This window comes from Adiantum capillus-veneris, chromosome 27 (assembly GCF_014529385.1).
Source record: "Adiantum capillus-veneris isolate H3 chromosome 27, ASM1452938v2, whole genome shotgun sequence".
In the NCBI taxonomy this organism is placed as follows: Eukaryota; Viridiplantae; Streptophyta; class Polypodiopsida; order Polypodiales; family Pteridaceae; genus Adiantum; species Adiantum capillus-veneris.
In genome coordinates, this window is record NC_140957.1 from 72,511,818 (window position 1) to 72,655,996 (window position 144,179).

The window sequence follows — 144,179 nt, forward strand, 5'->3', positions numbered from 1 at the left end:
TTTCATTTCGCAATCCTTCTATGAAAAGGACTGACAGTCTCTCATCCTGGGGGTAGTTCTCTAGCATGCCATCTTTCTATGTATTTCTTGAAACGAAGCGAGGCTTCCTTTACCTTTTCCTTTTCCTTTTGTCTAAATGTATAGATCTGGGAGACATTATTATGCTTAATTTCTCTCTTTGAGAATTCCCAGTGAATTCTCTGAGAAGTTGCTCAATACTTGGGAATTCCAGGCTATTTAAAGGTTGAAACGAGGTCAAAGCAGTTCCTTCTAAAGTCAACCCAAAACCTTCATATTGAGTATGGAAATCGGTTACCTGTTCCGCCCTCAACACTTGTTTGAATATTGAAACATGGGCATATGGATGGGATAAACCACTATACTTTTTGGGTACACATTTTGCCACTTAAGATGGTCACATGCATCTGGACTCCACAACCATCCTCATCACCCCTGGTCCTCCTGGTGTAGTCTGGCTAGGTTCATAATCTTTCCTTGGCACTATAATTGGTATCCTATCCGCTATATGTTCATCAAGTTGATCTCGTGTAATAGTCGGAGGGATTCTAGTTGTGTAAGTTACGTCAGGTGCCGCACTACCCCTATGTGTGTTCATAGAAGCCCTAGACCCCATTGATCCCATAGACCTTGTTTTTGGAAATTGTTCATGTCCAAAAGAATCTTCCACTCTGGTTCTCACTGGACTAAGCTCGGGAGGATGCAACCTACTCTGATACCAATTGTTGGAATTAGGGTTGCAAGAAAACACACACAGCTTGGAGAAGATGAAGGAAGCTCAAGGCACACAATAGAGTGTGTATTACTTAGTGTGCAATGGAAAGATTAGTTAGCCCTAGAGTGATGGGCATATATACAATGCACGGGGGGGAAAACCTCCTAGTGAGGGAAAAAATGCCCCGGAGGTCCTAAGTGTGTTCACACACATCACTACCACACGTATACGGTAACACATCCAAAGAAGGCGGTGTGGTTGCGGGAATCCTAGACAAGGGTGCTTGTCATTTTCCTCTAGTTGGACTAGACGGGGCCGGAGATCGGTGTTGACTTCAAAGTCGAGTGTGAGAGTGGCCGAAAATTCATGTGTGGAGTCGTGCAATGCGCCGACCGACAACGGCGAATGGGTGGCAAAAGAGCTCATGGAGAAGAGACAGGGGATTGAGGCTCCATCCATGTGGTTGTAGTTCTAAAAGGGAATTGCAAAGTTGAGATCGTTGCCCAACAACCTGGACAAAATCAACTCGTGGAAGCAGATGTACGCGCGGTTGTAAGGGGAACAAGAGTCGGGTGTTATGCACCTAGAAGGGTTGCGTCGAGATCATATGCCTATAGATGTTGTTGCAGTAGGCGCAATGGAAGGAGTGCGAGTCATTTGGCAATATCGCCTTCATGAGTATGTAAGTGCGGGCCAATGTGGCCGCATTGGCATCTTCGACGGTGTGGATTAAGCAACACACTCTCAATGACACCACGTAAATGACTCTCACATAAGCATAGAAAATGGTCCAAAATACAAAAAGAGAAGAAGTGCACACAAACACTATTTATGATCAGCTTTGAGTTGAATTATGTAAAGAGGGGATAAGGTCTCCACAATTTTGGAAACAAGTGAAAGAATCACGATGGCTTTCTAAAATAATTAGAACGTGATAAAATCATTCGGTTGAGTTCAAGTACAATCAGTGTTCAAGAAAGGATTGCCTCAGCTTAGCCTTGAGCCGGTTGAAAACGGAGACTACCTAGTTACAGACCATGGTAAAGGGAAGAAAAACTGGTGAAATATGCATATGTGAAAAAATAGTTCAAAAATCCTGCAAATTTTAAATTTATGCTAGTATTTTCTGGTTTGCTTCTATGGGAAGGGAACTCAGTCGAAGGCCGCTTAATAAAAGAGACTTTCCTGAATATTGAGTAGAATTAAGTTATAGAATGTAAGAAAATTCAAACCACGTGAGGCTGTGAAATGAAATGTGAAATTAAAAAAATTCATTAATATATATGTGTGTGTGTGTGTGTGTGTGTGTGTGTGTGTGTGTGTTTATGTCCATAGAATTTACTAGAATTATGCAAGTGAAGTTTCACTTTAACATTCTAAAAAATAGAATGCAAAAAAAAAATCGAGACATGTCAAGATATGAAATGAAAGTGAAATAAACATTTAAAATAAGTCTCCATCATGCACTGAAAACAATGAAAGTCTTCCTAATCCAACACAACACTAAGGTATTTTTTAGAAAGCAAAAAAAATCAAGAATTAGTTTGAAGAGAGGTTCAATTAGTTTGAGGAGGGAACCGAACCACTAGCGTGAGTGGCACTCAATGAGACCAAGTAAACGACTCTCACGTAAGCATAGAAAATGACCAAAATACAAAAAGAGACAAGTGAAAGGGTCACGATGGCTTTCAAAAACAATAACAAAGTGATAAAAATGTTTAAACTGGTATCAGTGTTTGAAAAAGGATTGCATCAGCTTAGTCTTGAGCCGATTGAAAATCAAAACTAGCTAGCTACGAACCATGGTAAATTAAAAAAAACGGATGAAATATTTGAGAAATTCATACAAACATTTTGCAAATCTCAAAATTTCTGCTAGTATTTCTTGTTTTTTCCTTTGTGAGAAGGAAACTCGATCAACATGCGCTTAATATTTCTTGAATGTAGACACTAATTGAAATCAAGCTATAAAATGCAAAAAATGTAAAACCGTGTGAAATTGTGAAATGAAAGGTGAAATAAAAAGAACTAATTAATATATGTGTGTGTAGAATTTATGAGAATTATGGAAAGTGAAGCTTCACTTTAGCATTTTAAAACAATAGAATGCAAAAAACGTGTGTGTATGTGAAATTTACTAAAATTATGTAAGGTGAAACTTCACTTTAGAAACATTCTAAAACAATAGAATCCAAAAAAGATGTGAAATGAAAAGTGTCTCCATGGTGCAATTAAAACTATGAAAGTCTCCCTAGCTCAAGCCATCACTAAGGTTTATTTTAGAAAGCCCAAAAAAAAGTGCACCCAAACACTATTGAATTGTGTAAATCCATCGTGCACTTAAAACTATGAAAGTCTCCCTAGCTCAGGCCATCACTAAGGTTTATTTTAGAAAGCCCAAAAAACAGTGCACCCAAACACTATTGAATTGTGTAAAGGGAGGGAGTGTATTGAGCGGCACACTCTCAACAAGACCAAAGTTAACGACTCACATAAGCATAGAAAATGGCCCAAAATACAAAAGAGAAAAAGTGCACACAAAGACTATTTATGATAAGCTGTGGGTTGAATTGTGTAAAGGGAGGGAGTAGATCTCCAGAATTTTGAAGAGATGCTAAGTTTGATTAAGAAAACAATATCCAACCCACCATAGCCAAGACTTTCTATGGTGATTGGCTCAGCCTTGTTCCCCTGGATATAATCGAAGAGGTGGCCACTAGATCCAAGTGTCTACTATCGCAAACAAAGTACGCACAACATGCACTTGTCCTCACCCTTCATCTACATTTGATTGTTATGTTGAGTTATTGCTCACTATCCACGTCGTCATCATGGAATCCTTAAAGTTGACTATGGCTTAGGTTGCGACAGCATGTGCAGAGGCAATTGTGCGCGATGAGAATGGTAGTTGTGGTTACTAAGATGACGAGGTTGTGAGGTGAAGGTTGTATCTGTGATGCAAATTGGACCTTAGGGTGGGTTCAGACTAGGCGGCGGAAGAAAAATGGAAAGGGGCGTCAATCCTCCATGGAGAAATTAAACTGGTTGGAGTTTGAGGCACTCTTCCGTCGGGCCCTCCATTTTTATTCCGACCCCCCCCCCCCCTCGGAAGAGTTGATGGCCTCTCTCAGCCCCCTTCACTTTTTTACTTTTCCTCCTCCACACTGTTCACACTAGGCGGCGGAAGATTTTGGAAGGCTTGTTTCTTCCATCGGTTCAGTCTGAACCCAGCCTTAGTCTCTCTTTCACCTTCATCGGCAAAGGGAATCTCTAATTGTGTAAAGGAAGGGAGGGAGGGAGGGAGGGAGGAAAAAGAAAAGGGGGGGTATGGGGGTACTACTCGCTCTACTTTTACTTTTCATTACATAGAATTTTCCCAAGATGCTTTACAATCTCCAATTAGCATCTCCATTCAACTCACAATTTAAAATCAATGCTAATGGGTAGGATTTGACCTCAGCACGTAGGAGACCAAAGACTCAACCTTAACCACTAGGCTACAAGCCTACCGTACCCTTAGAGGTGCCCTTAAGCACTAAAAAAAAGACATTAAACACACACACACACCCCCACCCCTCCCTCTTTCCCTTTTCCTTTCTTTTCCCCCCCTAAACTAATTAATGGTTTCTCGAAAAGTCGTTTTGGGGACCTACTGATATAGTGCCTCATAGCCCCTTTCTTGTCTTTTTTTAACCCCTTTGCACAATTCAGCACAAAGCTCAAAGCTTATCATAAACAATGTCTTTCTCCCTCCTTTTACACAATTCAACACAAAGATTAGGGTGCGTTCATACTACATGACCTCCTTGAGTAGGCTCCACCTAGCTTTTCCACACACAAAAACCCAACTAAGCAAATGTAGATGGTTGCAATTCACACTATGCATGGTTTGCCTACAAGGTCTAACAATTTTTGCTACATACTATTAAACTCCTTCCATTGCTAATTGGTTAGACATTGAGTGTTAGACTCATGGGCGGCCTTACCAGCCTAGAACAATTGAGTGCAAATTAGGGCATGAGTCAACATGCCAACTCAGATGTTGGGTGCCCAAAAAAGATGCAGTGTAAATGGTGCAATGAGGGCATTGCCCATTCATTGGTCAACATCACAAACTTTCGTATGAGCATGGGCAGTCTCAACCTTGCCTTATCATAAACAATGTTTGTGTTTGGTGAGGGGGTGAGGCACCCCTCAACACAAAAAAAAATAGGGGGCTATGGGGGCAATAGTGATATCGCTAGTGCCTCTATATCCCCCACTCTATTCTTTGTTGAGGGGTGCCTCATGCACCTTCCTCCCTCTCTCTCTCTCTCTCTCTCTCTCTCTCTCTCTCTCCAATCCTACCTCTCCCCCCCCCCCCCTCTCTCTCTCTCTCTCTCTCTCTCTCTCTCTCTCATTCCTCCATCGAGACTCAAGTGGAGAGAGTGAGGAAGAGGGAGAGAGGGGAAAAGACTCTCATTCCTCCATCGAGACTCAAGTGGAGAGAGTGAGCAAGAGGGAGAGGAGGGGGGGGGGGGGGGGTAAGAGGGAATTTAATCTTACATTGGATCAATAAAACATCTAAACTTCATACATATCCTCCTCTATAGAGATAATGTGGTGGAGAGAGAGAGAGAGAGAGAGAGAGAGAGAGAGAGAGAGAGAGAGAGAGAGAGAGAGAGAGAGAGGAATCCTAAGACTGAGCGAGGGAGGAAGGATAGGGGTTAGAGAGAGAGGAAAAGAAAGAGGGTAGGAGGGAAAGAAGGGAGTGGGAGAAGTGAGTAGGGCCTTGTGGAAGAGAGGGTGGTTGGAGGAGGAGGAAGAAAGGGCGGTTAGAGGAGGAGAGGGAGGCTGAGGAGGAGGAGCAAGCATATGGGCAGCGTGAGGAGGAAGGAGACCTAACCTTCCCCCCCCCCCCCCCCCCCCCCCCCCCCCCCCCAAAAACCCCACCCAAAAAAAAAAAAAAAACTCGCTCTCAAATACCTGACTCATTTGCTTCCAATAGTACATCATCAAGAGTAGTCCTACCTTAATAGCTTGGCATCTCTTTGCAATTTGCTTTTGTTGACCTAGAAGGTTAGCCTAGTTTGTGTTGCCTTTTTGTAGGTATGCTAGGCCACATAAGGTAAAAGTAGCAGATAACTAAGCCTTATTTGAGCACAATCTTAGAACCATACTATAAAACAAGACAATTCACACACTTAAAAACGCTATGTATAAAAGAGGAGCCAACACATGTTTCAATTGGCATCAGGAAAAAATGTCAAGTGGTGAAGTATTGCTTTTCAATACACAAAAGTGAAAACTCAAAAATAAAATTGAGAGAGACTCTATAGAGTCACTTGATTGATTTTAAATTATGGTTTGAATTTAGAAATTTTGAAGGAAAAATGTTTATATGTGCGTGAAAAATTAACAATGGATTTTAGTAAAAGACCTCAAAAACTGGCAATATCGCAAATATTGGTGCTATGGATGTTTAAGAACTTCCCTATGGACATTGTCCCAAAAAAAAAAGGTTTATAAAACTTCAAGATCACTACAAATGCCGACAAAAAGAAGTAATTTTCACTTGCTTACCTTTCATGCACCCAATAAGAGACCACATGGGTGCTAACATACTGGCATTATCAACCTCAACATCCATTGTTCGCTTACCTTCTTGTGTTAAATGATTTTCAGAAACATTACCAAAATACCCTTGTAGTTTGTGGAAATTCCCAAAATACCCTTCAAATTTGAAAAATTCCCAATATACACTTGTGTCATTTTGAAATGAATTTGCCTCAAATTTTGCATAGTCTAATCTATATGACACCAGTTGTATCTTACAGTGTTTTAGACAAAGGTATTGAGAAACGAGCTCACAAATAGTCATCTGAAATGATGAATGATTTCATCTTATGTGCCCACAATACCATTTGAAATCCTCGCCCTATCATTTTCTATCGAGGGAGAACCGTGAAGAGTTGCAAAAAAAATGTCATTAGAGACGCTTGAGAGGGTAATGAGGGGTATTTGGGGAATTCCGAAGAAATTGAAGGGCATTTTAGTAGTTCTTGGGCAAATATGAGGGGTATATTAGGAATTTTTGAAATTTAAGGGATAATTTGGGAATTTCCACAAACTACAAGGGTATTTTGGTAATTTTCACATGAATTTCTTAACATCAGTCAAAAGTGGGTTGTGTCGACTTGAAACCCTAGTAAACATCGCTTTTTTCTTCCAATGTAGGTCATTGTCACTAGTAAAATTAACTATAAGCAAGATTGTGATAAGTAATCACAAAAGTACCTTTTTGTTAACATATAAGCTTCTGAAGGGGAGCAAGTGTAATAATTCCTTGGCTTTGGGCTTGACATTGAAGACAGGAATGATAATCAAAATGGGAAACCTTTACAAGCTATAACTGTAGGACACATATCCATAAGATCCTTTTCCTTTTGCTTTAACATATGCTTGGTCATAGATGTATTAAAAAGCCAAAAAATTTACAATGCACAGGGAAATACCCTTATAAAGATGGTCCGGTTACCGTCATCCATGTAAAGCTCCGATTCCTTGCTCGTGTGATATAAAATGCTACGATTAAGCATTCATTCAAACAAATAAGGTATTCAGGTGATGTGTGAAGAAAATTGAGATGCAGTGGGGTAAAAAAATATGATGAAGTCATTGTACGTTTTTACAATGTACCTTACAGTCAACAATTCAAGTACTACAGATAGTACATACTTCGTGTAAAAGAAAGTACAGTTTGATACAATGCGGTGCATTTACCGTATGTTTTTACGATGTACCCTACAGTAACGTACAGTGGCTTTTTCTTCAAGTCCTAACACAAGCTGAGAAACACAATGGTGTACGCCTCACAGTTTAAATGAAGGAAATAGTAGGACAATCCATGCAACAGAAAAAACATAATTTGTTTGAATCCCACATTCTTCATCAACTGTTTATAAGAGAATCACATCATCACTCAATTTCCACATAAATTGCGGTATATAACCAAGGGGACATCCGACAAACATACAAGCCCGCAAAGATCTAAGGCGCCCTACACCACATCCATACTTATACTTGACAAATGAGAACAAAAGCTTACAACAAGTGCGTTGTAAGGAAAATTTGTCGTACGCCAAAGCAAGCCAGACTTGCCAAGGGCAGTGGAGGTGGAGGTTGTAAACAAAGCCACATTATGAATTGTCCCACTGTTTGCAAAATTGTTCGTGGCCCGCAACATAATGCGCTGATAAAATGCTAGTCCATGACTTAAATATGTGCTATGCTAGTATCAAGAGCTGACCTACCAGGAAGGCATAAACAATCCCATTACTATGGGACCGGTGAGCCAACTGCGGCATAAACAAATCAATCTGTACATTGTAAAAAGGGATAAACTGACGACACTACTAGAAAAATTTTGCAGTATCAGGCATTCAAGACTAAATTTATGAGGCAAATGCGCACCTGCATGACTATACTAACCCTTCAGCAGAGATGGAAACCTCAACAGCTAAAATTCCTCTTTGGGCATGCGAAACCCAGCAGCTTCTTGAACTCTGAGATGTCCACATATCCATCCCCATTCTCATCTGCTCGCGCAATCATGTCAATGCAGGCATCAAGCTTGCGTGCCTGTGTGAAGCCAAGAGAACATAGCACATACTGCAACTCTCGAGGTGAAATGAAGCCATTGCCATCCAAATCGAACAACTGAAAGACCGCTCTGAGGTCTTGGTCTTCCTCACCATCAGTTTCATCAGCCGAGCTTTGCGCCGCCACCTCAGAACAGAGCACATCCCGAGAACGACATGTAGAGACATAAAGGCGAAAGAATTCTTCCTCGTTAATAAGGGCACTGTTGATGGAATTACCGAGAGAGCTGGCCACCACCGCCTGAATAGTGTCTGGCAATTTGGGGATGCCGAGCTTGTTGAAGGTGGCAGAGAGCTCTTCAATGCTGACATAGCCGTCACCGTCTGCATCTAATGTGGAGAAAACGCGCTGAAGGATGGCATGTTGTTGCTCGGAAGTGAGGTGAGGTGCCGCAGATGTAACCCCAATTTCACCAGGGGAGCTGAGGGAGCACGGGGTCACAGCATCGATGCTGCCAGTGGCAGGGGAGCAAGGGCTAAGAGGGCTGTGTGAAGAGGAAGGCTCGCTTGAGGGAGGGCTAAGCAGGCCAGAGGCATGGAAGGGGGAACGGGGGCTAGCAGCAGCAGGGTCTGCGTGCAATTTGGCAGGGCGAGGGGAATGGGAGCTCACTACACAGTCGTAGTGCCATAGTACGTCGAGGTGAGGGATGGCCTCCTCTTCTGTGCGTCTACTTTTCCGTGTGCTTGTGGTAGTAGACAGCAAGGAGACAAGCTCGCCATGAAGCCTGGCTCCATACGCAGGCTTCATTTCAACTAACCTCTCCCTCACAGCACTTGCCTTGGTTTATCTTCCGTTGTCCGACCGGACGCGCCGGCAGCCACACCCTCTGCACAATTTCACAATTACGTTGGTAATTTCAAATTAGGCTTTCTAGGAGTCCTCCAGCATTCAGACTTGGTTCACACGAGACTGAGGAAAAGAATTAGACGGGGCCTACAAAACTCAAAGCTTTCATCCATTGGACTATTAGTAGAACGAAGCTTCCGGATCGACCATGATTCTGGTTGGCACTCACCGTTGGAAGCTCACTCCTTCCACCTAATACCTTACAAACAACACCTTCCTTTATATTCATTGAAACCTATTGGGTAAAGGAGGATGTGTCTTGCCTCAAGGTTGGATGTTCGGCCACCCATTGACTTTACTGGCCACTGACCTTATTCTTTCTACATAAAATAATAAGGGGTCCCACTCATTAGTAGTGAGTACTCCACCCACACACAATCTATCACTCTACACTCACCGCATACACACACTTGCACCACATAGCTTCCGTACTAGCATACTCTTCAACTAAGAGCACAAGAGGAGTGGTGACAGCAACCTTAACAATGTGTCATGGAGAGAAAAGCAAAACTAGGAATAGGATTTTCTGTCATTTTCGGTTTTCAAACACAGTTTTTTGCATGTCCATCACACATAGTAGGATGGATATGATCTACGAGTCTAAGATGGGGTTTTGGCATGTTTTGGACGCGATAGAGATGGTTTATTTTCTAAAATTATATTCAAAATGTTAGCAAGTACAGTTACAATTTTATTTTGCACTTTCGAGTTGCAAAACACTATTTTTGGCGTATCTCTCACACTTGGACTCAAATCTATATGATTTGAGAATCTACCCCAGGGTCTCTCAATGTTCTAGATGCAACTATTGCTACGCATAGACGCTTTGATAGCTAGACTCCTACACTGCAAAGCATTATGTAGTTTGCATCTATGGATATGTATGTCACACTATGGTGCTCTTTGGAAGACCTTGCATTTTTGTAAGAAAAATGTTGATTTGGGATGTAGCTTTTAGATTGATACACATCCGGATGTCGTTTTGTGTGCATTGAGCCTATGTGGTATTTCAAGGAGGTTGCAGTACTTGGTCTAGTGCTTCTCGGTTATGTATGTATATGCAAATCCAAAGGTGTACAAGTTACAGATAGGTGGAATTGTCCAGAGATCTACTCGTATAGGAATGCACTCGGTTGCCATGCTCTTGGCAGTTGACGCATGCCTCTTGTTAATTTGTGATTTGAAACGGTTCTCTCTTTGACAGGGTTATGCGCTTTGTTCAATCCAACAATTTGTCTTGCTTCTCTCCACCGTATTTAGATAGATTTAGTCAATTCAACCCAATGTATGATAGATTGTGGATGAGAGATTTGCGCATAGCCTAGTTGGCTTCACAGGTTTTGTGCATGCCGATTTTTGGTGAGATTTTGCTCAAATTACAAAGATTTTTTTCCCAAGTTCTCGCCATAGTTTCTACGTATTTGCAATTATTCTCTGATGCTTTAGTGGTCAGTGTGACTCCCACATTAACAGTGATTGAGTTTGACTCTCACTTGGACAAGGTTTTTATCACTTTCGGACACACATTAGTGTTCTTGTATCCACTCTCGCAAGAATGAGTTATAGTGTATACTCATAGAGGCTACATGTTATATTTTATGCATTGTTTTGGATCGATGGATATTCCGATCAAGAGTCTATTGTTTATAGGTTACAGGTAGTCATAGGTTAGAGGTTCTACATGTTTCTTTGGTAGAGCTATGTTGAGCTACACATTGCATATGCATTGATCATTATTATGATTGTGTAGTGGTCAAGGTGATCTGCCACTTTAGCGTCTTTGATTAATGCGGTTTATGGTTGAGATTTTGCTCAATTTACAAGGGAGACTCTGTCAAATTTCTCCCAGGATTTCTCACCATAAACCTTTTGATGCATGTGTGGATTTTGGTTTTTTGACATCCATTTAGCAAATATGTGTGATGTTTTAGAATCTACAGAGATGACTCTTGAGAGATAGAGGTCTTGTTCATGTTGATACTTGCGTTGAACTGACAGTCTGGTCACATAGGGCACATTAGGTGTCACTGTTTTCGACATATGAGACAGATACAATGATGTATGCAAGATCTAGAGATGGTTTTGACACATGGTAGAGAAGTGGCTCAGTACGTGTTACCATATACATGTGGTAGTGATGTGTGTGAAGACACTTAGGACCACGGCACATTTTTTCCCTCACTAGGAGGTTTTTCCCCCCGTGCATTGTATATACGCCTTCCACTCTAGGGCTATCTTATCTTTCCATTGCACATTAAGTAACTCGACTCTTTGTTGTGTGCCTTGAGCTTCTTCATCTTCTCCAAGCTATGTATGTTAACCTGCAACCCTATTTCCAACAGTATGCCAGTATTAGAGCAGGTTGCGTCCTTCCAGGCTTAGTCGCCAGCATTGCCAGCACATGCCTACTCACTTTCTCATATTTTGGTGAGATTTGGTGAGGGTCTATAGGTTGACATATACTTCGGGTGAGCTCGTAGAGCTTAGTCTTCTAAAATTTTCAATTCGGACTCATTTCGGCCTTAGTCTCCACTACAGGCAGTACTGCATAAGCAATTTTGTCATTTTGTGCAAAATTTTTGTTAGTGCCATTTTCAACATAGCAGGTCCCTTACAATCTTCTAGGGGTTCTGCTATATAGCACGTGCTGGTATCGCTTTGTTTTTGCTCTATTTGGGAAATTTTCACATCACATGCAGACATTCGCCATGGCTGACAACAACACAGATGTGTTCAAGATGTTTGCTATTGAGGATAGATTAGATGGGGACAATTATTCAATGTGGCCTTACATGATGCAACATGTTCTTGTGTCAAAGGGTCTTTAGAATCTTGTGCAGAGCATTGATGTACGTTCTGGATACAGGTGATGTTGAGGATGTTGTAGGTTTTGGTGGCAAGATTGCTGCTTCTAGAGCTGTTATGACTATGGCTGAGTAGGCTTGTTGGGATGTAAGAGATGCATAGGCTCATGATTTGATTGCATTATCTGTGAAACACTCTACTACTCCTCACATTTGTTCAGCTAAATTTGCAAAACACGCTTGAGATATTCTGGATGGTCTTTATGCAAGTCGCAATGAGGCTAAAATTGCATTTCTGCATAAAGAGCTGGAATCGAAGATTATGCATGAGGAAGATGAAACGGACACTTTCCTTACTAGTATCAAGGATATTAATGAGCAACTTATTTTTACAGGCAAAGTCATTTCTGTCAATTCTCTTGTGTAGACTGTTCTTGATGCTTTACTTGATTGTTACCTAATTTTTGCTAGTACTTGGAGACTTATGAGCCAAGGAAATCCTAAAGTTTTCAAGTTTGATGCATTATGCACATTGTTGTTGCAAGAGTCACTTTCCATCAAAAAAATAGGGCTAAACAACATTGTCATGCCGATGACGGGAAAAAATGCAAAGGGATGTGAGCTAAGCCTACTTAAAGGCTATATGTTAATTAAGCAATGACCAAGACTCAGTAATAAGCAAGTTCAATGATATGTATGCCAAATATGGTGCACTTAATAGAGCAATAAGTGCTCGTGGGGCATCTTGTCCGGAATGCCATCTCTTGCATTGCATTGATAGCGGGGTATGCTGGTGGACTTGTGCTCGACATTACCATGGTCGAGATATATACCTAATGTAGTGATGTGGAAATGCTTGGTTGGAAATCATTGAGCTTGGTACTGGGTTGGACAATATCATATCAAATATGGTGTAGGCAAGAGAGCAGTAAGTGCTTGGTGAGCTACTAATTGCAGGCTTATGCCCAATATGGTGGCGGCAAGAAGTAGCAAGATGTGATTTGCTTAGAAATGCTTTGGTTGATACGATGTGCTTAACAATGCTTTGGTCGATACATATTCCAAATGTGGTGCTAGGCAAAGCTTTGGTCGATGTGTATGCCCAATGTGGTGTTCAAAAGGGAGCCGAAAGCCCGCTACATAGAAAAGGGAGGCCGTCCAAGGCCAAAGTCAAGGGCCGCCAAGAGGTGAGGGGGGGGCGTATTTATTGTGTGAAAGAGAAAAAGAAGGGCATCGGGACTCCATTGCTTGAGGAAGATGACACACAGAAGACGAAGGTGAAGAGAGGATAGGAGGAAGAGGAGGGAGAAGAAGGTGGTGGAATGAGTAGAGAGGTGAGAATAGGAGGGAAAAGAAGGTCATAAGAAGATTTCAAAAACACTGTTTGGTCCATGAAAGAGACCTTTTTGAGGTAAAAGTACCACATAATGGAAAGTTACCTTAGATTTTCTTTCTAAAAAAATCATTTTTGAAATTCAAAAGAAATTTTTAAAATGAAGGTTCTATAACGAAAACCCTCTTCTCATTGGCCTAGAGCTTTCTCTCTCTAAACATTAAAAGGCAAAAACAAGGCATCAAACTTTCCCTAATGCATCAATGCCTTGAGTAGAAAACAATAAAATATAGAAGTCCATGCCAAAAAGATCGATAAAAATCAAGGTGCCAGGATATTCTCAAAGCAAGAAAAAACCCAAGTAAACCATCAGTAGAAACAACTCTGCGAGCAACAAAACTGCAACTAGAGAGCTTAGAAGAAATACAAACATGTTGAAACTAGTTCAAGCAGATATGTCATACCATAGTCAAAGAAAGGATTCATTAAAATAAAAAACTTAATCTAAACCCTAATAGTTATATAATGAAAAACATCTTGCAAAACAGACATAAGTGCATCAATTATTTCATAGCAAGCTAGAGTAGGGACCTAAAGAACCAAAAAATATTGAAGCTTGTATCTGTGAAAAAAAAAAAGGCCCCTCACCTTCTCTTGGAGTCGGAAAGCTATCGGAACTATTCTGGGCCGGCGTGGAATAGTTCCGATAGTTGTTCGACTCCGAGAACAGGTCAGGGCCCTTTTTTTAATATGATTTTTTTTGTAATGATAAGAATTTGCGACCGGCACGGAATAGTTCCGATAGTTGTCCGACTCCAAGAGCAGGTCAGGGCCCTTGTTTTTAACATGATTTTTTTTGTAATGATAAGAATTTGCGATGATGTTTCTGTAAATGTAAGATATATCATTGGTTGCTTACAACTGGATATTGTTGCTCACGTCCAACTCATAACCTTAAACGTGAGCAATTTGAAAATTTGGGCTTTTATTCTGGTAGAAAGGGGGACGTAATATTCTCGGTGTGGTACTAGATAAATTGAATCTAACAAACAAATTGAATGCTATGAATAGAACAAAATGTGCCTCATTTTGAGGTGTTATGGATTTAATAATGACATGGTTCATATGATTGTACGACCTTATTTCAAAATATGTTATGCTAAGAAAGAAGATACTCATGTTCTTGGTTTTGACCAAAACAAATAATAGTCTATGGTGATGGATTGGGTAAATGTTATTTTGAGACATATGATAAAAAGGCTTATTTAATTCATGTTCAAAAATTTGCTTGTAGTCTTGTAATGGGGAGATGTTCTCGTCAAAAGGGGAAAGAGGCTACGCCTCTTGATCCTATTTGCAATGATCAGGTGAGTTCGTGGGGCAGTCATTGAGAGGACTTTGATGACAATGATCATATTGGCGATAAGAGCGAGAGTACCGACATTAGCTTAGGGTCAATGAATGAAGTTGATGCTCAAATAGTTAGACAAGAGGCAGCTTTGGAAATGGTTCATTTTCATATTGCCCCTGAAGTTGGGCTATTTGCTGATGATGTGGATGATAATCATTTGCATATGGATAGAGGAGAGGACATTCTCAAAACCACAAGGGTTTTTAGTTGTTTTGAGTGCCCTCTAGTTCCTTTGTGTAGACTTAGACTCATTCCTTATGCTCGCGTACGTGGCCTTAGATCGGATGTTTTTGGTTTGAAAGCTACTTTTGCCAAAGAAGGTTACATAAAGGAAAAAGGTGTCTTTATAGTTTCACTGCAAACATGTCACAAGGAACAGACATTGGTGACAGGTAGTCATTGTTGTTTCAAAGTAGTTTTGAGGATTGAAAATATTACTTTTCTTTAGAATGTTTAATGATTTTTTGAAGTCTCATTTATTTTTGAAAATAGATGATATTGTTGACACATGGGACCCACTTTCGAAAGACATAAATAAGGTGTATGAAGATGAGTTAGCATTGCAGCTACAACTAGAGTCATTGCTTGGTAGAATGTTCTACGTGTGGGAAGGAAATCACAGAACACTAGCATGGCAAGCAAAGTTAGAGAAATGTTTTCCAATAGCAGGGAGAAACATTGTAAGGTCTTGTGTACGATCATCGACCCTATAAAGGTTTTTGAAATAGCATTATTGAGAGCTTGCAGCACATGAATTTGTGAGTGAGACTATATTCTTGTTTGTAGATAAACTTTATACGATTGAAGGTTAATTAACTTACTAATATTTTCATCAGTATGAACACCCATACTTTAGTTTCATCTCATCTACGAGATGAGTTGGTAATTTGTTCAAACATTTGCTCTTCGGGCCATGAGGATTACCTTCGTGCATTACTGGAGAATGACCAAAAATTGATCGACACTTTGTGCAAGAGAACCACAAAGGGTGAGGAGCCATGGCATCCGCTTACACGAAGATATCTAGCTAGGCTTCTTTTTTATGAAAGTGTGTTTGACATTGGATCTCTTTTTTGTATGTTTTATTTGAAGCTCTTTGTTTTGAAAAGTATTAGTTTATTTTGAAGGTTCAAATGTCAAAAGAACTACATACAAAGCTAGAGAGAAAGAAATCATTGCTTTCTAAAGAGGACTTGAAAAAAGAAGAGACTAAGATCATGAATGATCTTTATTATAAATATTCAGATCATGTAGGAAAGGTACATAACCATCTCTTGGTGTTGCTTTGATATATGGTAAGAGGGGATTTTAATTGACTAATGTTCTTGTTTGGTAGATTCTCAACATTGTTGACCCAAGGTTAGGAAAGGTTTGGTTTGATCGTGTGATGAGCCTTCAATGGGGGGAAGATAGTTGGGCCACTCTAGAGAAACTTAATTTGATTTCTCTACATGGTGCTTCCATAAAAAATAAAAACTTATGGGTGTCCTTACTAGAGGCAAGCAAGATCACTCGTGCTGCTTATTGCATGGTGAAAGACAGGAATTTCATTGACGTGATCACGATCATGTGATTATGTTAATAACTCTAGTAATTACACACAAAAAACATGTTAATAACTCTAGTAATTACACACAAAAAACATGTGATCATGTTAATTATTAACGTGACTTTGATGATGACCTGCAAATATCCATAGAGCTGGTTAGCCCGCAGGGTAAAAGAATATTTCTTTGTGGGTCCCGTTGAAATTTTTAATTTTTCGATGGGCTCGTCGGGTAAAAGGCATTGCCCGACGGTCCCGCCGGGAAAATAAAAAATCCCGACAGGCATAATTATATAAAGTAAACAGTGTGCTTGCCGTGGTGCTTTGACTAGGAAAATCCCTGGGGAGTGTATCCGAGTGCCGGGTATTGTCATCTCCTTGTGAATTGACCTTAGGTTACAGAGTCAGAGGTCCTTTTTTTTTTTTTGAACGTGATTCTTAATTCGGTACCCACTTCTAAAAATATTTAATTCCTTTACCTAACATAAAGGTACGAAACCAAAAAATTTGAAAAGTTCGAGAGCCATGCTCATTGCAACAAAGCCATTGGTCCAAATGAGGGCTGTAATTGGTTTTAGAAGATGAGCATATGCAAATGACAAGTCGATAGTCAAGGGTTGGATGTCCTGTACTAGTGTACTGGGCATATAAAGATCCTTGAAGTCTTGCATTTTTCACCATCATAGATTTGAGTTGATATACATTGTCGCTACATAATATAAGAGCTATAATTCTTAATTGGGTGAAAATAGCTTTTATATATTGAATTGGTTGCATAAGGGGGCTACAATCCTTGACTGGGTACAAGTAGTCCTCAATTGTATGATTATATTGAAGATTTATTTTAGTTATTTCATGCATTGGTTTATACAAAGATTGCATTATGTATTATGAAATATTATTAGTGTATGACATGACCAATCATAGATTTTATTGCTTTCGCGTGTTTTTTGCAAACAACTGACATCGTTCAGTGTAGAAGTTGATTATTCTTTGTAGCATTTGAAATTAGATGTTTCTTATTGTTTGCAAATCAAAGAGGATATATAAATAATCATAATAATAGTAATTGCATTGAGAAATTCATAGCATTGTTGTATTTATTATGTCGTGCAGAGAGTGCACTGCAATGTGTATGTTTGCTCACAACATAGTTGATCATATGTGGATTGACTAGCGTGCATTGCAAATCTCATATCGTGCAGATTTGATTACTTTCCTAGTGAATGGTTCTTTAATATATATTGAAAAGAAGAAAAATGTTTTTAAACCTGAACATCTACTTCTTTTGTCTTCAGTTTTAATTAAAAGCAATGGAGCAAAATGTCAGCATAAGTGGTACAAAGAAGCCAAAGAATAAAAAAGCTCCTGGCAAAGAGTGGGATTATGCTCACAACATATGCGGTCAATATATGGAGTGGCAATGTAAATTTTGCTTCACAACAAAATCAGGCGGTGCACCACGTATTAGGGACCATTTTCTGGGTAGTGTTAAAAAGAGTTGTAAAAAATGTGAACATCCTCAGACACACACAATTGCAAAGTGTTTGAGAGAAAAGCTCTCCAAAAAAAGGTGGAAAGAGACAGCAGATATATAGCTCTGTTATGGATGCAAGTCTTATGTCTTCAGAATTAAATTGAAAGCAATGAAGCAAAATGTCAGCACAAGTTATACGAAGAAGGCAAAGAATAGAAAAGCGACGGAGCAAACATGGGTTTTGAATCTCAAATCAAAAAAATTATCTCCTAGATTTGGCCTAATAGACAGACTTAGTATTGGAGTATAACTTGGCCTAAACAAGTTGAAGTTTTAGCCAGACAATTTTTGCAGAACCCTTACAAAGTTGTCATTGGTTCATAAGCTCTAAATGCCAATCATTCAATTCTATAGATTGTAGAAGTTATTTTTGAGAATGAGAAATACTCAAAATTGGCAAATTTACTGAAGCGAATGATGGATGGAAGTAAAGTGATCATATTTATGGAAACAAAAAGAGGTTGTGATCAAGTTACTAGACAACTTTGAATGGATGAATTTGCAGCTTTATCTATCCATGATGATAAGAGTCAAGCTGAACGAGATTGGATTCTTTCTGAATTTAGATCTAGCAATAGCCCTATAATGACAACAACATATGTTTCAGCTCAGGGTTTGGATGTGAAGGACATAAAGCACAAGAAAGCAAAACAACAACAAAGACCGCACCGACATTGATAATGAGGTCATGTCAGGGACAAAATAATTTGGAGGGGGGGAATTTCCATACCAAAGTCTTATTTTTTGAGAGTTATGAAATGATGCGGATTATGGTTAAAAACATCATGTATAATGAGTAGTTATTCTAGTTGTAGAAGTCGGGTGCAAGGGCACTTCCATATTTAAATACAAAGCCATTTGACCCCTTGAACTCTATTTTGATTTAACCTATGGTAGCCTTAGTATATAAGGTACCTAGGTCATTTTGTAAAGAGAACTTAATCATAATCAAAGATTGACCATGTGAGAGAGAAAGAGAGAGAGTGTGAGCTTTATCTTGTTGCTACTTCCTGCTCGCTCATCGCATTGGAGATTTAATTGCACCATCACGATTGGCTTAGAGAGAGCTACACAACAATGCCAAGCATTCCTCGCGAACCGGAGCACGTGTGCTAACGCATCTATGAGCTATTTGTGGTTGTAAGTGTATCAAACGATGTCTGTTTTTTGCATGCAAGTAGTCATTATAATCGTGGCGACACTAGGTAGCTCCCGCAACAAAGGTAGTCATTGATCTCTCTCTCTCTCTCTCTCTCTCTCTCTCTCTCTCTCTCTCTCACACACACACACACACACACACACACACACACACACACACACACACACACACATGACACCCTTTCTCCCTCTCTCCTCTCGACGTACCTACAAAGATGTTCGTCTGTGTGTGTGTGTGTGTGTGTGGCTCAACAAAAAACACCCCGTGAGCCTGATTAGGACCCTCTATATATTAAGTTGCAGCCCACCGGGCTTTAGCGTTTTCCCGACGGGCTCGTAGGGAAGACACAAAAGCTCAGTGAGCTTTTTGCGGGTTTCTAGGTCGCTGTGAACCGGCTTGTTTGTGATCATGTTAAGTGTGATTATGTAAATATGTCAACAAGACCCTGTGATCACACAAAATTTTTGGTAATTACGTAAATATTAAATCCCTGGCATTGAAAGGAGATCACAAGTTTTGAGGGTGAGTATCTTTATGAAAATGGTTTGTCAAAGAACTTGTAAATTTTTGAGTTATTTGTTTGATTATTTCTACGTGCTTGGTGTGAAAGGTGGCTAAAACAAGAGGGAGGTTCTTAGATAAATCTAAGAATATTCTTGTGGACTATGTGAATGTGCCTAGAGGGATTGATATTCCTCCCTCGTGCACCATGGATATGTACTACACCAAGATTGTGGTTGAGGGAAGGAAATTTTTATTCCCTCTAGAGGTGGCTTTGGAAAACAAAACGAAGGACATAGAGTTGCAAGCTTTAAAGAGCATTGACTATTGCCGCATGGCTTCTCAGGGACTAGTTTACAGGTAGATAATGGTTTGGCTATATTCGTATAATAATATTTTCTTCTACTAGTGTTGCGTATGGATTCTTGTTTGAGTTTACAAAAACTCTTTGTTGGCTTTTGTAGATACTTTGCTCACCTCTTGACCATGCATCACATTGCTGTGATACAGGTGCTTGCACGTTCTTGGACTCACATTGAGAGTGGTGAGGGATGCATGTATCCACCGACCATGCCACCGACCATGGATCAACTCTTGCAGTGGGAGCTTGAGCATTGCCCTTGGTGTATTGACATGGATAGAGGCCATGTACTTGCTAGAGAGAGAGAGAATTGCATAACGTACAATTTAGAGGAGCCGCATCCACAGATCTTCCACCACCCAAAACCACATAGTTTGCCGATCCATCTTCTCATCCTTTACCATCTTGTCGACCTGCTCGGACGACATTGTACTTAACACTTTGAAGCCCTGCCATTTCCATATCTATCCCAGTAGCTTCATATAGACCAGCTTGTGGCCACACTGTGGTCGATAAATGGTTTTGTGCCTAATCCTTGTCAACTGCAAGCTCACTCAAGATGGGTTAATGAAGCTCTAAATCGTCCAATGCTAAAATGCTTTATTGATTCTAACTTTTGAAGGTGCTAAAATGTAACAAAAGATAAACCAATTTTTAAAATGTGAGATATGTAATTTTGAAAACGCTAAAATGTTTAAAAATATAAAACGATTTTCAAATTGTGTCTGATCCATCTTCAACACAAATTTGATTCAAATTACTTTCATCCGGTCAAAGGTGTCAACTGTGAATTATGTTTCATTAGTTTTGTGAAACACTTGGTCTGTGTGAAAGCGAAAGAGTACTTTGAGAGTGGGCAAGGACTATGAGGAGGGCTTCGTTTTGCACAGGGCATTAGATGCTTCATTTACAGTCGGTGCTCAAAGAAAACCTAGGTTTAGTGTAATCCCACCTACAAATTTTGAGATTTACCTCTAAATTTTAAATTTGAGGGTGAGAAAACCTAAGAAATCTAGTGTAATTTAGTGTGAAACCCTTCAAATTTAGTCAATGTCAATGTGCTCACCATTTTGAAAAAAATGAAAAAAGAAGAATCTTCTTAGATTCTCTTCTCTCTCTCTCTCTCTCTCTCTCTCTCTCTCTCTCTCTCTCTCTCTCTTTCTCTCTCTCTCTCTCTCTCTCTCTCTCTCTCTCTCTCTCTCTCTCTCTCTCTCTCTACATGGGAATCCATGTGTTGCTAACGCCATGTGCACACACGGTTCTTTTATGTGATCGCCATAGGTGCAAGTATGCATGTGCATATGCTGGAAGCATCATAGCTTCTGTGTCCACATGTCGGCAACTCCCCACATACACAGGTAGTTCGCATGGCATCATTGGTCTTGTGTCCATAGAGCAGTGGAAAATCTATAGAATGGACGCTCTATTTTGTTTCCCAAGATGTGAAGGGAGGGTCAAGATCTGCCTTGTTTTCACCAAATGCGAAGGGAAGGCGTTTTCTTTCACCTTGAAGGTATGTGGCAAGATGTTGATGTGGCCAAGACTCAAGAGTTTCCTAGACAAGGGTGGGTTGTCGTCAAGTCCGGCCTGTGGGGAGGAAGGTGTCGTGCTGGGGTTGGGAATTCATGTTCAGGATCTATCGTCCAATGTACACACTGTCATCAGGTTCGAGCTGTTGACGGATGCTTTTACCTTAGAAGAGAGAATCTTCTTACTGGTGCTAGTAGCAAGTAGGCAACATGGAAGTAGTAGTAGCTTCGTAAAGGTTTTGGAAAAAAGTTTTTTTGAGCACTCTTTACAATGGCATCATATGCATGACGGCGTGCGGTCCTCGATGCAAGCAAAGTTCGATGCCATCCTAGATGTTTACAGTGGCCTCGTATGCACGATAGCATCATGCAGTTCTTGATGTTGATGCAAGCGGAGTTTGATGCCATTCTAGCTATTTACAGTGTCCTCATATGCACATTGGCATGCGATCCTTGATGCAGGCAGAGTTTGACACCATCCTAGCTGCACAGTTTCAATGCAAGGAGTTTCATGGCTCAACAGGTGGTTCTAATTTTTTTGTTTGGGGTCTAATAGTGGGATTTGGTTATCTATCGGCTAGCTTGCCTGCATGGCATGGCAAGTCAAGCCGGTTGCCGGTGAATTCAAACCGGTTGAGAGTAGTTGACCAAAAGGTCAACGCGCTTGCGATGGAGACGTCTTGAACCCTGATCGCCTCCGCCACGGCCCATTGCTATACCTCTACGATATGCATGCATGGTTGAAGGGGTAGTGCAGCCTGCCTCTCATAACTCAAAAAAAAAAGCCCCCCAAAAGCGTTGTGACCGGCTCTACCGGTGTGCTCCACCTACATGTAATGTAGCTAGTCGTTATTTAACATGAGCACTAATAGTGTGAATATTACTTAATAACTTGGCCATCTGAAGAAAAAAGGGAGAGATGGTCGAGCCAAGTGGCACGGTCAGAAGGGGAAAGGGATCGGTGGGCTGTTTTCATTTTATGCAAGCAAAGGTCGCATGCAGGTTCCGAGGCAGATGGTTTACGCCACAAGATTTTTCCTTGTGTGTGTCCTGCAGCTTGCTGCCCTCGTTGCCATGCAGAAGTGCTATGGTTGGTGCCTATCTGGGAGAACGGCCACCCTGGGAGCCTGATTGATTGTGACACCTGACAGCGCAACAAAACTTGCAAGGCTTGCTCCCGATCTTATGCGATCTTCCATGGTCGAGCTTATTGTGCTCTTCGTTGCGCAGCAAGGCCTTAGAGATATTTCTCATAGAGTGCAGCACATGTGCCTTCCACGTCGCAAGGGAAGGGAAAGGTGCAGCGGGCCACACAAAAGCACCCATGGCGGCGGGGGCAGAGCTGATGGGGACAGGCAAACCAGAAAGGGGACTATAAAGACGTCTCAATGATAGTAGTTAGGCACTTGCAATTCAAGAAAATCAACCCCTATGGCAAAAGAGATGGTTTGATAAGCAGCCACATGATGAGACCTTATACAAGAATGCACTACAGCATCTCTGGATCAACCAGACGTTATCGTGCCGCTTTGCGGGCATGGGGTGAAAGATGCAAATCTGCATACATATTCGAGGTTTTGCCAAACTTATGAACAATGATAACAGCTGTTATGTCAGCAAGAGGAAGGAGATGTATGCTTTATGTGGTTTTCTAGACCAAGATGGGCTCCAGATAGGGCTAGACAGGGTGGCAAGTGAAGAATGTTTGAGGTGTTGGTTCTTGGCTTAGATATGTAGAGCTTGAGGTGCTGAAGGAACAGGTCCAGACGGCTCGTCAAACAGAGCCACGATGTGCAAGATATGGGATTTTGAAGTTGGAAATGGTTGCAAATTTGAGACGGATAGGCCAAATGATGCCAAGTAGTCCGAGCCACTTTGGAGCTATGGGTGTGTAGTGCTTGATTTACAGAGCCTGCTGATCTTTTCAAATCAGCAATCAGAGCTTTGGATGCCAAGATATGGACGATCGACGTTTTGCGGAGGGCCAGGTTTGTGTCGAGTTGTCCGCCTCGTAGATGTGCCATCTGATGATTTTGGAACTTTGCCAGGGATTGTATGTGTTCTATGCAGAAAATGAAGGCCACAAAAAGCTATGGTGCATCAAATGGAGTTTGGACGGGCAAGTTATAGCAGTGGAAAGTTGACGTTGGTGGTCAACCGGGAGCAATCTGGTGTTTTTGGCCATTTTTGTCGCGTTGGTTGATATGCCAGGCAAGGTTGAATGGGATATAGCTTGCATGGGTTGAAGTCAAAAACCAAGGCTTTTGCGGGGATTTTACAGATCGAGAGTTAGAGCTATGAGCAGAAACTGGCAATCAGTTGAAGGGGAAGGGATTTTTTTTTGCTTTTATAAGATTGTGAGGCCTTGGAGAGTCTTGGAGAAAGGCTTCCCTCTGAGGCCGTCATGTGTCCTGATTAATCCCACATGCGGGTGCCTAGCCTCCACACTATCTCAAACGGGCGGCTTCAAATGGGATCTACGGTTGAGGTGATTCAGACCGTCAGATGCACATTTGTAAATTCAAGCCATTTGGTAAATTTGGGGAGAAAAGAAAATTCGGGTAGGCTTGTAAATTCCGGGCAACCCACACCCATGTCTTGAACCCGCGACCTCCCCACTGCGAGCCATGTGCACTAACCACTACACCCGCATGCATTCGTTGAAATTAGGGGATTCAAGTATGTCATATTGTAAATGTGGGCCGATTACTAAATTCGGGGCAAATTTGTAAATTTGGGCAGACTAGTAAATTCGAGGAAATCGTCGAATTTGACGGTCCACGATTGGCATGCCCCGCGTTTTCCTCCTCTACCATTGATCCCATTTGAGCATGCCCATGTGATATAGTGATGAGGGGTGCCTAGCATTGGGGTGCGTGCTTTATATACATTAAGGGGTGCCCCCATAGAGCATCGTAATGGACAGCTCGCGAGCTCTCGCCATGGCGTCTGGGTGTGGTGGCGCATTGAGCACTACTCGCGGCCATTGATGGTGCCTCTGGGCGTTTCTACCTCCGTGGTGGTGGGTGTGTCGGTCATTGACGGTGCCACTGGTGTGTACAAGTGATGACGTGGCACCCACTTGGGGGGTTGGTTCCCGCGCCCAACTCTTTTGAGTGTAAAGGGGGAGGTTCCCACCCAATGGCGTCGACGATACTGTCCGCGTGGCAAGGGGTGCCTCCCATGGGCCGTGGTCCTGAAGGCAAGCTAAGAATAGCGTCTAAAAAAAGGGAGCGGTGCACATGAGAAGAGGCCAAAAATAGGAAAAGTGGGGGTACACACGTGCAAGGGGGCGATTTTTGTTTTTTGGCCATTAGTGTGGTGTGTTTTGGAGAGGGTAAGCAATGGAAGAAGAAGAGGCAAGTGAAGAGCGTGGAGAAGGAGGAGGAGGGACAGAGCATGGGGAAGAAGAAGGGCTCCAATCTCTCTCTCTCTCTCTCTCTCTCTCTCTCTCTCTCTCTCTCTCTCTCTCTCTCTCTCTCTCTCTCTCTCTCTCTCTCTGTGCAACGAAGGGGAGCAAGGAGGTGAAAGGAAAAGAAGGTTTCATAAGCTCTCTTGAGCTCGCAACAAGGAAGAAGGATAACGAGGAGAAGGAATCACGAGAAGGGCTAAGCAGGATGAAGTTTATATGGCAGGTTTTGGATTGTTTCCATCGGGTTTGGGTTATCTCAATAGGGGATTTCAAATCAACATGCATACCGACGTTGGCGTATGCAACCGATTTGTATCAAGGGTTCCAAATATCTTATTAATGGAAACATCTTCTGATTGCCAGCCTCAATTAAGTGTTAATATCTATTCTAAGTTGGATTTTAGCCATAAACTCTGTTCCTATTTGTGATATTCTCTTGCAATTCTCTCTAAGCATCTCTATATCATCTTATTAACACTAAATCGGCCCTAACCGCACTGGTTTCGCTTGGTTTACACCTTGAATGCTTCTTCGTCTATAGCCAAAAGCCCGACGCTTTCCCGATGGACCTTGGAGAGACGTGCACTCCGACAATTTGGTGAACCCGACGCGAAACGACCGGGGTAGATGGAAGTAGCGATGTCGGCATGCCAAGATAATGGTATGCAGCAATTTGCTGCACTTATGCATCAACAGCATCTACACCATCAGCAAATGATGACTTATAGTTTGAAAAGGAAAATGGAAGCTCATATTCGTGAAGCTAGATAAGCCGTATAAATTGAGGTGTACTTGTTGTTGTGCCTAAATTACGTGCACGGATTGAGGAACTAAGAACTGCACATGGTGCTACATGGACGGAGTTCAAACAAGCTCTCAAGGATGAATATTTTCTTGAGGATAAGGAGCGCGTTACAAAGAAGAGTTTTTTGAAGTGGGTGCAACAACATAATAAGGGGCTATCTGCTCCTGAATTGTTAAGAGAATTTGAAAAGAGATTTTCCCAATTGTCTATAACCGAACGGGCTGCTCTTAATTTGGAGAAAGTAGAACTTTTTGTGCAGGCTTCAGATCCAAAATTGCAAAAAATCTTAGTGGATCTCCTCGAGGATCCCGCAGGGGAGTTGGGACTGAAATTAGATGAAGTGATTGAAGCAGTCAATATGGTGGTGAAACAACAAAAAAAACTGGATAAGTTAGTTGGAATGAATGCAAATATGGGAGGAAAGGAAGAAGAGGTTCCTGTGCCAATAAAGGAGAAGATTCCAAAGCTAGAGGAGTCGTTCATGGATGAGCTTGTAAAGGGGATCGAGGAATGGAAAATCAATTTGAAAGTTGCGAAGCTTGAAGAGAAAGGTTCAACCTCTCGGTTGAGACAAGGCGGTCCACAGAGAGGAAGTGGGAGTCAAAACTGTATGTGGTGTGACAATCTTGATCATGTCAAGAATGAGTGTGAGGAGTTTGTTGAAGCCAAGTGTAAAGATGTGGTTTTTTGGAAGGATGGCCTCATACACTTGCGGGAAACAGGGTTGCCTCTAAAGACCAAATATGGAAGAGGTGGTATGAAGAAAAGCATGGAAGAGATGTTACAGGAACACCATGCGAGTGTAGCCGAAGCACTGACTTATGGTGTGCAGATTGAGGATAAAATACAAAAAAAAGGCAATTGAAGGTTCTAGCAAGAATGGGACCTTCTGGCCGTATGCTATGACAACAACAAAAAAGGGAAAAGTTGTGTATCAACAGTTTTGAAGTGGAAATTTGTATTAGGAAGACTACTGGGTGGGAAGACCCTATAGATTCCCTCTCAGTATATGCATATATAGCTAAATCTCAGAACAATGAGGCTTATGTAGAAGAAAAGCAAAAGAGGGAAGAGGATCTGGTAAGAAATTCAAAGAGGACGACGAGATTAGATGTAAAAAAGGGAAAAGAGTCTACCTCAAGAGTACCTCCTACCCCACCCGATGTCTCAATGGATGAGGCCGAGAAGGAGAAAAAGGCGGGAAAAGCACGAGGTCCTTCATATAAGCTGAGATCTGATATTGAACAGGCTACTGATGTGAGGAAGGTACTTGAGGAGAGTATCTAAATAGTAGGGTGGAGTTCACCCTAGGCGAAATCCTAGGTATTGCAAAACGGGAATTCCATGACAGTATCATTGATCTCATGATGAGAAAGTGCAAAATATTGTACGGGCCTGAAAACGACCCAACCAGGTCACAAGGGGTGCAGAGTATTTATGAACAAATTGAAGCTATTTTGGGCAGTGTGAATGAAGAAGAACTAGGTGAAGATGAATGGGGAAGCATAGTAGACAACAATGAGCTTCCAAGACGGGTAAAGCACATCAGATTTCATGAGGATGAGTATGGAGAAGATGTACCTCGCAGTCATTCTACACGAAACCATTGGGCTATGGCTACTACTAAGACTTTGGTAAAGGTAGGTGATCCAGAAGATCCGGTTGTTGCATTGGTAGATCATGGGTTAGAAGTAAACCTTATGTCAAAGAGCTTATTCTTAAAAGGAAAGTGGCATATTGATGTGGAACATGGATGGCGTATTCAAGCTGCCAATGCACAATCAGGGGATTTGTATGGTGCATGCCCTAATGTTAAAATAACCATAGGGGATGTAAGCGATGAACACAATTTTTTTGTACAGGATCACTCTACATATCTAGTTATCTTAGGGCAGCCTTACATTACGGTGGTGCGAATGGAAACCAAGGTTTTGGATGATGGATCTACCTATGCAAGGATCAGAAGTCGTGATGGTAAGAGAGCAGTACAATTTCTAATTGTTTGTGTGGACCATGCTAGGAATAGGGATACCTTAAGAGATCAGCCATTGCCAAAGTTGACGAAAGAATTCAAAGAGAACAGGGGTTTTCAGGATTTTTTCCAAGTGCCATTGCAAAGCGAGACTATGATAGTGCTTTGGAGAAGAAGTTCTCGTTGTGACAGCAGATGTCTACAGAGATACTTTTTCTTCAGGATTTCTGGGATTGGCTTCAGAGGGATTGGTATCTTATAGAAAATTTAATGATTTGCACAAATGGGAGAGGAAACATGTTTGCAATGTCCAAGGCATACTTCAAGGATGTGAAACACTAGACCCAAATGAAGCAATTTCAGGTATTTTTGAAGAATACGCGTTTGTTGATACCATGGGGGAAATGGATATAGTCATTCAACCTAAGGATCAAGCTGGCATAGATATAGTTGAGGTAAACTCTCTTAACATGTATGATTTGATTTTCCAATTCAAAGAAGAGTTAGATGCAGAAGAGGTACAAGTGAATACGAAATACAAAATAGTGGCAAAGAACATCAGCAGACCAATGGCCATTTTGTTGCCAAAAGAGAGTGATACAGTTATGGAGAAAGCATCTCAACAACCTATCCTTTGAGATCCAGGTAAAATTGGGCACTCATTTACTGAAGAAACGCTACAGGAGAGAAGATTGGTGATGTAGATTTTTTAAATCAAGAAGAGATAAAATGTTTTTGAGAAATCTTAAAGAAACATGGGAAGTCTTTTGCTTTCCAACCAGGTGAGATCGGTTGCATGGATCCTAGTGTTGTAGCTCCCATGGTAATATTTACTATTCCGCATTTGCCTTGGAATTTACGGCCTATTCCTGTTCCAAAGGCTCATCTTCCTAAGTTGTTGATCTGTTAAATGAGAAGAATAAGATGGGAATTTTGGAGCCCTCTTGTGCTCCTTACTCTAACAGGTGGTTTACGTTTATCAAGAAGAATGGTACATTGAGGTTTATACAGGATATGCAGCCAGTAAACAAGGTAACTATCAGAAATGTAGGAACAGATCCAGTGGTTGACGAACTTGCAAAGGCCTTTGCAGGTAGACCTATCTATTCTATGGGAGACTTGTATTCGGACTATGATCGATTTCAATTGGCTATGGAAAGTGGGGATCTGACAACCATGCGTACTCCCTTGGGATTAGTAAAAATGTGTACTTTGCCACAGGGTGCAACCAATTGAGTCGCTCACATGATGAATGGGATGAATAAAGTGTTGCGGGATTTCATTCCTCAAGTTACCATGCCTTTATTGACGACATGCCCATAAAAGGGTGTGAAGAGGGTGAAAAGGATGAAGCCAAAGATAAGATGGGGTGCAAACAATTTGTGGCTAACCATATTGTTGATTGTGAAGGGATATTATCAAGGCTTGAAGAGGTCAACCTTACACTCTCAGGCCAAAAGTCTATGTTTGGGGTAAAAGAACACTTGATTATGGGACACTTATGTGGACCACCTGTCAAAGTGGATGCTATTCAAAAGATGAAAGAGACATGCAATTCAATTACAGAAGTGCGAAGATTTTTAGGTGCATGTGTTTTTTACTTGATATGGTTACCCCATTTTTCACATGTTGCAGAGTGTTATACCAATTGCTCAGGAAGGGACAAAAATTCGTTTGGAAAGAAGAACAATCAAAGGCTATTTGTAGACTAAAGAGGATGTTACAAGAGGCTCCTACATTAAGGAAAGCAGACTACAAAAGCGGAAAGCCAATCATTGTGATGATTGACACGAGTCCCACAGGTATTGGGTGGGCTATTGGACAAGATGACGAGCATGGAAAGGGTATGCTATCAAATTTGGTGCCAAAGTATTAAGTGCTTGGCAGAGAGCATATCCGCAAGTAAAAAGGGGACTTTGGGGCGTAGAAACTGCCCTAAGGTGCGACTAGGAGTACTTTATTGGTGCTTCTCTAATAGTGGAGACAGATTGCTTGCCATTACTTGGGATGCTCACAAGTTGTTCTACACCAGATATAGCTATGCTACGCTGGATTGCAGATATAACGTCATTAAATCCTGAGTTTCATTGAATTGTAGGTAAGGATAATCTGATATGTTGTCCAAGGCCAGATTTGAGGATGAGGAAACTATGATTTTTGAAAATGAAGACGTGGGCTTGAGGTTCTTTACCTCTTCAAAACTGCATGTAGAATGTAAAAGCATGGTTTTTGCATTACATTCTTTCGCAGAAGATAAATATGAAGGTGAATGGTTGCTAATTGGAAAATATTTGAGTACACTAGAAAGGCACGAAGATTGGACCGACAAGAGTTTAAGCAAACCCGTAAGAAGGCTTATGGATATTTCTTGCAGGATGGGCTTTTATGGAAACATCCAAAGAAGAGAAGAGGAACCCATCAACGAGTGGTTTGCGATACGGTAACACAACTCCAAGTACTTAAAGAATTCCACGAGTCATTATGTGCAGGTCACAGGGAGTTTGGGCCACTTTTTCTAAAATCAAAAATCGATATTGGTGGAAGGGAATGTATAAAGATGTGGTACACTTTGTTGAAACTTGTAATGTATGTCAAATGTACTCAAATGTAAAGCATCATGATGGGTTACATCTGACATATCCAATGTGTATGTATTTCAAATGGGTAGTCGATTTGATTACAATGCCTACAGGATTATGGCAAATGAGGTATATTGTGCTTGCCAGGGAAGATTCAACAAACTAGGTTGAAGGGAGGGCTTTCCAAACTAAAGCTACAAGTGTGGTATGCAAGTTTTTACTTGAACATGTAATATGCAGATATGGATGTGTTGGTAAAATTATTGCGGATAGAAGAGAACTGGATGTTGATGAGTCCATAGATTTTTTTTTCTCGTCTAGGTATTAAGTTATCTCTCACTACCGCCATATAATCCAGAAGGAAATGGTAAAAGTGAGAGGGGACATCCCCCCATTATCAAGGCATTGGTTAAAGCATGCAAAGGATGTATTGGAGAATGGCCTCGATTGCTACCATATGCTTTATGGGCAGACGGTACCACACACAGTATTGTTATAGGATTCATGCCGTCATAGTCGATGTACGGTCAAAACCTGTTATGCCTCTTGAGGAGACAGTAGCTACATGGAGTATATTGCCCTGGGTATACAAAGATGAGCAGAGAAGATCTACTTGCTTTGAAAATTCAACAACTAGAAAGAAGAAATGAGGATGTGGAAACCGCAAGGAAAAAAATGAAAAATGCTCGATTAAAAAACAAAGATGCTTTCGATAAACAACATAAGCTGAGACAAACACTATTCAAGAAGGGGATTGAGTTCTTGTTTATGATAGCAGTTTAGATAATCAGTACACAACTATGTGCAAGATGGTTAAGCGGTGGTTTGGCCTCTATGTGGTTAAACATGCTTTTCCTAATGCTACCTACAAGTTATGTGAAATGGACGGTACAAAGTTAAAGGTTCCAATTGCAAGAAAACGTGTCAAAATGTTAAAAAAACGGGATGCAGAGCTTCAAATTGGAGATGGAGACTTCAATGTGTCTGAAGATAGAGATTTCAATGCGTCTTCTGATGATGATGTCGCCCTTGAGGACTTTTAAAGATTGGCACATACTGGAGAATGTGGAGGTTTAGAGGGGATGGATGTCGTACCACTTTGTGGGCACAGGGTGAAAGATGCAAATATGCATACATATTTGAGGTTTTGCCAAACTTATGAACAATGATAACAGATGTTATGTCAGCAAGAGGAAGGAGATGTATGCTTTATGAGGGCCAGACAGGGTGGCAGGTGAAGAATGTCCAAGGTGTTGGTTCTTGGCTTAAATATGTAGAGCTTGAGGTGCTGAAGGAACATGTCCAGACGGCTCATCAAACGAAGCCACGATGTGCAAGATACAGGGTTTTGAAGTTGGAAATGGTTGCAAATCTGAGACGGATAGGCCAAATGATGCCAGGTAGTCCGAGCCAGCTTGGAGCTATGGGTGTGTAGTGCTTGATTTACGGAGCCTACTGGTCTTTTCAGATCGGCAATCAGAGCTTCGGATGCCATGATATGGACGATCAACGTTTTGCTGAGGGCCAAGTATGTGTCGAGTTGGCCGCCTTGGTAGATGTGCCATCTGATGATTTTGGAGCTTTGCCAGGGATTGTATGTGTTCTATACGCCAAGTGAAGGCCACACGAAGCTACGGTGCGTCGAATGGAGTCCGGACGGGCAAGTTATAGCAGTGGGAAGTTGACGATGGTGGTCAATCAGGAGCAATCTAGGTTTTTTGGCCATTTTTGTCGCGTTGGTTGACATGCCAGGTAGGGTTGGAATGGGATATAGCTTGCACGGGTTGAAGTCAGAAACCAAGGCTTTTGTGGGGATTTTAGAGATCGAGAGTCGGAGCTATGAGCAGAAACTGGCAATTAGTTGAAGGGGAAGGGATTTTTTTTTTGCTTTAAAAAGATTTTGTGAGGCCTTGGAGAGTCTTGGAGAGAGACTTCCCTTTGAGGCCGCCACGTGGCCTGATTAATCCCACATGCGGGTGCCTAGCACTGGGGTACATGCTTTATATAACAAGGGGCGCCCCCATAGAGCATCACAGTGGAGAGCTCTCGAGCTCCCGTCATGGCGTCCGGGTGTGGTCGCGCTTTGAGCGCTGCTCACGGTCGTTGACAGCGCCTCTGGGCGTTTTCGCCGCTGTGGTGATGGGTGTGTTGGCCATTGATGGTCCCGCTGGTGTATACAAGTGATGATGTGGCACCCACTTGGGGGGTTGGTTCCCGCGCCCAACTCTTTTGAGTGTAAAGGGGGAGGTTCCCACCCAGTGGCGTCAGCGCTACTACCCGCTTGGCAAGGGGTGCCTCCCATGGGCCATGGTGCTTAAGACAAGCTAAGGATAGCATCTAAAAAAAAGGGGTGGTGCACATGAGAAGAGGCCAAAAATAGTAAAAGTAGGGGTACACACGCCCAAGGGGGCGGTTTTTTTTTGGGGGCATTAGTGTGGTGTGTTTTTGAGAGGGTAAGCAGTGGAAGAAGGGGAGGCAGGTGAAGAGCGTGGAGAAGGAGGAGGAGGGACAGAGCGTGGGGAAAAAGAAGGGCTCCAATCTCTCTCTATCTCTCTCTCTCTGAACCTTGATGCAATGAAGGGGAGCAAGGAGGTGAAAGGAAAAGAAGGTTTTGCAGCTCTCTTGAGATTGCAAGGAAGAAGGATAACGAGGAGAAGGAATCACGAGAAGGTCTAAGCAGGATGAAGTTTATCTGGCAAGTTGTGGATTGTTTCCATCGGGTTTGGGTTATCTGAATAGGGGATTTCAAATCAACAAGCATACCGACATTGGCGTATGCAACCGATTTGTATTAAGGGTTCCAGATATCTGATTAACGGAAACATCTTCTGATTGCCAACCTCAATTAAGTGTTAATATCTATTCTAAGTTGGATTTTAGCCATAAACTCTGTTCCGATCTGTGATATTCTCTTGCAATTCTCTCTAAGCATCTCTATATCGTTGGTGCAGCCAAAGTGTGTTGACTCTAGAAGGTGGCATGGGCAGATATATGCAGGCAAGCAGAAGCATGGCAAAGGGCTAGAGCAGCTAGGAAAATCATGGGATGACAGGTAGCAGCAGAATTGTGTGTCTGATGCGGCTTATAGGCCAAGGAAGGCTCCATGAGGGGCTAATTTGGGTAGCAAGTGAAGGAGATGCGAGGTGCAGCTTTTGGGTCCAGGAATGAAGAGCTTGAAGTGTTGAAGGAGCAGGTCCAGACGGCTCACCAAACCGAGCTACAGAGCCCAAGTTATTGAAGGTTCAAGTTTCAATGGATTGCAGATTCTTGCCGGACAGGGCAGCTGGGGATAGGTGGTCCAAGTGGAAGTCAAGGTATAGGTGTGTAGAGCTCAATTCATGGAGCCTATCTGTCTTTTCAGATTGCGGAACAGAGCCACGGTTTGCATTTTATGGCCAGTTGAAGTTTTACCGGGGGCTAAGTTGGTGCCCACCTGACCACATAGGGAATTATGTAATCTGGCGTCTTTTGAGACTCGACAAGGTTCTAGAGTAGGGTATGCATTATACGAAGCTCGCAGGAATTGACTGCACGTCAAACGGAGTCTGGAGAAAAAAGTTACAACAGTCGGAAGATTGGGTGCCTTTGTCCAAAGTTGGTTGCAGATGCTTTGATCGATTTTTGCGCCCTCAGTATGGGGTCTTGGGAAATCTCGAAATGCGGTTGGAGCCGGGCATTTTCAAGTCGGCAGGTGAGCTTGCGGCCGGGTTTTTTGGCTCAAATCGGATCACTTGGTGACAATTAGCAAGCCCTCAAAGGGGGGGGGAAATTGTACAGTCAAAAGGTTTTTTTTGGAATTCCAAGGGCCTTGGAGGCTATCCCAAGGGGGGATCACCCACGGGCTGCCACGTGGCCAAGGGATCACCCCACATGCGCAAAAGATGTGCTGAAGCTCAGAGTATATCATCAGGGGCGTGCCCCATTAGGGGGTATGAGTAGGAGAGAGGGGAGCTCCCTCCTCGTGAGTCGTTGGCTATGGCGCGCGAGTGGCAACCCTGCTAGGCACTGTGCGTGGCGTATTGGGGCGGTTTTGGCCTGTGGAGACAGTGCGGTGGCGCGCCCGTGTGCGTGAGGAAAGTGGCCGGAGGTCGTTTGACAGTGATGACGTGGTGCCCGCGCTAGCGGTTGATCCAACGGCTCCGTTGGGGCCCCCAAATTTTTGAAGGAAAGAGGGAGGGCAATAGCGACCTCGCTATTGCCTCCCCCCTTCATGGAAGAACTTGATCCCGAAGTGAAAGGAAGGCGAGGCAGGAACCGTGCAAAGATCTAGCAAGGGAGATCAAGCAAAGCTAAAGAGAGAACTCAAAGGTCCAAGAGGGGCAAGCCGGGCGATCGAGTTGGGTGGACATTAGGAAGATGTGTAGCATGCAATTGTTTCCAAAAATGAACTATAACAAATGGTGGCAATGCAAGGAAAATTCTAAATGGATCTACAAGTGAAGTGCATGACATGAAAGCTCACCCCTTTTTTTCTTTTTTAAGTCTCCTAGACACACTCCTATAAAAGGAGATAAACGTTTTTTTGGGGTCTTTTGGCCAAGGTTAACATTTTTGCCATGAGGTTTTTTTGCCAAGGTTTTGAGCCATTATTTTTGGTTGCCGAGGTTCATGCCGGCAGTGTGTTGGTTGTATATGGTATTGCATATGCTAGAAGACTATTCTCTACTATTTCTGGGTGTTATTCCCCCTTCTCTTCTCTTCTTGTGTGCGTGTGTTTTCGGGCGTGTGTAGGCGTGTGTGCGTCCCCCCGAGGTTTATCGTGCAAAGAGAGGGAGAGAGAGGTTGTGTGAGTGTAGAAGGTTTTGAATTGAGCGGAGCAGAGTGATTGAGTTTGTCTGGTACATTGCAACGCATATGTGCGTATGGTTGTGTGAAAGTGGTGTTTTGCTTGTGGGTAGTGTTGAGTTTTGAAGGTGAACTCTAGTGGATTGGGACGCTGTGTATACCTTGGGCTATAGTGAGGCACTGCGTTATGTGATGGGTGTGTTCCCCTTTCCCCCTCTCCATCTTCTGGTGCCCCCACCGAGGAGCTGTTTGATGCTCCAATTTGGGGTTCGAAGCGGTGGTTTTTAGCTGACAAAGTGGTTGGGTGATAGTCGAGATGTTTGATGGTCGAGTTTGAAGCTGACAGAGATGGTGGAGCCAGGTTTTGGCCCCATATTTACGGGCGTCGAAGATCTCGAGGATTGGTTAGCAGATTTCAAGCTATAGCTGCTGTCGATGCTATGTCGACGAATGCAAAAAGGTTACAGACGGTGCCGCTATTGATGCGAGGACGAGCCAAGGTGTGGTTTGATGGTTTAAAGCAGTGATCGAGAATCGTGGCAAAGGTTGCAGAGTCAGTTTCTAGAGCGGTTTCGAGAGGTGATTACGGCAGAAAAAGCTGGTGCAAGGTTGAAGGTGGTACACCAGGATGTAAGTAAAGATTTCTCTATTTTCATTGAGCAATTTGAAGTCTGTTGGAAGTAGTTAGAGATTGCTACTGGGGTCAAAAGCAATCAATCTTTGAAGCTGTCAAAGCTGTTAGAGTGCTTGCATCCGAGGATTAGAGAAAAGTGCGAAGATGGTGCAGATACCTATGAAGACATGGTCTATCTGGCAAAGATAAAGAGCAGGAAGGTAAAGCGGAAGCTAGAGCTGGGTTTGCTGAAGCCTATAGATTATATGCCTATTGCGGAGGTAGTGAAGTGCTCTTTGGTCCGACCCAAGGTGATTCCAATTGTTCGAAATGCAGAGTCTGTTGAGGTAAGACCTACTATTGGCTATGTTCCTTGGAGGTTTCCAGTTTGTGACGTGCATGTGCCAAGGGTGAAAGAGCTTGTCAATGAGGATAAGCTCCATGTCGAGGTGAATCAAGATGCAAAAGCGGTAGTAGATGTGGAGGTTCCGGTACAGATTGGAGAGGTAAAGCATGTTCTTGTGGAGAGTTTGCATGAAAAGGTAGCAGAATGCAATTGAGATGCAGATACCGAGGGTTCAGAAGCTGATGAAGAAAGTTTGCAAAGCAGTGAAGATGGTCAAGCTTTTGTGGAGCAGCAAGCGGAAGGAGATGTAGATACGGAGTCGGTATATGATACCGATGCCAATGATGATACAAGCTCGATTAGCTGGGAGACAAGTGGGGATAATAGAGCCGATGAGTTCACGTCCTGTGACAAAGAGACGGAATCTGATGAACCTGAACTGATAAAGGTAAAGTTGCCCTCTTATATGTTTGATGATATGGTAGTAGCCCATGTGCAAGAAGAGCAGGGAATAGAGCAAGCCGAGATGCACGATGAAGACCAAATGGAGCGGTCTAGAACTACCGATGATGATATGCAAGTGAAGGTGGTGTGTGGTGCCATGCTAATGGCTGTGCTGATGAAAGTAGCAGTGGAAGGTGTCATGGTGGTGCAACAGATGCACCATTTTGCCAAGAGAGATAAAACGGCCGTGTCTATGGAGAAAGACAAAGATGGTGCAATAGAGACCGAGTTGCTTTCTTCCCAAAAAGAGCCTGATGCAGCGGTAGAAGAGGTACTTAAAGAACAGGTAATTGCAGCTGAAGAGCAAGAGGTACTGGTCGACCTTGAAGGGCTGGTAGACAAGGAAGGGATCGATGATGCTGGAATGGAGTGTGTGGCCAAAGAGGAGGTTGTGATGCCAAAGACGGTGGAGATTCCAATGCGGTTGACATGTCCAATGGTGGAGAAAGAAGAATCCCAAGCAGTGGCTTTGCTTCCATTAAAGGTATGTAAGCTATGGTTGATGCATATGGTGGTAGATACAGCTCTATGGTGGCTGGCTCACCAGGTACAGAGTTCTATGGTGAAGTCCTCCACTTTATTTGGTTGGGAGGGAGGGTTAGACATGTGTTGGAGCTTGGTGTCAGGTACATGTTTTTTTGATGATGATATGCTTGGTGCTGCTTGGTATGGAGTAGACAAGTTGCAGAGGAATGCATGGAGTGCAGAAGGTAGGCTATGGGCAGTCTACACACATGGTGGTCTAGGTGCAGGGTACGACACTCGGTTGAGTAGTTACAAATGGATGCAAGATATCAAATACAGGTGTTTGATCCAGGTGGAAGCTATTTGATGCAGGGGGTGGGGCAACCCACTTGAAGGCTTGGCAGTAGGATGCAATAAAACTATGTAAATATGGTTTTAGTTTTCTCATAGTGTGTGCCAGGTTTTGCAGTTAGTAGTGGAATAAAAACTCTTTTGTGGTTGAGCATTAATGCTCAACTAGGGGGTGGGCAATGATGGTGCAGCCAAAGTGTGATGACTCTAGAAGGTGGCATGGGTAGATATATGCAGGCAAGCAGAAGCATGGCAAAGGGCTGGAGCAGCTAGGAGGAAATCATGGGATGATAGGTAGCAGCGGAATTGTTTGCCTAATGCAGCTTATAGGCCAAGGAAGGCTCCATGAGGGGCTAATTTGGGTCCAAGAATGAAGATCTTGAAGTGCTGAAGGAGCAGGTCCAGACGGCTCACCAAACCGAACTACGGAGCCCAAGTTATTGAAGGTTCAAGTTTCAATGGATTGCAGATTCTTGCAGCTTGAACCGAGCTACGGAGCCCAAGTTATTGAAGGTTCAAGTTTCAATGAATTGCATATGGCATTCGTGTGTTGGTTGTATATGGTATTGCATATGCTAGAAGACTATTCTCTATTGTTTCTGGGTGTTATTCCCCCTTCCCCCTTCTCTTCTCTGGTTGTGTGCGTGTGTTTCCGGGCGTGTGTGCCCCCCCCCCCCCCCCCGATGTTTGTTGTGCAAAGAGAGGGAGAGAGATGTTGTGTGAGTGTGGAAGGCTGTGAATTGAGCGGAGTGGAGTGATTGAGTCTGTCTGGTGCATTGCAAGGCCTATGTGCGTATGGTTGTGTGAAAGTGGTTGTTTGCTTGCGGGTAGTGTTAAGTTTTGAAGGTGAACTCTAGTGGATTGGGGTGCTGTGTATACCTTGGGCTATAGTGAGGCATTGCATTGTGTGCTGGGTGTGTTCCCCTTTCCCCCTCTCCATCGTCTTAACACTAAATCAGTCCTAGCCGCACTGGTTTTGCTTGGTTTACACCTCGACTGCTTCTCTGTCTACAACCAGAAGCCCGATGTTTTCTCAGTCGACTCTAGAGAGACGCGCACTCCGACAACGTTCTGTCCCATGAGTAGAAAGCGATCTTGGGATAGCTACTACACCTGGCAAAGCAAAAGGTCGTTGGTACTAAACTACCCACATATCAAAGCCAGTTGGAAACTTTTTTGCTTCAGAACACTATATGGTTCGTACACTACGAGGGGTAATAACACAGATGCGCGATGTCCCAGATATCACTTGTCAAATGCTGGTAAACTTTGCGAAAATGCTGATCACCTGCATCATTGCATTTGAGGACATCAAGGGAGTTGAACACCCATGGCAGGTGTTCCTGGAGGGCACTAGAGGCTTGTGCTAGAACATGGAAACAGAGATTCCCAACCGCAATGTGATCATGGGGTTGTACGCTCGCATCATTTTCCTACCGTCACAATACATTCAAACATTTGAAGAGGCATTCATGATTGAGTTTTTGAGATGGATTCTACCATCTTCAACCCCATGACAAAGGATCTGCCTGCCCCCATCACATCGCCTATCAAAGTGCCATAATGAACAATCCTTTTAAGGAGTTGTCAACCGAGACAGGGATAGTGGCACGAGCAGATAAGTTCAATCTACTCACAAAGACGCTTGAGAGAAGGACATTTGACTAGTAAAGACACCAACAACTCATAGTGAAGACTAGATACTGCTAGAGCGAGAGCCAAAGACAAGGATTAGGACCAAGCTTGCATGAGGGCATGCAAAGACTAGGAAGGGGGGAATGTTGGCAGTTGGACTAGAAGGGAGCCCTCCTAGTCGAACCCCTTCTTCATGAGCCCTAAAATTTTGATGTCCCTCATTATTTTTTCGGAAAGCCTTGTAATTATAAGAAAGCCACTGGCTTTAATCAAATAATTTCTAAGCCAGTTTGTGCCAAATTTGAGTTGTAAAGTTTGTAATTGAGTCTGAGCCTTGTAAAGCCGACCACTGGCCAAAAAGGCCTAGGTATAAAGCTCATTTTTTGTAAGTGAGAAAGCACACTTATCATCATCACAAGGTTTATGAGTTGTGAACCTACGAGTGAGAGCGGCTACTCTTGTGCGCTTTGTAATCATTCTATCTTGAGCTCTGGTAATCCAATTTCACTTTTGAACTTGCATTGTGTTCCTTGTCTGTTGCTCTTTCTTTTAAGTGTAATCATTGTCAATTCTGTTGTGGTTCACGACTACGTGTTAGCGAGCTAAATCGGTTGTTTTGAGTGCTATAATGGTTCTTTTTTGACGTTTCAACCATAGGAGAGTGTTCAATGACCATAGGGAGACCTTTCTGGTATGTTCTGTTGCAGTTTTCTGGACCTTGATCATAATGGATCATGATTTTGGTACCTCATCGAATTACGACCAAACTTGGTAGGATAGTGCCTCTAGGTGTCTAGCCTCCTCCTGAAGTTTCGTAGCATTTGGACTTTGTTTGAGTGTCAAAATGGCACGACGATCAAGTGCGGTGACATAGGACATAGGCAGTTTTCCAGGTTTGAGAGTGATAGATTTAGATGGATTCATTCTGTAGGTTCACTTCTTGAGGTTGACAGCCTCAAAGAGTCTCCGTGCCCCATCCGAGTCGCTTCTTTGAGTATTGACATTATGTTAGTGCCAGATAGCTATGCTATAGATGTCCGTTGCGGGTACCTGCTAACATATACCTTTATAATGTGTAGCGATTGTGTAGCCTACACACCCAACAAATGATAATAACAAACTAACTCCAACAACAACTCTTTCTTACCAAGTCCTATATCAAGCTTGTGCATGCCATCAAATATTTCTTCATATGTATAGTAGGTAAAGCAATGCAACTCTGTTAGCTAAGTGAGCATAAAAAAATGTATTCATGCTTCTTGATGTTTTGTATTTAAAAAATCCCTTCAATATATATACCTGTATCGGTTATTTATGCCCCTAATGTATGATAAATTATGTAAGGCTTTAGCAAATTTAATACATTTATGTTGAATGCACGTGCTATCTTACATCTTCCATAGTGGATACCCCGGGGTCACACGACCATGAAGAAGTTGAAGGACTCCATAGCCATATATTACATGAGCTCTCACTAGGGTGTGCTCTCAACAAATGAGGCTGTGAACTCTAATTCCATTTACACACAACCTTATATACCTTTGGTTAAAAATGTGCAATGTACTGCTACTTAGGCACACTAACTGACATCATATTTACAGCTTGGAACTCATGTTGAGCCTATTTCACATCATAATTATTTCTTGACATACCGCTAGCTTGCTCATTTTCAGACCTATTATGTCTCTCTCTCTCTCTCTCTCTCTCTCTCTCTCTCTCTCTCTCATTTGCAGGAGCTATCGGCCCCTAGAAGTAATTCGTGTAGTGTTAGTGAAATATTTGGTAGCTACCTGTGCATGGATGCTTTGTATGCAATGTTGTGCTCTATAGGACTTATATGTTGAGTCTGTGTAGAAGAGCCTAATAACTCTTGAGAGCATCAATGCGTCCACATCCAACGTCATCATGGCCTTCAAAATAGGTTGTGCTAGTGTGAGAGTCTCTAAGCATTTAGTGGCACCGAGGCTAGCATAGTAGACAAGGAAGACTAGAGGAAGGCTGGTGAATTGAGGGTTGCGGATTGAGGACATCCTTGCCCATCAAATTTCAATGTTTGTTAGCGTAATCAATTGTAGGTTTTGAAGGGCATCTTCACCCTTTAAAAATGGAAGAATATCCAGTCACATAGTTGTGTTTCTGAAGGTCTGCCGTGGCAGTGCATCTCAATCTCAAAGTAGATGGCTGCAATGGCGACGATACCAATTCAGCTTCCGCGCTACCAGAGGGTTCAAAATGCATTTGGGCAGACCACGGTCGGCGGGCTGAGGCCAAGCTACATGCAATGGGTGTCCACCAGGACTGCTTCATGTAAGAGCAAGTTGGGCGTTTGTCTGAGAGCACAAGCCTCTTCTTCCGAGCTCGCTGGGGCCGTCGACTGGGGTGAACCCATCTCCCTTGGCACTGTAAAGCTGCCGGACAACATCAATCTTCAAAAGCTTGACATCCTTCTCTACCAGGTAACTTGTGCGCGCATGAGAGAGAGAGAGAGAGAGAGAGAGAGAGAGAGAGAGAGAGAGAGAGAGAGAGTAGTCGATTGATTTTGTCTTGGATTAGTGCACTCTGAGATTTTGGTCTTGGTTGCGTTGTCTCATCAAGAATCTCCTTTTAGGAGGCTCAGATATGATCATAGACACCACGGCCAGAGTGGCTTGGCGTACATGCATTATGCCTCGAGCGAAGGAGGTTTGGGGATTATCAACCCAAGATGCAGAGTTATGCCTTGCTTTCCAAGCTTATTGTCCGTGGTCATTTACAAGGCAGTGAGCATTGGGAACTCTTCTTGCATATGCTTTGTCGAGCAGTGTTCCTGGATATTGTGTGATGGCTATTGATAGTTGGCACTGCTCTTATCGGTTTATTCTCACAGATACGGTTATGGCATATTTTCATTACTCACCTGACATATGTTCTCATTGGACAAAATGGTTGTGTAATGTGCAGTGGAAGTTATTGATGGTGAATGCTGAGGATGAGTCCTCAATGCCTTCTCAAATTTCCTTTTACTGCATAAGAGAGTTCCTTTACTTTATGAGAGAGATGTGCTATAGACTAGAAAGAAGAGAGATGATACTGTGAGTGAGAGAGAGAGAAGAAGAAGACTAACACTGGATGGAGCCCCAAACCCCCCTCCAAGGGCCCCCCCTCTCTATCGCTAGAGATGTATTTGATCGTCACTGATATAGAGTCAGAATTCAGTAGATAAAGATTTGTAGATTTCAGCCCCTTAGCATTTTCAGATTTCAGCCTGTCTCGTCGTCGTCCTCATTGTCGTCTCGACATCGTCGGCAAGTCCAAAGCATTGTAGAGATTTGTGCAATCATAAGTCGACCGCTCTCGCCATAGAGAGTGGGGCCTTCGGAGGAGGGTTTTGATAACATTCTGTTGTCGTATTCTTCTCTCTCTATCTCTCAGTCTCAGTACCTTCATTCACAGTGTTTATCCACTTTGTTTGTGATCATTTGCACTCTCTTACTAAAGGATCGGAAGGCTCTCCCTTCCGTAGTAAAAGGAACCTTGAGCACAGTTCGGAGCACTTATCTTGAGCAAATCTCAACATTCACTTCTACTGCACCTTACATTGGTATCAGAGCTTTGGTAGTGTTCTGTAGCACTCAAGGAAAGAACCAAAGAATTTTTTTTGCTTGTTGCGGTCGCACGTAACCCAAGTCCACTTGGGCGTGTCGATTTCTAATCGTGTTTTGAGGAGTGACAAGAAACTGAAGAAAGAAGGGCTTGTCCAGCTTCCCCTTGTGCCTCTTTTCACTCATTGAGAACGGACCGTGCACTTAGCGGCCGGCCAATCAACGTGAGGTGGAAAAAAGCAACCTTGGTGTGAGCGCAAGGCCGCCAAGGGGTGCGCCCGCAGAAAAGAGCAGAACTCGGATGAAGAGAAGATCCTTCTCAAACACAGATTGCATGCTAAAGAAGACCCTCAAGAACCTCAAGACTCAAGACTCTCAAGAACCTCAAGACTCCAGAACCCAAGATCCACAAGAACCAAGTTCCTCGTGAACTTAAGAACCCAAGACTTAGTGGATGGTCATCATTCGAAGCGGAATGGATACTTCGCATGGAGGTGATGAGCATGGAAGTGGAGAAAAAGAATTTTCCCCACCAGGAGGTTTTTCCGACCCTCCCCCTTCCCCACCTACGCCAAGGATTGCACTAACTCCTATGGAGCCTTTCAACAAGATTATGATGGATAGGAAGTTAGAAAGCGAAGAAAGAATAGCAACCATAGAGCGCAAATATGAAGAAAGAATGGTAGCCATAGCGCGTGAGCACGAGCAAGCATGCTTGGAAGCCAAAGTAAGAAAAGTCAAATTGGATTGTGAGCACAAAGAAAGAAAAGCAGAAAGTGATCGCGAGAACAAAGAAAGACAAGCAGAATTTGATCGCGAGAACAAAGCAAGAAAAGAGATGAGCGACCAATACATGAAAGAGTTCTTGTGACTCTTTTCTATTGTGCAAGCGCAATTTGAACAGAATCAGGAGAAGGAGACTCTCTCCGTCTCTTCTTCTCCAAAGCAAGATACACATGATTTGCATGATGATTTAGATGATAATGATAAGCATGATGAATTGCATGATAATGACAAGCATGATGATTTACATGAAGATGATGTGATTGTTCACAAGGATGATGTGTTAGTTGATACTTTTTCTAGTGGAGCTAACCTCATTGCAGATTCGATCAATCACGAAGACCTGATCTTGGCTCTCGAGTCGAGGTCCATAGAAACCCCACAGGAAGATTCGATCAATCAGGAAGAACCGATCTTGGCTCTCGAGCCTAGGTCCAGAGAACCCCCACAAGAAGTATTATGTGTTCAAATGATTAGTTAGTAGGCATTGTTCGAGTGTTTCATTCGTGATCGTTTCCTGTATTTTAGTCAGCGTCTTTATGTGATCCCTTTCCAAAGGCATGCCATATTGTACGTCGAGCACGATTCACTTATGAATGAGCTGCGGATGATTCATGAAAAGAAGAAATGTTTGCACCCAAGGAATTTACATTCCGTGTCTCTTCCTTGGCATGACACAGTATCTGTAAGAGCACAAGAAGGATTGAGCATCAAGCATCGGCATTTTCATTGTGATTTGCCACAGTTGATTGATTTAGATCAGAAAGACAAGATTTGACCCCATTGTTTGCGTGTGTTTGATGAACGGGTTTGGCATTCCGTCACTTTGTTCTTCTGCATTGCATGCACAGTTTCTAAGGAACAATAGAATTTTTCCAGTCACTTTACATGGAATGGCTATGTTCATGTTTTTGTGTTGGAAGTGGTTTCAGGAATTTTCATCCTCGGAGATTCTTGAAGAAGGTAGACACGACTCTGGACGAAGTTGAAGCATTGAAGGAGCCTCATAAGACTTTGTCGCTTTCGGTGCGGCCCAAAGCAGCAAGCGTTGCAGACCTTTATGAAGTTCAAGTATCACATGACCCATGCATCAGAGTGGGCCGGCGAAGAGTCCTTCCCAGGATTCCAGACATTGTTGGCGATCTCCCTCGACGCCATACAGTTCGGTACCAGTACCTCACTTTGAAAAGGAGGGGATGTCACGTGACACATATAACCCTATGTGTACGTGGACAAGCTACTTCATGACTAGGGTTCAATTCAGTTTAGTTACCCTAGATTAGGAAGTGATCTGACACTTTTGTGAGTCTGTTCGCAGACCGTGCATGTCCAGACACTTAGAATAGATGCATATCCTCTTGGTTGCACACAACATGATCATTAGATTTCAGTCAGAACCTATCAGGAGCATTTTTACAGTGCATAGACCTATTTTCCCTATTTTAGCCAACTTTCACTTATTATTTTTAAGTGACTTTTTTTGGGAACTAGGTAGGGCAATTTGACTAAGCCAATATATAAGTCAGTATATAAGGAAACCTAGCGCTAGCACTTTCTGGCAGAAGAGGCAGCAGGAACTTCGCGTTCAACAGGCACCTTCTCAACAAGATCCCCCACCGGTGGTAAACCTAGCGTTTTCAGCCATCAGAAGGCCCAGCGTTTTTGCATCAAGATCAACCTCCAACGTTTTTGCATTGCAGATCAGCTCCGGCCACAGCACAACAGCAGATCAGCCCTAGCGTTAGCAAATTCCACAGCATGACAGCAGATCAGCCCTAGCGTTAGTAGATTTCCATCGCAAGCACAGAATTCAGCCTAGCATTTTGGGATCAGCAAGACAAACCAGCGTTTTTGCAGATCTTCGCACAGATCCAAGAAGCATCAGCGTTTCAGTTTTCAGCAGTCAAACATCGCAGAAGAAGTCTAGACCTCGTAGATCTCACCTTCCCGCAGCAGATCCTCGCCACACGATCAGATCCCGTGAAGTTTGCAGTTTCAGCCCGGAAAACGCAGATTTCAGCATCTACGTTTTCAGCACGCAGTCGTCGCATTGTCGCCATCGACATTGTCACTGACATAGAGTTAGAATTCAGCAGATAAAGACTTGCAGATTTCAGCCCCTTAGCATTTTCAGATTTCAGCGTGTCTCGTCGTCGTCCTCATCGTTCGTCGACATCGTCGGCAAGTCCAAAGCATTGTAGAGATTTGTGCAATCATAAATAGACTGCTCTCGCCATAGAAAGTGGTGCCTTCGGAGGAGGGTTTTGACAACATTTTGGTGTCGTATTCTTCTCTCTCTATCTCTCAGTCTCAGTACTTCATTTACAGTGTTTATCCACTTTGTTTGTGATCATTTGCACTCTCTCACTAAAGGATCGGAAGGCTCTCTCTTTCGTAGTAGAAGGAACCTTGAGCACAGTTCGGAGCACTCATCTTTAGCAAAGTTCAACATTCACTTCCGCTGCACCTTACACGTGTGTGCAGGATGTAATGAAAAGCACTGCAGAGATCTGAGCCAAGCAAGTCCCAATACTCCAAGAAGAAGCTGGGACGCAAGCCATCCTCACCTGGACATCTACCACCACAGGGGAGTGCTCGAAGAGTTGTGTGTAGCTCCTCTAGCTGAAGAGGCAGCTCAAGCCTTTGGCGCATCTCCTCAATCACAAGTCAAGGCATCTGTGCCGACAACTGTTCTCTATATGCATCCTGACGCTCTGACTGAGGCTCTGCAGACAGTAAATCACGGTAGAAGTCAGTGGCAACTGCACGCATGTCCTCTGGCTCTGAAGCAACAGACCCGTCGGGCCTCCTCAACTGACTGACCTTGGCATGCGTATGTTGAGGTCCCACTGCCTCAAAGAAAGCGCCTGTCACTCTGTCACCCACTTGGGTCCACTGAGATGCCTGTCGCGATGGAAAGCAAACTCATGGCGCCTCTCCTCTGTGCTGGCGAGCCTGCTGTAACTGCTTCTCCAACCAAGGACTGTCCGGATGCTGCTCTTGCATCCTCTGCAAGGAAGCAACGCCTCGCTAGAGACGCTGCTCCTCTATCGCTGCAGCCAGGCGAGCCGAAGACTACTGAAGAAAGAGTTGACTAAGCTGAGCAAGTCCTGAGGCCACTCTGTTAGCAGGAGAATCCTGCATGTCTAAGCTCTCTGTCCAAAGAGCTTCCACTCGCTCTCTAAGCGTTGAGTCCAGCAAGACCCTCTTTGGGATGCGAAGCATCATGCTCCCCCTCCTCTGCATATCAGTCACTGTAAGGATCACTGGAGCATGGTCCGAAAAGAAAGTCCCTGCCAGAATGCCAACTATCCCACCCAAGTCACAGAAGTGGTCAGTAGTGTAGAAGCGATCTATCGGAGATAGATTCACGCCTCACTCTATGGTCTGAAAGAGAGAAGGCCAGGCTATCTGGGGACCTCACAAAATTGGAATGCTGCCACACATCTGAAACCTGCAAAGTCATACAAAACCTCTCCCAAGTTGCCAGCTCAACTCCATGCACAGTAGTATGGCTACCACCAATCCTGTCAGAGGGTTCCTCCAACATGTTGAAGTCATCTACCCCCTATGCACCATTGCTCTACTTGCGGCAGAGACTCAACAATCTGAGACCAAAACTCTGCACGTGCACTCGCCACATTGGGCGCATAGATGTTTAGGAAGCCCACAAGACAACCCTGAACTTGCATAGTGATCCACTAAGCCCTGCCTGGCACAATAATCCCTCTGCCCACAATGGCCTGCTGTAAAGAATTCGTAATAGTCATACATACCCCGCCCTGGATGCCTCTAGGTTCAAATGCAGCTGACAAAAAAGTCTCATATCGTCCATGTAAAAGCTGACCATGTCGTCTAATGCGGCTCTCACACAGATGATGCTCCTGTAGCATAAGAAGGTCAATCTCTCCTCCCACAAGGCATCGTGGAAGCTCCTGACGTAGTTGGCTCCTCTAACGCTGAAACTTGGGCCCACCTAGTCCCTATACGTTCCATGAGACGATCCTCATGGGGAGCGAGAGAGAACTGATGCTGCCGCAGTAGCTAACTGTGCTATCTTTGAGGCTGGCTTGGATGGGGAGTAATCCGCACCCGAGCGTCCTCGAGATAGGCGTGACTGCAAAGAGTGTCTAGCCCAAGGCCAAGTAGACCGAGCCGTGTGTAAAGCAACCTCCTCTGTCCAGGACTCCTCATGTATGTGTACATAGCATGGCGGGCTCTTCGTGTCAGCAAAAAAGTGAACCACAATGTGTCTACACGCTGCTGCGTCTGGAGGTGTCACAACAAACTTGGCCAATGGCCAAAGAGTCTGAAGCAAGTCTGTAACCCCTAGTTCTCCCATGTGATGAGAGAACTCTAGGGCCCGTGTCTGCAGCCACTCCAACATTGAGTCTATGAGTGGAAACATTGAGTCTATAGTCCACTCAGCGTGGTCCCTACCGCATAGGGGAAAAGAGAAGCCAACCGCTGAGTCCAAGGCCTCTATCCCCCTAGCTGCAAGGAACAATACATGAACTCTGAAGTAGGCTGCCTCAAGGTCTGGTAAGGGGTCGTCGAGAAACCGTGTAAAGTCATAGGCAAAGAAATCCCAACGGCGACGAATGTCGAAGCTCGTCAGACCACGAGGAACTGCTGCAAAGGGAGGCGTCTGCACCAAAAAAGGGGGTCGCAAGAAAGGTTGTCCCTCTCTTGCTAAGCGACTCGTGGCAAAGGTGTTGCTAAGAGATCTCCTAGCAGCCGAGGAAGGCCCTGCCCCCTGGGACGGCTGTGGGACTGGAGCGGGAGGAGGTGAGGGATCAGGGGGAGAGGGGAGGCGAGGGTGATCGAAAAAGGTAGGAGGGCAAGATGAAGAGGCAGAGGGAGAAGGAGGAGGGGGGGGGGGGGGGGGGGGGGGGGCGGAAGAGGAGGGAACTTGGGGGGAGGAGAGGCTGTCGAGGGTGAGGCTGGAGCAGGGATCTCGTCCTGCTGAAGAGGGTCGAATCGGTTTCCTGTGGGAACCCACTGTTGCTGGGCAGGAGCCTGAGGACCACTCTGAGTGCCAGGCTGGTGCGGTGGCCCCTACCGACGTTTATCACGAACCTGTTGCCAGCCCTCCTTCGCTTGAGCCCCAGGCTCGGAGGATGGCTCTGCCTGCGTACTCTATGACTCTACCTGCTCTGCTGCTGGCCAGCCCTTGAGGGCTGGGGCTGGGGCTGGGCCTATGGTGTAGGTCGGGGTCTCCTCCGTGGACAAACCTTCACAAGATGGCCCATCTGTCGACAAATGAAACACTGATTCGGGAGACCCGAATACTCCACGCTTTGTCTGAAACAACCCCCGCTTACCCGAGGAAGTAGGATAACCTTGGGGAGTAGCCTTTGGTGAATTCGGTTTAGCATGTGTTTGGGGAGTGGACAATCATAGCGTCCGCAGCTTTTGGAGGTAGTTGGAGATTGCGAGAGTGGGAGCTAATGTGATCAAAGTTAGAAAAGTTACCAGCTTGCAGTGTAGGAGTGTACGCTTTGATCTCTATACCCACTTTCTAAGCACAGATGAAGCGCTCGTAGGTAAGTTAGGTGCAAAACAACGCTTCAACAGATGGAGATGCAGATTGTCAAGACCGTACGGAGACCGGGCCCGTAGACCAAGTTCCACCTCCGCCGCTGGGGAGCAGTCCGTCAACCACGTTAAGGTAACCACCTTCAACGTTCACAGACTCAGACGTAAAAGGAGCGAGCTTGGATCGTTGATGGAAACCGGAAAATGGAACATTGCCAGGGTGCAAGAAACCAGAATGTTCCAAGGATGTTGGCCTCTTAGACTCCCCGGTCACGTGGTCTTTAATGCCATAGGCACCGCAAAACCAGGAGAACGTGGAATGGCGTCTCTAGTCGCAATTGGGCTCAGGCCCTTTGAGCTCAACTTCTCTTCCACAAATCAGATTTTCATACAATTTTTTCCCAAAGGTTCAGGGGCTTGGATTCATGGAAATGTGTACATTCCGCAGCGCCAGTTGGGCGAAGCCAGGACAGTCGCTTTGAAGACCCTCACCCGAACGTTAGGGGCCATCTCGAACAAAAACCTACCGGTAATTGTTGGAGGTGACTTCAACATGAAGACGGGGGCCCTGAAGAAGTGGCTACTGAGATGCGGAAGAGGATTCGAGAGCTTAAAGGTTCGAGGCTCGAACCTCACGTACCATTCCAGGTGAGGGAAGGGAAAGTCGGACATCGATCACTTTATCGTGAACGAGTCAGTCACGAGACAACTTCTCAACAATAAAGTACAGAGGGGGATGGACTTGTCAGACCATTGGCCACTAGTGTGCCACCTACATTCTGTGGATTTGGGAGTAGCAGCCAAAGCTACTTTGCCGTCCGTACCCAAATTGGACGCATGTAAGATGGATGTGAATTGCAGGTTGTTCCTCGATGACAATCGATGGAATACTCTGTTGCACCTCGAGCATGAGGACGGGCGTCCGACCCAACAATGCTATGACAAGTTTGTTTCCGTTGCTACATCTATTGCCAAGGAGGCGGGAGCTCTTACCACGAAGCCCCTGCTGAGGCCAAGGTCAGGTTGTCGACCCGAACCTCGGGCTCGGAGACTCGTTAATGCGCACCGGAAAGCCTGGAATAAGGTGAGGAACAAAGCTGCGAACACTAGGGCTGGCCGGCAAGCAGTTAGGGAGTACAAGGCAATAGCACTTCGTGCGAAGGCCGCTGTCCGTGACAGCAACAAAAGATCCTTCGAGCGCTTCGTGGAAAAAGGGAATGAGCTCCTGAGGGAGGGTCAAATGAAAAAATTCTTTATCCACCTCAAGAAAACAGTTGGGAAGGGGCAAGGAACTATTGCCAATCAACCTTTGAACGCAAATGGGGAGCTAGTAACGGAACCAGAGAGGCAATTACAAGTATGGGAGGGTCACTACTCCAAGGTATTTGTCGATACGGACGGTACCAGCAAGGATCCGCTTGCATGGTATGACAAACACGTGCGCATCTGGCTTGGTATGCCTGAGGTATGTGACCCGTTGAATTGGTATGAAGTACGGGAGGCCTGTCGGCGGTTGAAGAGGCACAAGGCAGTGGGTGGTGATGGTTTACCACCCGAATTCTTTCAGCTGCTTGTGAAAGATAAGAGGCTTAGGTCGTATCCGCGTAAGCCACGATCGGAGATGGGCAAGGCATACTTGCACATGATTGAGGGTATTTACGACACCGGAGACATCCCGGCCGGCACTAGCGACGCAGTGATTGTGTCAATCCCCAAGAAGGGCGATTTGACCAATACTGGTAACTATCGCGGTATTGCGTTAATCTCCGTTGCCATAAAAATCCTCACTACGGTCGTGATTAGGCGGATCATTAAGATACTTGAAAAGAGGAACTTCTTCAATCCCGGCCAAGCAGGTCATGACACAGCCTTTTCCATTGAACGCATCGTCAAGGAGCGAGTGGACAAGGGGAGGAAAATCCTATTCGCATGTCAGCACCTACTGGCAAACCGTGGCAAACCGAGCCATCCCTATATGGTCTGGACTGACTGTTTTTAAGGCGTGCGTATATCCAGTGATTTGTTATGGCGCGGAAATTATGGGGGCCCATGATCAGCGTGTCCTTCACTCTCTGCAGCACCTCGTCGCCACCGGGATGCGAATGTTACTCGGAAAGGGAGCAAGGTCAACCTCTGTAGGGACGACAACTCTCCATCACGAGTTTAACATACCACCCGTACCTGCCTTTTGTGGGGGACAACGAGCAAGGGCTTTTGACAAGTACTGCTCGGTTTCATCTACCTGGATAAGCTCCTTGGTAAACAAGAAGCCTAAGAACCAACTGTTCAAGAAGTGGACTTGGACGACAAGAACCCATAACTGGATGAATAAGTATATCCCAGCGGCTGACTTTAGCTCAGTTTGCTACTACGCACGGGACAAGTGGGATGAGAGGCATTCGTGCCTGGCATTGGAGCCCTATAAGGCGGCCGGCTTTGAACAAACATGTGGATACCTGCTGCAACTCAATAGGAGCACTATAGTGAATAGGAAGGAGGAGAGAATGTTGGCTCTCGCGAGAGTAGGTGGGCTCAAACTGGCTGATAGTTACATGCGCGGACACAGCATTTGCACGCTGTGCTCCCAGTTAGAGGGTCGTTCACTTTCGCATTTGCTGATGAATTGTTCGGTGGTTGATGAATCCGGGGGGAGATGGCTAGACCGATTTAACTCCACCTTCAACGCAATCGACCCTTCGTTGGACCCTGAAGAAAGGACCGTTATTCTCCTTGGTGGGGAGGCTCACGGGAAGCGAACGCCTTCTGGGTATTCCGTGATCCGCACGCGAGGGACGGAACCGTAGGGCACGTGCTTGTGGCGAAGTTCCTCGGTGAAGTTGTACCCCGGTACTTGGGTGCTCTGCATAGGCGGATGGGCGGATAATGCTCCCCTTCCTGTGATGTTATTTTGAATCCGATCCCTTTCGGGGGAAATGACGTAACTCTCCCTAAGCGAAGCCAGATGAGCTACAAGAGCGCCTAAGTGCCATTCCCCCCGGGGGGGTCAACTTCACGTAAAAGGGGTTGGGAGGTGTAAAAGGGAGACACCACCTGTGAGCCGACGCCCTTCCAAGCTGGTATGGCATTGAAAACTGTCGGGTTACAAAGGCAGTTTAGTGAGGTGAGCAATAAGTTACCTGGAGGAGGCAACTCCAAAGGGAAGACCGAAGCAAGTCCCGCAGTACCTGGGCCTATGAACAAAGGTACTTGGTCGTTGTCACGCCCAAATCAAGTTGGCGAAATGGGTCTCTCAAGGGAATAGTCATGGCCCTAAGAGTGTAGATAATTCTGGCCTTTCGTAGTCCAGAGGAAACTAGTGACAAAAGCGTCCGCCTTTGGTTTCTGGGTGCATAGTCCTGGTCGTTCTTCTTGTATACTTTTTTGGTGTATGAGGGGAGCGGTTGGGCGTGCCCTACCCGACTCCGAAAACAAAACAAAAAATATTGGGCAGAGTGTGGGTGTTCCTAACCAGAACACGTACTGAGGGAATGTCGGCCGCCTTGGCAACTACTAAGGCTGCCGTGCGAGGTGTCTCTAGGACAATCCCAATCTCTGAGCCTATCAATCCTGGACAAAAGTGGTAAATACTCCCTCTTCAAACCAGGAAAGCAGACGGAGATGGGAAGGTCTACCTCCTCTACCAGAACATCTGAAGCTGGGTCAAAACCATGTCTCCACTGTCGAAAGTGGGCTTGAACTGCTCGGATGGTCAAGGGGCTCATCGCGATGACCTTGGACGCCATCTTGGAGGTCTCAAACTCTATCTGATAGTAGCCGCGTCCGAGGAACTGAACGTCCAAGATCTTGCCCACCTCTATGAGAGGGCGGGCCTAGAGAAGATCACGCAGCTCTCCTTTGCTGGGTCTGGTATTGAGAATCTTGTAGATGATGGAGGTCGCCTGACTATAGGCGTTCCACCTCTGCGGCTAGGCTCTCTTGCTCTGTCGGTGATAGAGCAAGTCGAATGGTAGGCTTAGCGGGGTCGGGCGAGGGGACTTCATTGGAGTTCCTTTGTGGCGGAGCTTGAGCCTCCATCTGTGTCTGCTGCTGTGAAGAAAAGGCGAAGAAGCGTCGACAAAGGGGCAAACTCCTGTTGGATCGAGCACGTCGAGGGTGCTGGCGAGGCCCGAGAAGCAGGAGTGGCTAACGCTAACGGCAATGTGCAGGCAGGCGGGCGGGGGACGGGCAGGGCGACGAGCAGCAGGCATGGCGATGGGCAGCGGGTGAGGCAGGTGACGGGTAGCGGGCAGGGCAGAGCGCACAGGGGGCTGCGTGTAGGAGGAGGGGCTACGCGAGGGGGGGGGGGGGGGGGGGGGGGGGGGGGGGGGGGGGGGGGGCAGCGATGGCGAGGGGGTTTTGCGGGCAGCAGCAGCGAGCTGTATCGACACTGCAACCTATTTAAAACTTTGAAGAAGGAAAAAGATTGGCCTGCATTGGCAACACTTGGACCTTAAGTTTTTAGAACTTAAAGCTTTTGATGTAAATTGCTGTTCGAGGCCAAGGGCCTTTTATATATGACCCATGGGCTCTCACTTTGGCAGTCTACCCATGGGAGATGTAGAGTTGAGCCATGGGAGTTGTACCTTGTTGATGCAATATAAAGAAATACCGAAAGGGACGCTAGGGTTTGAGGCCAATTGTCTCTTGCGGTGGAACTCCGCCACTCCCCGTCTCGCGTGTCGTGCATCTCTTTCAGTTTAGTGGTGTTTGAAGTGCTAAAAGTTGTTCAATTTGTTCTTTTTTGTTGACACGTGGTGTCCGTTCCATTACTATGGTATCAGAGCTTCAAGTGTGTGCTTTTCTGAAAGCATACTGTTCCTACCAAAGAGTAGACAGAGCAAGATGGCGCTTTCAAGATTTACAAGAAATTTTATCACAAAGAATCTCCGTGTCCCGACCCCGGCTTATTAGCCACTCCGACCCTTGGTCTATCACGCATCGGGCGTGCTCCCGTCTTCATCACTCTGTCTTACGGGGCATAAGTCATTGTTTTCTTAGAAGCAATGCCATGTAGTGGTGAAAGTCTCTTAGTCTATAGCTACCAAGCCGCACACTCCAAGGACTTGGCAAGCTTTCAAGAAGGATTTTGCCGAAGTTACATGCCTTTGGACATCTTCTTCGTAGTGCAGCTTCTGGCAGAGTGGGGTATCGTGAAATGCTTGCCACGAAAACCCTAGCAGATTACAACTTGAATTTTTTGGACATGGTGTCTCTTCTTGAGATGATGACCTTAATGGCCTAATGTGATTGCTATATCATTGGACTATCCACCTCATCGTCCTCGCCAGTTAAAAGTGTGGCAGGAGCAGCGCATTCTCCCACCTTTCCAACGATAGCTTTGGTCCTGTATATGGACCCTCTGGATCAGCCGCAAGATATGTTTTTCCATGTGGATGATAGCACATGTTGGATTGCCTGTAGGCACTTGGTCAACAGTCATTGGTCTGTTGGGTTAAAGGCCTAAATAACCCCTTTTTGTACATTTTTATACTTTGTCCAGGTTCATATTGAACCTGGACACATTTTTTAAAGGTCACTTATAATAAAAGTGGGAAAACCCAAAACTCACTTATTAAGTTTTCCCCATAAACGTGAGCTCTCTCTCTCTCCCTCTTCGTTCTGCTAGCGCTTTTCTTCTGCAGCAGAGTGCCTCCGCTTCAAGCCTCAAGGCCTGCACATCTTTGCGTGCTCTATTACTTGCACACACCGTCGCACGCTCATCAACTGGTATCAGAGCCAGATTAGGGTTTCAGAAGCTTTGCCCAGGAGGCTGGACAATAGGCGTAAGGCTTCTCTCGCGTCAAATTTCCGCTTTCATCGCGAAGCCCCTTGCTTCCAGTGTCACCTAGGGTGATTAGGGTTCCCAAAACAGCCTAAAACAGGCTGAAATTAGGTCAAAACAGGTAAAAACCAGAAAATTACAGGTCAAAACAGCAAAACGCAGGTGTTCTAAATCGATTCCCGTGAATGCCCCTTGCTTTTCCCACTCAAAACAGGTCCATTTGATGCAAATTGATGCGCCAAAACAGTAAATTTGCAGAAAATTCAGAATTGGACTATTTTTATGTACACAAATTGAGGTTTATGTACGCCTTTTGTGGGTTTATGCAAGTACGCATTGGGGATACTTGTTAATTGCTGAAATCTTCAGCACATTGTATGCAACGTGCTGTACATTGTGATCACTGGAAATTTTCAGATTTTGTGTAGACACTTTCTGCTGCATTTTTATCCGTGCAAATGGCCTCTACTTCCTCGTCGTCTAATGCCAAGAGCTTGATGGAAATCAAGCAATTTGACGGTACAGGTTTCGACCTATGGCAGGACAGGATGCAGGGGATTTTGTTCCTCAAGGATTGTGAGGACGCCCTTTTGGCTGTAAAGCCTGAGGATATGCCGGATGAGGATTGGGCCAAGCTCAACAAGAGGGCAAAGGCCTACATCAAAATGGCTGTGACTGATGACATTTTGGTGGACATAAAGGGCTTGGACAGTGCACATGCAATTTGGCATAAGTTGAAGGCCACTTATGAGAATGCCACCCTGTGAATCAGGTGCATTTGATGCGCAAACTGGTGAACATGATGCTTGACGAAGCCAAGTCGGCTTCTGAGCACTTAAGTGCTTTCACTAGTGTTATGAGTCAGCTACAGGATACTGGGCTTCAACCTTTTGATGACAAGTTGAAAGCCATATTTTTGTTGATGACTTTGCCAGACTCTTGGGAAACGCTTGTGGTTTCTTTGAGTAATAGCCCCAACCTCACATATGATTGAGCGCGAGGCTCCATCTTAAATGAGGAAATTAGACGCAAGTCTAGTGGTGGGGAAGGTGGCAGTTCTGCTTACAATGCGAGAGGCAGAAGTCATAAGCAAAATATAGGTACCAAGACTCAAAACAGGAGCAAAAGCAAGTCTAGGGATAAGGATGTGACTTGTTATCAGTGTGGCAGAAAAGGCCATAAGAAGCCAGATTGCAGGTATTTCAAGAAAGAGCAGGAAAGAAAGAAGGAATCACAGGAGAAGAAGAAGACAGAGGATAAGAAATGGGAAAAATCAGCAGGTACCTCCTCCAAGGATTCGGAGACTGTCAATGTATACTCTAGTGTGGTTATCACAGAGTTATCCGACAGCGAGGAGATCTTGGTTGCAGCTTCATGCTCCTCAGATTTTGTTGTAGCAAATGCAGAAGACATGCTTATCTCACGTAGAGATGTCATTGATGCATTGCTAAGTGCAAATGATAGCCTTACACAGTCTTGGATAGTAGACTCGGGTGCCTCATTTCATGTGACTCCATTTGTGGAGTGTTTTGCTTCTTATCATGCAGGCAAGTACGGCAAGGTTTACCTGGGGATAACCATGCTTGTGACATTGAAGGAATGGGCATTGTGCGCTTGGCATTAAACAATGGCCAAGAGTTTATGCTTAAAGATGTAAGGTATGTACCAGGTATCAAGAAGAGTCTATTGTCTGTTGGCAAGATGGATGCACAGGGTTATACAACCATTTTTGCTTGGGGTTCATGGAAGTTGCTTAAGGGATCAATGCTCATTGTCAAGGGATGCAAGAGTGGTACATTGTACTATTTACATGGCAAAGCTTTGCTTGGCAAGTTTCTTGCAGTGGCCGAAGTTGCTTCTCATTTGGAGTTGTGGCACAAAAGACTTGGCCATATGAGCCAGAAGAGACTTGATGTGCTCTCCTCTTTGAAGAGGGTTGATGTAAAGGGCACCAAGTTAGATTTTTGTAATGACTGTTTGTATGGTAAACAAAAGAAGTCTTCTTATTATTCTGGTATCTCGCGCAAAGCTAATGCTCTTGATTTAATTCACTCCGATGTATGATCAATGCCTGTTAAGTCTTTTGGTGGTGCATTATACTTTGTTACATTCATTGATGATTGCACTAGGAAAGGTTGGGCATATTTGTTAAAGAATAAGAGTGAGACATTTAATGCATTTAAGAGGTTTTATTCTTTTGTGAGCACGCAAAAGGGTAGTAAGCTTAAATGTCTAAGATCTGACAATGGGGGGGAGTACACGTCTGCTGAATTTCAGCGTTATTGCGAAGAATATGGGATTAAAAGGGAGTTGACAGCCCCTTATAATCCATCTTCTAATGGTGTGGCTGAGGTATAACCGTACTTTATGTGAGAGAGTGCGTTGCATGTTGTCCACGGCTAATCTCCCTCATCGGTTTTGGGGAGAGGCTTTGAAAACTGCAGTTCATGTCTGCAATCGCTCTCCTAACAATACGTTGAAAAATGACATTCCAGAGGAGGTTTGGTCTGGCAAACCTGCCTCTTATGATCATTTGAGAGTGTTTGGCTGCAAGGCTTTTGTCCATGTTCGTAATGACTTGAGGACAAAGCTAGATGCCAAGTCCATCCAAGGACTCTTCCTAGGTTATGGGGAAGAGGTTGAAATGGGCTACAGGATATGGTTGCCTCAGTTGAAGAGGGTAGTACGCAGCTGAGATGTAGTGTTCAATGAGGCTAAATTGCTGAAAAATGCTACATCTTCTGAAATTGACAAGAAATCGGTCAAATTTCAACCTCTCTTGCCACCTATTGATGTTGAAAAAGAGCCTCAGGATGCATTACCGCAAGCTGAAATTGATAATCAGCCGGTTAACATTGAGCCAGAAGAGGTAGGACATGATTTAGATGCTCCAAATGAGGATGGACACCCATCTGTCATGGCTGAAAATGATTTTCAGCAGCATGAGCATACTGAAAATGAGTTGCCTCCTTATGTAGAACCTGCTCCTGAGAATGTAGATCATTGGGTACGCAGGTCTACTCGTGTCAGAAGGTTGATACAGCGCTTTGACCCCTCTTTGCATCATGTTATGTTGACAGATGAGGGTGAACCTCTTACATATAAAGAGGCAAAATCATGTGAGTTAAGCAGTAAGTGGGAGCTTGCAGAGGAAATCAAATCTTTGCATGCAAACAATACTTGGGATCTTGTGCCATTGCCTAAAGGAAGAAAGGCTCTTCCTAACAAATGGGTTTACAAGGTCAAATGTGTTGATGGAAAGCCCAAGTATAAAGCAAGGTTAGTTGCCAAAGGGTATGCACAGAAAGAGGGGATTGACTTTCAAGAGATCTTTTCTCTTGTTGTAAAGCTTACGACATTGCGTGTCCTTTTTGCTCTCGCTGCAGTGCTTGACTTAGAATTGAATCAAATGGATGTAAAAACAGCTTTTCTTCATGGTGACATTGATGAAGATATCTACATGAAGCAACTTGAAGGTTTTGTAGTTCCTGATAGAAAGGAACTTGTATGCAAACTAAGAAGGGCACTGTATGGTTTGAGGCAGTCATCACGTCAGTGGTACAAAAAGTTTGATACTTTTATGTTGTCTCAAGGCTTTAAACGCAGCCATTCAGACCATTGTTTGTATACAAAGAAGGATAATGATGGAAGTCCTATAATCCTTGTGCTATATGTAGATGATATGTTGATTGCTGGGAAGCATAAGTCTACCATTGATGCTCTTAAACGTCAGCTGCATTCAGCTTTTGCAATGAAGGATTTAGGTGATTCTGAGCACATCTTGGGCATGAGAATCAAGAGAGATAGAAAGCTGAAATTGCTCTTCTTATCTCAAGAAAAGTACATTGCTAAAGTACTTGACAGGTTTAACATGGCTGAAGCTAAGTCACTTGGAGTACCTTTACCTCCACACACAAAACTTAGCAAAGCCGATTGCCCAAAGGATGACGTGGCAATGAATGCTATGAAGGGAATCCCTTATGCATCAGCTTGTGGTTCTCTTATGTATGCTATGGTTGCCACTCATCCTGACATTGCCCATGCGGTGGGAGTTGTTAGTAGATACATGTCCAATCCCGACAAAGCACATTTGGGAAGCTGTGAAATGTATTCTGAGATACTTGTCAGGCACACAATCTAGGTGTATATGCTATGGCAAAAGTGACCTGAAGTTGCAGGGCTATTGTGATGCAGATATGGCAGGTGACTTGGATACCAGGAAGTCCACTAGTGGCTATGTGTTTGCTATTGCTGGTGGTGCTGTCTCTTGGTGTTCACGACTGGAGAAAATTGTGGCATTGAGTACTACTGAGGCTGAATATATTTCAGCCACTGAGGCTTCTAAAGAGGCCATATGGTTGGGCATACTTGTCAAAGAGCTTGGTATGCCTGCTAGTACTCCTGTCTTGGGTTGTGATAGCCAGAGTGCTGTCTATTTGGCCAAGAATGCCATGTTTCATGCACGGACAAAGCACATTGATGTGCGATACCACTTCATACGACAGGTATTGGAGGATGGTCTAGTCACCTTGACTAAGATTCACTCACAGGATAACCCTGCAGATGTTCTCACCAAGAGTCTTGCTAAGGCTCAACATGAGCATTGGATAGAGCTGGTGGGAGTTGGTTAACTTAAAGGCGTCATTTATGCCTTTAAGTGGGAGGTTGTTGGGTTAAAGGCCTAAATAACCCCTTTTTGTACATTTTTATATTTTGTCCAGGTTCATATTGAACTTGGACACATTTTTTAAAGGTCATTTATAATAAAAGTGGGAAAACCCAAAACTCACTTATATATGAACCTGGACACATTTTTTAAAGGTCACTTATAATAAAAGTGGGAAAACCCAAAACTCACTTATTGAGTTTTCCCCAAAAACGTGAGCTCTCTCTCTCTCCCTCTTCGTTCTGCTAGCGCTTCCCTTCTGCAGCACAGTGCCTCCGCTTCAAACCTCAAGGCCTACACATCTTCGCGTGCTCTATCACTTGCACACACCGCCGCGCGCTCATCATGGTCATGATTCCGACTTGTTAGAGATGTACTTTGGAGCTTGAGTCATTGAGGCACTGTTTCTGGGTTTGCCCATATGCGCAGCCAATGTGGATGGCAGTTTGTTGTTTGTTGATTAGAGTGGGCATCCATGATGACCAGGTCCTCTACAGATGATACCAAATGCACGTCATGAGTTGGATTTCTGTCAGCGAGACACAGTTTTCATCTTGATATGCAACATCACGCTTTGGACCATGTGGAAGGCTCGTTGTGCCCACATTCTGGGCTCTCAATCCTCCCCTACATCCACCGTCCGGACAGTCATTTGGACAGAGATGCTGCATACTCTTCGAAGTCAGTGGGATTCTTCAGCCGACTCCTCTAGGGCAGTGTGGACGCGTCTTTCTTTACAGATGAGTGAGATCGTCAGTTCTTTTCCGTCTAGATCATGGCCACATGACATGACATTATGCATTCCCACGGTGGTTCCTTCTACATTCATCATATAGGCCTCCTCGATCATTTACCCATCTCATTGTTTATCTCCTTCACTAGATCCTCTACACAGAGACGAGGCTGCCGCATCCCTGACAGTGTTCTCACCACTCAAGTATTGCAGCAGCAGATTCGTGACTTATGGTCCACGGATACTTCTTATTGTGGACCCCCTGGAGAGTTTCTTGCTCATTGCATTACTCAGTCTAGTATTTACTGCCGTGATCAGACTGCTATTATTCATCGTCAGTTGAGAGTACGCGAGTCTGATCTTCACATTCCTCTTGGTTCCACTCAGTGCTTGCTTGAGGAGTGGCCTTAGGATGCTTATCTTGCTGGTAGACAGACAAAGCTCACAGAGGAGATTCGTCGCGTACAGGAGGCTAGGTTTGAGTTCACTCATCATGCTTCAGTATCTCATTGGATAGCTAAAGCTGATCGAATGAATAAAGACTTCTTCGCTGCGCATAAAGAGCGCCCTCCTGGCACCACCCTTCGGACTTTGTGCGATGCTCAGGGGACACTACATATGCATCCTGATGTTATACTTGATATGTTTGCATATTATTTTGAGACATTGTTCACTGCTGATGTATGCACTACTGAGGCTTTACTTGCCCATGAGTAGATCTGGCATCACACGCGACATCGTTGTACAGACAATATGACAGAGATCTTGTTGGCACCCTTCACACTTGCAGAGCTCCATGCTGCTATAGAGAGTCTTGATCCATCCTCCTGTTCAGGAGAGGATGGCCTCACTAGAGCTTTCTTTTTGACGTATTGGGATGTATTGCATATACCACTGCTTCGCGGTTGTCAGGACATCTTTGCATCAGGATATATGCATCCGGATCTTTGTTCAGGTCTCATATCTCTTATTTCGAAGGGGGGTGACACCACTCAGCTCTAACAGTGGAGACCTATTACCCTACTCCCTTCGGTCTATAAGATATTAGCGTTACTGATCAGCCGTCGCTTGCAGCCGTTCTTACCAGATATTATTCATACTTCTCAGACAGGCTTTGTCATGGATCGAAGCATCCTGGATAATATCTTCACTTTTTATGAGGCAGTAGAGTGGGCCATATCATCTTCTGAGCCTCTCGCTTTTTTCATCCTTGACTTCGAGAAAGCATACGATCGTGTTGAGTGGGACTTTCTCGAAGGATCTTTAGCCAGGATGGGTTTCCCTTCGAGATGGATCTTAGGTATTTCCGCTCTCTTCAGGACTGCCAACAGTGCTATTACTATTGGTGGCCGTGTCAGTCGCAGTTTTGAGCTTTCTCGATCTGTCCGTCAGGGACGTCCTCTAGCAGCATATCTGTATCTGTTTGTAGGAGAGACTATGTCCGACTTTCTTCGTGCTCAGAGTCATGCATTTCGTGGCTTGACCATGCCAGTACCTACAGCTCCAGACCTTATCGATCAGGAGTTTGCTGATGACACTATGCCCATGTTACGCTATTTACTAGCTGCTCTTGATGCCATGCGGGAGGCCCTAGAGGTTTTTTGCATTGCCAGTGGTGCACGCATTAACTGGCATAAATCCTATGGGTTACTGGTTGGCAGTGATGACATACCTACTTGGGGGGTAGCTCATGGTTTCACATGGCTGCAGCCGGGTCAGCCCTGCAGATATCTGGGCTTTCAGGTTGGATTCGATATTACCTCACAGCAGCAGTTTGCACCTGTCTATTCGCAGGAAGCTATGCCATTGGTCTTCACGTCATCTGTCGTTGGCTGGCCGTGCATTGGTCGCCAACCAGGTCATTCTGGCTACAATATGGTATACGGCTTCTTGTTGGATGTTACATTCTGGTGTGATAGCTCCGCTCCGCCGCCTAGTGCGGAACTTTTTATGGAGTGGCACAGATGGGACTACTGATACTCGTGCTTGAGTTCGCTGGTCCACGATTATTCGTCCTAGGTCAGAGGGAGGCCTTGGCATTATTGATCCAGAGTTATAGAGCCGCGCCCTTCTTACCAAGCTTATTGTTCGGGGTCTTTTTCCCGGACAAGAACCTTGGAAGATGCTTCTTCAAGCCGCTCTTTGCACAGTGACTCCACGATTCGGCACTAGAGATGGTCATACTTGGCATACAGGTTATCGTTTTCTCTTTACGGATGCCCCCTTGTCCACCACCACCCTCTCACCCTTCATCCGATCGCTCCTTCAGATTTGGGTTTCCATGCGACGGGCTATCATACGCTCACCTCCCTCATGTCGTGAGGAGATTGAGCGCCAGCCTCTCATTTGGAATGCTGCAGTTCTTGATTCTTCGGTTAATCCACCTCGTCAGCTTGGAGAGAGGACTCACATTGATTGGGCTGCTTGGGACACTGGCCCTGCTGCCTCTATGCGGTTGTTTCATGAGACACGTATGCTGGATGCTGATTTTGTGGCAGAACATTATGACATTGGTCGCGGGGTGACAGACAGACTGCTTGAGATTGATTCCGCCGTTCTTTCACAGTGGGATGCAGTCATGAGAGGCACGGTTCAGATGCCTCCCCATTGTGGCTGGGAAGGCCTCTTTTCTCATAGCACTCTCTTATTAGTTCGTTTAGACACCATGCTGTTCACAGTTGATACGGACCAGTCTCAGGGGATTCATGCTAGATTGACATATGATGCCACCTCTCCTCACCTTGTCCTCCCCGGCGCTCGATGGGAGGCCATCAGAGTAGTTGGCTCCCATGGGAAGCGTCGTTGTGCTGACCCCCGTTTCGCTTTTGCTGATGCTGCACTTTGGAGGCTTTGGGTGTGGGAGGGTCGTGCCTTATCTCAGCTTTATTGGGACCCAGGAGAGTGGCATTGGCCTCACTCTGACCCCACCGGTGCACCTGTATCCTTCTTTGAGTACACTGTCAGGATTGGACGGTTAGCATTGATGAGACAGTAGCCAGAGCAGCCCACTCGTATGCGTTTCTGGTTACATTCAAGCCTCTCCCATGCCTATCTGCAGCAGTTTTGGTCAGCCATCTGGGACTTACATGCGGCTCGTTGTATTTCTTTTTTCATGTGGATGATTGCACATGCGGGACTTCCAGTTGGGACTTGGCTAGCTACTATGGGTCATGATCCGTTATGTACTCGCTGTCCTTTGCGACTACTTGAGTCACCTGCACGCTGGCTACTATGGATCCTGATCCGTTATGTACTCGCTGTCCTTTGCGACTACTTGAGTCACCTGCACAGTGTCTTTGGTCATGCTCAGCTTCCCATGTAGTGTGGCTTGCAGTTTGCTTTCTACTTAGCAGAGCAGGTGTTCAGCATGGATTTCTTACTTGGGGATCTGTCTCATGGTTGATGCCGATGCCCGGCCCCCATCTTTTCTACGAGGGCTCAGACACAGATCCAGCCTTTATGCTTACCTCGGCTGGTTATCGGCGAGGGACTTTGGCTATGCTACCACAGATTGCTTGGCAGGGGGATTCTCAGACACGTGATGAAGTTTTTTCAGTCATCACTAGTATAACACTATGGAATGTTTGGAGAGCTCGTTGTCTCCACATTCTAAGTGCGGCTCCACAGCTCCTTCAGGATACCCTCACTGCCATTTGGCTGGACATCATTCACACCCTGATTAGGCAGTGGGATTCTTCCTCAGGTACATCTCGAGCAGCCGAGGCTCGCCGATTTGCCTTCCTTCGGCGTTGGGCTCGATCCCCACTCTTCTTCACACTTACAGGTGGCCAGATTACGTGGCATTATGCCCCTCTTCGGTGGTTTCTCCTCCACTCATCACACCGACCACCATGAGATTGTTCTAGTCGAGTTGTCACTATAGTGGCTCTCCTCCTTACATTCAGCTTGTACACCCCACGTGATAGGCTATTTTGGCATCCGCTAGGGATTATATTGTACTCAGTAATATACAGCCCTGACTTTTTCCCAAAAAAAAAAAAAAAAAGAGAGAGAGAGAGAGAGAGAGAGAGAGGAGGAGGAGGAGGACAAGATTGTTTTAACGTCGTAGGAAACTATCCCAAGAGACCTAAAAGATCTATCCGACGAGGAGAGTTGAATTCAAGACCTGTTATTCAAGAGGGAAATGGCATAACCAATCTACCACACTTGGGTGATAGAAAGGTTATACCATTTTCCTCTTTTTATTAACACACACACACACCCACACACCAGAGAGAGAGAGAGAGAGAGAGAGAGAGAGAGAGAGAGAGAGAGAGAGAGAGAGAGAGAGAGAGAGAGAGAGAGAGAGATGATTTGTTAAAGTCTTCAAAAGGCCAAAATGACCTATGAGACCAATCCGTTACAAACTGGTGAATCTGATACCGTGTCTGGGTACAAAAAAAGAGATACTAAAATGAATCTAAAGGTGCTACTAGCTGGAACTGTGTGGGGTAAGTGTGACCACTGATACAATGGGTGCCCAATACAAGAGGGTGATATAATGGGTGATGAATCCATTCTCATTTGTACTCTGGATGTCGAGATAGTATGGCTCGAATCCTTTGTTGTAGTCTCCGTTGATGCTGTGAAGCTCCTCTCCTCAGTCGTTATCGTCTTGATCTCCCTAGCTCCAATTCTTGGTCAATGAGAGTAACGCGGGTGTGAGTATGCAAATTTGGAATAGTGTCCTTGTCACAAAACGGGAGCGTACATGAGCACTTAGAAATCTGAAAAATAAAATACTTTGCAAAAGGGAGAAGATCGACACAGTGTTGGGGACCAGAAGATGGGCTGGTCCCCCTCCCGTTAAGAGTATTCTTTATTCAGGGAGAATTCTTATACAAGCACGAGAACTTGAGGAAACCCCTCCGTTCTGTAGTCTTAGACCTGAAGGTCGTGCTTTCCCGTAAAGGGCTTGGGCTCAAGGCCGTTCCTTCCCGTAAGGGGCTTAGGCGCGAAGCCGTACTTTCCCGTAAGGGACTTAGGCGTAAAGCCGTACTTCCCGTGAAGGGCTTTCCCGTAAGATGGGAGATTCCTGCAAAACAAACCACACAAAGCAATAATTCTCAATGCGTATCAACACCTTATACCTGTCGCTCCTTGCTCAGAAAAGCGACCTCCGTACTCAGTCGTCACAAGAACACTTGCCGTTTCCGTCGCCAACCTCTGCTCCAGAGATCCCAGCACTAGCACTTTCTGCTGCTCCCGGCTTGTTGGAAACTGAACGCTTGCTGCTCTTTTATAGGCTCTGACACCCGGCGGGAATAGCAGCCGAAAAAGCAGAGCCCTTGCGCCCTAGAGAGATGTCATAAAATCTAATATCTAACCAACCCAAATGATTTTCTCATATTAAATTGATCACTTAATGTGGGAGAATAAATGGGAACAAGTGTTAAGATATAGATATGTGCTTATAGATCTATCTCAACACGGGGCCAATAGTAAAGGGGCCCAAATGGGAGATGGTCTATCAAGAGCAAGGCTAACCAATGGAGCATAAGACCTTAGGGTTAGCTTCATTGAAGACCTCCAATAATGTGTGTAAAAGTCCTTTGACCTTAGGTAAGCTAGGGCTGAGCTTGAGGTGGGAACCCGGCCCAAGCTCGAGGTGCTTGTCGTGCTTGAGGTGCTTGATTAAGATGCTTGAGGTGCTTGATTAAGATGCTTGAGGTGCTTGACTGGCTCCATACTTAAGGTGCTTGACTTGGTGCATGATTAAGGTGCTTGAGGTGCCTTGAGAAGCTTGCCTGAGATGCTTGTGGGAACACCCCCTACTTCAAGTGCTTAGTCATGCTTGATGACTAAGGGGCTTGCTCATCCAAAGTCAAAAATATCCCTACAAGGAGGGGGGCGAGCCTACAAGGGGGGGGGGGGGGGGGGGGGGGATGAGAGAGAACACACACACACACACACAAGGGAAGCCCCAGCTTGAAGAGGCAGCAAGGACACTAGTCAAGTTCCTCCCCATGTTGCCCTCATGGTGTGCTTGAAGCCTATTGGTTGGCCACCCAAGGGGTCCAATGATAATTTAGGATCTTTAATTAATTGATTTTGCATTTATCAAGTCCTCTCTCTCAAAGGGGAAAGGGGGACACTTGTCCCAAGGCTACCCATGTTGCTTGTAATGGCTCCTGCTTGTGATTGGCTAGGCCTGGAGGGGTCCAATGAGCTTCAAGCATGAGCTACAAGGGGGGGTCGACCCAAGCAAGCTAGGGGGGTGCTTAGGGGGTATACTCATCCACACACACTCACAAACACTCTCATTGTGTACTATGCAAAGTGCAAGAGCTCCCTCTCCTTCTCCAAGCAAGTAGAGGTTGAGAGCCTACACCAACACTCTTGGCTATGGAGTGCAAATCCATCCAAGAGCCATGCTTCAATGCTTGAGCTTGCCATCTATTTCTTCTTCATTACTAAGCTATTATGTATGCTAGCACAAGAGTTATGATAAGTGAGGAACTAGCTCTTTCTCGTATGAAATGTTTCTTCTTCCTCTTCCCTACCCTCATTCCCTGCTAGCTCTCTCCACCTTCGAAGGTGTTTGAAGTCTTGGGACTGAGGCTTGGTATAGTTAAAGCTTTCTTCAAGTTTAGGTTATGCTATGATGGTGATGCATGAAGCTTTCCATCTTCATTGCTTCACCTAGGTCACAAGGAACACAAAGAATGTATTGTAACAAGTCTCTCTTTATGGGAGAAATCATAATACAAATGCCTATTGGAGGGGGGACCGGCTCCACATAAATCCGGTCCTCAACTGTTGTCATGTTCTCTAAATTCTCTCTCTTGCAAAAGTATTGTCCATGCCAAGTTAACTAATTGCTATGATTATGTTGCTATCTTCAATTATGTCTACCCGCTATGCTCACAAAATCATTTCTTGAAAGTACTCTCATTAAATTCCGCTACTCTCAAATGGAATAGGCAAATTCCATTACATTGGTATCAGAGCATTTGGTTTCTCTTTTCTTGCTTAAGAAGAGAGGTTCTTAAGTAGCCTATAAATGGTTGATGTTGTTAATTATAATAGAGTAAGTGGAACTGGGATCTAATATCGGTTTTGTTAAGCCAACTATGTGGGGGATGGTGCACACCTCGGGAGCTTTGGACTTAATAATGGAGTCTTTTTAGACTTGCCTACGGCTTTACCATTATTGAGTCATAAGAAGTCCGAAAGGAGCTAGCCCTTGGCAACTCTGCTATGTTAGACCTACTCCTCTACTCTCTATAATTAACCACTTTGAGCCGTGGGTGTAGATACTTTAGAGCCGATTTTCAAAGGCTAAGAGGAGTGGCAACTAAGGTTTTGTATTGCCAAAGCATACACTAAGTATAAACATAAATTTTGTTAACATGGCTGACAATAATCAAGAGAGTAGAATGAACATTGATAGCTTTGATTTTGCACATGAAGGTGCTAATGATGATGCTCCCATGTCTGTGAATTATCTCGTCTCTAGGTTGCAGCAAGCTATGGGCAACCCTGCTTTGCAAGCCGAAGTTACTCAACAACTTCGTGCTTATGGAATTTCCCTTCCTCTCCCAGAGGAGAGAGAGCTTAGGAGGCCTCTTGAAGAGACCCCCAAAAGAAGACTCTCTCCCATTCGAGAGGAGGAATCCAAAGAGAAAGAAAGCAATGAAAGTCTAAGTTCTTCTGAAGAGGTGGCTCCACGAAGACGGCGGTCTAGACGATCGCCTACTCCTCCCAAGAGGAAAAGAGCAACCTATAGTCCTTCTCCTCATCACTCTGAAAGGCAAGAGAGGAAACAAAGGAAGAAAAGGACTAGGAAGAGGTCACCCTCTTCTCCTTCTTCTTCACCTTCCTCCTCTTCCGATGAAAGTTATGGCTATTCTCCTAGAGAATACAAGAGGGGAGGACATCGCAAATCATTTCGTGCATGGCGAAGGTCGCAAAAGCTAAAGAAGTTCAAGGAGGGAGGAAAGAGTATCTCTTTTCTCACCTACGATGGCACCTTTGGTGCTACGGACAAAGTGTTGGCCTTCATCCAGCAATTTGATGCGGCCTTTGGGGACGAGGGCTTCACAGAGTCCTCCAAGCTACGCCATGTAGCTATGCACTTCCAAAAATCAGCTCGTCAATGGTGGGCTAGCCTTCGTGGCAATGGAGAAGCCCCAAAGACATGGAAAACTCTACGAGTTTCCATCATCAAGCAATTTCTTCCAAGTGATACTAAAGATAAAGTTCTTACCGAATGGCGTGGCTTGAAGCTTCTCTCTCATGAGTCTATCAACAAGTATGTAGACAAGTTTTGGGATTTACATCTCAAAGCTACTGTCTTTCAAAAGATAGACTTTGCCGAACAAAGATAGCAATTCTGTGCGGGATTACCTGAAGAGATGGCCGAATACATCAACTCTCAACGGCCCGGTACTATTACCGAAGTAATCCACCACACCATGGTTGCTTCACGGATCAATTTCCATCAAGGGGCTAGACGTAATGTCAAGCCCATGGAAAACAAAGATAAAAATGATGCAAAGGGGAAATCCAATGCTCAAAATAATTCCCAAGGCACTTCCAACAACAACAACAACAACAACAACAACAACAATCGGTCCAAGGAGAAGGGAGTTTACAAAGGTAAAAACAAACTCTCTCCTGAAGAGCTTGAAGCTTTTCGCAAGGACCATAAGTGTTTCAAGTGTGGGGAGTAAGGACATGGCTATTGTTCTTGCCCCAAGAAGAATACTCGCAATGAGACTCCTAGGGCTTCCACCATCGAAGCTCCAAAAGAGGATGCTCATTGCAAAGGATCATCACTCTCCTATGCTTGGGGAAAGGTAAGAGAGCATGATGCCTTCATCTTGTTTGACCCTGGCTCTACTCTCAACTTCATATCAATAGAGTTGGCCACCAAGTTGGGCATTCAAGCTTTTGAGATGGGAGATATAGTAACAGCCGATGCAGCTTTCAAGGGACAACAAGCCTCTGTTACTCCCTTGATTGGGAAGTTGAGGCTTCATGTCCAAAGCTATGTCGACAAAGAAGACTTCTTCATCTCTCCTCTCCAACATCAGGATGTTATCCTAGGGGCACCATGGTTTGATCGCATGGCTGCCAACATGAAGTTCCCTGAAAGGAGAATTTACTTCACCTACAGGGGAAAGAACATGTATATAGATGCTAGTGAGCGTGGTCGCACTATTCCACTTGTAAATCCTGTTTCTTTTGATAAATCAATGAAGAGCTCAGTTTCTGCGTACATGATTTATGTCAAAGAGTCTCTAAAAGCTAATAATGTTTCATCAAATGAAAATGATAGGAATCAAGAAGAGTTAAGACTTGTCTACTTTTCTAAAAGGATTCCAAGATGTGTTCATCGATGATATCCCTATGGACCTACCTCCAAAACGAGGGGATGATGACCATCGTATTGAGCTCCTTCCAGGAAGCTCACCGCCTAACAAACCTCCTTATCGAGTCTCACAAGCTCAACAAGAGGAGATTATGAGGCAAGTACAGGAATTGGTAGACAAAGGGATGGTGAGGCCTAGTTCCTCTCCCTTTTGTTCTCCAGTCATTTAGTGCAAAAGAAAGATGGTACATACCGTATGTGTGTGGACTATCGAGCACTAAACCATATCACTATCAAAAACAGATTTCCCGTGCCTCGGGTAGAAGATCTGTTTGATAAGCTACAAGGCTCTACCTACTTCAGTAGGATTGACCTTAAGAGTGGCTATCATCAAATAAGGATAGTGGATGAAGATATCCTAAAGACCGCGTTTCGCACAACATTTGGTCTTTATGAATATCTAGTCATGCCTTTTGGCTTGACTAATGCACCAGCTACTTTCAATCGTCTCATGGAGAAAATTTTTAGACCATATCGTAAATTCACTGGAGTGTTCTTTGATGATATCATCATCTACTCCAAATCTTTGGAGGAACATAAGCAACATCTCCAAGTGATTTTTCAAGCCTTGAGGGAAAACAAACTTTTTCTCAACCAAAAGAAAAGTGAATTCTTCCTTCAAGAGATTCAATATCTAAGTCATATTATCTCTCACGATGGTATTCGTATGGCTCCATCAAAGTTAGAGGTAATAAAATCATGGCCTAAGCCAAGGAATCTACATGAGCTAAGAAGCTTTATTGGTATGTGTGCATACTATAGACGCTTCATAGCAAAATTCTCTCAAGTAGCAGGACCACTACACGACTTAACAAAGAAGAACATTAAGTTTGTATGGATTGCTAAGGAGCAAAATGCTTTTGAAAAACTCAAAGAGAAGCTTACTTCCCAACCAGTCCTCGTGCTTCCGGATCTCTCAAAACCATTTGAGGTCCAATGTGATGCTTGTGGTGATTGCCTTGGAGCGGTTTTGCTTCAAGAAGGGCATGCCATAGTATATGAGAGCCGAAGGCTCAATAGTGATGAACGAGTCTTGGGCATTTATGAGAAAGAGCTTTTAGCTGTTCTACATGCCCTAGATACATGGAAGCACTACCTACTGGGGACTCCATTTATCCTACGAACCGACCACCAAAGTCTCAAGTATTTCATGACGCAAACCAAACTTTCCGACAAACAAATGAGGTGGGCAAATTTTCTTTCGCAATTTAATTTCCATATTGCTCACATAGCTGGTAAGCACAATCAAGTTGCCGATGCACTTTCACGACGACCAAAAGTTAATGTGGTGTCTATAGCTACTCACAATGATCTATCCTCTATGATAGATGAGTATGCTACTGACCCTGACTTTAGAGACATAATGTCAGCCCTTGCTTTGGGGAAGAAAGAGGAACCATTCACCTTGCAAGATGGTTATCTTCTCCACGGCAATAGGCTATGTGTTACCCATTCCCTTCGTGAGAAGGTTATGTATGAATCCCATGCTCCTCCATATGCAGGGCATAGAGGTATTCAACCTACCCTCCGAGGAGTAGAGACGTATTTCTATTGGCCTACCATGAAAGTGGACATACAAGAGTATGTTTCAAAATGTGTAGTATGCCAAAAGACCAAGTATGATAGAGGGAAGCAACCTGGATTACTCTAGCCATTGCCTATTCCAAATTCACCATGGGAGAGTATATCCATGGATTTCATCTTTGGATTACCCAAGTCTATCCATGGGAATACAGGAATATGGACAATAGTCGACAGGTTTAGCAAGCAAGCACATTTTATTCCTGTCAAAAAGACTATTAAGACACATCAAATGGCAACTCTCTTCATATCTCAGATTTTCAAGCACCATGGATTACCCACATCCATCGTGTCAGATAGAGATCCTAGAATGACTAGTAATTTCTGGAAAGGTCTCTTTGAAAATCTAGGAACAAGATTGAATTTCTCTTCGGCCTATCACCCACAAACGGATGGCCAAAGTGAGATAGCCAATCTTACGATACTCGATCTACTCAAGACTTATGTTACCGAAGTAGATCAACGCTCACAATGGGAAAAGTATTTACCTCTAGTAGAGTATGCCTACAATAATACTGTACATACTTCTACGGGGAAAGCACCTTTCGAGATCATAGAGGGAAGACCTAAAAGTCCCTTGCTACTCAAAGTACATGGGAAGATCTTCGCCGCCGATGAATATGGCCGTGACCTACAAGAATCTTTTCAAAAGATTAGGGAGGCTATAGCCATCTCTCAACAAAGACAAAAAGCTGCTGCTGATAAGCACAGAAGAGCCTTAATGTTCAAAGAAAATGATTGGGTCTTACTCAAGTTTCCTAAGGCTCGATTACGGCAAACGACGGGCAAAAAACCTACGGGCCATCAAAAGTATTATGCTAAACTAGCAAAAAGATACTATGGTCCTTTCCAAATCTTGAAGCCCATCAATGAGACGGCTTATCAACTCAAGTTGCCCAACCATTGGCTTATACACAATGCCTTTCATGTAAGCCTACTTAATCCCTACAAAGGAGATCCACCAACTGAACCAATTATTGAAGACCCTCCCGAAGTTGAAGACCAAGAAGAGGTGCTACAACCCGAAGCTGTCCTTCGGCATGAAGACAAGGTACTACGACATGGTAAGATAATCCGACGGTATCTTATTAAGTTCAAAAATTATCCTTTTGAAGATGCTAAATGGATGCAAGGAGTACAACTTAAGGATAGTATGAACCTTGTCAATGCTTATAATGCTACATTAGAGTAAGCAAATGTACAACTCTCTTTTAAACGACTCATGTTTTTGTCTTATAAGACTAATCCTCTTTTTAATTGTGCACAAATTTAACTAGTATGCATGCTTAGAATCATGTTTGTGATGACGACGTCTCTCAAACACCAAGTAGAATTTGTCACTCTACTTTGGGAGAATGAAATGGACTAAAGAGCAGACATGCTTGCGGTAGCTATGTCTCCCAAGCACCAAATGGATTAGTCATCCATCTTGGAAAGATGTCGTAGGGTAAAAAAGGGATCCTCTACCCGCTAAGTACGATTGACTAATGACTAAGGCTTTATCTCTTCTACCTCATAGTCGAGGACGACTATGATTTCAAGAGAGAGGTAATGTCATAAAATCTAATATCAACCAACCCAAATGATTGTCTCATATTAAATTGATCACTTAATGTGGGAGAATAAATGGGAACAAGTGTTAAGATATAGATATGTGCTTATAGATCTATCTCAACACGGGGCCAATAGTAAAGGGGCCCAAATGGGAGATGGTCTATCAAGAGCAAGGCTAACCAATGGAGCATAAGACTTTAGGGTTAGCTTCATTGACGACCTCCAATAATGTGTGTAAAAGTCCTTTGACCTTAGGTAAGCTAGGGCTGAGCTTGAAGTGGGAACCCGGCCCAAGCTCGAGGTGCTTGTCGTGCTTGAGGTGCTTGATTAAGATGCTTGAGGTGCTTGACTGGCTCCATACTTGAGGTGCTTGACTTGGTGCATGATTAAGGTGCTTGAGGTGCCTTGAGAAGCTTGCCTGAGATGCTTGTGGGAACACCCCCTACTTCAAGTGCTTAGTCATGCTTGATGACTAAGGGGCTTGCTCATCCAAAGTCAAAAATATCCCTACAAGGAGGGGGGCGAGCCTACAAGGGGGGGGGGGGGGGGGGGGGGATGAGAGAGAACACACACACACACACACAAGGGAAGCCCCAGCTTGAAGAGGCAGCAAGGACACTAGTCAAGTTCCTCCCCATGTTGCCCTCATGGTGTGCTTGAAGCCTATTGGTTGGCCACCCAAGGGGTCCAATGATAATTTAGGATCTTTAATTAATTGATTTTGCATTTATCAAGTCCTCTCTCTCAAAGGGGAAAGGGGGACACTTGTCCCAAGGCTACCCATGTTGCTTGTAATGGCTCCTGCTTGTGATTGGCTAGGCCTGGAGGGGTCCAATGAGCTTCAAGCATGAGCTACAAGGGGGGGTCGACCCAAGCAAGCTAGGGGGGTGCTTAGGGGGTATACTCATCCACACACACTCACAAACACTCTCATTGTGTACTATGCAAAGTGCAAGAGCTCCCTCTCCTTCTCCAAGCAAGTAGAGGTTGAGAGCCTACACCAACACTCTTGGCTATGGAGTGCAAATCCATCCAAGAGCCATGCTTCAATGCTTGAGCTTGCCATCTATTTCTTCTTCATTACTAAGCTATTATGTATGCTAGCACAAGAGTTATGATAAGTGAGGAACTAGCTCTTTCTCGTATGAAATGTTTCTTCTTCCTCTTCCCTACCCTCATTCCCTGCTAGCTCTCTCCACCTTCGAAGGTGTTTGAGGTCTTGGGACTGAGGCTTGGTATAGTTAAAGCTTTCTTCAAGTTTAGGTTATGCTATGATGGTGATGCATGAAGCTTTCCATCTTCATTGCTTCACCTAGGTCACAAGGAACACAAAGAATGTATTGTAACAAGTCTCTCTTTATGGGAGAAATCATAATACAAATGCCTATTGGAGGGGGGACCGGCTCCACATAAATCCGGTCCTCAACTGTTGTCATGTTCTCTAAATTCTCTCTCTTGCAAAAGTATTGTCCATGCCAAGTTAACTAATTGCTATGATTATGTTGCTATCTTCAATTATGTCTACCCGCTATGCTCACAAAATCATTTCTTGAAAGTACTCTCATTAAATTCCGCTACTCTCAAATTGAATAGGCAAATTCCATTACAAGAGAGGAGAGAGAGAGTTCGTTGGTGTTGGCGTTTTTTAGAGAGAGGAGAGAGAGAGATCGCTGGTTTTGCCCATGCGTAGGTTGTTTACGTAAGTTTTTTTAGAGCCTTGCTTTATTTTATTAATAAAAGGGCTGGTCACTTAAAAGTGACCGGCCACTTTATAAAATAAAGTGTGAACCTGTTCAAACTTTAAAAACTCACTCAGTTAGTGAAAACCATGCTACACGAACACATTCCAGGCGTCCTCGGGTGCAGGACACGACACAGATGCAATGCAGACACAGACTCCTCGCGGGAAAACATCTGTCCTCCCGCGATTGTTCCTGCTTTTCCTAAAAAGCTTCATTGAACCCATCTTTATTCTTGTGCTTGCGTTCTTACGCGTATTTTCTTACTCAGTTCGGATTTCCTCCTTAGCCTACGGAATGCCCCCTTTCTGATGCACCCGTCACCCATCATGTGACGCTTCAGGGGCACTCGTAACCCGGCCCTTTCCACCGAACTTACGGAAACTCCTTCGCGATGTTTACCGTCACCCATCAAATGACACATCAAAGTTGTCCGTTCTTGATGGCAGTTCCTGTAGCTACAATTTTAACAGTTCTTAGTGCACACAATAAAATATCCTAAAAAAAGAGATTAATCATTAAAAATAAGAAAATAGTCCAATTAGCAACATCCCTCTGGCTTCTAAACAATTGACCTCAACTGTAGTGCTTGGACATATACCTCTAGTATCTCGGGATAAGCTGCTAATTCCTCCTGCGTTATCCACTGAGCATCTAGATTCGAATAATTCTTAAACTTAACCAAATACTTCCGTGTTATCTTTCCGGATTTGAGAGACCGCTCTTGATGACTTACTATCTGCTCCGGTTGGAGTATTTCTTCTGTTTCCTCAACCTCAGGAGGTTCCTCAGCACTAGGCTGGCTCGGAGGCGGTCGCATATACGGCCGGAGTAAAGCATTATGGATCCTCCAATTAGGCGGTAGCTCTAATTGGAAAGTGACATCATTCACTCGCTCAGTGATCTTAAACGGCCCATAATAACGGGTAGAAAGTTTTACCACCTTCCCCTTATGAGACGCTTGTTTCTTAAGTCCTGCCTTCTCAAACTTGAGTAAGACTAACTGTCTGACTGTTAAGTCTAGATTCCTTCTGTGCTTGTCTGCAGCTTTCTTATGCTTTTCCTGAGAGCGTAGAATAGCTCTCCTAACTTGCCCGTAGGCTGTGTCTAAATCCCGGACAAATTCATCTGCTGCAAAGATCTTATCCTTAGTTAAAAGGATGGGTGGAAGCAAAGGCTTACCATAGAGAATCTCAAAAGGTGCTTTCCTCGTCGATGAATGTATGGTATTGTTATACGCATACTCGACAAGAGGCAAATATTTCTCCTAGTCAGATTGCCGGTCTGACACATAAGCTTTTAACATATCCAATACTGTGGAATTGGCTATCTCACTTTGCCCGTCCGTTTGAGGATGGTAGGCAGATGAAAAATTCAGCTTCGTACCAAGATTATCCATCAAGGCACGCCAAAAATTTCCTGTCATGCGAGGATCTCGATCACTCACAATAGACTTTGGCATTCCATGATGCTTAAAGATCTGTGCCAGGAAGACCCTAGCCATATGATCTGCTTTTATCGTTTTCTTAACTGGTATAAAGTGTGCTTGCTTGCTAAACCTGTCCACAATGGTCCAGATCGCGTCATTCTCAGTCTGAGTTCTAGGGAGGTCCATGATGAAGTCCATGGCAATACTTTCCCAAGGTTCATTAGGCACAGGCAAAGGTTGTAGCAACCCAGGCGTCTTATGCCGATCATACTTCACTTTTTGGCAAACCAAACATTCCCTGACATACTTATCAATGTCAGCTTTAAGGCTAGGCCAAAAGAAATATCTTTCCATTGCTAAGGTCGTAGGGAGAATACCCCGATGACCCGCATAAGGCGAAGCGTGTGCTTCATCCATGATCTTCTTTCTTAATGGTTCCGCCAGTAGAGATAACCGTCCCGAATGGAATAGGGAAACTCATTCTCTTCACGATGTAGCTTTCCCCAAATGGTGGAGAAATCTGGATCATTCGGATACAAATCTGGTAGTGCTTCTAATTCTTGGTGATACACCGAAGTGATAGCGTTCACCCTTGGCCGCCTAGACAGTGCGTCCGTGACTACATTCTTACTCCCAACCGTGTGAAGGATTTGGAAGTGAAACATAGACAAAAAGTTTGCCCATCTCATCTGCTTCTCAGATAGTTTCCTTTGCGTAAGAAAATACCGCAAACTTTGGTGATCAGTCTTGATCACAAAATCCGCTCCTAGAAGATAGTGCTTTCAGTTGGATAAGGCGTGAATCATAGCCGTGAGTTCCTTTTCGTAGATTGATGCATGCAACTCTGCATCCTTAAGCCGTCGGCTTTCGTAAGCCACTGCATGGCCTTCTTGGTTTAACACTGCTCCGATGCAATCGCCTGAAGCATCGCAGTGAACCTCAAATGGTTTCCTTTAGTCAGGCACTATCAAAATAGGTCCATGGCTTAGCAAGTACTTGAGTCGATCAAAAGCTCCTTGTTGTCTCGATCCCCATCTGAAAGGAATCTTCTTCTTTGTCAAATCATGAAGTGGTCCTGCCACATGAGCAAATCCTCGGACAAACCTTCGATAATATGAACATAATCCCAGGAAGCTACGTACATCATGTACCGTAGTGGGAATAGGCCAATCTTCTACCACTCGGATCTTGGCAGGATCCATACTCACTTGATTGTGAGAGACTATATGGCCGAGATAGTGTATCTCAGAGAGAAAGAACTCGCTCTTCTTTGCATTCACATGCAACTCATGCTTTCGCAATTCTTGAAACACTAAGTCCAAGTGCTTCCGATGTTCCTCTTCTGACTTAGAGAAGATGAGTATGTCGTCAAAGAATACTCCCGTAAAAGCTCGATACGGGCTGAAAATGCGGTCCATCATGCGATTGAACGTCGCAGGAGCATTGGTCAAGCCGAAAGGCATTACCAAAAATTCATATAGTCCAAAGGTTGTGCGGAAAGCAGTCTTATGGACATCCTCAGGGGCGATCCGTATCTGATGATACCCACTCTTTAAGTCTATGCGACTGAAGACACTTGCACCCTGCAACTTATCAAGTATATCATCAATCCGAGGGATCGGAAAGCGATTCTTGATCGTGATCTAGTTTAAAGACCTGTAGTCTATGCACATTCGAAACGTGCCATCATTCTTCTGCACGAGTAGAATTGGAGAGCAGTAGGGTGAAGCACTTGGCCGTACTAACCCTTTCTCTAGAAGCTCGTTGACTTGCTTCAGAATTTCCTCTTGCTGAGCAAGACTCACCCGATAAGGGGGTTGATTGGGAGGCGAGCTACCCGGTATGAGATCTATGCGGTGATCTTCCGGGCGTATCGGAGGGAGTTCATCAGGGAGTGTTTCTGTGAAACAATCTTTGTACTTTTCAATAAATTGAAGACGCTTAATTTCCAGACTAGAGAGAGTCCCTACTAGTTTTATCCTTCTCACGTGAAAAAATCAAGTAAGCAGAAACACACTTCTTCATTTCTTTTTTAATGGAGATATGGCTTACAATTGGGAACTGCCAATCTCCGACATCAGCATGAATCTTTATTTTCTTACCCCCATGATCAAAAGTGAGGGTCTTTTCCACATAATCGGGAATAGGTGTCATGTGGAAGTGCCATGGCATACCCAAGATGATATCACATCCCTCGATGGGTGCCATCAAAAATGATTCGCGGTCCTTGTACTCGCCAATCCGAAGATTGAGCTGTCCTTGCACGGGAGTTGCATTGGTTGTCAACCCCTCGAATGCCGATCCGGATGTAACCGGTGTGCCAAGCTGAGCCGGTGTGAGGCACAAACGTTCCGCAGTATCCAGGGAGATGAAGTTATCCGTGGATCCTGGATCATAGAGAATCAGTACTCGCTGGTTGTTCAAAGACCCCCAGCCCTTCAGAAGTTGACGCTTTCCTTTCTCTGTTTCTGTGTTTCCTTGAACATCTGGGATTGAGTTCGAGCTTGGCGGTGCGGGTTCCTTCCTTGCTTTCTCTTGCCTCGTAGAGGCTTGTTCTTCCTGTTGCTGCTTTAGTGGGCAATCCGGTTTCATATGTCCTTTCTCGCCACAGTAGAAGCATCTTCCTTCCTCTCTGAAAGTTTGAAGTTGAGTAGGAGAAAGATACTTAGTTCGCTTGCCATTGCCCTCTGGCTTCTTAGAGTGATCATCGTCCCTAGATGGAGGACGTTTTCTTCCTTGGCCTCCTTGGTCATCATAGACCCCTCTTTGTCTTGCACGATAAGTGCTATGCTCCATTTTTCTGGGTGTCCCGGTTGAGTGCAAATCCTCAGCAATGATTGCTGACTCCATCATCCTTTGAAGAGTATCATGCGGATACACCTTCATACTCTTTCGAAGCTGCGGTTGGAGACCCGCTTCGAACTTTCGTTTCTTTTCCTCATCGGCAATCTTCATGAAGGGAGTGACCTTCAGAAGAACCGACCAATACTTGTCCACATAAGTCGTTACTCTTTCATGTTCTTTCTGGGCAAGCCAATCCCATTCCTTCCGTATGTCCTGCTCGAAGTCAGGTGGAAGAAATTGTTCATAAAATTCAGATTTGAAGCTCTCCCAAGTTCTGGCTTGTGAACCTTCCAGAATCTTGGCTAACCACCAATTACTTGCCGTTTCCTTGAGGTGCATCCCCACATGGCGTAACTTGGATCTTTCTGTGAAGTGCCCATTGGTAAAGGCGACTTCAAACTGTCTGATGAAGGATAGTGCTTTGGAGATGTCTCTCCGTCCGTTGTAGGTTTCGAACTTGATGTCCTTGTCGCCCGATTTGAAGACTCTCATACGATGTTGAGACTTGCGACCATGCTTCTTGAATCGAGGCTTATCTTTAGGTTGATGTAAGGTAGTGGCAGTAGTAGCGGCTTCCTTCTTCTGACGAGATGATCGAGAAGTAGAAGTATAATCAGGAGAGTAAGATGGAGATGAGATAGAGATGTCCTTGCTCTCGTCTAGCAAAGAGAGCGCTTTTTCCTGGCCTTTCCTTGAAGTAGGCCGTTCATTCTGATCCGAAGATCCTTTGTGCACCTCGGCACGTTCTTCTTTTCTTGCCTCCTGTGGTCTCACGCCAACAGTGTTGTCTGGATGCTTGGCTGCATCAGTTTCATTCGTTTTCTTCATTCCGCCCAAAAGCTTTTGGACGTCTGGCAACAATAAGATTTGTTGCAACTCCGCAAACTGAGCTTGCACTTGTTGAAGCTCCTCTTCAACGCTTCTCCCTTGGCTCGACATGATTCTTCCTGTTCTTCCCGGAACCGTCCTTCTTTGCAGAGAAAGAGAGGAGTCCGAGCTCTGATACCACTGTCACAAAACGGGAGCGTACACGAGCACTTAGAAATCTGAAAAATAAAATACTTTGGAAAAGGGAAAGAAGGGAGAAGATCGACACAGTGTTGGGGACCAGAAGATGGGCTGGTCCCCCCCCCCCCCGTTAAGAGTATTCTTTATTCAGGGAGAATTCTTATACAAGCACGAGAACCCGAGGAAACCCCTCTGTTCTGTAGTCTTAGACCCAAAGGTCGTGCTTTCCCGTAAAGGGCTTGGACGTAAGGCCATTCCTTCCCGTAAGGGACTTAGGCGCGAAGCCGTACTTTCCCGTAAGGGACTTAGGCGTAAAGCCGTACTTCCCGTGAAGGGCTTTCCCGTAAGACGAGAGATTCCTGCAAAACAAACCACACAAAGCAATAATTCTCAATGCGTATCAACACCTTATACCTGTCGCTCCTTGCTCGGAAAAGCGACCTCCGTGCTCAGTCGTCACACCATAGTTGACACGTACGGTCACGTACGATGGTTACACGTACGAAGACGTGCGGTACTAATCGAACTAAAAAAAATTAGACGTACGTTGACGTAACGTACAATGCAAAAAAATAAATCATATATTTTTCAGAGCTTTTACTCTATTATGAGTAACTACTTAGTATTAAGTACATACACAAGTAAGAACATTAAAGATTTGGCCATGGACATTGGAAACGGCAATGTTCGAAAAAAGATGATCATGATTGCATTTGATTTCATAATTCATTACATAAGTAGAGAGTCGAGGCTCGAGAGATACAAGTGACAAAAAGTAGTACAAAAAAGTAGTGACACAACTCATAGTCTCATGGCCCATGGGTACAAACTTTAAAGCATAAAGAGAGAGTTCTAAGTGCTCATATCGCTCTCATCACTGGAGTTGTGGTCCGAGCTTGAGCTAGAGCTTGAGCTAGAGGTAGCTGCATCATCCTCATCACTACTTGCATCAGATGCACTAGATGCAAGACCATAATCTCCCTCACTAAGGATGTTGCCCTCATCATCAAACTCTGGCTCTCTAGGATCCGCACGTCTAGAAATGGACACATTCTCCAAAGTGGTGTCCACCATAGTAGATCCGCTACCCGAGCCTCGCCGCACATAGGTCCTGGGTGTCCGTGCCGACGCTCTCCCACTCCCACGAGCAACCGAAGTGGAAGCTCCTCTACCTGTAGTTGCCAAAGCTCGCACAACCACCTTCTTGCGGGACCGTGTGCGAGAGACACGGCGATCAATCTCCTCCAACTCCAAGTAGAGGTCTCGAAATATTTGCTCCTCCTCTGGATCGCGATCTTTGTTGAGACTCTTAAGAGTCTCAATGGAGAGCTTGCATTCATCTACATTCACCTATTTGTCATTTACAACATGCAAGAAGATTAATGGAGTTAGCAATTTGGTATGCCAAAAATATGAGCACATGATACATCATACATATTACATCATACATGTGAAAGCATAAATAAAGAGTATGATGTAGCCAACTCAATTACCTGCCTAGCCATTGGCATCTCGTGCATGGACCTCAACATGCGTAAATTGGAGCGACAATAGATAAGCCGCTCCAATTGCTTCGTAGAAAGCTTGTTGCGGATCTTGGTGTGTATAAGAGAATACGCCGACCAATTCTGCTCACATGCACCCGATGAGCAATCCTAGAGCACATAGATGATAGAAGAGAGGCATGAGATTTGAATTGTGGGAATTTTCAATTGAGAGGTGACTTATGTGACATGTCACATGAATGATGAATGTCAAATGATGACATGATTGAGATTATAAATTTATAATTTATGGTATGGTATTATGTATAATTATTAATATATATGATATACCTGTCCAAGAACCCTCAATGCCACCCTTTGAAGGTGAGGCAATTGATAGCCAAAACATTCCCACCAAAAAAGAGGCTTCACTAACGAATCCCTCTTCCAACACACCGAGGAAGCGAATGCCGTGCCTCTTTGGTCTCCATAGTTGATGAGCTCTTGGAGAAACTCTCCATGGTGTTCTTCATTGAGTATCTTTGGAAGGTACTTGTCGCGCTCCTCTTGAAGTGCTTGATCCGCAAAGATTGATGGCTTTTTGAAAGCCGGATGCAAGAGGGCGGCAAAGCCATGGATTGGTCGCCTCATCCAATCCCACCGCTTTTTAACAAGGAAGAGAATGTCATCTCTCTTTGGAGAGTCCTCCAACACATCACTACAAAGAGAGAGAAAGATAGTAAAGCATGGAAGGGTAGAACCGTAGATAGAAAAAGACAACTTACAATGTACATAAATCATAAGGTGATATGTTTACCGTGAACCATCGGGTGCTCCATCAAGAATGGTGGATCTCTCAATCTCCTTGTAAGCCTTCTCCATGAAGTGGTAAAGGAGACCTATGGTAGACCCTTCCATGTCGGTCATCCGAAGCACCTTATACAATGGCAATACCACGATGACAAGACCCTTGACCTCTTGCCAAAACTCCTCCTTCAAGCAAAGCCGTTGGATGGCCTAGCATCTTGTTGGGATGATTGGGTCTCTTCTTCAATCCATGCTTTGAACTCATCCGAGACCATTGTCTTTTGCAAGTTGGTTTGCACATCATAGAGGCGCTCAAGGAGGAGCCACATAGCGGCAAAGCGTGTTGCGGAAGGCTTCTTCAACTCCAAGCCGGAGTAAGTGCGATATATCGCAAGTACTCTCACCTTTTTGTTGATGAAGTTGACGATGGAGAGGGCTTGGGATAGAATGTCCTTTACCCAAGGTAGGTCGCCAATGTCCTCCAAGAGGAGGTCAATGCAATGTGATGCACATGGAGTCCATACTATGTGTGGATACTCCGCCTCTAGCTTTTTGGCCAAGGAAGCACAATTGGAGGCATTGTCAGTGATTACTTGAATGACGTTGCTTGGACCGATCTACATATGGAGAAAGAAGGGAAAGTGAGAAGAGCCAAGGCAAAAGACAAAATTGAAAATAGTAGATACTTGAGAGTGGAATCAAAAATTTTACCTCTTTTATGGCTTGACGAATGTGGCGGTAAATGAAGGCACCCGTGACCTTTTTCCCCCTTGCTCCCGCATCAACCGCTCGCAAGAAGTAGGTGCCAAGAGGGCATGAGACAAGGATATTAATGATTCCCCTCTTCTTGCGGTCACTCCATCCATCGGTGAGAATAGAGCAACCATACTTTACCCATCCGGCACGCACGGGGTCAAGAGACTTGTCGATTTGTGCCCTCTCTTCATCAAGCTTTTTGGTGCGCATGTCATGGTATGACACTCCCGTCCACGCTTCACATGGACCAACCGCGGCAATAGCCTTCACCATGCGTTTCCAACGATCCGTGCGAAGAATATGAAAAGAGAGATTGCACTCAATGATGGTGCGTGCAATCTCTATCTCCGCTTGTCGTTGCCTCTCTTTGAGGAAAGGCAATGGACCGGAAGTTCCACCCACCGTTTGTGCAAGAGTAGCTTGCTTTGGAGGCCGCCCACCATGACTTCTTTTGCTCTTCTTTGAGACGCTACCACCCTCGGTGGAGGCCATGGTAGCGCCGCCGGATGCAACGGACATTGATGGAGAAGCATCCTCTCCCGAATCGGAGAGATCATGGTCGGGCGGAACCACCTCCTCCGATGCCTTTGCAACCGCCTTGCGCGTCTTCAAGGGGAGATACTTTGCTTTGCACTCGTGGAGAATGTCGTCGGGGATATTCGGACAAGGACCCGCTTCCCCTCCCACCTTGGTCAAGTGGATGATAAGGCGGGTGGAGCTTGAGGTCATGGTCTTCGGGCAATATTTGCAATACCATTTGCAAACATTTTGCTTGTTCTTCACCCTTTCAAAGTAGCGGCAATGCTTGTTGAAGGCTTCATGAAGAGCGGGCGGCATTATGGAGAGCTTGAGGGATGGGGAGTGATGAGAGAACTTTAGAGTAATGGAGAGCTTGAAGGAGATGGATGGAGATGAAGGGAGCTTAAGGAATAATGGAGAGCTTGAAGGAGATGAAGAAAGCTTGAGCCTTGAAGGAACAATGGAGAGCTTGAAGGAGATGAAGGGAGCTTGAAGGAGTAATGGAGAGCTTGAAGACTTGATGGAGTGCCAAAGCTTGAAGCCTTGATGGAGTGCCAAAGCTTGAAGCCTTGGCCCTTGATGAATGGAGAGAGCTTGAGGGAGCTTGAGTAGGGAAGGAGATGAATGAGAGAGCTTGAGGGATATATGGAGAAGAAGAGAGGGTGGGCAACCTTATATAGGTTTTGAGGAGAGAGGGAGAAGAGGGTTAAAGAGAGAGCATGCTTCAAAATTCAAATTCCATGTGCCATGGCCATAGCCCATGTGGCTTTGTGTGTGTGTGTGTGTGTGTGGGGGGGGGGGGGGGGGGGGGGGGGGTGGGATGGCACATTGGCTTATGATGCCCCAAGGGCCAAGGCTCCAAGGCCCCCAACGTTCAATTTTTAACGTTCAAAAACTGCCAGCCCGTGGCGCTACAAAACGGCTGTAAAAACAGTCAAAAAAGTCCGCCAACGGTCACTTTTTTTTTTATCGGACGAAACCAGGACGGAACGGACGGGACGTTCCGTTCGACGGACGTGGACAACCCTGCGTCACACGAACACTTGCCGTTTCCGTTGCCAACCTCTGCTCCAGAAATCCCAGCGCTAGCACTTTCTGCTGCTCCCGGCTTGTTGGAAACTGAATGCTTGCTGCTCTTTTATAGGCTTTGGCACCCGGCGGGAATAGCAGCCGTAAAAGCAGAGCCCTGGCGCCTTAGAGAGAGGAGAGAGAGAGATCGTTGGTGCTGGCGTTTTTTAGAGAGAGGAGAGAGAGAGATCGCTGGTTTTGCCCATGCGTAGGTTTTTTACGTAAGTTTTTTGAGAGCCTTGCTTTATTTTATTAATAAAAGGCCACTTTATAAAATAAAGTGTGAACCTGTTCAAACTTTAAAAACTCACTCAGTTAGTGAAAACCATGCTACACGAACTCATTCCAGGCGTCCCCGGGTGTAGGACACGACACAGATGCAACGCAGACACAGACTCGTCGCGGGAAAACATCTGTCCTCCTGCGACAATTCCTGCTTTTCGTAAAAAGCTTCATTGAACCCATCTTTATTCTTGTGCTTGCGTTCTTACGCGTATTTTCTTACTCAGTTCGGATTTCCTCCTTAGCCTACGGAATGCCCCCTTTCTGATGCACCCGTCACCCATCATGTGACGCATCAGGGGCACTCGTAACCCGGCCCTTTCCACCGAACTTACGAAAACTCCTTCGCGATGTTTATCGTCACCCATCAAATGACACATCAGAGTTGTCCGTTCTTGATGGCAGTTTCTGTAGCTACAATCTTTTAACAGTTCTTAGTGCACACAATAAAATATCCTAAAAAAAGAGATTAATCATTAAAAATAAGAAAATAGTCCAATTAGCAACAGTCCCAATTGTGGATCAAACAGGTATAGAGAGGACACACAAGGAAAATTTATCCCTGCAAAGGTCCTTTGACACTTTCCTATCATTCCAAGAATAGAGAGCATGTTCAGGTGCAAGTCTATAGCCGCTTTGATGACATGGCACTCAAATACTAGATCGACAGATGATGTGATGCGGGTACCGATGGAGTAAAACCCATTCGGATTACGGAGTTTATCATGGAGCACGTGGCCTATTTGCTTGGTTAATTATAATCTTCCACCATGGCTAGCTATCAAGAAGGGCCATCTGTTGTTGTCACTGATAAGGAGAGTTGAACTCAAGACTTGTTATTCAAGACGAAAATGGCATAACCAATCTACCACACTTGGGTGATAGAAAGGTTATACCATTTTCCTCTTTTTATTAGCACACCACACCGACACACCCCCAAGAAGAAGAAGAGAATTTTAACGTTGTAGGAAACTATCCCAAGAGACCTTAAAGATCTATCCAACGAGGAGAGTTGAACTGACCTGTTATTCAAGAGGGAAATGGCATAACCAATCTACCACACTTGTGTGATAGAAAGGTTATACCATTTTCCTCTTTTTATTTGCAGTGGTGGAGAGAGAGAGAGAGAGAGAGAGAGAGAGAGAGAGAGAGAGAGAGAGAGAGATGGTTGGCCTGCTCGTATTCTTGGAGAACTATCGTTGCAGTCCTCTTTGACCATTAGAAATAATCTTTTCTTCTTCTTGGCAGAGGCACAACTATTATTGTTTTATCTGCAGCAAAGAGTGCCTCTGCTCTGGTGGCGCTCCCTGCTCTCTCCATCCAGGAGAAATGTGTGCTTTTTGTCCTGTAGTATGAGGATTTTGATATTTCTCACTTTGAACACAGATGCCAAGAATTTCGCTACCGAGAGAAAATTGTTTGTTCAGAGTTGCCAGCACAGTTTAGAATGCAACAATGGGTGCACCGCAGCTCTTTATGTACTGTGGTAGGTTGCAACAAGAATTATAGAGGCCTTGTGTCTGGATCCAAACCAGTAGCACCTCTTACCTTTAATCCCTGATAATTGTACTAGGCATCATGGGGGCTTTCTTGCTGGTCAAAGTGATCTATATTGGGCTGCAGCATTTGGCACTGCTAGCCATCAGGGAGGTTTATGTATTCTGGTTGTAAATCCATGCAATTGTATATCAGTTATCATGCTCTTATTATGCCCTATAAGACTGAGTGGATGTGTGCGCGTTATTGGGAAGTCTTTTATCCACTTCCATAATGTTCAAGTCATAGAGCAGATTTTGGCCTGTGCTGATTAATGACCTAACAAACGTAGACGATTGGTGTGCTGGCATCGTCCTTTTCCGAAAGAATCTTAGAGTTTCGTGGGGATGAGTTTCAGAGTCCAAACCCTAGTCACAAGGAAACCCCGCGTGTAAATACAAAATATCAAGAAGTGTGCCACACTCAGTTCAAGACATGTTTAAGTCTCCAAGACTGCTCCAATTGAGTTTGTTTTAAGGGAAAATTACCAAAATACCCCTCTAATTTGCGAAAATTCCCAAGTCACCCCCAATATTTCGTCATAAATTCCCAAAATGCCCTTCAATTTTTCTGAAACTCCCAAAATACCCTTGGTTGTAAGATTAAATTTCTTGAAAGATGGAAAAAATTGTAGCTTTTCATAAGAAAACTGATTGTCTATCAATAAAGGATGATAAAACTAGAATTTGAGTTGGTTATGTAGGCTTTGGAGATGAATTGCTGCATTAAATTTAGACATAATTGCCTTTTTGCGAGTAATTTGTGACAGATTACATGCTTAGGACTCAAAAATGGATCTCAATTGTCAAAAAGGAATAAAGATTAGAAAATCTTGAACAATCCAACCAAAATAGATACAAGGGTATTTTGTGAATTTTTGAAATGTGAGGGGTATTTTGGTAATTTTTCCTTGTTTTAATTTATTCGTTGCTTTTTGACAGTGGGGAAGCAATCTCACGCAAAATGCAAATCTACCTCTGCCAGCCCCAATCAAGGTCTAATTCATAGACTCCATGAAAGCTAGAATTGTTTTCAGGTTTCAGTAATGCTTGACATTTTGTAGATAAAAGAGGTGGAGTAAGGCCTATTTTATTATGTTAAGCAGGTAGATAAAATAAAGGGTGGAGTAAGGCTCGGCTACATCCGACTTGTGGATGGCGCTATTGAGGACCTTGCACACATAGACTGTTGTGTCTTTCCAGGCACCAAAGATTCTAGTGCCATGTTTCGAGCAGTGAGAAGTGGACGTTTTAAGGACCAAGTTCCACCAGGTGAAGCCTTAATCATGCAAAGTCTGCTTCAATCGTTAAAGATGTCCATTCAGCTCGCAAAAATGTGAAGCTTATGTAACATTCAGCTAAAACTCAGAGCTCATTTAAACTGTATATTTTAGCACTGATCAGCGGTGTAAATGCTATTAGTGTTAGGCTATTCGTTTTCTCTTGAAAGATAAAACACACTACTCGAACTTTGGTTTGCTGTATATTGATGTGTGTGCACACGCGAGCTCGCATGGATCAGGGGGCGGGGGGGGGGGGGGGGGGGGGGGGTTGTTTAAGGGGGCATATCTCGATAATGGGGGCCCACAACCACCATTGGGCACTGATGATGCTGGTGGGGATGTTTTGGTATTTAGTCAATACTATGCATAATGGAGCCTTGAGGGTATAAACTCTAGAATATACTGGGCATACTCTCTCTAGAAAAATATCTTTGTGGAGGGTTTTAGCTCATACCCATGTTGTGCAAACTTCTTTGAATACAGGACCCCTGGTTGCAAAGGATCAATATGAAAGTCCCTTGGTCATCATGCTATTGTTTCTTCTTCTGTTATGGTATTGCATAGGTTGGTGTATTTGTTTATTTTGTGGCTGACATACCCAAGGGGCCCATTCATGTGGGTTACCTTTCGAATATTGATCGTTTGTTTAGAATGGCCATGGTCAGCACAACCTCTAGTCAGAGCGGTCCATGCAATCAGATCTCGAACTGCAAGCACTTTACATACCCTATTTGCTTCTTCAACCTGGCCATGCTTGGCGTACAGAGAAACTAAAGCATCTGAAACTAAAAGATTTTGTTCGAGAATGAATGTATGATTCCCTGATTATGAATGTATGTATTTCTTTGTCGTATTGTAGTCTGTAGAGCTGCTATGATGCTGCAGGCTTTCAACATGCAAATGTAGGTCACTGCATCAGGTGCAAGGCTCTCTCGCTGCATCTTTTTAAAGCATTCTAGGGCTTGCTTGCTTTTCCTATGTTCAACTTATCCTGCAATAAGTGCAGACCAGGAGATAGGATCCCTAAGAGGAAGCTCTTCAGACACTGCCTGAGCTTTGCCGAGGGCTCCACTTAAGCATGCATGTCCAGCAAGGCTGTGCCAAGCACACTATCACCTTCAAGAAGATCCATAACATCACGAATGAAGTTCCCCATATCTACTGCTCTTGTGCTACCACAGGCTTTCAAAATGCAAGCAACAGTAACTGCATCCGAAGGGAGGCTGTCCTGTTGCATTGGTTGGAAGCACTGTATAGCCTTTTCAGCTATACCATGCTGAGTATATCCTGCAACCAGTACATTCCAAGAAACTACATTTCGGGAAGAAAGCTTCTCAAGCGCTTCTTGTGCTTTCTTGAGGGCACCACACTTCACATATATGCATAGAAGACCAGGACAGATGATGGTGCTCGATGTAAAGTCCCTGCTTTGAGCATCAGCCTGAAGTGCATGTCCGCCTTGAAGCGGCATCACTTTTGATTTACATCGGTTCAAAGTGAAACCTGCCCGCTTCTCTTCTATGATACCACATGCCTTCAGTGCAATCACAAACATTAACTTGTCTGAATTCATGCCTTCCATTTGCATTTCCCTGAACAGTAGGGATGCCTTTTCGTGCTGGCCTTGCTCGATATATGCTGAAAGCCTTGCATTCCCTGATATGATGTCCCCATGGCACAGGTTATTAAACGCACTTTCTGCACGTGTCTCAAGTCTAGCCTTTGCATATATTCTGCATAGAGCTATACAAACAAAAACGTCCGAAGACAACTTCTCAGCTACGTCTCCATGAAAATTTTGACCTATTTCTAATGGTGTCAGCTTGATTACTTGTCTTTCCCTAGGAACAAGTGCATCTTCAGAAACAAGCCTAACACACTCTTGTAGAGCAAATACCAGAGTGTGTTGATCTAGATCTGCACTTGCTACTTGCATTTGCATGTATAGCAGCAAACCATGTTCCCCTGTTTTGCGATGTATGTAGACGGGCAACATTGAATTCCACGATATAACATCCTGTTGTAACATCTCGCCAAAGACATGCTCTACTTCCCAAATTGCACCACAGTTGACATTCATGCTCAGAGGAGAGTTGTCAACAAGAATTGTGTCTGTGGAACCCTTTTTGTGAGCATCAGCATGTAGCTCTTTAACTTGTCTAAGGCCTTGTATGCTGTAGCAAGCCTAGAAATTGCAAACAAGTATAACAAAATTCTCATGCATAGGTAGGTATACGATCTTCAGATATCTGCATACATTTTGTCACGTGACACATCCAACCCTATGTGTCTGTGGACAAGCTACAACATGACTAGGGTTCAGTTCAGTCAAGTCAGTCTAGATTAGAAGTGATCTGGCACACAACATGATCATAAGCATTCCCATAAGAATCCATTAGAATCCTTCAGGGGATTTTTCTAGTACATTTAGCCTATTTTCCCTATTTTTGACATTTTTCACTTATTATTTTTAAGTGACTTTTGTTGGAAAGTAGGTAGGGCAAATTGAGTAAGTTTGTATATAAGCAAAACCTAGACTATCACTAATTGGTAGAAGAGGCAGCAGGAGCTCCACCGCTCAACAGGCAACTTCTCAAGCAAGAACCCCTTGGTGGTTTTCCCCTCCAAGCAGAAGACCCCCATGCTAGCGTTTTCCATCCTCATCGCCTAGCATCACAGAACCTAGCGTTTCAGCAGATCTTCACAACAGAGCCATCACAAGACAGAGCATTTTCAGTAGACATTCATCGCCATGTTTCAGCCAGCCTAGCGTTTTTCATCCAAGCATTGCCGCTGCAGATTCTAGCCCTTGGCGATTTTCAGCAGGTCATTTTCAACAAGTTTCCATAGCCATTTCAGCCCCACAGTAGATGCAGATTTTCAGCCATAAAGACCAGCAAAATCAGCGTTTTCGGCAACAGTAGAATTCAGCCATCAGCATTTTTGGACAGCAGTAGTAGCAGGACAACAAATTTCAGCCATAGCGTCGGTCTCGCCATCCCCGTCGTCGACACTGACATAGCCTAGACTTGCATCAGTCATATGCATTCCAATTGTACCAGCTTGTGCAATCAATAGTAGACCACTCTCGTCGGACTCTCGCCGACGAGAGTGGGGCCTTCGGAGGAGGGTTTTACAACGTCTCTGGTGTCGTATTTCTCTTCTCTCTCTATCTCTCAATCTCATACACTTGCACGCACAGTGTCCATTTACTTTGTTTGTGATCATTGCACTCTCTCATTAAGAACGGAAGGCTCTCCCTTCCATAAGAACAAAAGGAACCTTGAGCACAGTTCGGAGCACTCATCTTGAGCAAAGTTTAAACATTCATTCCGCTGCACCTAACATTGGTATCAGAGCTTTGGCAGTGTTCTGTATCACTCAAGGAAAGAACCACAAGAATCACAAGAATTTTTTTTGCTTGTTGCGGTCGCACGAACCCAAGTTCGCTTGGGTGTGTCGATTCCTAATCGTGTTTTTGAAGAGTGACAGGAATCCCAAGAAAGACGGGCTTGTCCAGCCTCCCCTTGTGCCTCTTTTCACTCATTGAGAGCGGACCGTGCACTTAGCGGCCGACCAATCGACGTGAGGTGGGAAAAAGAAACGTTGGTGTGAGCGCAAGGCCGCCAAGGGGTGCGCCTGCGGAAAAGAGTAGAACTCGGGTGAAGAGAAGATTCTTCTCAAACACAGATTGCAAGCGAAAGAAAACCTCAAGACCCTCAAGAACCAAAGTTCCTCGTGAACTTAAGAACCAAAGATCATATTGCATGGTCATCACCCGAAGCGGAATGGATACTTCGCATACAGGTGATGAGCATGAGAGAGGCGACGAAGAGTTCTCCCCACCAAGAGATTTTTCCGACCCTCCCCCTTCTCCATCCACGCTACGAGTTGTACCAACTTCCATGGAGGCGATGGTCAAGTCGATGTTGGACATGATGGCCCAACAACAAGAAGCAAATCGCGGAGCGACTCGCCTTGCGCTGGCACAACAAGAAGCGACTCGCATTGCTTTGGAACGCGAGCACGAAGAACGAAATGAAAGAAATGCAATAAAACAAGAAGCAACTCGCATTGCTTTAGAACGCGAGCGCGATGAACGAAACGAAAGAAAAGCACAAAGAAAGGAGGAACGGGAAGCTCAAAGAGCGGCCTTGGAGGCAGAGCGTGAGGCTCAAAGTGACCTCTGCACTCAAGAATTGGTTTGACAAGTACTTGCCTCGAAGTCCGAACCCGCCAAAGATCGTGGGAGTTTCTCAAGTGGCGCATAGCCACGATGCGGATTCCAACAACCCAGTCACAGAAAAGTTGACTTTCAGTAAGTATGATGGTAAGATGGATGCTACAGTTATTCATTCTTGGTTGCATCAATTTAATGCTTATTTTGCGACAACTAAGAAGACAGGAAATAGGAAAGTTTTGACGGCAGCTATGTACCTTGCCGGTGATGCCATCAATTGGTACCACGCATGGCAAGAGGCACAGTTAGCCGCGCACCTAGAGGAAGCCAACGAACTCACGTCCCTTTCCTTCAATTGGGCTGATTTCCAAGACAAGCTCAAGGCGCGGTTTATGCCACCTCAGTACCTTGCACGATTGAAGGACGATTGGCGCGCTCTCAAGCAAAATGGTATGCCGGTTATGTCTTTTTTTAATCGTGTTTTGCAGCTAGGTACCCAATTACGCAAGTCGGATGATGAACGCAAAGAGGCATTCCTTTATGGATTGGACGAGTATATCAAGTACGATGTCGAGGTGCTCGATCCAATCTAAGGAGAACAAGACTTCCACAAGTACCTCGCAGACTTCTCAGAATCCTCAGAACGGTAAGACTGGTAAGAACGGTAACTCTTCTAACCAATCTTCCAACAGTCTCTCAGAAAAGAACCTAAGGGTAATGCTAACAAAATTGAAAACCTAAGCTTACTAGATGAAAAGGTAGCACAAGGAATTTTAGGAGGATACATCAAGTCGGAAGAGCAAAGCACTTATTCTAAGGAAGGTCGTTGTTTTCATTGTCACAGTAAGGGTCACATAAAAAGAACATGTCCTAAGCTTGAATCGAATGAACCTAAAGAATCCACAGAACCCACTTCCTCCCACTTCCTCTGTCAATGCAATTACTGATAACACAAGTGTGCCCCAAGTTTCTCCTGACCCTCCCATTGATGATTCTCCCATTAAATGTTATGGTCATATGACGGGGCAGCGTTTTGTCATATTGTTTGACCCAGGTAGTATGCATGATGTGATCAGTCCCTCTCTTGTTAAGAGAGCCCGTCTAGATGTTAGTCAGAAATCTCCTCTCGAGGTCTCTGGCTTTGTTCCCGGTATGGACTCTCTCATCATGCAAGAGCGTCTTGATGTGTTTTTACAGTTCAACAAGCTGCTTTCTAAAGAAAATTTTTAGTCTCTCCTCTCTCAAGATGTGATATGATTTTGGGCATTCGATGGTTTCATGAGCATAACCCTCTCATTGATTGGGAGGCTAACACTTTCACTCTCAATGCCAATGGTGACTCTCCCATTGTCATTCGTGGAGAGGAAGTTGTTCATTCTCCCTCTCTCATTGCTAATGTGCAGGACAAGATTGAATGGATTCAGGAGAAGGAGACTCTCTCAGTCTCTTCTTCCCCAAAGCATGACACACAGGATTTGCATGATTAAAGAAGCATGATGAATTGAATGATAATGATAAGCATGATGACTTGGATGATAACGATGAGCATGATGATTTGCATGATCAAGATGTGATTTCCCACAAGCATGATGAGTTGCATAAAGATGATGTGATTGTTCACAAGGATAATGTGTTAGTGGATGCTTTTTCTAGCGAAGCTAACCTCCTTGCAGATTCGATCAATCACAAAGGATCAATCTTGGCTCTCGAGCCTAGGTCCAAAGAACCCCCACAGGAAGTATTATATGTTCGCATGATTAGTCAGCACGCATTGTACGAGTGTTTCATTCGTGATCGTTTCCTGTATTTTAGTCAGCGTCTTTATGTGATCCCTTTTCCTAAGCATGACATATTGTACGTTGAGCACGTTTCACTCATGAATGAGCACGAATGTATGTGGATTGTTCATGAAAAGCTGAAAAATATATATGTAAGGAAGTCACATTCCATGTCTCTTCCTTGGCATGACACATTTGTAGAAAGAGCACATGAAAGTATGAGCACCAAGCATGGGCATTTCCGTTGTGAATTGCCATAGTTCATTGCTTTAGATCAGAAGAGAACGATTCGATCTCATTGTTTGCGTGTGTGTGGTAAACGGTTTGTCACTCCGTCTATTTGTTCATCTACATTGCATGCACAGTCGTTTAGGAAGACGAGATTTTTTCGAGTCACTTTACATGGAATAGGTATGTTCATGTTTTTGTGTTGGAAGTAGTTTCAGGAATTTTCAGCCATGGAGATTCTTGAAGAAGAAAGAAGCATGACTCTCGACGAAGTTAAAGCATTGAAGGAGCCATACAAGACTTTGTGTTGCTTTCGGCGCGGCCCAAAGAAGCATGCGTTGTAGACTTTTATGAAGTTCAAGTACCGCACGACCCACACATCAGAGTGGGCCGGCGAAGAGTCCCTTCCAGGATTCCGGATGCTATTGACGATCTCCCTCGAAGCCATACAGTTTGGTATCAATACCTCACTTTGAAAAGGAGGGGATGTCACGTGACACATCCAACCCTATGAGTTCGTGGACAAGCTACAACATGACCAAGGTTCAGTTCAGTCAAGACAGTCTAGATTAGAAGTGATCTGGCACTTTTGTGAGTCTATTCGTAGACCGTGCATGCCCAGTCACTTAGTGTGGATGTATATCCTCTGTTTGTACACAACATGATCATAAGCATTCCCATCAGAATCCATCAGTCCTTCAGGAGAATTTTCCAGTGCATTTAGCCTATTTTTCCTATTTTTGACATTTTTCACTTATTATTTTTAAGTGACTTTTGTTGGAAAGTAGGTAGGGCAAATTGAGTAAGTTTGTATATAAGCAAACCTAGACTAGCACTAATTGGCAGAAGAGACAGCAGGAGCTCCACCGCTCAACAGGCAACTTCTCAAGCAAGAATCCCTTGGTGGTTTTCCCCTCCAAGCAGAAGACCCCTATGCTAGCGTTTTTCATCCTCATTGCCTAGCATCACAGAACCTAGCGTTTTCAGTAGATCTTCACCGCAGAGCCATCACAAGACAGAGCGTTTTCAGCAGACATCCATCGCCATGTTTGAATTAGCCTAGCGTTTTTCATCCAGGCATTGCCGCTGCAAATTCCAGCCCTTGGCGATTTTTAGCAGGTCATTTTCAGCAAGTTTCCATAGCCATTTCAGCCCCACAGTAGATGCAGATTTTCAGCCATAAAGACCAGCAAAATCAGCGTTTTCCATAGCGTTTTCGGCAACAGTAAAATTCAGCCATTAGCGTTTTTGGACCGCAATAGTAGCAGGACAACAGATTTCAGCCATAGCGTCGGTCTCGCCATCCTCGTCGTCGACACCGACATAGCCTAGACTTGCATTAGTCATATGCATTCCAATTGTACCAGTTTGTGCAATCAATAGTAGACCACTCTCGCCGACGAGAGTGGGACCTTCGGAGGAGGGTTTTACAACGTCTCAAGTGTCGTATTTCTCTTCTCTCTCTATCTCTCAGTCTCATACACTTGCACACATAGTGTCCATTCACTTGTTTGTGATCATTGCACTCTCTCATTAAGAACGGAAGGCTCTCCCTTCCATAAGAACAAAGGAACCTTGAGCACAGTTCGGAGCACTCATCTTGAGCAAAGTTCAAAAATTCATTCTGCTGCACCTAACACATTTGCACTCTCTTAGCTCTCAAAAGCTAGCCCAAATCCTCTACTCATCAAACTGTTGATTATCCACATCCTCTATAGCACTCTCCACACAACTATCCTCAGACTCAGTGCATGCCTCATCAAGGATGGGATGCTCGACAAACTTGTCAGCTATATGTTCAAATTCATTGGTTTCATACCAGTTAAAGATATTGAGAGCTCTCGCAAGACCTCTGCGAACAGTATCATAATCCAGCTTAGCAACATCGAAAAACACAATTCGGCCACATTGCACTTTTGGATGCGGTTCCAATGAGGATAGATGGTTAGATGACCAGTGGGAGCCCAACGGAAGCATCTCCTAAAAACTAGGGAACTACTATTTTGGACCATGAAATCTGTTCGCGCCATTCGCTTTAGAATGACAAGGGGAACATTTTAATACTCTGCTGTAAAGTCAACTGTTGCACCAGTTGAGAGATTTTTAAGCAGGAAGCCCAACGTGGGGAAATTGCATGTATAAGTACCAAGTGGCACTTTTTGGCCAAATTACCAAGTTAAGGAGAACAGAACTCGTAACTGACTTTTTGGAGCAATTTTGGAGGTTGATAACTCTGATTTTCAGCCATTTCTCTCTATTTTTGAGCTTCTCATGACTTTATCTAAGCCCAAGGAGCTCATTTTCAGCATTGGAAGGCATCAGATGCGTGCTTACAGGGCTGTTTTGCTGCGTTTTCAGCAATACGCAGGTTTTGGCAGCCATGGAACTCTTACCCTTTTGCATCTATTTGTCCACAGATGCATTACAGGTCAAGGAGAGAAGAGGGGGCGTTCGATTTATGCTGGGGAGATGCTTCATTGAGAACCTATCTCACAGGTTAAGAGCTATGGAGTGCATGCTTTGTTAGGTGCAGCAGAATGAATGTTGTTTTTTCTCAAGATTAGTGATCTTTATTGCTCAAGGTTCCTTTTAGTTCTTAGGGAAAGAGAGAGCTTTCCGTCTTATGGAGAGTGCTATGATCACGAACAAGTGAGTGGATATTGTGCGTGCAAGTGAATGAGACTAAGAGAAGGGGAGAGAAGAGATACGACACCGAGAGGTTGTAAAACCCTCCTCCGAATGCCCCACTCTCATCGGCAAGGGTGGTCTACTTGGATTGCACAAAGGTGTACAATGCGAATGCAATGGATTGATGCAATGGGACTGTGCCGATGACGACCACGGTGATGACGACGACTCGATGGCTGAAATCTGAGGTCTTCTAATTGTTGATTTCGGGGACTGTTTGGTGGCTGAAAATGACTGTTTTGGCTGCGTTTTTATGGCTGAAAATGGGGGAACATCTGCAACCTTCTTGGGGGGAATCTGCTACTGTGTCATGGCTGAAAACTTGTGGTCTGAAGTGGCTTAGGGCTGAAAACACAAAACGCTTGCTGAATCTGGCTTTCACCAAAAACGCTAGGCTGATTTGTATCTGCAAACACAAAACGCTGATGGATCTGGTGCATGTGAGGCTGATCCGACTCTGCAAAGCAAAAACGTTGGAATCTGCAAAGTGGCTGGCGTTTTTGTGAAGAAAACGCTGGGCTGGTTGCGTGGCGTTTTTGCAAGCTAAAACGTTGGGCTTTCTGTTGCTAGCCCGGGGAGGAACTGCAATGCTGGGGGATCTAGGTGATGACGGCGATATCTGCAAATGAGGAAAACGCCAATGATGGGGATCTGGCCCGTCGAGGATGAACTCCAAAACGCTGGGTGTGCTGGGGGGGTACTGCTGAGAAGTTGCCTGTTGAGCGGGAAGCTCCTGCTACCTCTTCTGCCAGAAAGTGCTAACTTGGGTTTGCTTATATATTATCTTAGCGAAATTGCCCTACCTACTTTTGTTGGAAAGTCACTTAAAAATAATAATTGAAAATATCCAATAAATAGGAAAATAGGCTAAATGCACTGGAAAATTCCCCTAACTGATGCTAATGGATTCTGATGGGAATTCCGATGATCATGCTGTGTGCAACCGGAGGATATGCATCTATGCTAAGTGACTGGGCATGCACGGTCTACGAATAGACTCACAAAAGTGCCAGATCACTGCTAATCTAGACTTGACTGAACTGACCTGTGGTGTAGCTTGTCCACGGACACATAGGGTTGGGATGTGTCACGTGACATCCCCTCCTTTTCAAAGTGAGGTACTGGTACCGAACTGTATGGTGTCGAGGGAGATCGCCAACAGCATCCGGAATCCTGGAAGGGACTCTTCGTCGGCCCACTTTGATGTGTGGGTCGTGCAGTACTTGAACTTCATAAAGGTCTGCAACGCTTGCTTCTTTGGGCCGCGCCGAAAGCGACTCAAAGTCTTCTATGGCTTCTTTGATGCTTCAACTTCGTCTAGAGTCGTGGTTCTTTCATCTTCAAGAATCTCCATGGCTGAAAATTCTTGAAACTATCTTCAACACAAAACCATGAACATACCCATTCCATGTAAAGTGAAGGAAATAAATCTTGTCTTCTCTAAAGACTGTGTATGCAATGTAGATGAACAGAGAGACGGAGTGACAACCCGTTCATCAAACACATGCAAGCAATAAGGTCGAATCTTTTCTGTTTGATCTAAATCAATCAACTGTGGCAAATCACAATGGAAATGCCCATGCTTGGTGCTCATACTATCATGTGCTCTTTCGGAAACTGTGTCATACCAAGGAAAAGACTTCCTGACATACAAACTTCACGAAAATTCCGCATACATTCATGCTCATCCATGAGAGAAACGTGCTCAACATGCAATATGTCATGCCTAGGAAAAGGGATCACATAACGATGCTGACTAAAATACAGGAAACCGTCACGAATGAAACACTTGAACAATGCGTACGTATCAATCATGCGAACACATAATACTTCATGTGAGGGTTCCTTGGACCAAGGCTCGAGAGCCAAGATCGGTTCTTCTTGAATGATCGAATCGTCCTGTGGGGGTTCTTTGGACCTCGACTCGAAAGCCAAGATCAGATCTTCGTGATTGATCGAATCTATAACGAGGTTAGCTTCGCTAGGAAAAGCATCCACTAACACATCATCCGTGTGAACAATCACATCATCTTTATGCAACTCATCATGCTTATCATTGGCATCCAAATCATCATGCTTAGCAATATCATTCAAATCATCATGCTTATCTTTGTCATCCAAATCATCATGCTTGTCATTCAAATCATCATGCTTCACACAATCATGCAAATCCTGTATGTCATGCTTGGGAGAAGAAGAGACTGAGAGAGTCTCCTTTTCCCGATCTTGTTGCATCTGTGCCTGCATTCGAGAAAAGAGTTGCAACATCTCTTGCCTTATTGCTTTGTTCTCGCCATCAAACTTGGCTTGCATTTCTTTGGTCTCTCGATCAAATTCTGCTTCTCTTGCTTTGGCTTCCAAGCGTGCTTGCTCGTTCTTACACGCTATGGCTGCCATTCTTTCTTGGTACTTACGCTCGATGGCTGCCAGGCTTTTTTTTCTGCTTCTCTTTCTTGGTTCAACTCCTCCATAGGAGTTAGTGCAATCTTTGTCGTAGATGGGGAAGGGTCGGAAAAACCTCCTAGTGGGGAAAATTCTTCTTCGCCTCTCTCATTCTCATCACCTCCAAGCGAAGTATCCATTCCGCTTCGAGTGATGATCATTCTGAAGTCGTGGGTTCTTGTGGGTTCTTGGGTTCTTAAGTTCACGAGGAACTTGGGTTCTTGCGGTTCTTGGATTCTTGGATTCTTGGGTTCTTGAGGGTCTTGAGGTTTTCTTTCGCTTGCAAATCGCGTTGGAGAAGGATCGTCTCTTCACCCGAGTTCTACTCCTTTCTGCGGGCGCATCCCTTGGCGGCCTTGCGCTCACACCAAGGTTGCTTTTTCCCACCTCACGTCGAGTGGCCGGCCGCTAAGTGCTCGGTCCGCTCTCAATGAGTGAAAAGAGACACAAGGGGAGGCTGGACAAGCCCTTCTTTCTTGGGATTCCTGTCACTCTTCAACAAAACACGATTAGGAATTGCCACGCCCAAGTAAACTTGGGTTCGTGCGACCACAACAAGCAAAAAAATTCTTGTGGTTCTTGTGGTTCTTTCCTTGAGTAATGCAGAACACTTCCAAAGCTTTGATACCAATGTTAGGTGCAGCTGAATGAATGTTGTTTTTTCTCAAGATTAGTGATCTTTATTGCTCAAGGTTCCTTCTAGTTCTTAGGGAAAGAGAGAGCTTTCCGTCTTATGGAGAGTGCTATGATCACGAACAAGTGAGTGGATATTGTGCGTGCAAGTGAATGAGACTTAGAGAAGGGGAGAGAAGAGATACGACACCGAGAGGTTGTAAAACCCTCCTCCGAATGCCCCACTCTCGTCGGCGAGGGTGGTCTACTTGGATTGCACAAAGGTGTACAATGCGAATGCAATGGATTGATGCAATGGGACTATGCCGATGACGACGACGACTCGACGGCTGAAATAAGAGGTCTTCTAATCGTTGATTTCGGGGACTGTTTGGTGGCTGAAAATGATTGTTTTGGCTGCGATTTTATGGCTAAAAATGGGGGAACATCTGCAACCTTCTTGGGGGGAATCTGCTACTGTGTCATGGCTGAAAACTTGTGGTCTGAAGTGGCTTAGGGCTGAAAACACAAAACGCTTGCTGAATCTGGCTTTCACCAAAAACGCTAGGCTGATTTGTATCTGCAACGCTTGCTTCTTTGAGCCGCGCCAAAAGCGACTCAAAGTCTTCTGTGGCTTCTTTGATGTTTCAACTTCGTCTAGAGTCGTGCTTCTTTCATCTTCAAGAATCTCCATGGCTGAACCTTGCTGTGGTGTAGCTTGTCCACGGACACATAGGGTTGGGATGTTTCACGTGACATGCTTTCCTCTCTATGTACAATGTAGTAGGAGTGATGACCTGCACAATACACACTGCTCTCTCTCTCTCTCCCCTACGTGCAGTTATGTGATGCTCCACAAGAGGGCTCTTCATTTGACTGACGTACAGCTGTGTGGTTTCATGAGTTTAGACTATTTTGAATTTATGAAGGTATACAGCTGTGTGGTTTCATGCTTTTGTGCTGAGGCAAGAGCCTCCTTGAGCAGGAGCAGGGGTAGCTAACTACTACTCCAAAGCAGGCACCGGTTAGGGTCATAACCTCACCGTACATAACGTCACCGTACAGGTGCGTTTTCAGCGCTGTGTATGCGCTGTAAATTGACTGTTTTTCAGCCATATGGACGTCAGAACCCTTGGGAATAGTGCCCCACTGGCAAAGGACAGTTAGGGGATTGCTTAGGGCTGAAAACAGGGCAAAAACCAGTAAATACAGCGTGTCGAATTTACTGTTTATGGGCAGGAATCAAAGAGTTTATGCCAGTGGAAGTGAGTTCCAGCAAGGGAATTGGTTTCGCGCAAGTTTTGGGGTTGTTATGTTGCCAAAATTTGGCCAAAACAAGTGGTATCTGTTGGGTTAAAGGCCTAAATAACCCCTTTTTGTACATTTTTATACTTTGTCCAGGTTCATATTGAACCTGTACACATTTTTTAAAGGTCACTTATAATAAAAGTGGGAAAACCCAAAACTCACTTATTGAGTTTTTTCCAAGAACGTGAGCTCTCTCTCTCTCCCTCTTCTTCTGCTAGCGCTTCCTCTCCTGCTGCTCTTCGCCTCCTCTCTTTGCACACACACTACACTTCCTCGCGTGCCCTTTGACTTGCACACACCGCCGCGCGCTCATCAACTGGTATCAGAGCCCGATTAGGGTTTGTCCCCAAACTTGCAAACGCTGAATTTCAGCCAAGAAGGTCAACTTTATCGCGAGATTTTGCAATTTCGTCGCCAAAGGACTCGTCCCCGGACACCAAGGAGCTCCCGGCAATCCAAATTGACCTAAAACAGGATGAAATTAGGTCAAAAACAGGAAATTACAGGTTATGACAGCGAAAATACAGGTTTTGCAAGTGATGTATTAAGGTGTGGGAATACTTTTGCTAAATCTCCGCTACCCGAAAACCCTGAAATTGCTGAAAAACAAACCCTAAAACAGGTGTTTTGAGCAAATTTCAGATTAACGCAGGTTTTTGCAAGTTTTTATGATACGATTACATTCGGGAAAGTGCAAATCGATGCAATCTACGCACATTTGACAAATTTTGTCAATGTATGACCATTTGTGGCTCAATTTCATGCAATTTTGATGCTGCTTTTGCGCTTACATGCTTTTAAAGGCTGTGTATTAGCCTTATGTATGTCTTCTGAAGCTAAAAACAACTAAATTCGTTGTTTTCGAGCACAAATTCGCTCGCTGAAATTTCCTGCGCATAAATTTCAGAAATTGAATTTTGTGCCCAAGTCGTCCTATTTTGCCCCAAATTGCTCCTGTGACCATTTGGAGCTGTAGTGTATATCTCTGTGAGGCTATACTCCGATTTTTGCGCATTTTGCCCAAAAAAATCAACGTATTATCCCTCTTATTTCGTGCAACTATGGCCTTATCTTCTTCGGATGTGAAGAACCTCTTTGAAATTAGGAGGTTTGATGGTACAGGTTTTGATCTTTGGAAAGACAGGATTCGGGGAATCCTATTTCTTAAAGATTGCGAAGGGGCACTTGAAAAGGTGAAGCCACAGAATATGACAGATGAAGCATGGGTTAGCATGAACAGGAAGGCCGTTACATACATTAAAATGGCCATGACAGATGAGACCGTCATTGATGTGAAAGGTCTCACGACTGCTTTTGATGTGTGGGAGAAGTTAAAGGGAATGTATGAAAATACAACGCCTGTCAACGAGGTGCACTTGATGCGAAAACTTGTTGGCATGCAACTAGATGAGTCCAAGAGCGCAGCAGAGCACTTGTCATTGTTCGCAGGTAGGATTCTGGCTTGCCCCCTTTTGATGATAAGCTGAAAGCTATCTTCTTGCTTACGACCTTACCTGAGTCATGGGAAACTTTGGTGGTTTCGTTGTCCAATAACCCCAATTTGACCTTTGATGGTGTTAGGGGTTGTATCTTGAATGAAGAAATCAGGAGGAAAGCAAGTGGAGAGGGAGGCAGCTCTGCTAACATGGTTAGAGACAGGACAGAAAAGAAGAATGCTTATGCACAAAGGAGTAAGAGTAAGAGTAAAGAAAGGGAAAATGCAAGCAAAAGCAAGGGTGATGTGACTTGCTATCAATGTGGCAGGAAAGGTCACAAGAAACCTGATTGCAGGTACTATAAAGCTGAGTTAGAAAGGAAAAGGAATGGCGGAGACAAAAAGAAAGAGAAGAAGGAAGTCAAGGCAGACGCACAGGATAGCTCAAAGGACAAAGAGAAGGCCAATGTGGCTTCTAGTGTCGTGATTGAGGAGCTGTCAGACGTAGAGGACATCTTGTGTGCCACTTTGTCAGATGATGATGCTTATGACTATGATGTCTCTCTTAATATTCATTCACAGGACATGCAGATCACCGAGAGTGATCTTATCGATGCTTTGTTGACTGTCAATGATGCATTGTCCGAGACTTGGATTGTTGATTCCGGTGCTTCATTTCATGTGACTCCTATCAAGGAGTGTTTCTCTACTTTTGATGCAGGCAAGCATGGCCATGTATATCTTGGAAACAATCATGCATGTTCCATTGAGGGTATTGGCATTGTGCATCTCTCCATAGATGGCACAAATGAGCTTGTCTTGTATGATGTTCGATATGTGCCGGGAATCAAGAAGAGTCTGCTTTCTGTTGGTCAGATGGATATGCATGGTTACAGCGTCTTGTTTGAGAGAGGGTCATCGAAAATGACGAAAGGCTCAAGGCTTATTGTAAAGGGCACAAAGAAAGGGACACTTTACAGCATGCATGGAAAGGCCGTGTTGGGCAAGTTTATTGTATTGGCTGAAATTAACTCTCACATAGAGTTGTGGCACAAGAGGCTTGGCCATATGAGCCAAAAGGGCCTTTCTAAGCTTTGTACTTTGAACAAGCTTGATGCTAAAGGCACAAAGCTTGATTTTTGTAATGAATGTAAATATGGCAAGCAAGTAAAGCGTTCTTATTACTGTACTCTGGTGTCTCTCGTAAATCTTGTGTGCTTGATCTTGTACATTCTGACGTATGTAGCATGCCTACTAAGTCTATGTGTTATTTTGTCTCCTTTGTTGATGATCATTCTAGGAAAATTTGGGTTTATTTGCTTGAGTCTAAGGATGAAGCCTTTGCTGCATTTAAGAGATTTCATGCATTTGTGACCACCCAAACATATAGAAAGCTAAAATGCTTGCGTATAGACAATGGGGGGGAGTACACAAGTGCTGAATTTAACAAGTTTTGTGAAAATTTGGGCATTAAGAGGGGGCTTACTGTGCCATCCAGCCCCTCTTCTAATGGTGTGACTGAAAGATTCAATAGAACACTTTGTGAGAGGGTGAGATGCATGGTGTCCACAACTAATCTCTCTCATGGCTTTGAAAACTGCAGTGCATATATGCAATCGATCCGCTCACATGTCTTTGAAAGGTGACATCCGTGAAGAGGTTTGGTCAGGCAAGCTTGCTTCATATGATCACTTACGCATTTTTGGTTGCGAAGCTTTTGTGCATGTTAGATCTGAGTTGAGGAGTAAACTAGATGCGAAGTCCATTAAAGGCCTCTTCATGGGATATGGTGAAGAAGGTGAAATGGGTTACGGGATTTGGTTACCTCAGCTCAAAAGGGTTGTACGCAGCCTGGATGTTGTTTTTAATGAGGCAAGGCTGCTTCAAAACAATTGTGCCTCAAAGCATGACCATAAAAGGGTGAAATTTCAGCATGACCAACCACCTGTTAGGCCTATTTTTGACCCTCAGGATGCACCACAAATGGCTGAAAATGTAGATGATCCAGTGGTGTTTGAGCCAGATGATGTTGGACAGCAAATTGAGGCTCCTGAAGGGCATTTGCAACCAAGAAACAATGCTGAAAATGGTGCTGAAAATGATGTACAATAGCCCATTGTTGATGATTTTGTAGTGCCACCTGATGTAAACCCATTGTTGGATAATGTGGATCATTGGGTGAGGCGCTCTACTCGTCAAAGACGGCCTGTGAGTCGATATGACCCCTCTTTGCATTACATTATGTTGATAGATGAGGGAGAGCCTCTTACGTATAAAGAGGCAAAGACGTGAGCAGCCAAGAAACAATGCTGAAAATGGTGCTGAAAATGATGTACAACAGCCCATTGTTGATGATTTTGTAGTGCCACCTGATGTAAACCCATTGTTGGATAATGTGGATCATTGGGTGAGGCGCTCTACTCGTCAAAGACGGCCTGTGAGTCGATATGACCCCTCTTTGCATTACATTATGTTGACAGATGAGGGAGAGCCTCTTACGTATAAAGAGGCAAAGACGTGAGCACAGCGACAAGTGGGAGCTTGCTATGCAGGAAGAGATTAAAGCTTTGCATGCTAATCATACTTGGGATTTGGTTGAATTGCCCAAAGGAAGGAAGGCTATTCCTAACAAATGGGTGTATAAAATCAAAACTGTTGATGCAAAACCCAAGTATAAGGCAAGGCTTGTGGCAAAGGGATATGTTCAAACCAAGGGCATAGACTTTCAGGAAGTGTTCTCTCCTGTTGTGAAGATGACCACTTTGTGTGTATTGTTTGCCATTGTGACTGCTCCTGATTTGGAAATGGACCAAATGGATGTACATACCGCTTTCTTGCATGGTGATGTGGAAGAAGAGCTTTACATGAAGCAACCCGAGGGTTTTGTCATCCCTGGCAAGGAACATTTGGTATGTATGCTCAATAGAAGCTTGTATGGGCTGAAATAATCAAGTAGACAGTGGTACAAGAAGTTTGATCGCTTCATGCTTAAACATGGTTACAAAAGAAGCCATGTAGACGATTGTTTGTATACTAAACGTGATGAGGATGGCAGCCCTATCATTCTTGTGCTCTATGTAGACGATATGTTGATAGCTGCAAAGAAAAGAAGCACTGTTGATGCTCTTAAAGGGCAACTGAAATCTGCGTTTTCAATGAAAGACCTTGGGACAGCTGAACATATACTTGGAGTGCGTGTTACACGGCAAAGAGACAAGCGCCTATTGTATTTGTTGCAAGAAAAGTACATTGAAAAGGTGCTGGACAGATTTAACATGGCTGAAGCAAAGCCTCTTGGTGTGCCATTACAGCCATATGTTAAAATTTCCAAGGATGATTGTCCCAAGTCAAAGGAAGAAGCCAATGACATGCAAAGTGTGCCTTATGCTTCAGCTTGTGGTTCACTTATGTATGTTATGGTTGCTACTAGGCTTGACATAGCCCATGCAGTGGGAGTTGTGAGCCGGTTTATGGCTAAGTTGCATTGGGATGCAGTGAAGTCCATTATGAGGTACTTGAAAGGGACTAAAAACAAATGCCTCTGCTATGGTAAAGGACCAATGGAGTTGAAGGGATTTTGTGACTCTAACATGGCTGGTGATGTGGATACACAGAAATCCACAAGTGGCTATGTATTTACTCTTACGGGAGGTGCTGTTTCATGGTGTTCTAGATTGCAAAAGATTGTTGCATTGTCTACTACAGAAGCTGAATATATTTCAGCCACTGAGGCTGCCAAAGAAGCTATTTGGTTGGCACGCCTACGCAGTGAGCTTGGCTTGCCTGCCAAAGCACCTATGCTTGGTTGTGATAGCCAGAGTGCTATATGTCTGGCAAAGAACGCCATGTTTCATGCACGCACAAAGCATATTGATGTGCGGTATCACTTCATACAAGAAGTGCTTGAGGATGGCCTTATTACATTGGTTAAGGTCCATACATCACAAAATCCAGCCGATGCTCTCACTAAGTGCTTACCCAAAGCACAACATCATCTATGCATAGAGATGGTGGGAGTCACGTAGCTTAAAGGCACCATTTATGCCTTTAAGTGGGAGGTTGTTGAAGGCCTAAATAACCCCTTTTTGTACATTTTTATACTTTGTCCAGGTTCAATATAGTTCATATTGAACCTGGACACATTTTTTAAAGTCACTTATAATAAAAGTGGGAAAACCCAAAACTCACTTACTGAGTTTTCCCCAAAAACGTGAGCTCTCTCTCTCTCTCTCCCTCTTCTTCTGCTAGCGCTTCCTCTCCTGCTGCTCTTCACCTCCCCTCTCTGCACACACACTGCACTTCCTCGCGTGCTCTTTCACTTGCACACACCGCCGCGTGCTCATCAGTATCTAGCGGGATACAGGTGAAGGATTCCTAGGACTCTACTTTGTAATTTACTCTCTCAAAGTAAAAAGAAATACCGAAAGGGGCGCCAATTTTGTGGCCTACAGGTTGTCGGCGTCTGCTCGGAGCATTCTATCTTCCGAGCCGTGTGTGTGCTTAAGTGTTAATTTCCGTCGCAGGTTTCCTTTGCACGTTCTCTGTGTGTGTGTCTAAAGTAAGGAATTTCTGGTGAAAGCCAAAGCTTGCTGCCCCGCGGGTCGGTTTCAAGGTTCCATTGTCGGGATATCAATCACTTTTTCCTTAAAGAGCGAGCCTCAGTTCTTTTGGGTAAAGACACAGAGTACAGAAACGCGGGATTACACTATGGCCAACAAAGGGAAGGGCATTATGGAAGAGGGTTCCTCTTCACAGGACAAACAGGAAATTCCATATGTTCGCCCTGCCAAAAAGTGGTCAAATTAGGGCTGATTTTTTGCTGCGTTTTTAGAGTTTGCAAGTATGAACCAAGATGAGATAGGGAGAGGTCTCACGGTGGTAGATTGGCTACTAGATCTCCTACGGGAGTGATGTGGGTTTGCCAGGTGACACGTTACTTGCCGAATCTATGAGGCGATTGCTTGGATTCTTTGACTCATTGGTAAATCATCTTGAAATTTGAGCTTACTTGGTCGTGGATAGTATGCTACAGTGTTGTGGAATTATGCTCGTTTGCAGAGGCAAGAGCCTCTTGCACAGGTAAAAAGTTAAGGGACAGGTTGCAAGATGCTTTGTGGTGAAGTTGAAGAACTATCCACCTATGGATGGAAAGTGGATGGAAGAGCATGAACTGTCATAGTCACCGAATGTATTGCAGCTTTACCTTGAGGTCTTTGGATTACAGCCTACTTATGCCCTAACCCAACGTGGGCAAAGGAGGGATAATGATAGAGCTAGCACATCATATGTACATATGAATTCAGTGTAATAGATGGAAATGACAAAAGTATGAAGGTCTCATTAAGTCATTTGTATCTATGTGTTACGACCTTTCTTGCGGATACATGCGATGATAAAAGAGTGCTAACAACACAAGATCATCAGTGGCATGTATTTATGGTATGCAATCGAGGACGTTTGCGATTTCAAGAGGGGGGTATGTCACGAGGACGTGGCAACTGCTAACCTTAGTTGTTGGTTTCTTTCCAATGATTTTTGTTTTATTTTTGAGACCCTCGTTTTGAAGTTGCAAATGGTCGGACATTGAATGGCCAATGTGAACGGTAGTTTCACCCTTAGACAGGAAGTTGGTCGGCACCAGAATTCGTATAGTAAGAGAATGTCTAAGCTCAATGCAAGGTCATATAGGTCCCCCCGTCGCACTTAGCAAGTTGGTAGGAAGTGAACTCAATAAAGGCATAAAGTCAAGGTGGGATCACCAACAGAAAGTATCCGACAGTAAGGCTACATTGCACTTTTGGATGCGGTCCTAGTGAGGATAGATGGTTAGATGACAGTGAGAGCCCAACGGAAGCATCTCCTAAAAATTAGGGAACTGCTAATTTGGCCCATGAAATCTGTTCGCGTCATTCGCTTCAGAATGACGCAGGAAACATTTTAATACTTTGCTGCAAAGTAAACTGCTGCACCAGTTGAGAGAATTTTAAGCAGGAAGCCCAATGCGGAGAAATTGCATGTATGAGTGCCAAGTGACACTTTTTGGCCAATTTACCAAGTTTGGGAAAACAGAACTCGCAACTGACTTTTTGGAGAGTTTTGGAGGCTGATAACTTTGATTTCCAGCCATTTCTCTCCATTTTTGAGCTTCTCATGACTTTACCTAGGCCCAAGGAGCTCATTTTCAGCATTAGAAGGCATCAGATGCGTGTTTACAAGGCTATTTTGCTGCGTTTTCTGCAATATGCAGGTTTTGGCAGCCATGGAACTCTTCCCCTTTTGCATCTATTTGTTCGTAGATGCATTACACGTCAAGGGAAGAAGAGGGGGCGCTCGATTTATGCTGGGGGATGCTTCATTGAGAACCTGTCCACAGGTTAAGAGCTATGGAGTGCATGCTTTTCTCTCTATGTACAATGTAGTAGGAGTGATGACCTGCACAATACACACTGCTCTCTCTCCCCCCTACGTGCAGTTATGTGATGCCCCACAAGAGGGCTCTTCATTTGACTGATGTACAGCTATGTGGTTTCATGTTTTTGTGCTGAGGCAAGAGCCTCCTTGAACAGGAACAGGAACAGGAACAGGGGTAGCTAACTGCTACCCCAAAGCAGGCACTGGTGAGGGTCATAACCTCACCGTACGGGTGCGTTTTCAGCACTGTGTATACGCTGTAAATTGAAGTTTTTTCAGCCATACGGATGCCAGAACCCTTGGGAATAGTGCCCCATTGGCAAAAGACAGTTAGGAGACTGTTTAGGGCTGAAAACAGGGCAAAAACCAGTAAATACAGCGTGCTGAATTTACTGTTTTTGGGCAGGAATCTGAGGGTTTATGCCAGTGGAAGTGAGGGGAATTGGTTTCGCGCAAGTTTTGGGGCTGTTATGTTGTCGAAATTTGGCCAAAACATGTGGTATCTAGTGGGATACAGGTGAAGGATTCGCAAGACTCTACTTTGTGATTTACCCTCTCAAAGTATAAAGAAATACCGAAAGGGGCGCCAATTTTGGGACCTACAGGTTGACGGCGTCTGCTCGGAGCATTCTATCTTCCGAGCCGTGTGTGTGCTTAAGTGTTAATTCCCGTCGCAGGTTTGCTGTGCACGTTCTCTCTGTGTGTGTCTAAAGTAAAGAATTTCGGGTGAAAGCAAAAGCCTACCGCCCCGCGGGCCGGTTTCAATCTCCACTTTCGAAGCTATGTCACTATCATAGCCATCGGAAACAGTTGCAACCCTATCAATGTCATGCATACCTTGGTCATTTTCAACCTGAGGTGTACATACTTGAGATGATGAGGTCTCTAGATTCTCCCAAAATTGCACTTGAAGTTCGCTCCAAGACTTTGTATCCCACCACTTTCAATCGTTCCCATCCCCTCCGGTAGTCAATAAAATGCCAAGAAAAGCGCCTGTTTCATGTATATCCAGCTCCATTGTCCCTCTTCTGAGAGCATGGAATAGAGATACGCCGCATCACCAAGAAGACCTTGCCATGCATACTTGGCACGAACCTCGTCATGAAAGATTTTTAGCTGCTCAAATTTGCATTCTATGAGACGAAACCATGCCTGGACATCCTCTCCAGGAGCTCTGCTAAAAAATCTGCTTGCCATACCCAAATCAGTCCACTAACACCGTATAAAAGATATCTCAAGGCTCCCTTGAGTGCTGCATAACCAAGCCACTGTCGCTCCTCACTGCGGGGCACCAAAACCTGATGATTGAGGGGAGACAAACCTAAGATACACACACACAGAACCCTCTCTCTAGCTCTTTGAATTACACAATGTAGAAACCCTATCAAGAGGGCTGTCGTGCTCCAAGCATGTACATTCATTGAAACATCCTTTTGGATAAAATAGAGCTCAAGGAAATCCAGAGATCATGCAAAGCATGCATTCAATAGTAGCTAATATTAAGGAGCCCAATCTCGGGACTGAACTGAAGGGAATTAAGGGGCCAAGAAGGGCTGAGAACCAGAGGCCAATAAAAGGGTGAATCCTGCTGCGTAGAGAATCAACAGGCCAATATGAGAATTCGAAAGAAAGCTCGAGGGCTGCCTAATCGCTGCCCCAAAGGGCTCCAACCTGTGTAAAAGATGGTAAACAAGATAGGCTACTGTGTGCTTACAAGGAAACCTGAACCTAGGTGAATTTGCATCCTGTTGATGGCTGATCTGCAACAGATCCTGTGCGAGTGCGATAGTGTGCCGAACAAGATGTAGTGCTGCTGAGTGTCAAGTTCATAAAGGAGGGGCTCCCAAAGCCTGCTGGAATCCTCCGGCATCTGAGAGCCCACAAAGCCCACAACCTCGTCAAGATTCTGCAAAACCTTGCCAGTCACAAAATTGCGTACCTTTGAGGTGAGCTTCCAAATGGGAGTTTCTCCATTCTCTTCCTTGACGACAACAGAAGCAGCAGTTTCCTGCCCCTCCTGTAAATTAGCTTGGGTGACTTTTCGACGAATGAAAACAAAGAGCCCACAATCTCCGCCACCTTCTGCTCTATTAACTGCTAGCTGCCTCTGGTCCTTAACACCTGCGGTCCTTTTTCAGAGCTGTCTCCTCTCGTTTTGTGCAAAAACCCCAACCGTAGCCCACTCCCCTCGATGGTACGTGCCAGGCATGGCCCTTTTTCGCTGCTTCTTGAGCTTCCCAGCTTCCCTCACATGCCAAGCATGGTCCGACATTGCCTTGGCCTCCTCGCAGTTGAGTTCTTCGAAAGTCCTTTCCGTCATCTTTTAGTAAGAACTTTGCTAATGAAAGGGTGCATGTGCTATATCATTTTTAAGCTAATGAAAGGGTGCGCACATGCAGCTAAAAGCTATCTGTAGCGCGAGAAGAACCTGACGTGGCAAGCCGCTGCAGCAAATGCATGATAGTAGGACTTTGCACACAGTAGGACGCTGCTGCTCGAAAATTAAGGGCGAAGCTTGAGGGTGAGAGAGCAATTTCCCTGCAGAGGGGAAGCTTGTGTGCGCAAAGAGGCCCATGTTGCACCTTCCTTATTTCCAGGCAGCACTACACTCAGAATACATGTGCGCACCCTTTGAGTAGCATCTTTGAAGTGCGCACAAAAAGGTCGGAATCACCATGTGCATGTGCATGTGCAGATGTGGGTGTGTGAGGATGCAAGACTATGTGTGTATGAATATGCACATGTATGTGTGTAGATGTGTGTATATATACATGTGTGGATGTGTGCACACGTGTAGGTGGGTGTGCTTGTGTGCATGTATGCGATTGCCAATGCGTACTCTTTTTTCTCTCTTCTTTTTGCCTTGAACCGAGCCGTGACATGCCAAGTACGTACACACCCGTGTGCTTGTGTGCATGTCTATGCATGCAAGTGTGTGTGTGCAGGTGTGCACACATGCAAGTGTGCATGCATGTAGGTGGGGGTGTGTGCTTCATTTCTCTTATTTGTTCCTCTTTTTTTATAGCAAAGCATATATATATATATATATATATATATAGAGAGAGAGAGAGAGAGAGAGAGAGAGGTGTATGTGCATGGGTATGTGTGTGTTTGTATGTATGCGTGAGTGTTTATGATGTGTATATGGATGTATGTAGGCCACCGGGGTGTGTGTGTGTGTGTGTGTGTGTGTGTGAGAGAGAGAGAGAGAGAGAGAGAGAGAGAGAGAGAGAGAGAGAAGAAAAAGAAGAACAAGGGTATTTTAGCGTCGTAGGAAACTATCCCAAAAGACCTTAAAGATCTATCCCAAGAGAAGAGTATGTGTGTGTGTTGATGTGAATGCAAGTGTGTGTTTATAAATGTGGATCCGATTGTGAGGTAGTGATTCGAAAACAACATAGTGATCCGGATGAGATTTGAGTGCATGTTGGTATTCTGGATACAACAAGTGATGGTGTGGGATGTTTCAAAATGAATAGATGCGAGTTATGGTGTTTTGAGTGTATAATGAGGTGTTTTGGATGCAAGTTGTGTATGTGGATACGAGATGCATATGAAATGGGTGCACGTGTATATGCATAGTGATTCAGATGCAAAGCAACATGATCCAAATGCACGTTTTGGATGTAATGCATGAAAGGTGTATGACGTATATGTATATGAATGAGATGCAAGTGTATGATGTATGTAGATGTTCTCCGGTGGTATGAGTAGTGCATGACACAATATTGGAAACATAATCAAGATATGCAAATGCTATGGCATAGAGAGCAAGTGGATCAATGTGTTGTGATGCAAAAGCTAGGAAGTTGCATAACCAGAATGCAAAATCAACTTATTCTACTCCTCTTGTCTAAACTACTAAAACAAGAAGTTATAGAAAAGAAAACTAAAATCCAAAAAATGAAAAAAAAAACCACTACAAATGCTAAATGTGATACTCTACAGATTTTTGCATGCAAGCACGCAACAAGAACTCTATGCTAAACCTCTCAGGTCCTCAGAAGGTCTCAAAGCCCCTTGGCTGCCCTGGAAGTTTGAGAATCCTACATCCCATCTTCCCTAAATCTAGAAAGCAGTTGTGAAAACTCTAAATGTGAATCTAGAGGAGTTTCTAGTATGCTAAAATGTACGTACTCCTTGAATCCATCTTGCTAGCCTAGGAGCTAGTCATCCCAAGCAACACCGCAAATGTTTGCAGGTCACCATGATGGATGTGTGTAGCCTAGCGAGAACTTAGTAATATATATGTCAACAAAGGATGTAGCTGTCAAAGTTGACGATGCGGAAGCGTAGAGACCAAGGAGAGAACGCGAGAGAGAGAGAGAGAGAGAGAGAGAGAGAGAGAGAGTATCAACCTTGGCAATGAATAAGTGAATGTGTATACAATGGAGGCAAGGGGTTGCTTATATAGCAATCCCAGTAAATTGCCCTACCCAAGACTTTGACAAATAAGTAAAATATATACTTAAAAGCCAAACTAAATAAAGGGATCACATTGGACAGTTCACTTGAGATGCCAAAACACCCTCTCTGTAGCTCATAGTGGATATCAATAGTGAGACCAAGTCGATGAAGAAGCTACCATGGACACCCTAGCACCGGCCGGGATACTGGATACACCTCGATGTTACTCTCCTCAACTTTGTACCTGAAAGCAATGCCATCTTGAGCATCGATTGCCTTTGTAGAAACTTTGAACTGTAGACCATACTACGTCCAATAATCCCCATTCGTGAACTGTGAACACATCACGTCCAAATTATAAAACTCCAAGATAATGAACTGTTGGAACACATCTTGTCCATGATCTGACCAACAACAATGAATTGGCTAGCCCATGCATAGTGTTTTAGACGTCTGATTGGTTCCCTGCCAGATGCATGTTCATTGAACTCCGACCTATAGGTCCAACACCAATAACTTGAACTCCAATACAAGGGTCCAAATTAATTATAGGGAGCAATGCTTGCCCCTCTTTGCTACTCACAAGTCTCTCTCTGGATGAAGCTAGTGGTGATGCCTGTCATTTGACTAGAAATTTGACGTTGAGGCCACTGTGGCCACCGCCACGAGTGCGGTGCCGATCTCCTCTGTCAAATCTTTATTATCGTAATCTCTGTCCAGCTTGCCGTTATCCTTTTCTTCCTGTGAGTTCCTGCTTTTGCCTTTGGCTTCAAACTCTTGAGCCAAACAAAGCGTCAAGTCACATTTATAACACTCTGGTCGTACCTCGTGGGTACCACGCAGCTAATTGAGTATTGGTATTGCCATCCTTGTCCAATTGACCTTTGCCGCTATCCTCTAGCGAACTCCTCAATTTGCTTTTGACTTCAAACTTGAGCCAAACAATTTGTCGGGTTCCTTGAGATTTGTGTCGGTGCATAGGCCGCTAAATGGATGGTTGACGATCCGTTATCCATAGTCACTTGTTGGTTTCGGTCATTGTCATCGCGGGTGCAAGTGGGAACATATTGAAGTTGCAAGATTTGGAAACTGGTACTCCTTCTCGCACTCCAAGGGCTGTACAAACGAAGCCGAAAAAGATCCAAGCCGATTCAATTCCACCGCAAAGGGAACTCCACATGCAATGGGCTCCACACAATCGGCTATCCCTCTCTTAAATCTGAAACTCTGTCATCGATAGCCGCTTTGCACATTTGCCCTGTGGTAGGCCTTGAACAAATCTAAAGCTCCACAATAAACTGTGCATAACAAGGGCTAAGAGGTCCGTCCAAGCTGCAAAAATCCCCAAGCCATTCCTTCGGTACTCCCAAGCCACTCCATACCCTCTCTCAAGCTCCAATCTCCGCGCCACTACCAAGCCATTCCACATTCTAGAGGACTTTTGCAACCTGCCTTTCAAAAGTCGATCTGGATCTTTTGATGCCCTTTGCAATCCTTGTACACACCTCCCAAAGCAATCAAGATCTCTCAAGTGGGGTGTTGGTAATGAGTAAAATAGGCAGCATTTTGAAACGTTGGCCTATATGGTGCGCCGACGGGACAGAGTGTGGCTGCTGCCTTGGCATAGCATTTCAAAATGCTCGAGGGCTTGGGGGAAACAGTTGCTGCGGGGCAGTGTTTTGAAAACGTAGGCGGGGGAGATAGGACAGCGCTGTCTGTGTTTTAAAACACACAACGGGTAGCGACCAAGGGGAGTGACGTCGCCTGGGGCATCTCAAAACGTGAACGGGAGTGGGTGTGTCCAGCGTCGCTGCCAAGCAGCGTTTCAAAACGCAGGCAACAACAATGGACAACGACAGAGGGGTCTTTGGGGAGGAAAACATTGGTGGCAGGGTACACTTCTCTCCTCTTTGCGGACTGCTTCTCCACCAAATCTCTTGAATCACCGAGCTACACCAAGTGGCTGTGATACCATGTCAAAGTCGACGATGTAGAAGCGTAGAGACCAAGGGGGGAGAGAGAGAGAGAGAGAGAGAGAGAGAGAGAGAGAGAGTCTCTTGAACCAATCAACCTTGGCAATGAATAACTGAATGTGTATACAATGGAGGCAAGGGGTTGCTTATATAGCAATCCAGTAAATTGGCCTACCCAAGACTTTGACAAATAAGTAAAATAAATACCTAAAAGCCAAACTAGATAATGGGATCACATGGATTCACTTGAGATGGCAAAACTTTAACAATAGCATGACCCGACCTAGTGCATGGAAGCGACTATGCAAGTGTCGAAAAGGTCACAAAAGGAAGTATGAATCTACAAAGCAACTCTACCTACAACAATCTAGCATGGACCAAATGCAATGAACTAGACATCCCATACCTCCATATTGTAGAATATGTTTAAAGGGTTGTTCGTAATCTACCTACTCTCTCAAATCACAACTAAAATGGCATGAAACCCATGAATGCGTGTCTCGAGAATCTCGGCTCACTACAATGGAATCAAGAAATGAAGGTATCTACTTGTGTATTTACCCCTCTAGAAAACTCCTAACAAGTACAATGCGAAACAAACAACTCTTTCGCGTTAGATATGAGAAAATGTGTGTGCGTGTACTCTTGTGAACACGTTGATTCATAGTTGAAACAGACAAAACAAGACATCAACACAAAGGTTAGAGTACAAGGAAGAACTTCATTCAATTAGAATTGAAAAATGAATACGTGCAGTTGTGTGGCAAGCTCTAGAAGATCAACATACAAAGACGTGCTCTCTCACACTTAGTCCATACTAAAACCTTAGACTCACTTAGTCAAAAAATGACTATATGGATACTGAGCTATCACTATCTTGACATTTCTAATTATATTGGTTTTTGGCTAGTATAAATAATTACAAGTTGGAAGCTCTTAAGCCCAGATTGGATCATTTTTACAAGAATCGATGCAATGGATACAAAATTGCACGTCCGGGCACCCATGCGGCCAATCGAGAAATCTTCTAAATTTGACATGCGTGCTAGTTGCGGGGTTAGATGACATGTCCTCGGTGTGTTTCCCCCAAACAATGAGGTTCTCCCTATGGACCAAGATGCATATCTCTCTCAAAGAGTTTCGTGTCTGTAATCATTGTTGTAAGTTTTGCTAAATCATCAAACTCATCATGACAATGCAACATGTTTGAGACCATGGAAAATTTGATAAAGCCATTATCAACTTACATGTAGCCATCAAGGGATGCCAATGCCAAATATTTGCTTTGCCATCTACAAGCTTGAAAAGTTATTACATTGGATCTTCAAAAGGATATCGCCATTCACTTCATGCAATCTCCATAGTAGTTGAAACCCCTATGGAGTCTTCTAGGGACAGATGGGTCCACACTCGCCTGCTTTCCTAGATTCATCAGGGAATGCCAACCCAAGTTCTCTTATAGCATTGATTTGACTAGTGGGGAGACTTACATGGAGAGAAAAGGAAAGGAGGTGATTGGCCGCATGCACACCTTGTGCCATCAAGAGATCAAGTCTTCCACCATGAAATCATGACATTGTGGAAGAACATGAATAGAAATAAGAAAAATGAGGCCATTGCTATCCTACACGAAGAGTTTTATGTTGCATGGCGACCACTTTAGTCCATAATGGAAGAATGCACTCGCACATGAAGCACAAGTGCTAAGACGTAAGAAGGGTGCTAAAATATACCTTGCTAAAGCCTAATCAACGATAAAAGGAGGATTGGAGTGCTTTGAAGCATGAGTTGAAATCCAACCTTGACAAATGGAAGTAACAATGAGGAAAGCAACTAAAAAGCACATAGCGGCGAGATCATCGCATTACCTTGGGAGTGGTGGTTTGCCTTCCTTTTATGAAGAGTTTGTAAGTATTATTATGCCTTTGTAACTTTAAAATTATATATTTTATTAGATATAAATTCAATACTTTATTGTCTTTATTACTCCATGGTAAACATGCATATGCATAGTTATGTGAGGTTAGAAGGGACCCCACATACGTGGAGAAGTCATATGATGCAAAGAAGGGGCCCTATCATCTCTTTGCAAAAATGTGATCTCTTGGTGGTAATATAAGTTATACACTAAACCATTTTTTTAATAATATCTATATTAATAGTGATTGTAGTGAATATTACTTTACATATTGATGCTTACTGCATCCTTTGTTGTGTTTTTGTTTCTGTTTTGCAGGACCCATGGGAGACACCTTTCACACAAGATCGTTTTTCATCTCCTAAAAACATTTGGGCGATGTATTCTATAGCATGCAACATAACATGTAGTTGATTTTTTTCGTTACTTATTGGGCACATGAAATTCCCCATTTTGTATTATATGACATGGTTTTGGTTAGCAAATGTATATTGTAAATGGAATCTTCGGTGCCAGCCTCCGGCTCTTTCTCCTTTGGTACCTCCTTGTTCTCTTGCTTTGGCTCATTACCTGGAGCTTGCTCCTTCCTCTCAGGTTCTTTTTTCCTATGGTCTTCTTGCCGACCCTCATTCTCTAGCCATAATGGAGTGTCTTGCAGTTGGGTGTCTTCTTTTTTTGTGTCCTCTTTCTCTTTTTCTTCAGCAATGGGCTGCTCTCAAGTTGGTTGCTCTTGAAATGTATCTTGTTTTTCAGTTTCATCTTTGAACTCTTGGGTTGGGGGAGGGGTGGTGGCCTTGGGAGAGAGGGGTGGCACAATCTCTGTGTGGATCTCTATGGGCTCTATACCCGTCTCCTCCCTTGGTGGTTCTTTGTCATTCTTTTCTTTGCTTCTTGAGGAGTTGTTTGAGGATTCGAGGTCGTTAGTTTTTTTCTTTTTCGACTCCTCTTGAGCTCTCTGCTCCGTTTTACTCTTGAGGAACCTGTGGATATATTTTTGCATGGTTCCAGCAAGCTCCAACTTATGTGCAGTTGTCCTCCTCTTGTACTGCTTTATCTGTTCCAATCTTTCTGCTTTTCGTTGTTCCAATGGCTTATCCAGATCATCTTCCTCTTCATCATCCGCATCATCACCCTTTGCTTCTACCCTTTTCTTTTCCTCGGTCATCTTTTGCTTTCTTTCTTCTCTCATCTTTTGTGCCTCTTCCATAGATCTCTGCGCTTGGGAGATTGGAATTTGGTCTTTTGGCTTAGTCCATCTATGCTTGATCCGCACTAATGGTATGGTAAAATCTTCTCCTCATCCTCATCTTCTTCATTCGCCGTGGTTTGGAATTCCAATGGGGTGTCCCTATTTTTGAGTTTGATCTCACCACTGACCTTAATGTTAGTTTCAATCTTTTTATTGTCTGAAGTCTTCTTTTTGGAGCTTTGTCTCCTTGTGTGCTTCGTACCAAGTGTTGATGATGGACCACCTACTGCCCACACTGCATGCTTTGACTTGTGTAAAAGATCAATTTCGGAATCTATCGACGATAGTTGGTTGATGATGCCAAGGGCTTGGTATTCTATCCTGGTAAGCATTGGCCCATCGCTCATGTAAGTCTTGTTCCTCTCGCTGCTCTTGAGATTGACCTTGATCAATTTTTCTAGGATGTAGTTTCCCTAGTTGCAGCGAACCATTCTTGTCTCAGAAAGCTCCATTGCCATAACTACTGCAATGTGCAGATTTGGCTATGTATATCTTGGCAGCTTCGGTACTTTGATATGTTGGGATATTAGCAGTAGTGGTAACTCCATCTTTGAATAGACTAAGTCCTTGTATGTGAATTTGTGCCCTTGCTTCTTTTTGACGGATGCTTTATTATTATCGAAGGCCTTTGTCTTGAGCAACAGGTTGTGGTTTCCAGGAGGTAGGTGGAGAGCTTCGTTAATAAGGTCGGTTGTAATTTGGACCTTCATAGTTTCTTCATCTTTGTCTGTCAATGTCGCCTCACCATTGTACTGAATCGAGCTCATCAGCTCGTGGGCTCTCTAAAAATCTGTACCCCATGGAGGCAATCTGAAGTTGGTGTCCATTTGTAGACATCTGGACCCCTCGATGACTTCTTGTTGTTGGTGCAATGTCCAGAGTTCTTTTGAGAAGATAGTTGTCTTTAGTTTTGTGCCATCTGCAACCTGAAACATTCCAATGAAGATGAATGCATGACTCATTAGCCTTTGGAATGTGGGGGGTGCATTGGTTAGACCAAATGACATCACTCGATAAGCAAATATGATCCATTCTATTGCAAAGGTTGTTTTGTGCTGCTTCTTTGACTTTATGGTGAGCTTGTTCTAGCCCAAAAATCCATCAAGAAAGTTGTAATCTTCGTTGCACGTGACGCTCTCAATCACATGACGTGTGATGGGTAAGGGATAGTTGTCTCTAATTGTGGTAGTGTTTACCTATTTCAGATTTACACACACTTGTAATTTATCGTTCTTTTTGGGCACTACCACAATGGGTGACGCCCACTCAGTGTGCTCTATCTCAAAGCTAAACTCCACTTCCTTAAGTTTTTCTATCTCCTCTTTGATTTTCTTTGCAAACATTTTGTTATAGGTGTAGGGACGGTGCCTGCGTGGCTTAGCATCACTCTTAATGGGTATCTTATGTTGACATGTATTCATATCCACTCCCTTAAGATCCTTGTACGACCAAGCAGACACGTCTCTATATTGTTTGAGAGTAGCTATCAAAATCTTCCCTTCTTCTTCGATGAGATTCATGGCTATGTAAGCCGGCGGTCTTGGTTCTTCCCCTGGTTTGGCAAGATCAATTATCTTTGCATTCTCAGGTCCATCATACGATCTCCCTGGTTCTTTGGGCTCTCGCATTGGTTGTTCAATCACAATACATCGGTCCTGAATGGTGTACTTTTTGTAGTGAGAGGGTGCATCAAACTTTTGTGTGTTACTTTTTCACTTTCCATTTTTGTTGTCCAAACCTCTTTTAGAGTTCGTTTTAACTTTTGGTACTCGCTTTTTTGTTTGGTTTTGGATACCTTGGTTGATGTTTCAGCCATGTCCTTTGTTTTCTTTCTGCTCTGCTTCTTTGGACGTGCTCAAAAAGTTGTCAATTTCAGGGTCTTTTGGTTATTTTTTCTCTGACATAGTCATTTGCTCCCATGAGCATGAGCTATTGCATTTTGGTCATCGACTTTGGCATTGCTTTCTAAAAAAAAAATTGTTGTTTTTTTCCTTTGTCTCATTTGATCTCTTTTGTCTCCTCATTTTTTGGTTAGGAAAGTCATAAAAGATCGGCTCATCTGGTTTTGGTGCATTTTTGTTTTCTGAGCCACTGAAAAGCTCGTCTTTAGCATCATTCCCCACACCATCGCTCCTCAAGTCATAGAATTTATCGCCATCGTCATCACTAAGATCTCAAACCAAAACTTCTTCCACTATGCGTTTGTAATCAATTGTTTCATTGGTTTTTGTTGTTTTAGTCTTCTCATCTGGTGTCAAGATAGCATTTACCTTCCTCTTCGATGAGATTTGTGGCTATGTAAGCCAACGGTCTTGGTTCTTCCCCTGGTTTGGCAAGATCAATTATCTTTGCATTCGTAGGTCCATCATACGATCTCCCTAGTTCTTTGGGCTCTCGCATTGGTTGTTCAATCACAATACGTCGGTCCTAAATGGTGTACTTTTTGTAGTGAGAGGGTGCGTCAAACTTTTTTGTGTTACTTCTTCACTTTCCATTTTTGTTGTCCAAATCTCTTTTAGAGTTCGTTTTAACTTTTGGTACTGGCTTTTTTGTTTGGTTTTGGACATCTTGGTTGATGTTTCAATTGTGTCCTTTGTTTTCTTTTTGCTCAGCTTCTTTGGACGTGCTCAAAAACTTGGCAATTTCAAGGGTTTTTTGGTTATTTTTTCTCTGACACAGTCATCTGCTCCCAGAGCATGAGCTATTGCATTTTGGTCATCGACTTTGGCATTGCTTTCTCAAAAAAAAATTGTTGTTTTTTCATTCGTTTCATTTGATATCTCTTTTGTCTCCTCATTTTCTGGTTAGGAAACTCATATAAGATCGGCTCATCTGGTTTCGGTACATTTTTTTTTTTGAGCCACTGAAAAGCTTGTCTTTAGCATCATTCCCAACACCATCGCTCCTCAAATCATAGAATTTATCGCCATCGTCATCACTAAGATCTTGAATCGAAACGTCTTCCACTATGCGTTTGTAATCAATTGTTTCATTGGTTTTCGTTGTTTCAATCTTCTCATCTGGTGTCAAGATAGCATTTACCTTCCTCTTCGATGAGATTTGTGGCTATGTAAGCCGGTTTTGGTTCTTCCCCTGGTTTGGCAAGATCAATTATCTTTGCATTCTCAGGTCCATCATACGATCTCCCTGGTTCTTTGGGCTCTCGCATTGGTTGTTCCATCACAATACGTCAGTCTTGAATGGTGTACTTTTTGTAGTGAGAATGTGCATCAAAATTTTCTTTGTTACTTCTTCACTTTCCAATTTTGTTGTCCAAACCTCTTTTAGAGTTCGTTTTAACTTTTGGTGCTCGCTTTTTCGTTTGGTTTTGGACATCTTGGTTAATGTTTTAGCCGTGTCCTTTGTTTTCTTCTTTCTCTGCTTCTTTGGACCTGCTCAAAAAGTTGTCAATTTCAAGGGTTTTTTGGTTATTTTTCTTTGGACACAGTCATCTGCTCCCACAAGCATGAGCTATTGCATTTTGGTCATTGAAGGCATTGGTTTCTAAAAAACAAATTGTTGTTTTTTCGTTCATCTCATTGATATCTCTTTTGTCTCCTCATTTTCTGGTTAAGAAACTCATAGAAGATCGGCTCATCTGGTTTTGGTACATTTCCGTTTTTTGAGCCAATGAAAAGCTCGTCTTTAGTATCGTTCCCAACACCATCGCTCCTCGAATCATACAATCTATTGCCATCGTCATCACTAAGATCTCGAACGGAAACTTCTGTCACTATGCATTTGTAATCAATTGTTTCATTGGTTTTTGTTGTTTCAGTCTTCTCATCTGGTGTCAAGATAGCATTTACCATTTGGAAGGGCATTATGTCATAACCATCTTTGCCACAAAAGGTCGTGTTTGTCACCTCGTTCACACAAACATCTAAAGTCGCCACCAATACTTTCTCCCATCCAAAGGGTTCCAACAACTCCTCTAGAAATGGCTCTGTCAAGTAGTAGTTATCTTCTATACAACGCTCTAGGATGCAATCCTCCCTTTTTAGGCTACCACACTTCGATGCTCCACAGATCCAAATATGCGTATCTTTCATTAACCAAGCAGGCAGCTGCGTTCCTCAATCCGTAGTTACACCAAAGTCTTCCATTGGGGTTTGGTTTACATCTTTGTAACTATGATCCTTCATGCTAACCCTGGTTGTGATACCCTTATGCGGTAAATAGAGATGTTCATAGCCCCAATTCTAAACCATTTTTAGTTGATGCATAAATGGTCGCCCAAAAATAATTTCAACATTGTTGTCTTTTCCAAAATCAACTGTAGCAAAAGTATGTTCATAATCTATTTTTCAAGAGGATACAATTGATTGTTCCAACATTCATAAGGGTCTCTCCACATATTTGTCTTCTAGTTGCAACTTTATGCGTGTTTTCCTGAGAGTTGGTCTTCCCCATTTCTCCCAGATTCCCTTTGTAACAATTGCTACCCCAGCCCCATTGTCAAGTATTGCTATCATCTTTACTCCTTTCTACTCTAGCGGTAAGGTGGTCTTCCCTTCCTCGCCCTTGCAATAATCACCCACCTTATTCATTGAATCATTCTCTCATTTGTGTTTCTCTGATTGATTTGCTCCCATGATTTCACCTACAAGTTTGTGTTTAGGATGGATTTTCAGTCCCATCTTTTCTAGGTTTCTGCTCATTGGTCCCCACAAATGTGGTCTTATTTTTAGAAGTTCAGCGAGAGTAATGGTTCATCTAATAGGAGAAGACATCAAATCGTGTAAGCTCTTCGTGTCCGTCAACTGCGGAATAGGATTCCATTGGGATGGCACAATTCTCACTTCAGATTTTGTTTCATGTTTCCCTACAAAGGATGGTAAGGTTCTTATGGTAGCTGGTTTACTCTCTATTGATACTTTCATCTCTCCATCCCCGTATAACGACTTTATATCCCTAGGATAGATCTGATGATCTATGTTGACCTTAGAGATTAGTGTTTATCGCAATGTGGCGCTTCTGTCTTTTTGGTTTCTAATAGTCTCCCATAGTGATTTTGACCACAGCTCGTTCACTTCAAGAACTGGTGGAATCTCAAGTGATTTAGCCTCATCCGTTGTGTTTGCAATAACCCTCCTGTCCAAAGGTCCTTCTTTTTCGACTATTTTTGGTTTACTCATGTTGTCTGGATTCTTAGTGGAGTGTTTGAGTAGGTGATCCCATCCACAACCATCACAAAATCCAAGGATTTTGATTTGTTTGCCCATGTTCGTTTCCTTGAGTGCGCTTGTGTTTACCTTTTTCGGCACATGCAGTACTTGTTCAGGGGTTTTCAAGGTTTCTTGCTGTATTAGAGTTTGAGCTCTATGAGCTTTTTGCACATTTATATTTGTTTGGTTTCTATTTCAGGATGCAAATAGGTCAGCAATCTTTGTTCCAACGTTTGGTTGTTCTTCAGCCTCGTCTCATAGGCTTGCAATATAACATCTAGATGCTCGTTCACCTTTTCAACCAAGGCTGATCCGCGTGATATAGTTTTTGACTCTTTCGATTACCTGGCATTTTCTTTGTTCTCTTGTTCAGATCTGATTTGTTCCTTTGTTTGAGTTAGTTTAGTCTCCAAGGTTGTCTTTTCCCTTAGCCTCTTTGCTTTCAATTTGTCTTGTTTTGCTTTCCATGTTTTTCACGGAGTCCTGATGGATCCAGTTTCAAATTTGGTATCTTTTGGAAGTTTCAACATATCTGCCATTGATTGATTTTTTGCTTATTCCTAAGATGAGCTCTACACCACTTTGATTGGAACTGTCGGTTATGAATCGGATTTGTTTGAGCATGATAAAATTCCAATGACATTGACGATCACTTTTCCCAGGTTGTCAGGATTCTTAGCACAGTGTTGAAGTAAGTGATCCTTCCCACACCCCTCACAGAATCCAAAGATTTTTGTTCGTTGACCCTTATGTGGACAACCTCTTGCCCAATGGTCACCTCCACATTCATAGCATGGGCCTTCCGACTGGACATCTGGTGGTGCTCCCATTGGCTATCACGTCCTAGGCGGATAACCTCTAGGCTCGTAGTTTTGGTTTGCTATGAACATGAGCGTATTTTCATCCATCGTGAATTGGTTTCTAGCAGCTTGAGCCACATAAGAAGGTTTCGTAACTTCACCGGTGGTGGCCCAAAATGGATTATCCTTGGTAGCTATATGATATGTCCTCAAGTTCCCTCACATGGGTTTCTATAGGCTCCTCATAGTACACAATTGGTGGCATCATTGATTGAATTATGAGTGGCTCTGACGACAGAGTGTATCAAACAAGAGCTTGATTGTCATGAGGCAAATGCGGATTTTGACCCAACATAGTTTGCGGTTTGTCTCCTCCTTGTACTGCATTATTGGGTCCAGTCTGGTACCCAGAGGTGGTGATAGTTGTTGCACTATTGGAGGTCCCTATGGCCTTTCCCTCACATAATTTCGGTTATAAAAGCACTCATTCATATCATAATTGGTGTATTTCTACTCATTGGCACACCACTTCAACACTCTTGGAGCATTGACTGCCTAAAGCTGGCGCTGCGGTCTCAAATTGGGATTTTGTCGGTATGTTCGATTCATTCTACGGATCACTTCTTCGATCACTTGATCCATATTTTGTGTGATTGAAGTAGGAACACTATGTTTTGTAGCTGACTCGCTGACTATAGAAGAGGCATTGCTGGTGATTGGGTCTACATCATCCGTTACCTCTCTGTACGTCTTACAATTATCAACTAGGTACAACGCTTCCTTAGTGACTTGTTCAAATGTCGTGCATCCTTTCAAGTGTAAGTTCTTTTTGAGAGTCTTGTTTCTCAAGCCCTCTATAAAGAGAAGCGATAAGCGATCGTCTTGCAATGGACATCTTTCATTGTATTGTTTGCAGTGAAGCAAAGCTTCCTTCATCTTTTCATTCTCCTTCTGTTTAAAAGTATAAATTTGGGAAACTGTGTTGTGCTTGATTACCCTCGTAGAGAATTCCTCAGCAACTCTTGCAAGAGTTGATCAATGCTCAGGAAATCTTGGTTGTTGAGTGGCTAGAGCCAAGTCAACGCCATTCCTTCCAATGTCAATCCAAATCCTTCGTACTGTATATGGAAATCCACAACTTGTTCCAATGTTAGGACTTGCTTAAATATGGAAACATGTGCATGTAAGGATCCCTTAATCCACTGCACTTCTTGGGCACACACCACCACTTGAGAAGGTCACATTCTTTGAGTTTTCTCTACCATTCTCATCATTCTAGGCTCTCCTACCACTACATCTCTCATCTCATACCCACATATAGGTGATTTGAATGGAGTTCGGTCAATTACCCTCTCCTCTGGGTATTGCATCTCTCCCCTCGGTTCTCTTAGGAATCCTTGTGCTGAAAATTGAGTCTAGAATATCACTACTTCAATGCGTGGACATAGAAACCATTGAACTCAAAGATCCCATTAGGCTTGCCTCAAAAAAATGTGGTCGACTAAAAGAATCTTCCACTCGGGTTCTAGGCGGACTCACTCTCATAGTTTTTGGCCTTGTTGTTTTAAAGACAATAGGTCTATGAATGCTAGGGGTAGCATAATATTGGTGGAAAGGCCCTCCAAAGTACATATATCCCTCAAGCTCTTTGTTGCTCACTGCTGAATATTTCCAACCATACTTGTCCATCATGATTATCTGTGTATTTCTCTCCATTTCATACGTGAACACATACAAGAATTTTTGCTCCGTTAACTTTTTCACATTGGGTTCATCACAGCTGTAATAGAGCATTTTCTCACCATTATCATATTTGTATAAACCCACATGCATATTGTCTGTGTTGACACGAGTAGCCACATTTACTCGCCTAAGCTTTGTGTTAGGGATGTCCAGCTTTGGTGGCTTCTCCTCAGGCTCAATGTCAACTTTTTCCTTTGTGCTTGTTAATCCCCACTTGTCCACAATAAAGGGATTGTGCACAACTAAATACATGTTTCCTTCCACATCAAGGTATCGATCGCCACTGTAATCAACGAACACTATGAGCTTAACTCACTACGTCTCTCTTCTATTTTCATGCAATAACAATGTATACCGTCTCTATAGATTTTGGCACCTTGTTCATTTTTGAATTCGTACTGTAGGTGCAAAAGTTTCATGTGGTTGGTGCAGTTTGTGATGGTCCCGCTCCCATTTTGGTTTCCTCCTTGAAACTCATACTTTTGGATTTCTCAGCCATAAACATAAAAGATCTCTCTGATGAAGTATCAAAAAACATTTCCTCCAAATTTGGCTCTAAGGTCGGTAAAGTTCCTTGATTGACACTCCTTTCTGTTGAAATATGATTGAATTGGTCTCTAACAACAAGATTTCTATTCTGATATAACTTGCCTGATCGCAAATACATTAAGAAAATTATGCTTGCAAAACCCTGACATGTTACACTTTATGGAGTATCTAACCTCCCAATCAATAGCAATTCAAGCTAAAAACTTTGATTTCCACGGCCTGTACAAAATCACGTGGTGGCTATAAGTTTACAACTGCTGAGTTAGTAAAAATCTGCTCGAATCAGAATTTTATTGCACTTTCAACACAAAATCTTATTTTACTTGTAATATGCACAAATCAAATCCAAATTAAATTGTAAAATGACCACTATGCTCCTAGAGACTAATGCTAACTCTGGTATCAATTTAGACTAAATTTGTGTCAGGGGGTCATGGATCGTGATCTACGTACCCCGATGTCAGATTGAATTGAAACTTGGCACACTATATGGTTTTTATGTGATTTGAATCCCTTTAGATCATCCGAAAGTCACTTCCTAGGCTCTTTGGTGTTTTTTGGCCTTGAATAACTCTTGTCCTGTTTGACCCACTTCTTGAAGTTTTTTGGTACCCTTGCTTCTGGATAAGTTGTTTGTATTGGTCTCTGCTACAAGGATGTATAGTCTTTGTCCAAAAAATTAGTAGGAAGACATGGATTGCGACCATCAGATCTGAATCCCATTTTTTGAAGACTTTTGAGACGCACTGTAGATTTTTGAACCTTAAATTTTTTGCGATGTAGACTTGATTTAATTCATTTGTTATTCTTTCTTTTATTCTCTTGTCTTTCTCAATTGCTAGCTTTATTTTACTAAGAAGGACTTAAAGCAAGGATAGGATATTTTATACTAAGAATGAACTTGGTTGATATGGTGCAAATGCCCATGTGCCAATTGCATCTCAATAAATAATCATTGATAGAGACATCAATGATATGCTCTACAAGTCTCAACCTGGAAACTTTAGCGGGGAAGGAAAAAAATGTAGGCAAAGTTCTTGAAGATTTGAATGAGCATATGGATGACTTGGATCATTCATTTGCAAAGAACAACAGGGCTATCATTGCTAAGTTCAAACTAGAAAAGACATGAAAGCATTGGTGGAGAGACCATTGTACTAAGAATAATATTGACCCTAATGCAACAACTTGGGCTTATATGAAGACTCAGCTAAAGAAGAACTATCAAAACAAAGTATATCATTCGGACCGCATGGATGAGTTTCTTGATTGTACCCAAGGAGCTAGAGACCAAGGATCATTTTACCAATATTTCTTGACTCTTTTCAAATATGTTCTGGCAAGAATGACTCAAGAAGTCAAAGTAGCACAATTTGTGTCAGTTACATAATCCTATGAAGACCAAACTTCAAAGCCTACAGCTTACCAACTTTGGAGATTTCATTGATGTGGACAAACTTATTGAGATCGAGTTATCAAATAGTGGGAAGCAAAAACTAGAACCTGCTTCTGTTTGTGAAATCAAAAGACCTCGTCTTGAGGAGGAACAAAGGTTGGGGAACTCATAGTAAAGAAGGAAAAACTTATTACGTATGAAGGCCAAGCGAGATCATCTATGTTATACTTTTCTTGATCTTGACCATCAATCCATATATTTCCCATTCAACAATTCAAGATTCATAAGATTGGTGGATAATTATGAACCCTAAAACTTCAAGTCAAATAAAAAATTTAGAAATTTTAGACCTCAACCACCTGGTAGCTCAGTATAACTTCAACCAAAATCAAAGACCTCCTCAAAACCATGGGAACTTTAGACCAAGGAATCCGCCTTTTATGCAAAATGGGCCATCCAACAACAACAACAACAACAACAACAACAACAACAACAACAACAACAACAACAACAACAATGGAATTAACTTCAACCATCAACCTCATCCAAGAGGAGGAGGAGGAAATTAAAGACCTCAGGGAAGAGCTCAGGCCAATAGAGCTCAAGGTGTTAGAGGTGAAGGGAATCAAACAAATGCATATGCGATCAAACATCAAGGAGTGAATGAGCAATTTTTAGTGATTCAAACCCCATCAAAGTATCAAGGTAACCATTTTACTTTATTGATTGATTCTGGGAGTACACATTCTTTCACCTCTCCTAGATGCATTAGAGACCTCATTCTTTTTGAACACCCTGATTTAGACCTTACAATGGAATTAGCTACAGTCATTTGGGAAGGTATAAAAATCACGATCCATCCCAAGAAATGTATAGAAAACTGAAACAGAACTTTACGAAAAGGTTCCCTTCAGGTTTAGAAACACTCTTCTACGGTCGAAACATAAAAAAATAACCATTTGAGTCTTCAAATCAATACATTTAGCTCACAGACAAGACGTCCCAAACCACAACAGAATTGAGAGCGATTACACTTAGATTAAAGACCGAGAGACGAGGAACACAATGTACTATTTGAAATCGAATTCTAACTACCAGACAAGGAGAAAGGATGATTACAAATTGTAGCAGAAGTGCAGCTCTTAGTCAACGTCCAAATAATGATAATGGTTCTTTCAAACTAAGGGTTTTGACTTAAAAAACTTGGGACCCTTTCCCACGGTCATTGGACACTTTACAAGGCTCGTAGGTTTTGAGTGGGCACTAGAGAATAACAGGCTAGATTACACTTCAATAATCATTAATAGAAAAATAACAAGGCTTCTTTTGAAAAAAAAGGGAGTGAATACAGCAAAGTGTGGGTGTATCCGGGTTGTTAAGTGACAGTCCGCTGTATCCACCAAACATTCCCCCCTTCCTATTCATTGAATGTCCTCGTGCAATTGCATTTGATTGTAGCCCTTAGTAGTCCATCACAGTCTTTTTTCTAGCGTTTTTGTGAGTTGCCTAAATTTCTATGCCCGTGCTTTGATATCGATCTTTGTTGCCCACTCTCTTAATGGGTTATTGTTACTCAATTCCTCTGGGAAGGTCTTGGCGTTTACATACTCAATGATGTAAGTACTCTATTTGGGTGCTTCAATTACTCTAAAGAGTGTGGCATGCTCCACTGGTGGTTGTTTTTAATAGGCTTCACATGATTTTATGTAATTATGGATACTTTGATACTTTTTTTTTCATGTTTTGCCAGTGGACCCCTAGTCTCATTAGTCTTCGGTATGTTTGTGTTTTCCCATTATGAAACCCCTTGTGTTGTATATGAGAAAGTTTCAGGTAGTATTTGTTCTCGTCCAGCTATACACATAGTCTCAAAATCTTGTCCTTCACTTTCTTGAAAAGCCGTCTAGCTAAAAGCTAGAGATTTTTGGTCTGATGAATGATTGATGGTTGTTGATACCTGTAATAATCCTATGGTGAGTAGAGGGATGACTCTTCCCTCCACCTTGGAACCATTTCAACGTTAAACAGACACAAATCTAGAAGGTCATCATCAATACCTTCAGGTGCTTCTCCATGGAACAATCTCAAAAGATGATCGGCTCTCTTGTGTGTCGTTCCTTTTTTTACGACTACGATGAAATCAAACTCAAGCAATATTAAGAACCAACAAACAATCCTTTCAGTGTTGCAAGGTTTGTTTACCACATAGAATAGTGCTTGGTGATCTACGAAGAAAACAAACTTGTTTGCAAGGAGGTAGTGTCTAAATTTTTTGATAGCATATATCATTCCTAGGCCCTCTCTTTCCGTAGTGGTATAATTTTTCTCTGCGTTGTTTAGCTGCCTACTAGAGTAACAAATGGAAAAATCCATTTTTTTCTCTCCGGGTTGGGCTAATATGCACCCTTTGGCACGGGCCAATGCATCTACATGTACATGGAAGATCTTGTTCCAATCAAGGGCTTGCAAAATTGGAGCAAAAATTAATCCCTGCTTCAATTTGTGAAAACCCTTCTCACATTCCTCCGTCCACTCAAATTTGGCAAGGAGAGCATACAAAGGCTTAGCTATTACAACATACAAGCACCTATAGTATCCACAATGACCCATAAATGCCTGTACTTCCTTTATCTTCATTTGTCTCGGAAGTGCAACGATCACTTGTATCTTATCTTGATCAGTGGAAATCCCAGTTTTGGACACAATATGTCCTAAGATTTTACCTTGTCTTACCATGAAGACACATTTTTTTAAATTTAAGCAAATACAATAAGATCTAAACTCTTCAAAGAATTTTTCCAAGTGTGTTTTGTGCTCACTTCTCAACTGAGAATGCACACATACATCATCTATGTATATCTCCAAAAATCGCATGAGATACTCCTTGAATGCATGACTCATTAGTCTTTAAAAAGTGACAGGGGCATTGATCAGACCAAAAGGCATCACCCTATATGCAAATATGCCCCACTCTGTTGCAAAAGCTTTTTTATGTTGATGTTCTAGTTTTATGGTCAAGTGGTTGTAGCTTGTCCTTGCAACTCTTTCAATCACATGGTCTGTTATAGGTAGGGTATAGTTGTCCCTGATGGTAGTAGCATTTACATGTTTGAGGTTCACACAAACCTGTAACTTTCCATTCTTTTTGGGCACTACCAACAATTAGGGACACCCAATCGGTGTGTTCAATCTCATAGATAGACTCCACATCCTTGAATTTGTCTATCTCTTCCTTAATCTTTTTTGCAAAAGTCTCATTGTACGTATAAGGACACTTTCTGCATGATTTGGCATCACTTTTAAGGGGTATTGTGTGTTGACAGATCTTTAGATTTATTCCCTTTAGGTCTTTGTATGACCATGAAAACATGTCTTTATATCGTCTTAGTGTTGCTATCAATAGCTACTCTTCTTCTCTCGTGAGGTCCATGGCAATGTATGCCGGCTTAGGTTCCTTGCCTGGTTTTGCTAGGTCTATACACTTGACTTTTTTTGGCGCATCATGTGAGGTTCCACGTTCCTTTGGGTCTCGCTTGGGCTTTTGAACTACATTTTTTTTGTCGTCAATAGTTTACCTTTTGTAGTGGGAAGGTGCATAAAACCTATCATTGTCGGATTCATCGTCAGTCTCCAACTCCATTGTCCAAACTTCTTTCAAAGTTCATTTTAATTTGTTGTATTTGTGTTTGCACTATGTTTTTGATAATTTTGTTGACTTTTCAAAGATATTTTCCGCTTGTGATTCTGGTTTGCTTTTCTTTTTCAAGTTCTCTTTTGTTGAGTCGGGTTTCATGAACCTGGATCAATACCTCATTCCTTGGAGCAATCGAGACAGGTGGTTTCATAAGAGCTTGGACCGCCTGGATGAGCTCCTTGTACATCTACAACCTCTCTTTTTCATACCCTGGATAAGGATAAGTTAATCGTCTATGTTCCTGGGTTTGTTTTGGCTTTAGCCTATCTTCATAAGCCTTCAAAATTCCACCTAATGTCTCAAGACCTTGTCCACCAAGACCGAACCTCCCGAAGGTATTACTAATGGTTTTACTACATCAATCTTTTCTTTTTGGTCCCTTTCCACTCTCAAGTGTTCTTTTGTTTTCTGCAATTTGATTTCTAAAGATGATTATATTTTATCCTTTTGGCTTTCATCTTGTCCCTTTTTGCCTTCTAGGATTTCCTAGGGGTTCTAACCGATAAATTATTTACCTCGGTTTGGCTGAGTGGTATGTTTTTGTCTCCTACATGTATATTCTTTGCTGCCTCCTGAGCTTGTTCTCTTGTTACAACATTCATTGGAATAGCTTGTCATGCCAAGGGCATACCTGAGGGGTGTCATGGACCTGGGACAAGAGGCGGACTGCCAATGTGGACTGGGGATTTAGGCCAATGGCTATATATATGGGAGGTTGGGCGGTGAATCCTACAAGGCAATTCCTTGGGCTTCATATTGATATCAAATCTAAAACTAGTCCAAGGGTAGGCGTGGTCCTCTCATGCTTTTTCATGTGTATGCAAAGGGCCATGGAGCTCCTCTCTTGCCAGGTGGGGAAGAAGTCGAGGAGGACAAAGAAGAGAGAAATCCCGTGTGCAGAGCCTCTTGAGACGAGAAGAGCCGGATTCTTGACGATCGCCAAACACGACAACGACGATCTTAAAAGGAGCACGAGGCCGAGCCATGATGTTCACTTCATAGGGATGCAACCCAGATGGCATCACACAACGAGATCTTGTGGTGTCTTCTCTCTGCGCAGTCGCTCAATCGGGCGCCATTACCGAGTTCAAGAAGATACAATCTTTGGATGCCTAAAGGTTCATTTTTTGACCCTTGAAGTTATCAAGGGTGCGTGTCCACCCCCCCCCCGGTATAATTTTATATGTATTCTTCAAAGCAAGCTTGGAACCTGAGCCCGGCAAGGTGCCACATCTTGGCACACCTTTGGCTAGCCACTAGCTCGTTGAAATTGCAGAACTTTGGTGAGTATTGGTCATGCATGTTTTCCACAAACTTACACTTGCACAGTCTTTAAGTGGTAATATCTAAGACTTGAAAAGAAGTTTTGTTTAAAGGAAAGCTCAATGAAGCACGTTCATATTGCAAATTGAGCACAGTGATTTCATGACAAGCTTGATCTCCTGGATTTGCAACTTTCGACGACCATATATTGCGGTTGCGGGTATAATTAGCCCGGCCAACTACCAACATCTTTGGTGCATACTACGGCTACAAGTTTGTTTTTGGAATCAAGGTATTCTTCTTTCTCTTCTTATCACTACACAGTCGCCATGGATTTGGATATCAACATGACTTTTGATTTTTAGCACAATACACCCAATCCTCCAATGATGGCTTGCTATCGGATACTCTCGTGGAGGGTACCCACGCAGCTATGGGAGGAGATGATGCTTATTAATTGCTCGATATTTTAGAATTTCGAGCACTTCAAGCACGCATATCAATGATGGAAAAAAAAATTGCATCCCTAAATGAAAATGTCAATAAATTATCCTCTTTAGTGGTACAGATTATGAAACTGCAGGCCAAGGGTCCTGTTGACACACACACGCATGAGCACGTAGCCAATCAGGGGCAGGGTCCTCCTGGTTCTGGACAAGGTCCATCTCCGGATTCTCTGCACTACTCTGTCACTACAAAGGAGGTGGACGAGTTGTTGAAAAATACAAAGCCACCAACTTTTAAGGGAGAGGGCCGAGAGCACAATAAGGATCCAGTGAATATTTTTCTCAGCAAGTGGGATGGAATTCACGCCTTACGGCATACTTCGGATGTAGTCAGAGCACTGTAGACAAGTCTAACTTTGGAAGACAAGGCATATAAATGGTGGATGTCTCTCAAGGAGAAGAACATCATACCACAGAGCTGGATAGCTTTTGAGGCTATGTTTAGAAAAGAGTTCCTGCCAAAAAATGAGGCGAATAGAAATTGGACCGCTTGGGACATGTGTTCCATGAGCCAACACCCATCATTGCTTGAATATATCTCGCACTATCGGGATGTTATCCTCAAGTTGGAAGGATTAGACACCTTTTGATAAGTACGTGGGTTTATCCGTGGTTCGATGCTAGAGCTTAAGAAGCACGTTGTTAGTGTGCAAACAACAAGAAAAATGAGTGCCTCTATAGCCTTGCACGAGTCACACCGTTGGAAGGAAGAACTATTGCACGGTCGAAAACACCTGCGATAAACACCTATTGAGATTTATGAAAAACCCTTCAAGCATGTAACACACTCAAAATTAGGAGAAATAGCGGACATCATGACAAAGCTCGTCTTGTGGAGACGTCCGTAGAGTATCCATAGACAAAAAACAGATAAAGGATGAAAGAGTTATTTGCCGCTCGAACGTAGGGGTGTACTCTCCTTGCTAAAAAATGAGCTCTTTGGAAGTTTTGCAGGTGTTGCAGCTATCAAAATGGGGGACCTTTTATCTTTTATTTCCCACAATTCTTCTCTCTCTTCTCAGCCTACAAGGCTTCATTTGTAGGCACCTTTTAATTGGTTCAATTTTGGTCTTTTTTGGGTGGAAAATGAGGTGTCAGTGACCCTTTGACCAAGGAATGGGGTGGGGGCAAGTGTCTTGTGGACCAAAAGGGATATCCAACTGAGTGTGAACTCAAAAAATGCACCATTTCTCTCCCATGAAGCCCATGTGCCCATGAAATCCACCAAGCCAAGATTCTCTCCAATCGATACAAGCAATAGGGGGTCCTCCTTTGGTCTATATACCCCCCATTCTCCCCTTTTTCCTTCTCATGTGGGATTATCCCCATGACACATGACAACCTCCTCCCCAAGGCTCCCAAACTCCCCATTTCCCCATTAATTTCCAGTTCCTCCCCCAAGCAGGAGGACTTCTCGGACAACTTCCCCCAAGACATAACTTGCCGCTTTGGTCACCGAATGACGCACTATAACACACGCCTCAAAGCCCATCATCTCAGCTATCTCCAAAAATTTAAAATTTCAACATTTCTAATCTTAGACCCTCAAGTTGGACCAATTAATTTTGTCACATGCACCTACCATCAGTTGCTAAGTTGAGACCGCCCACTTCGGGTGCTCATAACTCAGGATGTACAAGCCCGATTCACGGCTATAAAGCACAACTAAAATTATTTTAAAAACTATGTTTTGGGAACTTGAATGACTCAAAGCATCAGCACCCAAGCTTGGAAAAATCACACCTTTGTACATGAATTTTTACAAGACCACTTCCAAAACTTGCAGGGCTATGTACACATATATACATGAGGCTAGTGGGCAAGCTTTTATGCATGACCTAGTGACTTTATGCTCATCCAGAAAATGCCTGACATAGCTTGCCAACCCCCCCAACCTGCTTGATAATTCATGACAAGCAGAGGCTTCTATGGTGAACAACCGTTGCAGTTCATTCCCAGAAACCTCATTCATATTCTCAGATGTTTCCACACTGTCTCCCTCTATTGATAGTATCTCATCTGTCACAATTGTCATCAAATGTGCTAGATCTTTCTTCAATTTGTAACCATTAACACGATATTTATGTTGTGCACCATTTAAATCTGGCAACTGATATGTGCCATTTTCAAATTTGTTCACAACAGTAAAAGGACCTTCCCACTTGATTTGAAACTTTTTTTGAAAGGTATTGTCCAACTTACTGTTGTATCGCAACATCAGATCACCTTTTTCAATTCCCTTATCCTGTTTGCATTCGTTAGCCTTTAGCTAAGCCTTCTTTGTCACTTCTTCATAGTAGCTCAAAGCTAAAATTATGTGCAATTGCAAGCATTGTAAATCCAACAACCTTTTTTGCCAAGCATTTGCTTGCTCTTCATCTCCTAGTGACAACAATTTGAGTGTAGGAATCTCCACTTCAATTGCAATAAAGCTTCCTTGCTATAAATTAGGTGATAAGGAGAAAATCATGTGCTCGTTTTGATACCAGTTCTATAGGCCCATAATGCACAAGGCAACTCTGAATCCCAAGTCTTCCCATGTGTTTGGGTCATCTTTGTCAAGATATTCACTAGCTCTCTATTGAACCTCTCCTCAAGACCATTGCATTGTGGATAATAAGGAGAATTGTACCTATGTTGTATATTGAGCTTCTCGCATAAGAAATTGAACAGCTCCCCTCTAAATCGTGGTCCTCTATCAGAAAGTAGCTCTAGGGCAGATCAAACTTGCACCATATATGCTCATAAACAAATTTCTCCATTTCTTTACTGGTAATCTGTTTGACAGCCTTGGATTCTGCCCATCGTGACAAATAATCTAATGTTGTCAAAATGTAAGCATTTCTTTTGCTAGTCATAGGTAAGGCTCCAATAGCATCAAGACCCCATTTTTCACACAGATCAAAAGCTAGAATTGTTTGTCGCAATTTGGGCTTCGAGATTCTCTTTCCCATCTTCTGGCAAGGCAAACATAACTTGTTAACATCCTGTTGAATGCTTGGCCCTACATAGCCTTCTTGCAAAATTTTATGCAATTCAATCTTCATGGCAAAATGGCCTCCACAAGATCCCTCATTATTTTCTTCCAATATCTTGAAGATTTCCTCTTTCCAAGGCACACGACGCAAAACCAAATTACTTCCTTTCATGTAAATCACATAATCAAGCATTTTGTATTTCCTGGCTTTCTTATAAACGCATAATTTTTGGAGGACGGTAAACCTTCAGGTAGGACACCTGTCAACAGAAAATCCATCTCCTTTGATAACACTTCTCTCCCATGATATAAAGGGGCATTTGCCTTTAGCACAAATACACACGTGATCATTTCTTGGGCATCATCATGAGCTTCTTTATTTTGAGACCTTTTGTGGACGGCTGGATAGTTCATTGCATGGGAACGTCTTCTTAAGAGATGGGCAGCGAATTACTTAGTAGTTACTATGGTAATTACTACAGTAAACCCGAAGTGTATAAATAGGGCCCATTACATTTTAATCGGGTTGGCAATTGTTATCATTTGGGTTAGCGCCTTGGCTGTACTTGTACTTGAGAATCATTGGCAGTATTGTCGGCTGTACTTTCTCTTTGTAAATCATATTCGCTGTAATCTTGTCTAGTCTTCTGAATCTGAACCTGAATCTGAACCTGAATCTGAACCTTATTTCGAGTACATAAGTCTGATTCTTATTTCAGTATCCAAATTCCAATCTAGTTTCTGATTCCTGTCCAGTCAACTGTCTGAAATCTTCCCACTAGTAGCTACGGAAATCCACCATTCGTGTTGACCGCATTCCTGAGGAGTCAAGAAGAGAGTCTGACCCCAAGCAAGAGAAGATGACTGACACTGAGGCTCAGGAGGAGCATAGTCAAGCTGATGAGGCGCAGGACTCACAGCACTCCAGTCATTCTCGACGCCGACGGGCAGAACGGGAAGCACGGAAGGCAAAGAGTTCCAAGAGTTCTCAGTCCCGGCAGAGAGATGAGGATACCAAGGGAGGTAAAGGAAGTCACCATACTTCTAGCAGACAAACCAGAGAAGACACTGACACTGAGACAGAGACAGAGATTGATTGGGATGCTGACACTGACAATTGCAAAAAGACTCCCAAGCGTCATTCTGAATTCAAGAAGAGAAATGGCAGGATCAATCGTAATCGGAATGATTACACAGCTTCCCTGAAGATTTCTTTTCCAATATTCAAGGGAGGGAAGAAGGATGATCCAGACGTTCACATACAAGCTTTTGAGCAGTATGCTGAACTGAAAAATATTGATGAAGATGATTGGGGGGAATATTTTCCACAAACCTTGAAGGAGGCAACGAGGAAATGGTATTACCATTACCCTGCCTGCCAGCTCAGGGTCATATAACAAATTGCTCAAAGCCTTCAGGTTGGAATATTCCGACAATAGAGGGGAAGAAGATATTCTCTGTGAATTAGATAAGATTAAACAGAGAAATTTGTCAGTCCGCAGTTATGTGGAAAAGATCAAGGAGCTAACCAGACAGTTACAGGAACCGCCATATGAGAAGAGGTTGAGGGCATGGTTCCTGAATGGGTTCAGAAGCAAAAAGCTTAGGGAACAAGAGGTACCAGCCCCTATCAAGAAATTCAATGATCTGGTCCAAAGGGCATTAAAGCTGGAACAGTAGGCTAATAAGGAAAAGAGCCACAAGAAGCGAAGGACCAGTAGCAGTAGCTCTGCTACTGAAAGTTCTGATTCCAGTGAAATGTCCAGTAGCTCCGAGAGCAGCTCTAATGAACGAGCAAAGGATAAATCAAAGAAGGGATCTTGGACCAAGAAAATTGAAGAAATGGCTAGGCAGATTGCCGAAATTAGCCACACAAGACAGCCACTTCGAAAGATGGAGACTTGGTGTTCAAGATGCAAATCCAAGGACCATATCTCCACTGAATGTCCACAATGTACCTACTGCAAGGCTTTTGGTCACCTATGGAATAATTGTGGCATCAGAATTCACCACTTTAAGAAAGGAAAAGATCTGTCAGTGGTTGCCTACAATGAACCAGTGAAGGTAGAACCAGTCAAAGTAGCTCAAGAGGAGAGACCAAGTACCAATGGTATTGGTCAGGGACGTGGCCGATTCCAACTAGGAATGGGTAGAGGCAGAGGAAGAGGCAACTTCCAGAATAGGAGCATGAATTGCTATACTTGTGGGAAGTATGGCCATTTTACAGCCTAATGCCCAGATGCACCTGCAACGACTACTACTGAGGCTAAGGCACCAGAGCTAGTCCCAGTCAGGGTAGTTACTAGGAGCAAGGGGGTAGTCATTGAAGAAATCCCAGATACTTCAGAAGCACCAGTCAATCCTAACAGCAGCAAGTGGGCTCAACAAAGAGAAGTTTGGAAGGCCAAAGGTAAAGAAAAGGTGGTAGATGAGTGGCAAGAGCAGAGAGAACTAGCGGCTAAAATCACAGAGGATTTAGCCAAGAAGCTGCCAGAGCAGCCAAAAAGTTCCGAAGCTAGAGTCATTCAGAGGATACCAGCCCAATCGACTGATAAAGATCAGTCAGTACCGGCCACAACTGAGACCATGCTGGTTGTGGTACATGGACTAGCTGATGAAATGGGAGTAGATGGAAAGAGTGGAAGCACTGCAAAAGAAGAATGGTAGTGTGAAGATACGAGTTCTTCAAGCTCTGACAATCAGTCTGACCAAGAGAGAGAAGAAATTCATGTGAAAATTTGTGATAGAATTCAGAAGTTGACTGTAGAGCTGGAGGATAAAAGAAAAACCTTGCCTGAGGTGGCCAACTTTATCAGACAACGCAGGAAAGCTGAGGCAGAGGCCAGAACAGTGGAACTGACGGCCATTCGAGATGATGAAGTTCCACTTATTCAGGTGGACTACAAGGTCAGGAAGCAGTGAGAACCTCTCTCAAGTGTTATCCTGGATGGAGGGACAGGAGTCAACATAATGGGAGCCCATCTTCAACAAAGAATGGGTATCACTAATATGAAACCAGCACCATTCAAAGTACGAATGGCAGATCATAGAGTCGTACAGGCGACGGGTATGATTGAAAAGATGCAGATAAGAGTTGGGAGGGAGAAATTCAAAACCAGTTTCCTAGTCCTAGATGTGCAGGGAGCATATGGGATGCTACTAGAGCGCCCATGGTTGAGAACATCACATGCTGTTCATGACTATGCAAACCAAACATTGACCATAGAAGGGGCCAATGGCAGAATCCAAATCCAGACCAACAATACCAGGAGCTGGAAAAAGGAACTGAGACCGAAGGAGTTATGTCAGAAGTACAGAGCCAAGAAGATTGAGCGAATGCTAGCGGCTATGAACATATTCCCTTTGGCAGAAATTGACTTGAATGCAGTCTTGCTGAACAAAGAGCAGGTTGACAAGTAGAAGAGACAATTCCCTGATCAGTTTACTGAAGTCAATACAGGGGAAAGAACAGTCCAGCTAACTGGAAGGATGGTGGAACCAGTATGTTCTGAAGAGTACCCAGTGGATCAGAATACTGATTCAGAAATGAATGGACCATCCTGGGATTACGCTGAAGAATCGACCAAACGAAAAGGAGGCGAGCCAAACTGGTTGCTTCCAGACGACCAGGAAGTGGAAGAGTGAAACCTAGGATCAAAGGATAATCTTAGAATGATCAAGGTCAACAAGAACCTCAATCCGGCAATGAAGGAAAAGGCACGAAAAATATTCGAGAACTATAAAGATGTGTTTGCCTGGGAACATACAGATCTGAAGGGAGTAGATCCTGAAGTATGTTAGCACTAGTACCACTGAAACCGGATGCTAGGCCAGTACGACTACAAAGATACTGGATGAACCCCAACTATGCAAAGAAGGTCAAGGATAAGATTGATAATCTTCTCAAGGCTGGGTTCATCACAGAAGTGGCAAGCAGTGATTGGCTATTTCCCATAGTCGTCGTTCCCAAGAAGAATGGAAAATTGAGAGTTTGTGTCGACTATAGGAAACTAAATGCTGAAACTATTAAGGATCCATTTCCCTTGCCTTTTACTGATATGTTGCTTGATGAGATCGCAGGATATGAAATGTATAGCTTCATGGATGGTTATAGCGGCTATAACCAGTTACAGATCGCTCTTGAAGATAGAGCCAAGACCACTTTCATCACAGAGTGGGGAGCTTTTATGTATCTGGTGATGCCTTTTGGCCTACGCAATGCACCAGCTACCTTTCAGCGGTGTGTGATGGAGATGTTTAATGAATTCCTTCATCGGTTCCTCGCCATTTTCATGGATGACTTCACTATCTATTCAGATGAGGAACAACACCTCCTATTCTTAGAAATGGTTTTCAAACGCTGTCAAGAGAAGCGGATTTGTTTGAATCCATTCAAATCTGTTTCTCTAGTGTGGAAGGGACAGCTACTGGGACATGTGGTTTCCCGAAATGGAATAGAGATGGCCAATGACAAAATTCAGTGTGTTCAGCAAGCTAAAGCACCCAGAACTGCTTCAGAGTTGAGTTCTTTCTTGGGTTATGTGAATTTCTATAGAAGATTTGTACATAAGTTTGCTTCTCAAGCAATACCACTATATGAGCTTACAAAGAAGACCAGTAAGTTCAACTGGACTGCTGAATGCGAGGAGAGCTTCCAAAATCTGAAAAAAGCCATTACGAGTAAACCAGTCCTTAGGCAGCCAAACTGGGATATTATTTTCCACGTACATGTAGATGCTTCGGGATTGGCAATGGGGGCAATATTATCTCAGCCAGAGAACTGATTATCTGGTTTATTTTGCCACCCGCCGCAGATTCAATCAGGCTGAACAAGGCTATACAACTACTGAGAGAGAAGCCCTTGGAATGGTTTTCAACACTACAAAGTTCAGGCATTACCTGTTGGGAAAGTTATTTCATTTTTATGTGGATCATCAAGCTCTTCAATTTCTGATTAATAAAGTCATTATTCAAGGCAGGCTGATAAGATAGATGATGTTCCTAATGGAATTTGAATTCAGAATTTTTCATAAGCTTGGCCGAAACCATTGTGGAGCTGATTTTCTTTCAAGAAGTACGGAAGGATATTCAGAATCACCCTTGAGAGACGAACCAGTGGATGCTGATTTATTTTAGTTAGAGGTAGAAGAACCATTGGATCCTGAATGGTATGATATTTATCAATTTCTTTCCCAAGGTGCCTTTCCAGAGGATTGGAAGCAGAATCAGAAGAAAGCTCTGATCATAAAAAGCCTGAAATTTACTATCATAGGAGGATTACTTTATCGACTGGATGTTGATGGTATACTTTGACGATGTGTCCCTATGGAAGGAAGAATGCAAGTAATTACAGAAGCGTATAATGGTGAATCTGGTGGACACTTTTCCAACGAAGTAACCTACAAGAAGATTCTGCAAGCTGGTCTGTGGTGGCAAACATTGATTGCTGATGTCAGAAGTTTTTGTAAAACTTGTGACATATGCCAAAGAATGGGTCGACCAACAGCTGCAGATATGACTCCCTTGATGCCAGTCCAACCACTGGGAGTATTCATGAAATGGGTACTAGATTTTATGGGACCTTTTAAGATGGTTACCCCCAGGAAGAACAAGTACATAGTAATGGCTACTTGTTATGTAACCAAGTGGGTTGAAGCTAAGGCTCTTCCTGACAACACAACCAAGTCAACTGCAAGGTTTCTATTTGAGAATTTTGTCTGCCGATATGGATGTCTAGTAGAGATTGTGACCGATCAAGGAACACATTTTATCAATGACACTATGAAAATCCTATTGGATATGATTTCAGTCAAGCATCGGAAATCTACTCCTTACTATCCCAGATGCAATGGACAGGCTGAAAGTAGCAACAAGACAATAAAGACTATTCTCACTAAGGTGGTGCAAAAGAAACCAGACCAGTGGGATTTGAAACTTCAGACTGCTCTATGGGCTTATAGGACAACTTATAAGGTAACTACGAGAATGAAACCATTCAGAATGGTGTATGGCACTGAAGCTGTGGTTCCTATGGAGTTTGTGATCCAAGTCTGAGAATGGCTGTGAAGTATGGTTTAGACTTCAACCATAATCTTAAAAAACGGCTAGATGAACTGATGCAATTAGATGAACTCAGGCAACGGGCTATGTTGGAACAAGAAATTGTTCAACAACAAAGGAAGCACTGGCATGATCACCGAATTAAAGTTCGAGAATTTCAGAAAGGAGATTTAGTGCTTCTATATCAGTCTAGACTGGGTCCGAAGAAGCCGAACTTGAAGATTGCCTAGGCAGGACCATTTGAGGTAGACAGGGTCTTCTCCAATGGCACAGTCAGACTGAAGGATTTATCTGGATTATTGTTGCCAGGAGTATATAATGGGGCAAAGATCAAGATTTATTATTCAGAGGCCAGAGAAACTGGGCAAGAACAAGGTACTAAGGAACTGGAACTTGCTGATAAAGAGATACCAGAATCAGACATTTTTGGACGTTTTCATGTGCAACCAGTTCCAATTTCAGAACCAGTACCAGAAGAACCAGATCAGGTTGACCTTAGAATCAGTACCAGTATGGTCGAGCCAAACTGGAAATCAGTCCAGTATCAGTGGGGACACACTTTCCAATTTTTAAGCGCCCAACGGTCAGATGGCATGCCAGTAGTAATTATTTCAAGGATGGGTCGCAGTCTTGTCCAATGCATGTCTGCCACAACAGCATCGACGCACACAAGTCTAGGAACGTTGAGTGGTGGAGCTTTTATGGCGCGAACACGTATAACAGTCAGGAGAGTTAGCATTTTTCCTCATAAATCCCGTGCGCGACGCTTTCCTCCTGTTAACCATTCGCCATCGCCAAGCTCCGAGATTTCTTCGCTACAGCCGCAAACCTCGACCTCTGAAGAGACAGTTGACTGTCAGCTAGCCTTGCCAGGAACACCAGGAAACGGCTTTGACACGACAAGTAAGTCTTCTTCTCCTTGGCCTGTTTCATAGTCATCGTCTTCACAGTGTATGGGTAGAAGGAAACGCTCAGAGAAGATGCAGGAGTCTCTTGAGGAAACCCAGGCCATAGTTGCTGCTGCAAAGGCAAGCCTTCCCATTATACCGTACAATAAAATCCAGTGTTATGTATTCACTGACCAAGCAATGACTCTGTTACAACTATGGGATCTCCGAGTTGTGTTGCAAGCTACAAGAATTGCTTTTGACGCAGACATCATCAAGCAAGTTCTTGATTCTTTCGATGCTGAAGATGGCAGTGCCATGTTAAATGGTAGGAAGGTGTCAATGACATCAAAAACCATGGCTTTTGCATTCAGAATGCCCAACGAGCCCAAACCATCTGTGGCAACTGCACAGCAGAGATAAGTATAGCTCTGAAGGAGGATAAAGCGGCTAAACGTAAGCGCAAGGCAAGTGGTCAAGGAGTTCCAGTAGCAGGACTGGAAGTTTCCACTACTTGCAGGTTTGTAGCCGAAGCAGTAAGCCTTAAAAACAACCCAACGTATGTATCCGAAAAACTTTTTGCTATGTTGTTGGCCAAGATATTGGATCCACAGGTTCCTATTAACCTTTGTCGAATTCTCTCGTACAATGTACTCCAGCAAACTGCCAAGCTAAAATCTCAAAATGTTTTCAAAGCTTGGTATGTTTGGCAATTCCTGTATTGGGCTACTACTGCAGATGTTAATGAGCAGGTAAAGAAGGCTTGGAGTGAGAAGCCAATTTCTGAGCCGAAGAACATTGAGCTGTCCTCAGACGATGAAGAAACGGACAGTCAAACTATTTCAACAGACCTGAAAAGGAAAGCAATTGCAGAACAGGCTGGCAGTTCAAAGAAGCCAAAGACTACACTGACAAAGAGCAGTGAGTTTTTGAAGCAGATAGAAAGCTAGGTCAAGACAATGAATACTGAGAAAGCTGTAGTGAGCCAGACAGAGCAGCAATCTGCTCAGAAGACTGTGCCTAGCCAGTCAGTAGCACAAAGTGGAGTTTCTAATGGTTCTGGAAAAGATCAGGCCAAGCCTACCACTTCCGCTAAGATAGCAGACCAGTCAGGGGACAAAGGCAAGAGTCAAATGGACAAGGGGAAAGGTCCAGCTTCCTCGACTCTTCCAGGTAGAGTTCCTACTCCAAATACTGAAAACATTCTGCAACTTGATGGAAAGTATGCAGAGTGATTTGTAGGACAAGGTGACTGAGTATAATACTGCTCTGATGAATCAAGCTATATTAG

At 43.7% G+C, this 144,179-nt stretch overlaps 2 protein-coding genes and 1 pseudogene across 3 annotated transcripts; 1 reads left to right on the forward strand and 2 right to left on the reverse strand.

Annotated features, from left to right (window-relative positions):
- Positions 1–7,687: 7,687 nt before the first annotated feature.
- Positions 7,688–9,192, reverse strand: LOC147422185 (putative calcium-binding protein CML17). The gene is made up of 2 exons (XM_086503555.1): positions 8,186–9,192; positions 7,688–8,021 (listed from the first exon to the last, which is right to left on the reverse strand). Exon 1 carries the CDS (start codon positions 9,119–9,121, stop codon positions 8,225–8,227), a length of 897 nt encoding a protein of 298 aa, XP_086359681.1. The 5' UTR covers positions 9,122–9,192; the 3' UTR covers positions 7,688–8,021; positions 8,186–8,224.
- Positions 9,193–40,992: 31,800 nt separating this feature from the next.
- Positions 40,993–87,417, forward strand: LOC147422186 (uncharacterized). The gene is made up of 3 exons (XM_086503652.1): positions 40,993–41,324; positions 86,876–86,929; positions 87,040–87,417. Exons 1-3 carry the CDS (start codon positions 41,046–41,048, stop codon positions 87,271–87,273), a joined length of 567 nt encoding a protein of 188 aa, XP_086359778.1. The 5' UTR covers positions 40,993–41,045; the 3' UTR covers positions 87,274–87,417.
- On the reverse strand, positions 81,151–83,503 carry LOC147422187 (uncharacterized; annotated as a pseudogene). Its single transcript, XR_015186781.1, has 3 exons — positions 82,485–83,503; positions 81,784–82,390; positions 81,151–81,684 (listed from the first exon to the last, which is right to left on the reverse strand). The product of XR_015186781.1 is annotated as an uncharacterized LOC147422187 (transcript).
- Positions 87,418–144,179: the final 56,762 nt, after the last annotated feature.

Bases quoted from the DNA above. Each gene is read 5' to 3' on its own strand.
- LOC147422185 (XM_086503555.1), bottom strand. From the start codon at position 9,121: ATGAAGCCTGCGTATGGAGCCAGGCTTCATGGCGAGCTTGTCTCCTTG.
- LOC147422186 (XM_086503652.1), top strand. From the start codon at position 41,046: ATGGCTGCAATGGCGACGATACCAATTCAGCTTCCGCGCTACCAGAGG. The intron at 41,325-86,875 runs GTAACTTGTGCG...GCTTTTTGACAG, and splicing joins TTGACATCCTTCTCTACCAG to TGGGGAAGCAATCTCACGCA. The intron at 86,930-87,039 runs GTCTAATTCATA...TATGTTAAGCAG, and splicing joins CTCTGCCAGCCCCAATCAAG to GTAGATAAAATAAAGGGTGG.